Raw genomic sequence first — 122,855 nt, 5'->3', positions numbered from 1 at the left:
CTCGGCCGGCGCCGAAGCGCTGCCGTTTGCGGCCGGTGCTCGGAGCGTGGCACCGAATTCGTGGAGCGAGCAGACGGCGTGCAGCCGCTAAGTCCGTCTATTGGCGCGCCGGCGTGCCCTTCCGACCCCGCCCTGACCTCCCCGATTTCCCACAGTTCTTTGCGAGTCCTTCCAGCGGGCACGCTCCGTCGAGTACTCTCTTGGGGGGCTTGTTGCGGAGACTCCATCTCCCGTGGCCTTTTGCGGCAGACTTCCTCGCCGGCGTTAAGGCTTTCCCCTGCCCTGAGGCCCCTTCATTCCAGGCAGGCCCAGGGAGACAAAGACGGAGCCCCGGCCCCCGTCAGCATCTTGGGGGGGCGGGGGAGGCAGGACCCGGGAAACGGCGGCGGCTGCTGGGAAGGGACTGGGACGGACTGGGATGGACTGGGATGGATTGGGATGGACTGGGATGGACTGGGACTGACTGGGATGGACTGGGACACCGAGATACACGGGGACCAGGACTGGGACTCAGCAGGACCCCCCGGGAGCAGGATCTGAGCACACTGGGACCCTCCAGGACCAGAACTGGGGCAACAGGGATCATACTGGGAGCAACTGGAGGCCACATAGGATATAGTGGGAGTGCCTTGGAGTCACTGGGATCATCCTGGTGGAAACTGGAATGTTACTGGGGCATCTGGGAGTGACTGGGAAGGACTATGAGCATGCTGAGGGCTGTACTCGGATATACTGGGAGTGTCTGCAACCATGGTGGGGGTGACTGGGACCATACTGGGAGTGACTGGGACTACGTGAAGGGGAATTAGGACCAGGCTGGGGGAAACTGGAAGGAACTGTGAGTGACTGGATCTACAATAGAAGCAACTGGGATTGAGTGGGACTGTCAGGAGGGAAGACTGGGATCATACTTGGAGTGAATGGATCTGTGCTGGGGCAACTGGGAGCAAGTGGGACCATGATGGGGACAACTGGGATCATACTGGGATCACGGTGGGAGAAGCTTGGCCCATGCTGGGAGCAACTGAGACCACACTGAGGGTGACTGGGGTCCTACTGGGATCATACCAGGAGTGAGTGGGATCATGCAGGAGGTGATTGGGATCATACTGGGAGCAACTGGGAGTGCACTGGGGATGACTGGAAGTGGCTGTGAGCAACTGAGATCATGCTGGAAGCTTCTGGGGGCAACTGGGAATGAGTGGGACCACATGGAGGAAACTGGGAGCAACTGGGAGAGACCAGGAGTGACTGGGATCATCCTGGGACTGACTGGGCGCTGAATCCGAAAAATCGGTCTGAGAAACTGCTCAGAGACTTTTTTATCTTTAAGCAGCAAGGTATTTGTTTATTCAACGTTGGGAGCAAGCCAGCTGGCGCTGGACAAACTTGCTCAAAGGCTTCACACAAAATCAGCATTTTTATCCAATCTTCAGCTGTGATTAAATGCATATTCAAGTGATTACAACATCTATCTATGCATATTAATAATAGGTGGAGTATAGGTGGAGCTCAGGCGGGGCTTGGGGCGGTGCTTCTCTTGGCCCTCAATCCTGAGGGTACTTCCACTCTTCCTCCATGGGTCTGGGGGCTTCAACTCATCTTCCTCAGCTTGACCTTCCTTCTCTTCCATTGTTCTTGACCCACTCACTGAAGCTTGGAAAAAGCCCTGGCTCCCGGCCTATTCCTCCTATTCAAATGTCTCCCTGATCCTGCTGTCTCTCTAATTTATCCCCTCGAGGCCTAGGACATGTTCCTGCACTATTCTCTGAAGCTTTGCTCCAGTCAGTAGAACAGAACGAGCACAGATGGTCTTGGATGTTGGTAGCTTGTTAGCAGGCCCAAATTTCTTCGTTAACTCTTTTGGGCCTGGCCTCCTGTTTCACCAGGGACACAGCCCGGGCCCGGGTGTTCCCATTCCCATTCCACGTGTTTGCATTCCTGTTCCAGGTGTTCCCATCCCATTCTAGTTGTTCCCATCCCATTCCAGGTGTCCCCATTCCCATTCCAGGAGTTCCCATTCCCATTCCATGTGTTCCAATTCCCATTCCAGGAGTTCCCATTCCCATTCCAGGTGTCCCATTCCCATTCCATGTGTTCCAATTCCCTTTCCAGGTGTTCCATCCCATTTTAGGTGTCCCCATTCCCTTTCCTATTGTCCCTCCTCCCATTCCTGGTGTTCCCATCCGACTTCTGTTTTCCCTATTCCCAGTTCTTGGTGTTCCCATTCCCGTTCCAGGTGTCTCCATTCCCATTCCTATTGACCCCATTCCCATTCCAGGTGTTCCCATCCCACCTCTGTTTTCCCTATTCCCATTCCATGTGTCTCCATTCCCATTCCAGGTGTCCCCATTCCAATTCCTGGTGTCCCCAGTCTGCTCCCAATCTTCCCATTCCCATTTCTGGTGTCCCCATTCCAATTCCAGGTGTTCCCATTCCCTTCCTCGTGTCCCCAACCTGCTCCCAATGTTCCCATTCCCATTCCAGAGTTTCCCATCCCATTCCAGGTGTCCCCATTTCCATTCCAGGTGTTCCCATCCCCATTCCACGTGTCCCCATCCCCATTCCTGCTGCCCCCATTCCCATTCCTAGTGTCCCCAGTCTGCTCCCAATGTCCTCATTCCAGGTGTTCCCATTTCCATTCCTGGTGTTCCCATCCCATTGCTATTGTCCCCATCCCATTCTTTATGTCCCCATTCCCATTCCAGGCATTCTCATTCCCATTCCAGGTGTTCCATCCCATTCTAGGTGTCACTGCTGTCATTTCCCTTACTGGTTTACCTTTAAACCAGCACACCAGGTCTGTGCCCAACAGGGTCCCTGTGGATCATCCAACGCAGGTCCTCCGATGGCTGATGGAGTTGGAGCAGCGGTCGAAGCTCTTCCCGCAGTCGGGGCACTCGGGGCTTCCCTTACCGGTGGGTCCGTTGGTGGGAGGTCAAGACAGAGCTCCAGATGAAGCTCTTCCCACACTCCCCACACTTGTGAGGCCTCTCCCTGATGTGGATGCAATGGTGGGTGTAGAGGGTGGTGCTGAAGCTCTTCCCACATTCCAAGCACTTGTAGGGCCATTCCCTGGTGTGGATGCAACAGTGTTTGCAAAGGCTGGAGCTGTCCCTGAAGCTCTTCCCACACTCCGCACATGTGTAGGGCCGTTCCCACTGTGGATCATCTGGTGTCGGAGCAGGTTGGAGCTCTGAGTGAAGCTCTTCCCACATTCCCCACACATGTAGAGCCTTTCCCCAGTGTGGATTATGTGGTGGTTGTGGAGGGTGGAGCTCTGTTTGAAGCTCTTCCCACACTCCCCAGACGTGTAGGGCCGTTCCCCAGTGTGGATGTGCTGGTGCCTGAGGAGGTTGCTGCTCCTGCTGAAGCTCTTCCCACATTCCAAACACCTGAAGGGTTTCTCCCTGCTGGGAGGCTGCTCAGGGACCACCAGCTCGCAGCTCCGCCTCAAGCTCCAGCCGCCTTCTTGGCACACGCTGGCTCTTTCCTCCTCACAGCCCCCTGGGCTGGCTTTGGAGTCCCTCCTGTGGGGGCATCTCCGGCCCTTTTCCTCCCCGCTGCCTTCCTGCGCCGGGGAACCCTTCAAAACGGCCTCTCCCACCAGGCTCTGCCGGGGGGATTTGTCCTCTGCACTCTCTGGCCTCACCTTGGGGCCTGGGGCAGGAAGCAACAAGGACAGGTAGGGGATTTGCCTCCGGCCCACAGGGAAGCCCAAGGACATCCCCCCAACTCCAGCCCCGCAGGACAGCCACAAAAGACAAAAGACCCAGCCAAAGGGGCACTGACTTCCTCCTCACCTGCTTGGGGGGCCCGCAGCATCTTCCTCTTCCTCGCAGCCTCCTCCTCCATCTGCTCAAGCTTTGGGAAGCAGAAATCCTGATGGGGGGGGAAAACAAGGGATGAGTGAGTTGCCTCGGGGGTTCCTCCTGCCCAAGTGCAGCTCTAGGACTCACCGGGCATCTTGTGTCCATAAAAACCCCCAAAACAACAACATTCAGCCCAAAAACCCCTCCCAGGAGTTCCCCCTCTCTGCTCTCTGGGGTTAGGGGGGGTCCTCCCAGTCTGACCTGATGGCACTTCTGCCTGCATTGGGGGTCCCCCTTCTCCAGGCTGCCGGGGGTCCCACGGCTCCGGGGGGTTCCCACTCTCCAGGGTCCCCTTTAGTGTTGCCAGGGGGGTCCCAGGGCTCACTTCTCCCCACTCTGCCTCCCGGGGCCGGCCGGCCCTCCTCTCTCGGCTCCCACCCTCGCAAATCTCTTGGCGCTCTCGGCTCCCACCCCGCCTCAAGGCCTCCCGTCTTCTCCACACTCCAAGGCCTTCCCCCTCTCCGGGATCCCCGCTTAAGGGGCCCGGCGCTCCCTCTCTGCTCCCCCCCCTCCAGCATTGCGGGGGTCCCCCAGCTCCGGGATTGCCCCTCTCCACTCTCCCCACTCCGCGGCTACCTGGGTTCCCCCCCGGCTCTCACGGGGGCCCCCAAACCACTCTCGCCCCCCCCGCCATTGCCCAGCGACCGCCAGGACCTTTTGACTGCTCTTCTTTGTGCTCCCGCTTGGCTCCTCCCTCGGCTGGGCCGCTGCTTTTGGCGGGTTTCCTCCTCCGGGATCCGCCCCCTGCAGCCCTTCCCCCCCTGGCCCAGCCCCCTTGGGCCCCCCTTGGGCCCCCCTTGGGCCCCCCTTGCCCAATAAGTCTGATTATACAGACAAGCAATTGGTTTTAATCCACAAAACCCAAATGTATAACCCAGCACCCTGGGGCATGAACAAAGTGGTTTTCCTTGGCCCCCCCCCGAGTTCAAAGTAAAGGCAGAGGGAAAACCCTGCTGGTGGGAGAGCTGTTGCAGTCTGGTCAAAAGTGGTGATTGCAGTCCAGTTGAGGCTGGTGGTCTCAGTCTGGTTGAGAGCGGTGAGCTGCAGTCTTCCTCTGGATCCCACGAGTGGTAAAAAGGTTCCGAAACTCCAGGTTTATATATCCTCCAGTTCAGGCAGGAATGCCCAGTCCTCCCCTCAGAGCGGGGAATTCCATAAAAGGATGCTTAGTTCTTCCCTCAGAGCGGGGATTTCCATAAAAGGATATGAGGATGCTCAGTCCATAAAAGGTGTGCTGGTTTAAGAGTTAACCAGCAGGGGAAATGAACTCAACTCAGAGGAGAGATTATAAGTCAGAATAACAATTTATTAAAATAATACAGTAAGTACAATCATACAAACAAACAATTGATCTCAACCCACAAAAACCCAAATGTATAACCCAGTACCATAGGGCCTGAACAAAGTGGTGTTCCTTGGGCCCCGCTTGAGTCCAAAGTAAAGGGAGAGGGGAAGAACCTGCTGGTGGGAGAGCTGCTGCAGTCTGGCCAAAAGTGGTGATTGCAGTCCAGTGGTGGTCTAAGTCTGGTTGAGAGCGATGAGATGCAGCCTTCCTCTGGATCCCACGAGTGGGTTAAAAAAGTGTTCCAAGACTCCAAGATTATATATCCTCCAGTTCAGGCAGGAATGCTTAGTGCTCCCCTCAGGGCGGAGAGTTTCACAAAGGGTGTGAGGACAGAAACATCCTCCTGTCTCACAGGCCTCTTAACACCTAGTTTATAGCCTGAGGAGTCAGGCTCTATGGGCAGAGGGTGCGAATAGTCTATTGACAACAATAGTCTAGTTTCTGGGAAATGACATGGAAGGCTATAGAATACACAGTTTTGGGTTACACCCCCCATGATGAACTGATCTCAGCTGTCCTAACTAGGACAAAGGATATGAGGATGCTCAGTCCATAAAAGGGTATGAGGGTGCTCAGGACATCCCCCCCACCTCGCAGGCCTCTACTGACAACAGTTCCTGGGAAAATGGCATGGAAGACCATAGAATACACAGTTTTGGGCTGCACCCATCCAGTGATGAATTGGTCCCAGCTGTTCTAACTAGGACACTGTGTCTGTCATTGCTGCCATCATCATCATCATCATCAGCCTCCTGGCAGTCAGTGTCTGGAAGCTCTGATCCGGTAACTCCTGGGATGGGGGTCGGGAAGGGGCATGGATCCGCCCAGCAGCATTCCGGGGATCCTGTGCCATGGGTGCTGATCCCCTTTCTTTCCATAGAGAAGAGGGAGGGGAATGGATACGACCCCGCGCCCACCAGTGAGTCCCAGCAGCGTGTGTGGATCCAGATCCTCTGTGCAGGGATCCCAGGATGGATGCCGGGATTCCAGAGGGGAATGGGGGCCTAATGGCTGGAGCGGGATTGGAAGGGGATTGCAGCTCAGGGCAGGATTCCAGAGTGGGATCAGGTGGAATTGTGGACTGGGATCAGGGCTGGATTCTGGAGTGGGATTGGGGTGGGATGGACAGAGCAGGATCAGGTGGGATTCCGGAGCAGTTCCTACTCTCCCTGGGCTCCACAGCCAGATCCATCCCCTGGGATGGGAACAGGGACATGGTGACTCCTTTCCACGCTCTCATCCCAGCAGGAATCGCAGCCTGAGCGATCCTGGAGCTGGATCCGCCCCTTCCCTCTCCCTGTGGAAAGGCAGGAGCTGCTGGCAGAGCTGCTCCCACCCACCCCGGCCCCCCTGCGGCTCTTCCCGATGGATCAACTTCCTGCTTTTTCCCGTGTGAAACGCAGGACCACAATTATTCCTGAGGCTTTAATTTGGTTGTGAAAATCTCCTGCTTTGGGCAATAAATCCTGACTCCCTCCTCCGGCATCCACCAGTTCCTCTGTGGGAACCAGGAATGGGAATGGGGGCAGGGGGGACTGGGATGGGGACATTGGGGACAGGGATGGGGACACTGTGAGCAGGTTGGGAACACCAGGAATGTGAATGGGAACTCCAGGAATGGGAATGGGGACATTGGGAGCAGGTTGGAGTCACCAGGAATGGGAATTGGGACACCGGGAATGGGAATGGGGACATGGGAGACCAGGATAGGGATAGTGGGGACAGGAATGGGGACACTGGGAGCAGGTTGGCACAGCAGGAAGTGGTGTGCAAGTTTCGAGCTGGCTTCCCGCCAAGTCCCCGAAACTCGACAACAAGGACCCGCCTCCCAGAGAGGGAAAAGAAAAAAAAACCAAGCAGCCAAAGCTATAGCAAATATATATATATATATATATATATATATATATATATATATAACATATGAGACAGATACACAAAAAGGAGAATACCACACACAGAAGGGGGGGGGGGGGGGGAAGGGGAAGGGAGAAGGACAAAAAGGGGCAAGGACCGAACAAGCCAACCAGCCAACCGAAGGCAAACTAGCAAAAATCTCACCACTTCCCTTCGAACAGGCAGGATGGCTAGACACGGCCCAAGGCTCTCCCCTCACGCGTGGCAGATAACGGTAGTCACTGTAGGCCTCGGCTCCAGATAAACCAGACCAAAACAGGGACCCGCCGTTCTCGAACCTCGCCAGAAAGGAAGAGAGCGAGATGCCTCCCGCTGGCCTTATTTATACCTCAAGTTACGTAAAGGAATAGCATGGAATACTTCCGTGATCACTTTTCTAGTTCCTTCCTGGTTACAAGTTGGTCTCCAGGAAGGCCTAGAGTGAAACCACCACATTCTCCACCCCTTATTCCATACTATTTCTTTACGTAACACCTATGTCTCACGTTCGTCTACATCCCGCGCATATATATACACATTTGCATATATATATATATATAGTTCTTGTTGGTCTCTCGGCACAGTTGTCTCGTCGTTGGAAAATCAATACCGATGTCAGTTCAGTCCAGATCTTTGGTCTCCTCAGTCACCATTACAGTTCTGATTTATGGCTGTTTCATCACTGGACTGTCTCATCACCGGATACCAGCAACAGCTTAGTTCAGGTCTCTCTCTCATCTGGTGACTGGCTTCCTGTAAAAACACAACTTAGGACATACAATTAGTTTTTCCCCAAGGCTAAGTTTCCTTGAGGCACACACTGGATGACTCCATCCTTCCTCATTACCCACCACGTATGTCCTGGCCCTTGAGCAAAGACAATCCCACGAATGGGTTTGTCTTGGCCTGAGGCAGGGGTAACCCAAACAGCTTTCCCTAGCATTCCCCTCAAATGGATTGCTGGAACTTTATCTCCATCAACAATGTGAAGGGATTCTGCCTGTGCAGGGCCAGCTCGATTGACAGAACCCCTGGTGTTAACTAGCCAGGTAGCCTTGGCTAAGTTCTTGTCCCAGTTCTTATAAGTCCCCTCACCTAATAACTTTAGAGTGGTCTTCAATAATCCGTTATATCTCTCAACCTTCCCAGCAGCTGGTGCATGATATGGAATGTGGTATACCCATTCGATACCATGTTCTCTCGCCCAAGTGGTGACTAATTCATTTTTGAAATGAGTCCCGTTGTCCGACTCAATACGTTCTGGGGTCCCATGTCTCCACAAAACTTGCTTTTCAAGGCCTAGAATGGTATTCCGGGCCGTTGCGTGGGGCACTGAAAAAGTCTCTAACCATCCCGTTGTTGCTTCCACCATGGTAAGTACATAGCACTTACCTTGGTTGGTCTGTGGCAGTTTGATATAATCAACCTGCCATGCCTCTCCATACTTATACTTATCCCATCGTCCACCATACCACAGGGGTTTCAGTCTTTTCGCCTGCTTAATAGCGGCACAAGTCTCACAATCATGGATAACTTCAGAAATGATATCCATGGTTAAATCCACCCCTCGGTCTCGTGCCCATCTGTGGGTGGCATCTCGGCCTTGATGACCGCAAGCATCATGGGCCCATCGAGCCAGAAACAGCTCTCCCTTCTGCTGCCAGTCTAGGTCTACTTGTGACACCCCTATCTGTGCAGCTCGGTCCGCTTCTCTGTTGTTATTATGTTCTTCATTAGCTCGCTTTTTGGACACATGGGCGTCTACATGGTGAACTCTCACATTCAGACTCTTCGCTCTGGCAGCGATGTCCTGCCACAAGTCAGCAGCCCAGATGGGTTTTCCTCCACGCCTCCAGTTCATCTTCTTCCATCGCCCTAACCATCCCCATAGAGCATTGGCTATCATCCACGAGTCTGTGTAGAGGTAGAGTCTCGGCCAACCTTCTCGTTCAGCAATGTCCAGGGCCAATTGGACGGCTTTGAGTTCCGCAAATTGACTCGACTTGCCTTGACCCTCAGCGGCTTCTGCCACTCGTCGGGTGGGATTCCAAACGGCCGCTTTCCACTTCCGGTTCCTTCCTACAATTCGGCAAGAACCATCAGTGAAAAGGGCATAACGCCTTTCTTCATCTGGTAGCTGATCAAATGGCGGAGCTTCCTCGGCTCGGCTCACTGGCTCTTCTTCTTCTTCTGCCAGACTGAAGTTCCCACCTTCAGGCCAATTGGTTATGATTTCCAAGATGCCGGGGCGATTCGAGTTCCCGATTCGGACACGTTGTGTAATCAAAGCCATCCACTTGCTCCACGTGGCATCGGTGGCATGATGCGCAGGGGGCACCTTCCCTTTGAACATCCAGCTCAAGATGGGTAATCGGGGTGCCAGGAAGAGCTGTACTTCGGTACCAATTACCTCTGAAGCTGCTCGTATACCTTCATACGCCGCTAAGATTTCCTTTTCCACAGGGGTGTAATTGGCCTCAGAACCTCTGTAGCTTCGGCTCCAGAAACCCAGTGGTCGCCCTCGCGTCTCGCCAGGCACCTTTTGCCAGAGGCTCCAGGAGGGACCTTTATCTCCAGCTGCAGAGTAGAGCACATTCTTTACATCTGGTCCCATTCTAACTGGTCCAAGAGCCACGGCATGTGCAATTTCTTGCTTGATCTACCTGAAAGCTTGTTGTTGCTCAGGACCCCACTGGAAATTGTTCTTTTTACGGGTCACAAAGTAAAGAGGGCTCACAATCTGACTGTATTCTGGGATATGCATCCTCCAGAAGCCTATGGCTCCCAGAAAAGCTTGGGTTTCTTTCTTGTTTGTGGGGGGAGCCATTGCTACAATCTTGTTGATTATGTCTGTTGGTATCTGGCGTCGTCCATCTTGCCATTTCACCCCTAGGAATTGGATCTCTCGGGCAGGTCCCTTGACTTTGCTCTTCTTGATAGCGAAACCGGCCTCGAGGAGAATCTGGATGATCGTCTGTCCTTTTTTGAAAACTTCTTCTGCTGTATCCCCCCATACAATGATGTCATCGATGTACTGGATGTGTTCGGGAGCCTTACCCTTCTCTAGTGTGACCTGGATCAGTCCATGACAGATGGTTGGACTGTGTTTCCACCCCTGGGGCAGTCGATTCCAGGTGTATTGAACGCCCCTCCAGGTGAAAGCAAACTGTGGCCTGCACTCTGCCGCTAAAGGAATGGAGAAAAACGCGTTGGCTATGTCGATGGTGGCGTACCACTTTGCTGTCTTGGACTCCAACTCATATTGGAGCTCCAACATATCTGGCACGGCAGCACTCAACGGTGGCGCAACTTCATTTAAGCCACGATAGTCCACAGTCAGTCTCCACTCTCCATCGGATTTACGCACAGGCCAGATGGGGCTGTTGAAGGGTGAATGGGTTCTGCTGACCACCCCTTGGCTCTCCAACTTTCGGATCATTTTGTGGATAGGGATCACAGCATCTCGGTTTGTCCGATACTGTCGTCTGTGTACAGTTGTTGTGGCTATTGGCACTTCTTGATCTTTAACTCGTAGTAATCCTACAATGGAAGGGTCTTCTGAAAGGCCAGGAAGGGCAGACAATTGCTTGGACCCTTCTTCAACCACCGTGGCTACACCAAAAGCCCACCGGTACCCTTTCGGGTCCTTGAAGTATCCTCTTCTTAGGTAGTCCATACCAAGGATGCAAGGGGCTTCTGGCCCCGTCACAATGGGACGCTTTTCCCATTGGTCTCCCGTCAAGCTCATGTCCGCCTCTACTACTGACAATTCTTGAGACCCTCCTGTCACTCCAGAAATAGTAACAGTCTCGGTACTCTTATACTCCGAAGGCATTACAGTACACTGGGCTCCAGTATCTATCAAGGCCTGGTATCTCTGAGGATCCGATGTGCCAGGCCATCGGACCCACACAGCCCAGTAAACCCGGTTATCTTCTTGGTCCCTCTCCTTCTCCTGGCAGAAGGCAGGGCCCCTCTACTGGTCTTGATCAGAGCATTCGTCGTCAGAGTTTGACTTTGACTTCTTAGACTTTTTGCCATTGTCGAAGTGGACCTCCATCTTCTCGTGTTTCGGCGATCGCAGTTTCTCTTCTAAGAAATCTCCATCTACTACATAGACAACTTTCTTGTCAGTCTTCTTTCGCTTCAGCTCCCTCACTCTAGCTTCAAGTTTAGAAGTGGGTTCACCATCCCACTTCTTCATGTTTTCTCCTTTACTACGAAGGTATGCCCATAGTTGGTTACGTGACCCACGCTTAGAGTTCTCTTTCCTTCGACGTGTGAATGACAGGGATCGTGAGCAAGATCGAGACCAGGATCGAGGTCTAGGCCGAGGTCGTCTTTGTCGGTCCCGCCATGATCTTCCCATTGGCCTTTCTTGGTAATCTCTATACCTTCTGTCCTCTCTGTCTCTAAGGTCGTCCTCATATCTGGAATATTCATAATCTCTCTCCGTTCTTTCCCTATCGTAGGTGTGTCGGTACAGGGGATTGAAGGAGTCTTCCATATTTTCCTCGATGGTTCTTATCCAAGCACACATAGTGTCCACGCTTGGTTCATCCATCTTTGGATTATATACGGGTATCAAGCAGGAAATATATGGTTTAGGGGCACCTTGAATTACCTTTTTCCACATTGGTTGCGTGCAGGGAACATTCTCAGGAACTTGGATATCATAATAATCTGGATCAGAATAGATGATCTCCAGCATGGCCAATTCCCGTAGGTATTGGATGCCTTCTTCCGCAGTCCTCCACCTTCTTGAAGAACTCTTCAGGGACTCCTTAAATGGGTATTTCACTCTCACTGCGTGGAGTATTCGGAGCCAAAGACTGGATGCCATTTTCTCCCTCCCCATTTCTTGCTCTATCACAGGGTCTCGAGCAATGGATCCCAACTGTCGTGCTTCATCACCTTCAATTACATGACTATCAGCTCCCTTGTCCCAGCATCGCACCAGCCAGGTGAGGACTTCTTCACCAGGCAAGCGCATATAATCTCTCCGTAAATCTCGAAGCTCTCTTGTGGTCAGTGATTGTGTAATTTCGCTTTCTCGCATAATTTCTTGTCCATCTCTCCCACGTAGAATCTTTTCCACCTCTCTCTTTACTCTTCCACTCCTACGTGGGACTGCTCCCACTTCCTCCCTATATCTCTCATGTGGAGGTGGAGACTGAACATGCCGTGGGGATAAGCTTCTATATTGTTCACGCCGCGGAGATGGTTTCCTATGCCGTTCATACCGTGGGGATGGACTCCTACGCCGTTCACGCCGCGGAGATGGACTTCTACGTCGTTCATACCGTGGGGATGGACTCCTACGCCGTTCGCGCCGCGGAGATGGACTTCTGCGTCGTTCACGCCGTGGAGACGGACTTCTATGCCATTCACGCCGTGGGGATGGACTCCTGCGTCGTTCGCGATACCCAGCGGGTGGAGGTAGTGAGTAATCTTTCACGTGGTGAGATAAGGGCCTCTTCCTCCAATCATTCACACCTCCAAGAGAAGGTTGGGTCTGGAGGGGTAGGGATAATTCCCCCTCCAATTGAGGGGGATGCTTTGGCTCCTTCTTTGCGTCTTTTGTAACACTGAATGTGTAGTCAGGATATAAATCATCAAGCGACAATATACCACCGGCCGTTTGTACTGTTGCTTTCTTTTCTCTTGATGCTGTTCTGTATTCCTTTGGGCGTGCCCCTAGTTCTCTTGGACGTGCTCCTTCCCGTGTAACCGTTTCTTCCTCTCTGGTACCTGCTTCTTCTCTTCCAATCGCTCCTTCCTCAGTCACAACCACTACTTCCTCTCTCGCAGTCGCGCCTTCATCACTTGCTGTTGCTCCTTCTCCCATTGCTGCCGCTCCTTCGTCCACTACATCTTGAGTGAATTGGATAGGTTCTTCTGTTCCTTCTTCTTCTTCTTCTTCTTCTCTTTCTTCTGTGCGTTCTGGTTGGGGAGATGAGTCTGTAAGTTCCTTGATCTCTCTTACCCACGTCTTCTTCTTCTTCACAGGGGCAATGATGACCTTCCGGTTCTTAGCTTGAGTCCCGGTTCTAGTGGGCTTAGTAGAAATGGCATTGACTTCAAGTTGTGTTTGGACCCCAACTTCTGTGGACCTAATAGGGACATCACTGGTTTCAAGTGGCGTGGTTTGGGTTTCTGTGTCGACCTTAACCCTTTGAAGGTGGTCTATGGCAGCTCGATAAGCATTAGCCAGGCCCCAGCACAAAGCGGAGAATTGCATATTCGGATCTTTGTAGGAAAAACACCCTTCTGCCAAACAGTGGGCCATCTCACCAGAATCAAACATTTGTTCTGGTGTGAACTCCCAATTAATGGGGGGTGACACATGTCCTACTAATCTACCGAAATCTTCCCAAGCTCCATGCCACCCGGGGACTGGCCTGTCTGCAGCCCTTTCCAAAGTTCCAGCGAGTCCCTTTGAGGTGTGATCTTTCCTACAAGAGGGAAGGCAACGGAACCCCATTCTTCCAAGTTTAAGTAGCACTTCCAGTACCTTTATCAATGACAGTACTGTTGCAATAAGATTTATATAGTAATTAGAGCCGATTTTAACCATGGGGATTTCCTTTACCAAACCTTCGATGTCAAAATTAAAGGATGGAAGCAATTCGTTCCATCCATCCTCAAGGTCTGGACGTCTCCCTATACGGTAGCCTAACACAGGTGTAAAGGTGGCTAGAATTATAAGACAAATTAATGAAATAGCCATTGTTTTTTGTTATTATTTCTTCTTGATCCCAAAACAAACCTTTGTTTATATAAACAAAGTTTCCTTGGCTGCTTTCCCAGACTCTGGCAGTGTTCCCAGACCTGTTCCCAAAACAATAGATTGGTTTTGCAAAACAACACCGAGCTTGGCTGTCTTCCTGGAAAAACGTTTATCAAAACAAGCCAAACTTAACCAAAATATCCCACTTCTGACACCAAAAAATGTTGTGCAAGTTTCGAGCTGGCTTCCCGCCAAGTCCCCGAAACTCGACAACAAGGACCCGCCTCCCAGAGAGGGAAAAGAAAAAAAAACCAAGCAGCCAAAGCTATAGCAAATATATATATATATATATATATATATATATATATAACATATGAGACAGATACACAAAAAGGAGAATACCACACACAGAAGGGGGGGGGGGGGAAGGGGAAGGGAGAAGGACAAAAAGGGGCAAGGACCGAACAAGCCAACCAGCCAACCGAAGGCAAACTAGCAAAAATCTCACCACTTCCCTTCGAACAGGCAGGATGGCTAGACACGGCCCAAGGCTCTCCCCTCACGCGTGGCAGATAACGGTAGTCACTGTAGGCCTCGGCTCCAGATAAACCAGACCAAAACAGGGACCCGCCATTCTCGAACCTCACCGGAAAGGAAGAGAGCGAGATGCCTCCCGTTGGCCTTATTTATACCTCAAGTTACGTAAAGGAATAGCATGGAATACTTCCGTGATCACTTTTCTAGTTCCTTCCTGGTTACAAGTTGGTCTCCAGGAAGGCCTAGAGTGAAACCACCACAAGTGGGAATGGGGACAGGGATGGGAACCCCAGGAATTAGAATGGGGAGAGGGATGGGAACCCCAGGAATGGGAATGGGGACAGGGATGGGAATGGGGAGAGGGATGGGAACCCCAGGAATGGGAATGGGGACAGGGATGGGAATGGGGAGAGGGATGGGAACCCCAGGAATGGGAATGGGGACAGGAATGGGAACGTGTCTCTCCAGGAGTTGGTTCAATACAAAGGTCGGTCCCTGGCTCGAGGCCACGGGAAACCCCTTCTTTGGGAATGTCTGGGAACCAGGTGTCAGAGGTTTGAAAAGAGTTGTTGGAATTGTTTCCCAGTGTCCCCCCATTCCCATCTGTGTCTCCCGGGATGGGGTGGGTTGGAGCGGAGCCGCAGGTGCTGGGCAGGGGCAGTGGGGGGAGGGCGGCTCTCGGGGACACCGCAGTGGCCGCGGGGAGGGCGGGGGGTCCTTTGTTTGGGGGCTTTTGGGCTTTGTCCGGGACCGGACAGAGTGGGAGCTGATTTTGGCCACCTTGTTCTCTTTTCCTGAGAGGAAGTTTTTTCCCCGGGGACACCTCGTGGAGAGCAACCGAGAGAGAGAGAGAGAGAGCCCGACCCATCTGGGAGTGAGGTGTTCTGCTTTGGGGACTGCCCCTGGGAAAAGGGACTCCACTGCTGGCTGCGAGCACACGGGGCTGAGAGAGCTTTGAACTGCCGGGACAGTTTCTCCCCCCCACCTGGGGATTTGGGACTTTGTTTTGTTTCTTCTGAAAGTTTTTGGTTGCACCATTTGTTGTTTATTCAGATTTTGTTACTAAAAAGCTGTTTCTTTTCCTTTTCCACACTTCCACCTGAAGTCTCTTAATTTCTAAGTTGTAATCTTGTTAAACTAAGACCCAGTGCCCTCAGGGGGAGGAGGAGGAAAGGAGACCAAGAGGTACCATGGCCACTCAAACTGCAGAGGATCAACCTGTGCCAGTAGCAGTTGCCCCTCTACAGAAGAAATCCAAGACCAAATCAGCTCAGTTAGTGAGGGATGAAGGGGAAGCAGAGCCCCCAGAACAGGAGCAAGAGGCAGGGCCAGAGATAATCACCAGATCCCCATCCCTGGCTGAGCTGTGAGAGATGTGAAAAGATTTCAGCCTCCAGCTGGGAGAGCCCCTGCTGACCTGGCTGCTCCAGTGCTGGGATATCATGGCCCAGCATATGGAACTAGGTGGGAGTGCAGCCAAGCAACTGGGATCCTTGTCCTGGGATGTTGGGATTGACCAGGAGAGTGGGAAGAGGACAGAGAGGGGATGAGAGCTGGGTACAGGCTTTGGAATTGCCAGGAGGGCTTTTGAAAGGAGCATAGGGGAAAGGGATGTCTAAGAACAAGTCCCTTGGGAGAGGGGAGCAAAGAGGCTGAGTTTTGACCCAAGCACAAAGGTGTGCAGGGCAGAGCAGAGAATATGCCCACATAAGATTCTTGTGTGTCCGTTCTGACAGGCACTTCTTGTCACAGCCTGTCCTCTCCATTCCAGAATAGGCTCTGGCAACCAAAGAACCAACACCCCACACCATAGTGCAGACCAACCCATGTGCTTTGGGCCCTTTTGTTGTCCTATCCATTCTGGCCTATCCTCTCCATTCTGGAATGGCCTCTGGAAACCAAGGAACCAAGCCCCCACCATGTGACAGTTCAACCCCAGCCGTGTGCCAAGGGCTCCTTTGTGGTGTCACAACCTGTCCTCTCTATTCCAGACTGGGCCCTGGCAACCAAAGAACCAACACCCTACAACCCCTAAGTGAAGCCCCACCTTTGTGCCATGGGCCCTCTTGTGATGTCATGGTCTATCCCCTCCATTCCAGAATGGCTGCTGGAAACCAAAAAAACAATGTCTCACAGCCCCTAGTGCAGCCCCACCCATGTGCCATGGGCCCCTTTATGATGTCATGGCCTGTCCTCTCCATTCTGGAATAGCCCCTGGAAACCAAAGAACCAACACCTCACACCCCCACAGTGCAGCCCCACCTGTCTGCCACGGGACTCTTTGGGATGTCACGGCCTTTCCCCCAGGAAAGAAAGCCTGGAACCTTTGGGTTTCAGATGCAGTTGGGGGGCCAACCTGGGCACTCCATGGGCAGCAAGAGCTTTCTGTCCTGGCACTTTTTGTCTGGCAGGAATCTTCAGCTGTGTTCAGGTTGGGTAACCAGACTGGCAATATCAGCGCAGGGCTCCTGCAAGTGAACGACAGCCCTTCCCTCCAGGAAAGAAACCCCTTACCCTTGGTCTCTTCTCCTGTTCCTTAAAACACAACCTGCAGGGGAGCTTTCTGGGATCTCTTCTCTTGAGAATTGGGAAGACAGACCCGCTCCCATGTTTAACACCTCAGGCAAAACCACCCTTTTAACACCTTTCCCAACCTTCCCCAACCTTTCCCAAAGCCCAGATTTTACAGGTGTCCTGTAATTCTGACCCAATCTCACCCAAGCCCACAAACCATGACAGAAACCTCTCAGCCTCACGCTGCGTCCTTCCCATTGCTGTGCCTTATGTGCAGGCAAAAGGCCTTAAAATCGAGTACCCAAAATTCATGGCCTGTTCTTTTTCCCACTAAAGAAGGCGTGGTGAACTCTCCAGACCAGGGAACTGGAAGATCTCCCCAAAACTCCTTTGGTACACGCTGCAGGGCCAACGATTCCTCTGCTCTGCCCTGTCGGCGCTGCTTTGTCTCATCTGGGTCCCCAGAAACCGTCAGCGAAAGCCGGGGAATAAAATCTCTGAGCAGTTGGTTGGGTTCCAGAGCTGACCCTACTTCATTCAGCGCTGAAGGGACACAGGAATTGCTCTCTAACACCTGTACATCAGTTCTCAAAACTTTTAACTCTTTTTACATTTTAGCAGACAAACGAATTCCTGTCCATTGGCTTACCAGTTCTCTGCAGGAATTCTTATTCTGTCTTCTATTGACTCTTGATTTCTCACTTTGCATGATGCTTAGTCCAGAGTTTTTGTCCTTTTCTTGTCTTTTCCCTAGATAGGGAGAGCCTCAGTAACTGTCTGTGTTAGTTTTGTCTTCGTCTCTGGTTTCTCTAAGGGTCTTTGTGGTTTAGAAATTCTGCCTTCTTGGTGTCCAGGTCTCAAAAATAGATTTCTCTGCCAGGTCTCTGACCACTGAAATATGGCAGGCCTTAAACTTTTACTTTGTTTTTCTAACAAATGGCCATGACCCAGAACTTGTCCATCATCCATTGTTAATTGCCCCCATTCAATCTCCTGCCAGCAGTTTCTCCCCACTGCTGGGTGGGCTCCTTTGTCAAGCACTAGAACTTGTTGGGTAACAGGCCCAGTCCTGTTGCACATTTTTCGTGGGGATCTGCAGGAGGGCATTGAGTCTTCCATGAGCAAAGTGGCAGAGGACCCCAAGCTGGCTTGCAGTGTGGATGTGCTGGAGGGTAGGAAGGCTGTGCAGAGGGACCTGGACAGGCTGGACCTCTGGGCCGAGCCCGTGGGCATGAGGTTCAAGAGTGCCTTTGGTGCCTTTGGGGGCTCTGGTCACAACAACCCCCTGCAGCTCCAGGCTGGGGGCAGAAGAGCTGCAAAGGGTCCCCGTGGGAGAGCCCTGGGGTGCTGGTGGACAGAGGCTGAACCTGAGCCAGCGGGTGCCCGGGTGGGCAAGAAGGCCAAGGGCAGGCTGGCCTGGATCAGAAATAGTGTGGCAGCAGGAGCAGGGCAGTGATTCTTCTGCTGGACTGGGCACTGGTGAGGCCACCCCTGGAGTGCTGTGTCCAGCTCTGGGCCCCTCAATTCAGGGAAAACATTGAGGGGCTGGAGTGGGTGGAGAGCAGGGCAATGGAGCTGGGCAAGGGTCTGCAGTACATGTCCTGTGAGGAGCAGCTGAGGGAGTTGGGCTTCTCCAACCTGGAGAAGAAGAGGCTCGGGGCTGACCTTCTCCCTGTCCACAACTTCCTGACAGGAGGCTGGAGCCAGGTGGGGAATCAGCCCCTTCTCCAAGGAAACAGGCGACAGGACAAGAGGACACGAGGACCTGCCTGTGAGGGGCTGTTTGTCAGGGACAGGAGCAGGACTTTTTGGAGAGAAACAGGGATTAGGTATTGAAATGGGCTGCCCAGGGAGGTGGTGGAGTCACCGTCCCTGGAGGTGTTTAAGCAAAGACTGGCCATGGCACTGAGTGCCGTGGTCTGCTTGACGTGCTGGGGATGGGGCGTAGGCTGGACGCCGGTTGATCTCACAAGTCTCTGCCAACCTCAGGGACTCTGGGCTTCTGTGCCACCCCAGCCTTTGGGGACAGCATGCTGGTGGCTCAGAGGCTCCATCCTTGCCTTGCCTTGCCCATCTCCTGGCTACCAGGCAAGGGCCTTGTGACTTCACAGCCTCTGTGGAACAGCGCGGGGGCTGAAAACTGTCAGTGCTGCGTCCCCGTGCCCAGAGCCTGGGCAGAAGTCGGCTGGCAGGGACGGGCAGAGACTGTGCAGAGGTGTCAGCTCGTCCCGCAGCAGCACGATGCCCAGCCAGGCCATCTCCTGGCTCCTCAGGCTCTCTGGGCTCCTGCTCTTGCCTGGCCCACTCGACCCTTGCAGCCGTGCCACAGGTGCCATTGCTGAGAACCGGGGTTTTCCTTGGATGGCCCCTTGCCAGAAAAGGCAGGAGAGGCTGGAGAGAGGGGAAGGAGGGGGGTCAGGTCGCTGGGATGGTGCCGGCGGGCCATGAGCCCGAAGCCAGCAAGGCCTTGGGCCCACACGGTGTCAGGGGAGGACTGAGAGCCCCCAGGGAGGAGGAAAGCTGGGCAGGCCCCAAGGCTCCTGGGCCTCTTCCTTGCCAGCCCTTTGGCCAAGGCCCCGAGGCAGAGGTGGGGCTCAGCCCCTGCCCAGCAATGGGGCACAGGCTGAGCCCCAGGGACACCAGACCCAGGCGGCCTGAGCTCTTCTTCCTGCAGTGTCTGCCTGGGGCAGCCCAGCCAGGCCTGAGTCTCTGCAGGAGAGGCCAAGCCCAGCCAGAGAGGGCTCAGCCCTCTGAGGCTGCACTCACTGCAAAGGGAACAAAACATTGGCCCAGAGGACATCCTGTCCCCAAATGGAGAACTGGAAATGTCAAGAATAAAAAAGTCACACCCCCCCCCCCATTATTCAAGAAATGTTCAGACCTCTTTCCTAAAAGCATCCAGGACTCAGGTCACCCAATTTTCTCTCTGACAAGGGTTTTTCCATGGTTCCCCTCAATTCCCAGCCCGCCCAGGATCAGTTTTGGGGTCCCAACACCTACTTTTTCCCCCCTCTCCCACCCCTTAGACATCATTCCCCCAGTCCCCAGCCCCCTCATGCTCAGTTTAGGGGTACCTTTTCCCCACTCTTCTGACCTCTCCCTCCCCTTTTCCATCATCCCCCAATCCTCAGTCTCCCTCCCCCTCCACTTTTGGGGGGTCCTACTCTCCTCCCACTCAGTTTGGGGTCCCACCACCCCTTTTATCCCCTCTGACTCACCGACCTCCCCCCTTCCCAACACCCCCTCTCACCCGAAAGCTCCTCACCTTCAGCGTTGGGGGCTCCCCATAAAACCAGAGCCCATAAATGTCCCCCCTAAAAAGGGGTTAGGTGGGGTCCTGGATGGACTCTGAGTGAGTTTTGGGATGCGTTGGATGCTGTGTTGGGGTGCAGATATCCCACCAAAGCTCCCCCAGAACAGGATGACACAAGGGGGGGCACAGAGGTGCCCCTATTCCTGATCCATCCGGGAGCAACCACACTGGGGGCAACTGGGATCAGAGTGGGAGCAGCTGGGCCCCTGCTGGGCTCATACTGGGATCGTACTGGGAGTGACTGCAATAATACTGGGAGTATGTGAGAGGGACTGCAACTATACTGGAGGCGACTGGGATCAAACTGGATTCGTACTGGAACTGTCTGCAATTACCTGGGATCATACCAGGGGTGACTGGACTCATAGTGGGATCATCCTGGGAGCAACTGGGACCTTGCAGGGGCAAATGGCATCGTCCAGGCAGTGACTGAAAGTGCCTGGGGCCATACTGGACTCAGACTGGGAGTCCCTGAGAGGGAAAGGAACCATCCTGGAGGGGGACTGGGAGCAACTGGGACCACCTTGGGGGCAACTGGGATCCTCTTGGGAGTGACTGGGAGTGACTGGGATGATAGTGGGAGTGACCAGGACCATACTGGAACCATCCTGAGAGTGACTGTCAGTGCCCAGGATCATACTGGGAGCACCTGGGATCATGCTGGCAGCACAAAGGACAGAGGGAAGGGAGGGGAAAAGAGAGGGGAGGGAAAGAGAGGGGAGGGGGAATTTTAGAAAGGATAAAGAGGAAAGAAAGACCAAAAAAAAGAAGAAAAGTAAGAGAAAAAGCCGAGTTTAAACATTCAGTAAATGGGTGAGTCACTGAGAGCTCCCAGGTCAAAGGCAGGTGAAGTGTTTGCAGGGGACAGGAGCCTGTTCAGGGCTCAGGAGCTGCTGCTGCCCAAAGGGAGGAAACGCACCGAGGGCTCGGAGCAGAGTTTGTGCTTTGGGGCCTTTGCCAAGAACCTGCAGGAGGGAAAGCAGTTCCAGCCAGGGGGGCCCAGGGCTCCCAGCACGGGCCCAGGGGCTCCCAGTCACCCCCAGGATGATCTCAGTCACTTTTAGTCACACCCAGTCTGATCCCAGCATGATCCCAGTCACTCCCAGTCTCATTCCATTCTCTCCTAGTAGGATCCAAGTTACCCCCTGCAAAGTCCCAGTTGCTCCCAGTCAGTCCCAGCATAATCCCAGTCACTCCTGGTCTCTCCCAGTATATCCCAGTTGCCCCCAGTGTGATCCCACTCACTCCTGGTTGCTCCCAGTAGCTTCCAGCATGATCCCAGTTGCTCACAGCCACTCCTAGTCATCTCCAGTGTTGTCCTAGTCACTCCCAGTATGATCCCAGTCACCTCCACCATGATCCCACTTGCTCCCAGTATATCCCAGTTGCACCAGCATGGTCCCAACTGCCCTCAGAATGCTCCCAGTCACTCCCAGTATGACCCCAGTCACCCGAGCATGAGCCAAGCTGCTCCCACTGTGATCCCAGTATGATCCCACTTGTCCCTAGCATGGTCCCACTTGCTCCCAGTTCCTCCCAGTGTGATCCCAGTTGCTCCCAATTGCCCGTGGCAGAGACCCAGTCGCTCCCAGTATGATCCTAGTATGATCCCTGTATGATCCCAGTATAATCACAGTTACCCCAGCGTATTGGGATGAAGCTGGGATGATATTTTTGGTCTGTGTTTGGCCTTAGCCACCTGCAGTAGTTTATAGTTCTCCCTGCCAAGTTCACTGATAAAACAGTGAATTTTGCCTTGGAGGGAGAACTTCTGTATAAACTGTTTTAATTGGTCTCCTGTGATTGGCTAATGGCTCGTCAAGGGCATTTGGAGGAGAAAGTGATGATGAGGTAAGGAAGGCTCGACCCCAGACTCCATTAAGAAAGACCCCCAGGACTCATTGCAAAGGCGTGAGGGGATTTCCGAAGTTCTCAGGCATGCACAGGAGGGGTGCACTGACATAACCAAGGGGGTGGGATTGGGAACCCCTGACAGGGCAGTGCTGGCCACACCTCCCCGGGCAGGTGTGCTCAATGAACTGTATAAAAGCAGACACGTTTTCCGTGCTGGGGGCTGGCTCTACACGAAGGACCAAGTTGCTTTTAGCGGGGACGCCTGCTGGAGTGGGAGCCTGCCAGCCCCTCGGAACACGCAGCTGCTGCAGAGAGGCTTTAGAGGTGGTTAGAGTGGGTAAGACTCTCTTATAGGTGACACCTGGGTGAGTAGGGTGTTGTGCCTTCCTTTTAGGTTCTTTTTGTTCGCTTTTCTCCTCCCTAATCCCTTTCTCGAGTGCCTATTTTTTCACTGTTAGCCACCTTTCATAATAAATAGTTACTTTCTTAAGTAGCAACGGTGTCTAGTTTTTCACCTTCCAGTATCTCTCAGACCTTTTCCCTCCCTGATACACCGCATGTGCCTAAACCACCTTTCTCCAGGATTTTGTAGTTCTGAGAGTGTCCAGAACCCCCTGTTCCCAGGATTTTTAATGTCTGAGAATATCCAAACCCCCCTGTTCCCAGGATTTCTGAAGTACAGGAGTGTCCACATCCCTCTTTTGTGATATTATGGGGTCAGGGAGTGTCCAAACCCTCCTGTTGCCAGGACTTTTGAAGCCCCCCCACTTCTCCCCAGTCATCAGGAGTGCAGAGAACTGGGAAGCTTCACTGTGTGCGGGGAGCTGGGGCCGTGCTGGCGGTCCTGGTGGTGCTGGGAGCCCCCCCGGCTGCGGGCGAGGAGCTGTGGGGTGAGCAGGGGGGGGTGGGAAAGGGGGAAAAGATGAGGAAAGAGGGGATGATGTCCCACATCCTCCTTTTCCCCACCTTTCTGACCTCTCCCACCCCTTTCCCATCATTTCCCACTCCTCAGTCCCATCTTGTCCCCGTCCACTTTTGGGGGGTACCACTCCCCTCTCACTGCATTTGGGATTCCCAGCACCTCTTTTACGGGGTTTACGTGGGTCCTGGCACCTCTTGGGGTGCGCTGGGTGCCCTGTTGGGGTGCAGATGCCCTCCCAAACCCCCCCCAAGAAGGGTGTGACACGTGGAGGTCTCAGAAGGGTTCCCATTCCCGATCCATCTTGGGGCCGGTTCTGCCCCCCTCAAACTCTGCTCCCCCCACGGTTTCCCCCTCAGTCACCCGCAGCCCCTTCTCTCGAGTGAGCAGGACTGCAGAGCACTGAGAAGCTTTACTGGGAACACTGGGAACAGCCGGGTGGGATGCGAACAAAAGCAGGGAAGTGGGGGACAGGCGACCCCCCCCAAATCAGTGCAGGGTTTGGGGGGTCCCGACTGGGCCCGAAGGCACAGGGAGGGGCTGCGGCCGCCGGCGGCTCAGGAGCTCTGTGGGGAGAGAAAAGGGGGTGAGAGAAAAGGGGCTGGGGGGGCAGGGGGGACACAGGCTGTAGGAGAGCAAGGGGGGGACACAACCCCCGTTTGGGGACCCCCCTTTACCTTCTCCTGCAGGTAGAAGCCGTGCCCGAGCGCCAGGAAGACCAAGCCCAAGACGAAGCCCCCGACCCCCACCAGGATCTCGCTGCGGACGGTGTCCGGTGGCATCTCTGGGGGGAGCCAGGGGGGTCAGCACCCCCAAAACCTCCCAGAGACTCTCCCAGGCCACCTAGCACCCCCTGAAACCTCCTGCCAGTCCCTTCCCAGCCCCTGCAGGGATCCCACCAAGACCCTCCCAGCCCCTTTAGGACCCTCACACCCCCCTCCCATCAACCCCAGCACCCACCAAACTCCCTCCCACTCGCCCCCAGTTGCCCCACCGGTGCTGGGGGGGCCGGGCCGTACCCCAGTGCCGGCTGAGGGGGTGCTCCAGGCTGACGTGCTCCACCTGGCAGCTGTAGGTGACCCCGCGCTGGGGGGGATTTCCAGCATCACCAGCACCTGGTAGGTCCAGTCCCCGTTGGGGACCACGTCGGTGGCCACCACGTGCTCCGGCAGCTCCTGCCCATCCTGGAACCACCTCACCTGCACCGGCGCAGGGTAGAAATCCATCACGGAGCAGAGCAGGCGGCCGGGGCCGGGCTGGGAGCTCGACGGCACCAGCGAGATGGACACGCTGGGGGGCACTGGGAGGGAGGGGAGAGGGCTTGGAGGACATTGGGAGGGATTGGGATGGCACTGGGAGGGACTGGGATGGCAGTGGGAGGGAGTGGGAATAGAGTGGGGGAGAAAGGGATGGGTTGGGGGGGCACTGGGGAGAGAGTTGGGAGATGTGGGAGTGAAGTGAGAACGACCGGGAATGGACTGAGAGGGTCCTGGAATGGACTGTGAGGGTCTGGGAGTGGAGAGAGAGGATCTGGGAATGGAGTTAGAGGCACTGGGAAGGACTGGTCTGGGAAGGAACCGATCGGGACTGGGAGGCTGAGTCCTGGTGAGGGAACTCTTTGGTTTGGGTGTGCCTGGCAACTGGAGCGTCATCAGAGAGACGCGCTGGGATTGGCTGAGGGGCGTGAGCTCGGTGGCCCCAGCGGGGTGGAGACGCGGGGGGGCACTGGGAGAGACTGGGATGGACTGGGATGGACTGAGAGGAACTCGGAGTGGGCAAAAGGCTTCGGGAACGGGCACAGGGAGGTCTGAGAGGTCTGGGGTGATTCCCAGGGAGGGTTTGAGGGGCTCCAGGGTCATTCCCAGATCAGGGGCCGAGGGGACCCGCTCTGCCCCACGCTCACCTCTCCTCTCCACGCTGAACGGGGCACCAAGTTTGTAGTTGTACCGGCAGTACGTGTGCACCTGACCCCGTTTGTACTTCAGATATTCACGGTGGCTGTTGTAGTCTCTGGCCTGGATCTTCCCAAATGGGGTGTCCCCCACATAGAGCCCCACATCGCTGTCAAAATGCAGGAGCTGCTCCCGGTTGTAGAAGTGCCTCTCCAGGAACCTCACCTGCTCGGTGCCGTTGATGAAATGACACTCCTGTTTTCCCATCCACTGGAACACCCCTGTGTGTGCAGGACACGGGTCAGGGGGTGCCTCGTACCCCCCATCATCCCCCAGCCCCCCACAGCAGGGTGGGAGCTCAAGGGGCCACCCTGGACCCCCCTTTCCCAACGCACTCCACCCCACTCCCCCCAGCACCGGCTCTTGAGTGAGGGGAACCACCTCATCAGTCCCCCTGGGATGGACAGGGGGGTTGGGGACCCCCCCAGTGCGGATACAACCCCCTCCAGAGCCCCAGGAACTGAACCCCCCACCAGGGCTCAAGGGACACCAAGGGACCCCCATGGCACCTCTCTGCCTGCTCTCCCACCACCCCTTTCCCCCCTCCCTTTCCCACCGTCCCCCCAATCCGAAGAACCCCCCGCCCTCACTTTTGGGCTCCCACTCCCTTTCCACTCAGTCCGGGACTTCCAAACCCCCTCCCACGCACTTCTGGGGCTCCCACCCCCCTCTCGCTCATTCCGGGCCTTTTAACCCCCCTCGCACTCACTTTTGGGGCTCCCACCCCCTCTTTTCTCCCCTTTTGCCCCCCCTTTCCCACCCGACCCCCCTGCCCGCCCCCCCCGCTCACCCGACAGCTCCTCGCCCGCAGCCGGGGGGCTCCCAGCACCACCAGCACCGCCAGCACGGCCCCAGCTCCCCGCACACGCTCCATGCCCAGCGCCGGACAGCTGCTGACAGCCCAAAACCAGCCGGGCGGCGCCGTTTTGGGGGGTTTGGGGCGCGCTGGGCTTGGCTGAGGGCGCAGTTGGGGCCGTTTTTTCGAGGCGTCTTCCCGGCGACTGACGAGTCATCAGCGCGGCGCGCTGGGATTGGGCGCGGGCGTCGTGGGCGCTTTGGGATTGGCTGAGGGCCGTTGGGGGCCCCCGCGGCAGCCCCGGGGCTGGGGGGTTCGGGGGGTCCGTGGGCTACGGGGGAGGGGGGAGCTCAGGGCCCACCAAAAACGCCCAGCCAGGGCTCCCAAAGCTCAGGGCAACCCAAAAACTGCCATCCGGGGCTCCCGCAGCTCCCACGGGCTCCCAAAATTACTGGAGGGCGTTCTCTGATTGGCTGAGCTCGGGGAGGGCTCCATTCGGAACGGGTCTGGGAGTGCCCAAACCCCCCCGTTCCCACAATTTTGGGGGTCTGGGAGTACCTAAATCTCTCATTCCAGGATTTCTTGGGGCTGGGAGAGCACAACCCCCCCTGTTCCTGTGTTATTGGGAGGATGACATTGCCCAAATCTCCCTATTCTAAGGATTTTTAGGGTGTCAGTGTTCCCAATCCCTCTCTTGTGGTGTTTTTGAGGGACTGACGTGTCCCAAACCCCCTGTTCTCAGGATTTTGAGGGTCTGGATGTGTCCCAAAGCCCCTGTCCCTAGGATTTCTGTAGTCTGGGAGTGTCCAAGCCCCTCTTTTCCAATATTTTAGGCTCTGGTAGTGCCCCAACCCCCCCAGTTTCTAGAATTTTAAGGGTCTAGGAGAGCCCATACCTCTGTGTTCACAAGACTTTTGGGGTCTGAATGTTCCCAGCCCCCCTGTTCCTATGATTTTTTGGGTCTGGGAGTGTCCAGAACCCCCTGTTCCCAGGATTTTTAATGTCTGAGAGTATCCAAACCTCCCTGTTCCCTGGATTTCTGCAGTCTAGGAGTGTCCACATCCCTCCTTTGTGATATTTCGGGCTCAGGGAGTGTCCAAACCCTCCTGTTGCCATGATTTTTGAAGCCCCCCCACTTCTCCCCAGTCATCAGGAGTGCAGAGAACTGGGAAGCTTCACTGTGTGCGGGGAGCTGGGGCCGTGCTGGGGGTCCTGGTGGTGCTGGGAGCCCCCCCGGCTGCAGGCGAGGAGCTGTGGGGTGAGCGGGGAGGGGGTGGCAAAGGGGGAAAAGATGAGGAAAGAGGGGATGATGTCCCACATCCTCCTTTTCTCCACCTTTCTGACCTCTCCCACCCCTTTCCCATCATTTCCCACTCCTCAGTCCCGTCTCGCCCCCGTCCACTTTTGGGGGGTACCACTCCCCTCTCACTGCATTTGGGATTCCCAGCACCTCTTTTACGGGGTTTACGTGGGTCCTGGCACCTCTTGGGGTGCGCTGGGTGCCCTGTTGGGGTGCAGATGCCCTCCCAAACCCCCCCCAAGAAGGGGATGACACGTGGGGGACTCAGGGGGTTCCCTATTCCCGATCCATCCTGGGGCCGGTTCTGCCCCCCTCAAACTCTGCTCCCCCCGCAGTTTCCCACCAAGTCATCCCCAGTCCCTTCTCTCGAGTGAGCAGGACTGCAGAGCACTAAGAAGCTTTAGGGGGAACACTGGGAACATCTGGCTGGGGTGAGAATAAAAGCAGGGACAAGAAGGACACGTGACCCCCCCCAAAATCGGTGCAGTTTCCCCCAGCCTGGTCCTAATTCCCCTTCACGTAGTCCCAGTCACTCCCAGTATGGTCCCAGTCACCCCCACCATGGTTGCAGACACTCCCAGTATATTCGAGTACAGCCCTCAGCATGCTCATAGTCCTTCCCAGTCACTCCCAGATGCCCCAGTAACATTCCAGTTTCCACCAGGATGATCCCAGTGACTCCAAGGCACTCCCACTATATCCTATGTGGCCTCCAGTTGCTCCCAGTAGCCCTCAGTGTGGTCCCAGTTGCTCCCAGTATGATCTCTGTTGCCCCAGTTCTGGTCCTGGAGGGTCCCAGTGTGCTCAGATCCTGCTCCCGGGGGGTCCTGCTGGGTCCCAGTCCTGGTCCCGGTGTATCCTGGTGTCCCGGTCCATCCCAGTCTGTCTCAGTCTGTCTCAGTCCATTCCAGTCCATCCCAATCCATCCCAGTCCATCCCAGTCTGTTCCAGTCTGTCCCAGTCCATCCCACTCCACCCCAGTCAGTCCCAGTCCCTTCCCAGCCGTTTCCCAGGTCCTGCCCCCCCACCCCCCAAGATGCTGACGGGGGTCGGGGCTCCGTCTTTGGCTTCGTCTCCCTGGGCCTGCCTGGAATGAAGGGGCCGCTGGGACACTGCGGGACCTCCTGAAACCAAAGGAACCCTGGGAGAATTTGGATACTCCTGGAATCAAGGCACAATTGGGACACTGCAGGGCCTATGGAAAAAAAGGAACCTTGTGACACTGCGGAATTCATGGAATCCAGGGGCCTTTGGGACATGGGGGCCTCATGGAACCAAAGGAACCCTGAGGTGTTTCAGAAGGTCATGGAATCAAGGGGCCACTGGGACACTGCAGGGACTCTGGGAATTCAAGGAACACTGGGACACTGGGGCAGGACATCCCCCCTGCAATGGCACCAAGACAATGCCCCATTTGCAAAGGGGTCAGTGCTGAGCTGAGAGGGGGCCAGGCCAAGGCAGGAGATGTTGGACCCCAGACTGGTTTGACCTCAAATGAAGCCCCTGATGGTGAGGGAACCCCTGGAGTCCAAGGACTGTCAGTCCATGGGTTTCTACCAGAAAGGGCCAGTCCCCTTTCCCAGGGGCAGGTTCTTCCAACAGAACCCTTCTTGGGGGCTGTGTGGAGATTCCTGCCTTGGCTGGGGACCCCCAAAGGTCACTGCTGGAGGTTGAGAGCAGAGATCTCCCCACGAGTGCTGGTCTGGGGGAGTTCCATCCATCTCTAATTAAGAATTCTTGCTTGTTTACCAGCTTTAGTAGAATTGCTTCAGCAATTGCTTTAGTGTAGTGCCCTGTCCTACCTTATCCTGTACTACTGGTAGTTTTAGTGTGTATGTTGTGTAGTAGATAATTCTGGTTTAGTCCTTTTGTCTGATCATTATTAGTAATAAGTAGTTCATTGATATAAATATATCTGCTTTTCCATCATTAAAACCTGTGGGACAAAACTGGTTCAATCCCATCTCTATAATTCCTTAAATTCAAACCACTGGCATAGCCCAAGGCTGAGATTGGATCCAGCTGCCCCCAGGCTCCTCTGGGAGCAGGAGTTTAGAAAGCCAGGGAGTCCGTTCTGCACCTCGGGACTCCAGGGCAGGACTTCTCCAATCAACTTTGTCTAAGCCTTGAACTCCCCGTGCCACAGGGGGGATGGGGAAAAGGGAGCAGGAAAGTGGAGAAAAGGTGGGAAAAAGGCGGGGTGGGACCCCTTCAGCTGAGGGGCCAAAGGGGTGGGACCCCCAAAGGGAGCACAGGGAAGCTGTGGTTTAGTGGGACAATAAGAAAGGGGTGGGAGAGAAGGGAAAAGTGGTGGGCTGAGAGCCCCAAAACTGAGTGTGAGGGGTGTTGGGACCCCAAAGTTATTGGGAGAGGGATGGGAGCCCCAAACTGAGTGCAGGGGGGATGTGGGAGTTGGGGGGACCATAGGAAAGGGGTGGGAGAGGGGCAGAAAAGGGGGATGGGACAGCAGGAAGAGCAGTCCCATAGGGGTCCCTTGGTGTCCCCATCACTTCAGTCCTGGAGCAGTTCCCTGAGGCTCTGGAGGGGTTGGATCTGCACTGGGGGGGTCCCCAACCCCCCTGTCCATCCCTGGGGGGCTGATGGGGGGTTCCCCTCCACCCAACAGCCAGTGCTGCAGTGGCCACGGGGGAAAAGGTGGGAAAAGGGGTGTCTGGGGTGGCCCCTGAGCTCCCACCCTGCTGGGGGGTATCACAGCCAGCACGGCTTCCCCAGAGGAAAGGCCTGCTGATCAAACCTGAGTTACTTTATGACAACGTCACTCCCCTGGCTGATCAAGGGAAGGCAGCTGATGGGACCTTCTTGGGTTTCAGTGAAGCTTCCCATAGTGTCTGTGCCCAGATCCCTCTGGACAAAGTGTCCAGCCCAGAGCTGGATAAACACACCCTGTGCTGGGCGAGCAATGGGCTCCCGGGTCGGGCACAGAGGGTGGCAGTGACTGGGGGACATCAGATGGGGGTCACTAGGGGGGTTCCCCAGGGCTCCATCTGGGCCCTGTGCTCTCCAACATCTCCATCCATGACTTGGACGCAGCACTGGAAGGGACATGGAGCAAGTTTGCAGATGACCCAAACCTGGGAGGAGCTGCTGAGTCCCTGGAGGGCAGGGAGGGCCTGCAGAGAGACCTGGACAGATCCCAGGGCTGGGAATCACCACCCATGGAAGTTCAACAAGGGGCAGTGCCGGATTCTGCCCCTGGGATGGGGCAACCCCAGATGTGGGGACAGAGTGGGAATGAGAGGCTGGAGAGCAGTGCTGGGAAAGGGCCCTGGGGGTCCTGGGGGTGCCCACTTGGCCAGGAGTCAGCAGTGCCCTGGCAGCCAGGAGGGACAACCCTGTCCTGGGGGCATCAGGCCCAGCATGGCCGGGCCAGGGAGGGGATTGTCCCGCTCTGCTCTGCCCTGGGGCGGCCTCACCTCAATATTGGGGCACTCTGGGGGGACACAATGGAAGGAAGAGATGGAGCCAGTAGAGAGTGTCCAAAGGAGGCCACAGGGATGGGGAAGGCTCTGCAGGGGAAGCCTTAGGAGGAGCAGCTCAGGGCACTTGGTGTGTTCAGCTGGACAAGAGGAGACTGAGGGGAGACCTCATGGCAGTTCCAACTTCCTCAGGAGGGGCAGAGGAGGGGCAGGCCCTGAGCTCTGCTCTGGGGGGACCAGGGACAGCACCCAGGGAATGGCCTGGAGTTGTGTCAGGCCAGGGTCAGGTTGGATGTTAGAAAGAGGTTCTTTCCCCCAGGGTGGTTGGCACTGAACAGGCTCCCCAGGGCAGTGGGCACAGCACCAAGGCTGACAGAGCTCCAGGAGAGTTTGGATGATCCTCTGGGGCACAGGCTGTGACTCTTGGGGATGGGCCTGGGCAGGGCTGAGGGTTGGACTTGATGATCTCGGAGGTCCCTTCCAACCCAGCTGATTCTATGATTCTATAAGGAACTCGTGTTCACAGAAGCAGCAAAGCAGGCAAAGGTGGGGTGTAACAGAATCCCAGAATGAAAGAATGTGCGAGTTGGAAGGGACCCCACAGGGATTATCAAGTCCAACCCTTGATCCAACACCGCTGCAGTTACTCCACCATGGCACTGGTGCCACATCCAGTCTCTTTTTAAAAATCTCCAGGGACTGGGAATCCACCACTTCCCTGGGCAGCCCATTCCAATGTCTGACCACCCTCTCTGGAAAGAAATTCTTTCTAATATCTAACCTAAACCTCCCCTGACACAGCTTAAGACCATGCCCTCTTGTCTTGCTGATGGTTGCCTGGGAAAAGAGAACAACCCCCACCTGGTTACAACCTCCTGTCAGGGAGCTGTAGAGAGTGAGGAGGTCTCCCCTGAGCCTCCTCTTCTCCAGGCTGAACAGCCCCAGCTCCCTCAGCCTCTCCTCATAGGACTTGTGCTCCAGCCCCTTCCCCAGCCTCGTTGCTCTCCTCTGCACCTGCTCCAGCACCTCAATGTCCTTCCTGAACTGAGGGGCCCAGAACTGGACACAGCACTCGAGGTGTGGCCTCACCTGCGCTGAGTCCAGGGGAAGAATCACTTCCTTGGACCTGCTGGCCACACTGTTCCTGATTGTATTAGGGAGGGTTCAAAACCATACTGAAACTCAAAACCAAGACACCGTTAAAAGTTTAACAAAAACCAGTATTTATTACCAAGAGGTGGCCAACAAAACGAACAAACCCAATAGGGAGGAAGGAGGAGAGAAATAAGCCCCCACTTACCCAGCTGTTGCCCATAAAGTTCTCTTACCGACCTAGCAGGCCTATAATTACCCAGAGCAGAAGCTGCATCCTTGGAGAGTCAGTAAGTTCACAAACTGGCAGGTGTCTCTGCCAAAGGCAACATTGTCCTTGGTGTGAAGTTAGCTCTCCCCAAGAAAGCACTATCTGCTTTTTATACAATTAATTGAGTGGCCACAACCTCCCAGGTGTGGCCAGCACTGCCCAGCCCGAGGCCCTCAGTCCCACCCCCTTGGTTATGTCAGTGCATCCCTTCTGTGCACCTGAGAACTTGGGAAATCCCCTCACGCACGCACAGTGTGTTTTGGGGGTCTTTCTTAATTGAGTCTGGGGCCGAGCCTTCCTCATCCTCCTCCTCAAACTCTCCTTCAAGCGACCTTGGAGGACAACTGGCCAATCACAGAACACCAAATACAACAGTTTATACAAGAAGCTCTCTTCAAGGACAACTTTCCTGTTTATCAGGGCTTGTTTTCCCATAACTTGGCAGGGAAAGAGCGAAGCTTTCACAGGTGGCAGGGCCAAACACAGACCAAAAATATCAGCATAAATTCACCCTGGTACAGGGGGTCAAACCTCTCCCATGAAGTCCGAGCAGGTCCGGGCTGGGGGCAGAACAGGGCGCAGGAAACGAAGGCAAACAGGAACCAGCAAACAGCCAGATGAGCAGGCCGAGAACAAAAGGACCTCGGAGCCTCTCCAACACACCCCTTGCCTGAGCTAAGGCCAAAGTGAAGGGCCTTGCCCTTTGCCCAGGAGAAAGCAAAAAACTCCACCCCCCCCGAGCCTTCTGAGGGCTCCCAACCTGCAATGTGGGCTGAGCCAGTTCTTTTGGGGGTGTGAGCCACCCAAGGCAAAGCCCCCTCCACCATCCAACATCTTTCTTTTCCAGTGGGGCAGGGGAAAGAAAAATTCCTGCTTGGTTTTTTAGAAGTAAAGCTATGACAGGGATCCCCTCCCCCCTGCCCTCACTGCCCCCCAATAATAGGGACTGGGGAGAACTGGGAAGCTTTACTGGGAACACTGGGAACAGCCGGCTGGGGTCAGAATAAAAGCAGGGCCGGGGCGGAACCACAACCCCCCAAACTCAGCGTGGGGATGGACTGGGGGGTCCCAGCTGGGCCCGAGGCCACGGGGAGGGGCTGCGGCTGCTGGCGGCTCAGGAGCTCTGTGGGGAGAGAAAAGGGGGTGAGAGCAGGGTGGGGGGACAGGGGGGACACAGAGGCTGTGGGCAAGGGGGGGGACACGACCCCGGAGATCCCCCTTTACCTTCTCCTGCAGGTAGAAGCCAAGCCCCAGCGCCAGGAAGACCAAGCCCAAGACGAAGCCCCCGACCCCCACCAGGATCTTGCTGTGGATGGTGTCCGGTGGCATCTCTGGGGGGAGCCGGGGGGGTCAGCACCCCCAAAACCTCCCACGCAGTATCCGGGACCCCACAAACCCCATCCCAGTCTCTCCCAGCCCACCTAGGTGTCCCTGAAACCTCCTGCCAGTCCCTTCCCAGCCCCTGCAGGGATCCCACCCAGCCCCTCCCAGCCCCTTTAGGACCCTCACACCCCACTCTCATCACCCCCAGGAACCCCAGTCTCCCTCCCAGTTGCCCCCAGGGCCCCCTTTCCCCCCTGCCCCCCCTACCAGTGTGCCCCCGGTGCTGGGGGGGCCGGGCCGTACCCCAGTGCCGGCTGAGGGGGTGCTCCAGGCTGACGTGCTCCACCTGGCAGCTGTAGGTGACCCCGTGCCGGGGGGGGATTTCCAGCATCACCAGCACCTGGTAGGTCCAGTCCCCGTTGGGGACCACGTCGGTGGCCACCACGTGCTCCGGCAGCTCCTGCCCATCCTGGAACCACCTCACCTGCACCGGCGCAGGGTAGAAATCCATCACGGAGCAGAGCAGGCGGCCGGGGCCGGGCTGGGAGCTCGACGGCACCAGCGAGATGGACACGCTGGGGGGCACTGGGAGGGACGGGGGAGACACTGGGCTGAGCTGGGGGGCACTGGGAGGGAGGGGAGAGGGCTTGGAGGGCATTGGTAAGGATTGGGATGGCACTGGGAGGGACTGGGATGGCAGTGGGCGGGACTGGGAATAGACTGGGGTAGAAGGGGAGGGGCTGGGGGGGCACTTGGGGAGAGAGTTGGGAGATGTGGGAGTGAAGTGAGAACGACCGGGAATGGACTGAGAGGGTCTGGGAGTGGAATGAGAGGGACTGAGAGTTAAGTGAGAGGGACTAGGAATGATTGGTCTGGACTAGGAAGGAAGCGATCGGGACTGGGAGGCTGAGTCGTGGTGAGGGAACTCTTTGGTTTGGGTCTGCCTGGCAACTGGAGCGTCATCAGAGAGACGCGCTGGGATTGGCTGAGGGGCGTGAGCTCGGTGGCCCCAGCGGGGTGGAGACGCGGGGGGGTTGCACTGGGGGAGACTGGGATGGATTAGGATGGACTGGAGTGCACTGGGAGAAACTGGGAGAGACTGGGAGAGACTGGAGTGGACTGGGAAAAACTGGGAGGGGGCCAAAGGGCATGGGGAATGGCACAGGGAGGGCTGAAGGGTCTGGGGTGATTGCCAGGGAGGGTTTGAGGGGCTCCAGCGTCATTCCCGGGGCAGGGGCCGAGGGGACCCGCTCTGCCCCACACTCACCTCTCCTCTCCACGGTGAACGGAGCATCAGCCTTGTAGTTGTACCGGCAGTACCTGTCCACCGCAGAGCGTTTGTACTCCAACCATTCCCGTTTACTGTTGAAGTGCCTGGCCTGGATCTCCCCACGTGGGGTGTCCCCCACATAGACCCCCACATCGCTGTCGAAGTGTAGGAACTGCTCCCGGTTGTAGATGTGCCTCTCGACGAACCTCACCCGCTCGGTGCCGTTGATGAAGTGACACTCGTGGTTTGTCATCAGCTGGAACACCCCTGTGTGTGCAGGACACGGGGCAGGGGGTGCCCCGTCCACCCCATTATCCCTCAGCCCCCCACAGCAGGCTGGGACTTCAGGGGGCCACCCCGGACCCCCCTTTCCCACCCCCCTCTGTCCCACGAACGCCCCAGCACCGGCTCTTGGCTAGGGGGGAACCCCCTCATCGGTCCCCCAGGATGGACAAGGCGGTTGGGGACCCCCACAATGCGGATCCGACCCCCCCAAGAGCCCCAGGGAACCGCTCCATGGCTCAAGGAAAACCCAGGGACACCCAGGGCACCCCTCTGCCTGCTCTCCCACACCCCCTTGCTCCCCTCTCCCACCCCTTTCCCACCGGCCCCTCCATCCCCAGACCCCCCGCACTCACTTTTGGGGCTCCCACCCCCTCTCACTCACCCCGGGACTTCCAACCCCCTCCCACTCACTTTTGGGGCTCCCACCCTCTCTTTCCTCTCCTCCTCCCCCCCTTTCCCACCCGACCCCCCTGCCCACCCCCCCCGCTCACCCGACAGCTCCTCGCCCGCAGCCGGGGGGGCTCCCAGCACCACCAGCACCGCCAGCACGGCCCCAGCTCCCCGCACACGCTCCATGCCCAGCGCCGGACAGCTGCTGACAGCCCAAAACCAGCCGGGCGGCGCCGTTTTGGGGGGTTTGGGGCGCGCTGGGCTTGGTTGAGGGCGCAGTTGGGGCCCTTTTTTCGAGGCGTCTTCCCGGCGACTGACGAGTCATCAGCGCGGCGCGCTGGGATTGGGCGCGGGCGGCGTGGGCGCTTTGGGATTGGCTGAGGGCCGTTGGGGGCCCCCGCGGCAGCCCCGGGGCTGGGAGGTTCGGGGGGGTCCGTGGGGGAGGGGGGAGCTCAGGTGAACCCAAAAATGGACATCCAGGGAGTGCGGAGAATTGGGAAGCTTTACTGGGAACACCGGGAGCAGTCAGCTGGTGTCAGAACAAAAGCAGGTACAGGGGGATACACGACCCCCCCAAAATCAGCGTGGGGATGGATTGGGGGGTCCAGGCTTGGACCCTCAGCCCTCCAAGGACCCCCCCCAAATCCCTTCTCAGCCTTTCCATTTCCCCACAAAGCTGCTCCCATCCCCAAAAGGCTCCCACAAAACTCCCTCCCAGTTGCCCTCAGGACTCCCCAAAGCCCCTCTCAGCCCTCCCAGCACACACCAACCTCCTTCTCAGCCTCTCCATTCCCCCCTAGACCCTTTTCCTTACCCCCAAACTCCCTCCCACTTCCCCCCAAGGCCCCCAGAGCCCCTCACACCCCCCCCCCCCCAGTGTGCCCCCGGTGCTGGGGGGGCCGGGCCGTACCCCAGTCCTGGCTGAGGGGGTGCTCCAGGCTGACGTGCTCCACCCGGTACCGGGGGGGATTTCCAGCATCCCCAGCACCTGGTAGGTCCAGTCCCTATTGCCTTAAGAGAGCACGGAGGAAAAGACTCCAGGCCAGGGGAGTGGATGAGATGAGATAAAGAGAGCAGGTCCTTTAGTGGAGCCTCAGGCCAGGGGAACACACACCACGTGCACCCCCCAGGCAGTGGCTCTGTGATTTTATAACAAGGTCCATCCAACCCCAGATCTCTCCACCCCCCAGTTCTGCCCCGTTCTGCCCCCACACACCCGTTTGGGAATTGGCTTTGGGGTCTTTGGGACCCCTTCTTCCTCAGATTCATCTTCTTCGCAGCACCCACAGTCCTTGGAGCTCCTCCAAAGTTCTGGGCTTGAAGGGGGCTGTGTCTGTGTGATGTCTTCTGGTCCAGGCTTTTCTACAACTCTACCTTGAAAAGAAGACTAAACACGCTAACGGGATTTAGAGGGATTGATATGGGATGGGGTAACAGGGTTGGGGATGTGCAAACATGCTACAGGGTAAGGGATAGAATGCAGCTACATTAAAATCTACAATCACTACACCACTACTTCTAAAATCTACAAAAGATAAAAATTCCAAGAAGCTCTGAGGCATCACACCTCCTCTTTTACGGTTCTATCCCAACTTTTTATGTCAATCATATTATATTATAGAGTTCCATTTCTATGTTGGTTAGGTACATCTTTTATATACTTTTATATACCTTTTATATACCTTTATATACCTTTTATAAACCTTTTAATGTCTTAATAAAATCCCAGGGATCTTGCTTGGAACTCCCTGCATCCGGGGACCGAGAGGATCTCCCTGAATAACACTTTCAGTGAGCACTGGAATCCTCAGGACCCTGGAACCCCTGGAGCATCAACAGCTTTGTCCCTCCAAAGGGGTCCCAATTTGTTTCCAGTGGTTCAGGAATACAAAATAACCCAAATACCAGTTTCCAAAACAAATCAATTTATAAGTCCAGAAATCACAAGTTAATATCCAAAATAGCAGAAAGGATTTCTTCAAGATTCTTTCTTTGCAACCTGAAGTACCCATAATACAAAATAAATCAAATACCTGTTTCCAAAACCAAATAAACCAAATACCAGTTCCAGAACCAAATAAACCAATGAGTCCAGACTCCCAAATTAATATCCAAAATCATGGCTGGGCTGAGTGAACGAAGATTTGGGAAGGGCTCTGCCCACATTTGCTACAAGCACACTGGTGGCTAAAGAGGCCAATACGAGATAGACATGTCCAGTTGCAAAAGGCAGAGCAGAAAGACTCCTTGGATGGGATTGACAGGACACAGTTCTTTCTGCGTTGTCTTTTCTCCTCGATGGTGATCCTGCTGCGTTCTCAAAGGAAGCAGCAGCGTTATAGATGGTGTGTCTCCAGACCTCCTGATTGGAGGCCAGAGTAGACCAGTGATGTTGATCAATGTGGCCAAGGCTGAGATGTTGTTTCAGGGAGTCCTTGTATCTCCTCTTCGGGGCTCCTCTCTTGCGGCAGCCGGTGGCAAGTTCACCACAGAGCACGATCTTAGGGAGGGGGTGGTTGGTCCTTCATCCTGGACACGTGCCCTGCCCAGCACAGCTGTGTTCTCAGCAACATGGCCTCAATACTTGTGACTGCTGCCTGTTCTAGAACAGATGGATTGGTCACATCATCTGACCAGTGGATGTTTAGGATTGTACGGAGGCAGCATTGATGGAAGCGTTCCAGGAGTCGCAGGTGGTGGCTGTAGATGACCCGTGATTTGGATCCATATGAGAGAGTAGACAACACTATGGCTCTGTAAACACTGATCTTTGTGCTTTTCTTCAAGTGTTTATTTCGCCAAACTCTTTTATGGAGTTTTCCAAAAGCTCTCTATGCCTTTGCTAACCTGTTGTCCATCTCTCCGTCAATCTTACCATCCGAGGAGATGAGGCTCTCTAGGTAATTAGGTTGCTGGACTGATTTGAGCTCTGATTGACCAATGGTGATATAGGGATGATGGAAGACTTCCTGAGGTGCAGGTTGATGGAGAACTTCTGTTTTCTTTTAGCTGACTTCCAGCCCAAAGAGCTCAGCAGCCTCAGCACAGCAGGATGTTAAACGCTGCAGAGCTGCTTCTGTGTGAGCGACGAGGGCGGCGTCATCAGCATAAAGCAGCTCCCGAACAAGATGGTTTAAGGTCTTGGTGTGAGCCTTCAAGCACCTTAGGTTGAAAGGGCTTCCATCAGTACGGTATCGGATGTAGATCCCGTCCTGATGAAGACGTCATGTGTGTTACATATTCATGACCCACCGGCAGTGGGCGGTGCTCTCTGTAAATCATGGACACACCCCTGGCGCCTGCGCACTTCTCTCTGCTGCTCGTCTCGGTGGTCGCGGGGGGTGAAGGCTCAAGGTCTTCCTCTCTCGGAGTGTGCGCAGTCGCTCAGCGCCTTCCCCTGGCGACGGCTCCTCATTGGCTGCCCGTCCGTCCACTCAGTGTCCCATTAGCTGTTCATTGGCTGCATTTGCTCCATCGCACCCTCCCATTGGCTGCCCCTTTGCACCCCCACGCAGCTTTCCCATTGGCTGCCTCTGGGCAGCTCCCCATTGGCTGCTCACCGGCAACCCGGCTGTTCTCTGAGCAACAGCCCCGCCCCTTCCAATGGCACTGATTGACCTGTGCCCATTGCAGGGACCTTCACACCCTCCCAGCACCCGCAGCTGAACAGTCTCCCTTATAAACAGCAGTGCAACATTTTCCCAATAGCAACTGAACATTTTCCCTTCTCGTCCTGGGGCCAGGTACGGGGTGCAGAGGGGTCCTCATGTCTGGGAATGGGGGTTCAGGTGGTCCCAGTGCTGGATGAGGTGGATCAGGGGGTCCTGGTGCCCAGGAATAGAGATTCAGGGGGGTCCTGGTACCAGGAACAGGGGCATGGAGGGTCCCTGTGCCCGCAAATGGAAGTTCAGGGGGGTCCCAGTGCCCAGAAATGGGAGTTCAGGGCGGTTCCCGTGCTCAGGAATGGGAGTTCAGGAGGATCCCCTTCCCAGGAATGGGGTTTCGGGGGTCCCTTTGCCCAGGAATGGGGGTTCCACAGGCTGGATAAGGGAGTGTAGGTAGGTCCCTGTACCAGGGAAGGGCTGCAGAGGAGTCCCCTTCGTTAGGGTTAGGGTTAGGGTTAGGATTTAGGGTTAGGGTTTAGGGTTTAGGGTTAGGGTTTAGGGTTAAGGGTTTAGGGTTAAGGGTTTAGGGTTAGGGGTTAGGGGTTAGGGGTCAGGGTCAGGGTCAGGGTCAGGGTCAGGGTCAGGGTTAGGGTCAGGGTCAGGGTCAGGGTCAGGGTCAGGGTTAGGGTTAGAGTTAGGGTCAGGGTCAGGGTCAGGGTCAGGGTCAGGGTCAGGGTCAGGGTAAGGGTCAGGGTCAGGGTCAGGGTCAGGGTTAGGGTTAGGGTTAGGGTTAGCAAGGTTAGGGTTAGGGTTAGCAAGGTTAGGGTTAGGGTTAGGGTTAGGGTTAGGGCTAGGGTTAGGGTTAGGTTTTGAGTTAGGGTTAGGGTTAGAAAGGGTTAGGGTTCGGGTTAGGTAATTTAGGGTTAGGGTTAGAGTTAGCAAAAGTTAGGGTTAGGGTTAGGTTTAGGGTTAGCAAAAGACAGGGTTACTGTTAGGGTTAGGGTTAGGGTTAGGGTTAGGGTTATGGGAAGGGTTAGGGTTAGAAAGAATTTGTCTCAGTGCGCGATCTAACAATCGCGGGTTTAGCCCATTCCGGACACGCAGCGGTGCCCAATAAGCCCCTCTCAGGCTATAAGCCCGATTCACTGCCCACCGCTGTCAGAATCTTTTGCTTTTTCTCTTGGGTCTCTCCTTTTGCTCTTGCTGTTCTGTTGCGTGTCTGGCAGAATACCCACCACCGTCCAGTATGTACTCTGCTTCTATAGAGCACTGTCCCCTAACCCCAACATTAAAAGAGAGACTGGAAGCTATGCGCAAACCCTGTTCCCTAACCCTAACCCTAACCAAGAGACTGCAAGCTATGCGCAAACCTTTTTCCCTAACCCTAACCCTAAAAACGAGACTGCAAGTTATGTGCAAACCCTCTTCCCTAACCCTAACCTTAAAAAAGAGACTGCAAACTATGCGCAAACCCTGTTACCTAACCCTAACCTTAAAAAAGAGACTGCAAGCTATACGCAAACCCTTTTCTCTGAACCTAACCTTAAAAAAGAGACTGCAAGCTATGCGCAAACCCGATTCCCTGACCCTAATCCTAAAAAAGCGAATGCAAGCTATGTGCAAACCCTGTTCCCTAACCTTAACCTTAAAAAAGAGACTACAAGCTATGCACAAAACCAGTTCCCTAACCCTAACTTTAAAAAAGAGACTGCAAGCTACTAGGGTTAGGGTTAGGGTTAGGGTAAGGGTTAGGGTTGGGGTTCGGGTTTAGGGTTAGGGTTAGGGTTAGGGTTAGGGTTAGGATTCGGGTTAGGGTTGGGGTTAGGGTTAGGGTAAGGGTTAGGGGTTAGCGTTGGGGTTAGGGTTAGGGTTAGTCAGAATCTGTCTCAATGCGCGATCTAACTATCGCGGGTTTACCCCATTCCAGGAACGCAGTGGTGCCCAATAAGCCCCTCTCAGGCTATAAGCCCGATTCTGTGCCCACCGCTGTCAGAATCTTTTGCTTTTTCTCTTGGGTCTCTGCTTTTGCTGTTGCTGTTCTGTTGCGTGTCTGGCAGAATACCCACTGCTGTCCGGTATGTACTCTGCTTCTATAGAGCACTGGCCCCGCCCACTGGGTGGAGTCAAGACGTGGAGTCCGTGTTGATTGTTCTGCGTCACTGGCTCCACCTACTGGGCGGAGTCAGTGCTGATTGGTGTTACAACCCGCCCCAGGAAAAGGGGAGAGGGGGTAACTCAGGTTTTTATTAATAATTCCCTTGGGGTGGATTAAAGTGAAACGACACTAAATAATCGGTGTCTGAAAACATATACTGGCAAGGTTTATTTTAACAATTCTGTATCAACAGGCATGCTAGCAGTTTGGGTGCTGTTATACCACAATGTGACACAGAGATAACCTTTGGGGGGGGGAAAGAAAAGGCATAGGGGAGAGAAAGGTAGGATAAGAGCAAGGGAGAGTAAGAGAAAGAAAAGCTGAGAGTGGACAGATGTATATAGTCACCGCCCACGGGGTCCAGCGATGCTTCCATGTCTGTCAGTTGAAGTGGTGGCCTTGATCTGCCGGGGGTGAAGGAGGGAAGTCCCCATACTCCAAGAAGTTATGAGTTATAGCCATGATTAGTGTCACGGACCATGCCTCGAGCCTCCAACATCTCGAGGGTTGCAGTCTCTCTTCTAAGGTTAGGGAACAGGCTTTGGGCATAGCTTGCAGTTACTGTGTGGACCAATTGTCAGAGACTGAAATGGTTAATGATTTATGCATTCTAGGAGACTTTTCAGGCTTTTGACTTGCATGATACCTCTGATGAGCAGTCAGGCCCCTCCCTCCCTCCAGTGCTGACGGTGTGAAGCCCTGAAAAGGCAAGAGCTGAACTTACAGGCTTTTGACTGTTGATATATCTGATGAGGAATCAGGCCCCTCCCTCCCTCTGCTATGAGATGTTAGGGTTAGGGTTAAGGTTAGCAAGGGTTAGGGTTTAGGTTTTAGGGTTTACGGTTTGCGTTCCTGGAATGGGGTAAACCCACGATAGTTAGATCGCGCATTGAGACAGATTCTGACTAACCCTAACCCTAACCCCAACCCTAACCCCTAACCCTTACCCTAACCCTAACCCCAACCCTAACCTGAACCCTAACCCTAACCCTAACCCTAATCCTAAACCCTAACCCCAACCCTAACCCTTACCCTAACCCTAACCCTAACCCTAGTAGCTTGCAGTCTCTTTTTTAAAGTTGGGTTAGGGAACTGGTTTTGTGCATAGCTTGCAGTCTCTTTTTTAAGGTTAAGGTTAGGGAACAGGGTTTGCACATAGCTTGCGTTCACTTTTTTAGGATTAGGGTCAGGGAATCGGGTTTGCGCATAGCAACACTAACCCTAAAAAAGAGACTGCAAGCTATGCGCAAACCCGGTTCCCTAACCCTCAAAAAAACCCTAACCCTAACCCTAACCCCAACCCTAAACCCTAACCCCAACCCTAAACCTAACCCTAACCCTAACCCTAACCCTAACCCTAACCCTAACCCTAACCCTGATTCTAAGTCTGAGGAGAGACAGAAACCAGGAGACTTTGAAGTTCAACTGATGTTTCTACAGTCTCTCAGTTTTCCTCACATTAATGAAAATTGGCTCATTGAGGATAATGAGGATGCAGCTTCTGCTATGGGAATTCTAAGCATTCTGGGGTCGGTAAGACAACCTGGTAAGTAACACTTGAGTGAATGGGGGGTTGTTTTGGGGGCTTGTTTCCCTTCTCTTTTCTGTCTCTCGGTTTCTCATTTTGTTTGCTACTTTCTTTGGAATAAATGTTGTTTTGTTCAGCTTTCAACTGTGTACTGGTTTCAGTTTTGGCAATCTCCCTGCTGCCACGGTCCAGGGGGATGGGAAATAGGACTGAGCACTGCAATAATGGTTCTTGGCACAGTTGAGGGTTCGTGCAGCAATGCCACTTTATTCAGGGACAACAGGGGTTTAAATAAGGGGTTTAAAGTCTGAGGGGAGGATTCTGAACTGGGGAGGAGCATGGGACTGACAACTCAGGGAAAAGTGTGATAGGGAGACAGGGAAAAGGTGGGTGGAACTTCGGAGTTCCTCTTTACCTCTTTACTCCTGACGGGGTACTGCGATCCCCCTACACCGCTGACTCTGATGTTAGTGGTCTGGGCTGGCCAGCCGTATGGCCAGTCCTTGGAGGCAATTATGGTGACATCCGCCCCCATGTCGAGTAACCCTTCCACCTTGACTTTCTGAGGGTGCCTAGGTTGAGAAAAGTAGATGAGACATGTTAGAAGAGGGCGAGAGGTCTTCACCGAGGTTGTCCAGTGGACTTCTCTCAGTGATCCCTCCCTCCGCTCCTCATCTGGGGACACCACGCAGAGCAGCTCGTCGGTGGAGACCATCTTCGCCATGGGGAAGCGGTCCTCCAACTGCACGGGAGGGAGATGCACAGTTAGGCATATAGCTATATTTGTGTTCGTCAGTCCCGTCAGGAGAGTAGGCACTACAATTATTCCCTTAGCCACTGCTGAAAAGTGCGATATCATCAGGTAAATCTTATCTGGATCGACCGGGGCAGATGGTCTAACCCTGGCCTGCTCATAGGAGCTTAGGTGAGTAGACAGGTGAGTAACGGAAAGGATTATCCAATTTAGGGGAACACACTGGTTTTTAACTGAGATAGGGTCTGCTGAATTTAAAGGATCACACTGAACGGGAATGAGGTCTGTCGGAGGCTCTTGGGTAATGGGGTAACTGGGCGCGGTGTTGGGCGCAGGATGGAGCGGAGAGCAGGGGTTATTTGTGTCGTCGCGCCCCCCTGGGCGCTCTGCTCCCCGTTTCCCTGATGTTCACAGGAGCAAGGGCGAAGATCGGGCAAAGATTGGAAGGTTACCCTTTTCCTCAGCTCTGGGGACCTCCTGGGGGGAAGGGGCTCACCATTGATATTGGTCATTGACCTACAACTAGAAGACCAATGGCGGCCCTTCCCACACCTCCGACATAGGGTCTTAGGCAAATTTGGTTCGGGGACTAACTTAGGACAATGTTTTTTGAAGTGTCCCTTTTCACCACAGTTGAAACATGATTGGGGACCCATGAAAGTGGTAGCCAATAGATACACTTTATGGGAATTGGAACCTATATTTTTACAAGCGTCTATCATTTCAAGTAGGGAGGGATCCTTTAACATCTTCAAAGCTTTCTGACAGTCCTCATTCGCCTTTTTGATAACCAATTTATTGAATAAAATTTCCTGGCTCTCTTTTTGGTGGACCTGCCTGCTGATTGCCTCTTTTAGCCTGGTTATGAATTCTACAAAAGGTTCTTTTGGGCCTTGGTTAATAAGTGTGAAAGAAGGCGTCTGCACATAGGCATCTGTCACCCTTTTCACGGCCTCTAATGCCAATTCTTTAGTCGCTTCTAAAAATTTGGGGTCAATTCGAGCTTGATCCCCCCTACTCGAATAGTTCCCCTTCCCATAGAGCATTGCCTGCTGAATTGGGATTCCCCTTCTTTCCATTTTGTCATTGACATATGCAGTGATTAATTTTTTCCATTCTACCTCAAATACTGAGGACTGTACTGTTGTAAAGAGTCCTCCTATCACTGCTCTTATGTTGTAACGTATCAGCTTATAGGCCAGGAAGAAGGATTCTAGCAACTCGATGGTGAAGGGTGCCCCCAACCCATACTCGACGATGGCCTTTTTCATATCTTTTAGCATGGGGTACAATATTGGTCGCCACTTGTCGTGACGAGGGAAGAATGAGACGCTCAATATGAGAATCAGCAAGCTTCGTTTATTGATCATTGCTAACAGCTTAATATACGCTTTATAATTAGTTCATACATATTGCAAAAGCTAAGCTCATTATTGGTTCTGCTTAAATGTTGATCTCACCTCTTTCTCATTTCTTTGTTGACACAGGTGGTACTCAGTTGCTTTTTGTTTTGCTAATCACAATGTCCTGTTTACCAGCCAGCTAACAGGGTACAAGGGCACCGTAACCTCGCTATCTAAGATGTTCCCACGGCCTAGGCAAGCCGTGTTCTATAGCCAATTCCCTACAAATACCCCCGGTTTTTTATTCTGGGCTAATAATGTTTTCTCTGTTATAGCACTTACACATTTAACAATACAAGAAAAAGCAATATGAACTATTACTAAAATTACAACAATTGTCAACAACCATGGTAGGTTTTTCTTTAACAAAACTTAAAACCCATTCAGACATAGAACCAAAAATAGATTGAAGCCACAAGTCTATAGGACTAGTTGTTACTGTTACTTTCTTTGTGTGTTCTACTGTTTCACTCAGGCTCTACAGTTCTTTTGTGTACAGGCTAGGCAGTTTGTGCCAGCTGGACAAGTCGTGGTTTTGATAATCACTTAATCTAGATTGAAATAATCTCAACATAAAACAGGTTTGAGTCCCATTACCACTTGTGTTATGTATATACAGTGATCCCATTAAATCTAACTCTTGGGGATCTTTTGCCAGAGTAAGACCTCGAGGGTTAGTACTAAAATAGTACAAGCACGATGACAATCCGGACAAGAGACAACAACTGAGCGAGCAATAGAATGAATTAAGCTAAATCGACATCTGAAGGCTTCTGTATGCTGTGCTCTCAGTTTCTCACCAGTGCCCTCCTCCTTGCTCTCAGCCCTGTCACGAAGCTCAGGCAACATGGCCGAGGTGGGTGCTGAGGCCAGGCTGAAGGACGAACTGACATGCCCCATCTGCCTGGACATTTACAGGAACCCTATGTCTCTGGGATGCGGTCACAGCTTCTGCAAGGAGTGCATGCATACAGAAGGAACAGAAATATGCCAGCAGGGCCCTTCCCAGTGCCCACTCTGCCTTTACCCCACAGGCCCCCGTTCAACCACGAAGACTTGCCTGACCTGCAAGGTCTCCCTGTGCCAAGCCCACCTGAGTAAGCATAGCACAAAGAACACTCAGAAAAAACTACATCCTGGTGGGGCTCTGTGGTGCCCAGGTTTTGGCTGAGAGAAAATCCCCCAGTACAGTAAACTGCTGGAATGCTACTGTGAGAAGGACAAGGTCCACACCTGCACGCTGCGCTCCGCCCCCAGCTCCCACAGGGACCACAAGACCATCAGCTTAAAGGAGGCTTTTGGCCAAGCACAGCGTGTTTTTCTCAAAACTGTAAAAGAGGTAAAAAACTATGAAACTGCACTGGATCAAAGCATAGGAAACTTGCTGGAACAATCCTCTGCAAAGGAGTTCTTTAGAGTACAAACAACGCTTGAAAATTAAGACTTGGCATAACTGGTTGAGAAATGACTGCTTTTTGTGTACATGAACCCTAAATATTTCCAGGGTACTTTTCACTGCACCGTGTCAGGAGCAACTACTAGGCCAAAGAATTGTAGACTCTTTCTGGTTTCAGCGTCCAACACACCCAGCTAATCCTCAGTGGCTACAGCTAGCAGAAATATCATCTATATAATGACAACAAAGACAGTCAGAAAATTGCATTGGAAACATAAACTACTGACAAATTATAGAAAAGCCTTTCATTCTATGGGAGAGGGTTTTCTATGGATAACACTCATAAGGTTCTGCACGAATAATAGATGGAACTAAAAATGTACATTTTTTCTCTATCACTGGGATCTAACTGGATTGTGAGAAGATAACCTGTCAAATCAATAATAACAATGGGTTATTCAGCAGAAAACACAGAAGGGGTCAGTAAGCCAATGCTTACTAACCATGATTGCACCAACCTGTCTGAGATCATGCAAAGGTTTTCATTTCATAGATTTTTTCTTTATCACAAACACAGGGGTAATTAAAGGATTCTGAGATGGTTTAATGTAATCAGAATCAAGCTGCCTTCTGACAAGCTGTTGCAGGGCCAACAGCTGTTCTGTAGGTAGGAGCCATTGTTTAAGTCACACAGGATCTGTATGTTCTAACCAAGCAGTACCTCCTAATATCACAACCTTAACTCTTGGAATGACTATAGAAGTTTGTTTGTTTGTTTGTTTGGACAATTAACAGCAAGCTTTGAGCATCACAAAGAATACACGTTGCCTTCGTACAACCCTAAACATTCACTAGTCAAATTATGCAAGCAATACATCTGGTATAAAACAAGGATTAATCACAATTAGTGAGGCTATTTTGCTGAGAACACAGCTACAATGGGTAGGGCATGTTTTAAGGAGGAGAGACTAGCCGTTTTACAATTAATATTGCTACCAGCTGTTGCACGGGAGGGGTTTTGAAGACAATATATAAGGATTCTTTAAAACAACACTTCAGCTTTGGTCACACTGATCAACATAATTGGTCTGCTCTGGCCTCCAACCAGGAGGCCTGAAGACACACTATCCACAACACTACAGATGTTTTTGAGAAGGCACACAGGATGGCCTTGACAGTCTGCCCCTGCAACGAGCTGAGCAAACAAGGCAGCAACATCGACAACTCCTGATTTAAATCCTGGAAAACACAGAAAAGCTCAAAACGACTCACACTACTGCCATAGCAGATGCAAATGCAATTATTTGATGGTCTAAGGACCTCACCCTGGCACAAGCCTGCATTATCTCTAGCTAGTTATGTAACTAGCAACTTCTGTATCTGTCACAAAACTTGTTTCTCTACAGCATCTTGCAGCTTTTCCACGAATTGTAAGAATGGTTCCCGGGCACCTGGATGCATAGTGGTGTATTTTGTTTCGGGCTCTGCCAACCTTGCAGTCTGCACTAATGTTTGCTGGCTTATGATTTTTACTTGCTCTAAAACTAGTGGTCTCCTGCGCAGCTTACACAACTAAGGAACAACAGCAGTGGAAAAACTCCACCTGAGACTTAACTTGCATAAATTTCATACAAGGCTGTAATAGAATATTAAATTTTTGTAAGAACTTCTTATTTAACTTCAGTTCAGATCATACAGCTAGCCGGACAGGGCTAGTCTAGAAATAACTAAAACCTCATCACTCATGGTGGGAATTTGAAGAATTCATATACCATTCAGAATAAGGATTCACTATGGTTCAACAGAATCATGTTACACATCTCCAAAATCTTAACACCGGCAGAAGGTATTTTTAAGTTTACACAGTCACACATTCATGTAGCTTTTCTCTTTCACACCACATTCAGGTGGCCACCTCAAACATGCTCCTCAATCACACACATTTTCAAGTAGTCATTGGCTGTGCACTTCTTATCAGTTTCATAATTCAAAGGAAATTTATGGCATAGCCGTCATCAGCAATCTGCAAATCCTGCATAACCCCAAAATCCAATCCCCTAGCTCCATTCCCCCCTCCCACATCTCAACCTAATGTGAGATGGGTTTTTTCCAGACAAAACACACCAGACTCAAAGTGGGGGAAAGGGAATATATTACAATGACTGTACAAATAAATACCACATCACATTATACACACGATCACAACTATCTCTACCATGACATATATATTTACAGTGGATCAGATCTCTTCTCCCCTCCAAATAAAAGTCCAGGAGGGAAAGAAGGACAGATCCCTTCCAGTCTCTGAACAGCAGCATCTTCTGAGGCAGCAGTCTGTCTGTCTTCACCACATGCAGCAGCTGATAGCTGGATTTCTGCCAGCACTCACGAGGGAGGTATTCAAGCCTCTCTCGGCCCCATCGCCTCCAACCGAGGGGTCTTCCGTGGGCTTCGTAACCCCAGACAAGGTCGTATCACCACGTCATATCACGAAGACACAGGGGGGTCTTCGTGACGGTCTGGTATCTCCAGGAGACTCAAACTCCTCTGCAGGGCCTCTGTGCCCTGTCTCTCAGGCTGCCACCGTGGCAGCAGTGCAAGGGGGGGGGGAAGAGCCAAGGTCAACTCCCCCCGCATTCCTCTGGCCGTCCCGGTCCAGCTCCGGGACGCTCTGAGCTTCTCAGCTCCTCTCTCTCTCCGGTACTGCTGTACTCCAAGGCTCCTCTAAAATAGGAGTCCATCTACTCCTCCTTTCTCGGAGGGGTCTCAAAGGAGTTTGGGGGTCTGGTACAGTCTTACCCCCAGAACTCTGTCTCTCAGGCTGCTGGCTCTCTCTTCTTCCCGGCTCTCCTTCCAGGAGTCCTTTCTCTGGTGCTGCATGTTGCTTCTGCTGCTCCTTCAGTTCAGGTGTTATCTGCTCTGGCTCTCTGCCACCGTTTCTCCGGCCAGTGCCGGCTGCTGCTCTGTGCCCATGGAGAAAAACATCTCCCGGCATAACTACAGGCACCTAGCCCAGCTTTATGCTGTTCCAGGTCCCTGCAGCCCCCCCCAGCCAGGGGCTGGGAGGCCCCAGAGGGCCCAAGGGGCTCAGAGCCCCTTCCTCGTGGCTCTACAACATGACCACCTCTCCTCAACAACCAAACTACCACTCATCTCTTCCGGTGAGCTTGTGATATGTTTACATTTCTGCAGGAGCGCCCATTGGGCAGAACTTCAAAACTTCCAGGGGTTTCCACCCCTTGGGGTCTACCACTTAATTTAGCCTCTGGGGGAAAACAAGATTCAAACCACGACACTCTCTATGTAAAAGACAGATACAGCAAGAAAGAACAGAATATTATCTTGGAAATCTTCAACCCTTCTCATAGAGCAATGATATTCTGTCATAAAGGCAATAAAACTACTTTTGCTGGGGGCAAGACTATGTCCCCTTCTGTCTCATTGTTCCGTCTCCAAATCTTCTACCTGCACCCTGTCCCTGGGGAAACAGCCAAATTTCATGTAAGAGATGCGAAATAGTAAGCTATAGGAAATTCTTAATAACCTTCTGTAATATGCAAAAGGCTAAGCACGGATGTTGCATTATTTCTAATCTTGCTTCAAAGGATTTTTCGTCAGTCTCCCTTTCTGTTTTTGAAGAAAACATTTGAGAATGCCATGAGCACGCTGCATGCGTAACAACTATTGCTGTAAAAACAATGCAATCTTATCTGATTTATAAGTTGGGATATTGTTAATTTTAAGTTGTTTTTTCTCTTTTCCCTTTTTTCTGTGTTTTACCCCATTTGCACATAGTTTGCAGTCTCTTTTTTAAGGTTAAGGTTAGGGAACAGGGTTTGCACATAGCTTGCATTCGCTTTTTTAGGATTAGGGTCAGGGAATCGGGTTTGCGCATAGCTTGCAGTCTCTTTTTTAAGGTTAGGTTCAGAGAAAAGGGTTTGCGTATAGCTTGCAGTCTCTTTTTTAAGGTTAGGGTTAGGTAACAGGGTTTGCGCATAACTTCCAGTCCCATTTTTAGGGTTAGGGTTAGGGAAAAGGGTTCACGCATAGCTTGCATTCTCACTTTTAAGGTTAGGGTTAGGGAAAAAGGTTTGCGTCAAGCTTGCAGTCTCTTGGTTAGGGTTAGGGTTAGGGAACAGGGTTTGCGCATAGCTTCCAGTCTCTCTTTTAATGTTGGGGTGAGGGGACAGTGCTCTATAGAAGCAGAGTACATACTGGACGGCGGTGGGTATTCTGCCAGACACGCAACTGAACAGCAAGAGCAAAAGCAGAGACCCAAGAGAAAAAGCAAAAGATTCTGACAGCGGTGGGCAGTGAATCGGGCTTATAGCCTGAGAGGGGCTTATTGGGCACCGCTGCGTGTCCGGAATGGGCCAAACCCGCGACTGTTAGATCGCGCACTGAGACAAATTCTTCCTTACCTTAACCCTTACCCATACCCCTAACCCTAATCCTAACCCTAACCCTAACCCTAACAGTAACCCTGTCTTTTGCTAATCCTAAACCTAACCCTAACCCTAACCCTAACCCTAACCCTTTCTAACCCGAACCCTAACTCAAAACCTAACCCTAACCCTAACCCTAACCCTAACCCTAACCCTAAACCCTAACCCTAACCCTAACACTAAACCCTAAACCAAAAGGAAACTTCCTTTGCTATGCCTATTGGGCGGAGTCAGTGCTGATTGGTGTTACAACCCGCCCCAGGAAAAGGGGAGAGGGGGTAACTCAGGTTTTTATTAATAATTCCCTTGGGGTGGATTAAAGTGAAACGACACTAAATAATCGGTGTCTGAAAACATATACTGGCAAGGTTTATTTTAACAATTCTGTATCAACAGGCATGCTAGCAGTTTGGGAGTTGGGCTATCAGTTGGGAGGCATGGCTGAAAACAGGAAACAACAGCCCTAATTCCCAGGAAAGAAAGCCTGGCAGCTTTGGCTTTGTGGTGCAGTTGGTGGGCCACACTGGGCACTCCATGGGCAGGCAGCAAGAGTTTTCTGCATCTGGGAGTCAATCTGGGGGCCTCGGAGTGTTTGAGGGGAAGTTGGGAGTGTCCTGTGGGACCAGGATGGGATTTGAGGGCTCCTGGAGGGGCTGGGATGGGTGTATACTGCGGGCATCGTCTAGTATTGATGGGGGTAATCAGTGAGTTGACTGTTTCATAATCATCCAAATTTTAACATACAATATGATTATTAGAATAAAAAACAAAAAGGTAATATCAACAAAACAGTAACAGGGTGAAGCTCTTGGTTGAAGACTGGTTTCTTCTTTTTCTCCAGTGATTTTAATTCTTTTTCGTCTGGGTTTTAATCCCATCTTTGGCATTTTGCTGCCAACATTTTGTCCCCATATCCATTGGAAATTGTATTAACTGTTGATGAGAACAAAGTGGAATCCCAAGGTATGTGATATATTGATAGGATTTCACTGGTTGGCTTTTAATTTGTCCAGGTTTATCGCCATAATGCTTCTGCTCAGTTCCTTTTTGTTTTGCTAATCACAATGTCCTGTTTACCAGCCAGCTAACAGGGTACAAGGGCACTGTAACCTCGCTATCTAAGATGTTCCCACGGCCTAGGCAAGCCGTGTTCTATAGCCAATTCCCTACAGCCACTCTGGGGCCCTTCCTTCCTCTACATAGATGGGAAATGCTTTTAGGAATTCAGTGTCTTTAGCGCTAGCAACCTCCTCCCTGAAGGCTCTCCAGATATCTGGTAGCTTAAGCTGCCATTCAGGGGAGTGCTGCATTAAGTCTATGTCCGGTTCAGGGTGGCGGCAGGCGGGGTAGGCCTCGGTGGTGTGAGGCCTATGGGCGCAGCCATCTTGCCGGAAGGAGGCCCTGACCTTCGTCTTGACCCTGTCCTTTGCCACCCTTCTGCCCCTTGAAGGTGATGTATCCGGGGAAGAGGCGGGGCTGGAGGAAGTGGGTGTGCTCGTGGGCATGCCGGGGGAGGGATCTCTGATGCAATCAGGTGGAGGCGGAGGCGGCCTGGAGGGTGGTGCTAAGGGAACCCACCTCCTCCTTTCCTGCGCTGATTTTTCCCGCGGTGTCCCTTCCCGCCTTTTCTCTGCATGGTCCCTGGGTCCCTCCTCCTCGACGCCATTTTGAATTCGGCGCGATGGTTTCTTCCCCCTCCCGCCATCTTGTGTGTCTGTCTGCTCAGTGTCCGTCTCTGTCTGCTCAGTGTCCCTCTCTGTCCGCTCAGTGTCTGTCTTGGGGAGGCTGATATTCTTGTTCATCATCTGGTGCTGTAGCACCATCAGAACTAACCTCCATGCGATGAGTGCCTCTTTAGCTATACGGTCCCCCTTATCACTGTCCCGCCAGAGGCTGTAGCCTATGGCTTGCCACTGCTCTACACTGGTGTCCTCAGCAAGCTGGTGACCCTTGTGGTCGAACCATCTGGCGAGTGATTTTACCAATTTTTTATCTTAGGGGTGACCGTGTTCTATTACAAAGTCTTTTAGGCGCCTGTATACAAATTTTTGGGAGGTTGAGAGTGTGAGTCCCATGTTGATGTTAGTCGGGTCTCAACAACAGTCTCTTGATGGAAAGTCCTCCCTTTGGTGTTCTGCCGGGCTGTGGGTGTTAGGGTAGGGTGAGGAATGTCCTCAGCAGTTCACCTGTCTGGTGCGTCGACCCGTGCAGCTACCGCTGAGCCCACAGCCGTCCGTTCTGCTGAGGAGGACCGGCGGGGACGATCGCCTCTCCTGGCGTCGCCTGAACCCAGGTGAGGACACAGGAGTTCTCTCAATATGAGAGTCCTCAACTGTGCTCCACGTTGGGCGCCACTTGCCATGGTCCGGGCGGATGGGAAATGGGACCGAGCACTGCAATAACGGTTCTTGGCACAGTCGAGGGTTCGTGCAGCAATGCCACTTTATTCAGGGACAACAGGGTTTTAAATAAGGTAAGTCTGAGGGGAGGATTCTGAACTGGGGAGGAGCATGGAACTGACAACTCAGGGAAAAGTATGATAGGGAGACAGGGAAAAGGTGGGTGGAACTTCGGAGTCTCCAGGAGAAAGGGCCAATGGGAGCTCTCTTTGCACTGCAGCAAACTGAAGCCAATCAGTGGCAGAGGAGCGGGAAAGCAGGGGAGGACAGGGTGACAAACAACTTTGGGCGGGAAAATCTGAGGGAGAAAGGGGAACAATATGGAGGTATAACAAACTTCATAAAAATTCAACAGTAAACTGGGGTACATAAAACTCCATGACAATACAGCAATAAACTGGGGTAAAACTGGGGAACAACTGTCAGTCCGGCGGATGAATTGTCCAGTGTATAAAAGTCCATCTAGTCCCCATAGATGCTTCTCCATGCCACATATCTTTCCCAATTGGTTTTTTCTTACACCACACCCTGCTACATGCAAACATAACAAACGACAGCATCAGCAGATGTCTTTCCATTCCTCTTTCCCTTCCCATTCTCCGTTCCTCTTCTCTTCCCATTCCCACAGCCAACACACTATTTCACTTCTCACTTTAACAAAGCTCTTTTCTCCTTCAAGCCCCTCAAAGGCGCCAAGGCCACATAGGAGGCCACACACAAACAGTACTCCTCTTCCCACTTGACTACACCTTCTCCCTCACTGTTCTACAGGGAACACCAGGAATCTGCTCGCAGAGGCCTCTCGTTTCCCATCAGTAACTCAGCACAAGGAGTTAAAGGAGCTCAAACCTTAGGCCACAAGAGCTGGCAACAAGGAAACTTTGGGAGCAAACTAATGCTGCTAACACGGACCCAGCTGAATCCAGCACACAATCACAGAATCCAAGAGTCCTTCAGCTTGGAAAAGACCTCCAAGCTCACTGAGTCTTGTGCAGCCCCTCCCCGACCGCCTGCAGGGACTGGATGATGCTTTGCACAAGCACCAAAAGGAATGTTGTGAAAGCCATGGCCTGCAGGAGGACACAGAGGAGGGCTTGGTTGGGGCTGGGAAGGAGGGAGCTGGCGTTGGGGGAGTGGGGATGGAGCCTCGGGGATGTGGTGCAGCAAGGACAGGGGCCCAGGTAGCTGGCAGGCGGCAAGGCCTCACCCCCTGCCCCAGCAGCAGCACCGGGCCCTGCCCAAGGCGCTCCTGCCAGGGGCTGGGCCCTGCAGGCGGGGGCAGAACCCACTCCCTGGGGCGGCCTTGCTGCCCCGGCCCTCGTCCGGCCCAACCTCTCCCTGTGTGCACGCTCCCCACAGCACAGGCTGCACTGGGCAGCATCCCCTGATGGACCCTGCAGAGCTGCCCCACGGGGACACTTCCCTTTTATGTCACAGGTGCCACAGCCTGTCCCAACCAGCCCTGCCCATTGTCCCCACCCCAGCTCAGTGACTCACAGTGGCCCCTGGCAACCAAAGAACCAAAGCCCCACACCCCCAGAGTGCAGCCCTACCCATGTGCAAGGGGCCCCCAAAGGGTTCCCTGCACAAAGCAGCCCCTCCAAACCCTTGTCAGATAGAAAACTGGGGGACGTGACCCTTGGATGCTTTTAGTACAGAGATACAAACTTTTCTTGAATAATGGAGGGGGTCACTTTTTTATTATTAATATTTACAGTTATCCATTTGGGGACAGGATGTCCTACAGGTTAATGTGGTGTCACATTTGGAGTGAAAAGTACTTTTCAAAGAAACCCAGGGTGCATGGGTGATGCAGAGGAAACTGCCAAGTCACCCAATGTGAAGCTCAACACTGCTTTGCAACAGCACTGCCCTTTCACACACATCTTTGGCAAAGACAAAGATGTCAGGCTTTAGTTTCTAAATCAGTAACACTTGACAAGACCTCTTTATGAACTGACAGCAAGAGAACTTAGGAGCAGCTTAGGGTTGGCAAGTGTAGGAGCCAAGAAGAGAAGGGCTGATGGGTATGTCATGAACACTGACAGCTGGATGGTCGTGGAGCCGACCAAGGAGTGCCAGATACAAAAGACATCACCTGCTGGACTTGGCCCAAACACCAGCCCCCTCCTCTCCCTTCTCAACCACTCAACCACAGCCTGCACACACCCACACCTGCCAGGGCCAACTGGCTGTTTCTCTTCTCTTTTCTGCCTGGGGGCGAAGGAAGAAGGACAGGGAGGGCATTTGCCTTCGGGCCAGAGGGAAGGGGAAGGAGATCCCCCCAAATCCATCCTTGGCAGGATGGGGGCTGGAGGAGACATTGGGGGACCCCCAAGAATATTTTCGAGGGGAAGAAAGGATGGGGGCACCCACAGGGGGTTGGGGGGGGGAGGGACCCAAGAATCTCGTGGTGGGACACTGGGGAGTTCCCAGTAGTTTCTTGGGGGGGTGGACCCCCAGCCGTCCGGGGTGGAAAAATGGATGGAGGAATCCGCCATAAAGGGTTGGTGACACCCAAAAGACTCTAGGAGGGGGTCGGGAGGGGCCCCGGAGTCCTAAAGAGTGTTTGGGGTCCCCAGGAGGGAGTCTGGGGGTCTGAGGTGGTCCCAGGAGATTTTCAAGGGTTAAGGGGATGCACAGGAGATTTGGGGGAGGAGGGGGAAAGGCGGAGGGCGGGCCCGTCAGCCTGGGGCACCTCCTCACCGGAGCCTGGGGGACGGGCCAGCAACTGGGAGGGGCTTTGGGAAGGAATGGGGAGGCTGAGAAGGGGTTGGAGGTCGTGGGGGTAACTGGGAAGGGGTTTGGGGGAGTTTGGGGGTTTGGGAGGGAGGTTGGGGAGATTGGGGCAGCTGTGAGGGGTTTTGGGGAATCGTCGGGGATGTGGGAAGGAACTGGGAGAGAGTTTGGGGGCATACTCAAGGGGAAGGGGGCAACTAGGAGAAGGTTTGAAAGGTCCTGGGAGGGCTGGAGGTAACTGGGAGGGGTTTGGGGGCATCTTGTGGGTTTTTGTGGGTCTGGGAGGCAGTCTGGGGGCCTCGGAGGGTTTAAGGGGAAGTTGGGAGTGTCCTGTGGGACCGGGATGGGATTTGAGGGTTCCTGGAGGGGCTGGGAGGGCTTTATGCCTTTATACTGCGGGCATTGTCTAGTATTGATGGGGGTAATCCGTGAGTTGACTCTTTCATAATCATCCAAATTTTAACAAGACTTTGAAGGTGGTCAACCTCAGTTTGAAGCAGCTCATTTTTAGCAACAAATTTATCCGATTTTTCTCCTGTTTCCCTCTCAAAGGCTAACGATGACTTCAACACCACATTTTCTGATTTCAAAACAGTGGACTCAACATCAGAAATCCATTCATGACTTCCCTGTCATCACTCCATCCGAATGTCTGTGCACTCACTGTGGCCTGAGAGAAACCTGCCTGTTTGCAGCGCACTGACTGGGCAACTTTTCTTTTTGCAGGTGGAAAAGGGCAGATAAAGAAAAAACAGATGGGTCCAGCAGAAGTGATGCTGCTTCTGTCAAAAGCAGAGCAGAGGCCAAAAGCACTTTAGGAAGTTGCTTACAGAAGCACTTGTGCATTCCAAGTTAGAGCTCAGGAGTCTCAGTGACTTGTCCAACATGGGAGCTCCTTTTCCATTTCTCAACCCCCAGATTCCTCAGGAGTAGAAAACTGAAAACACTGACTGAGAAAAGCTCCATTCCTTCCTAATAATTGTGCTTTGTCCTTCCCATTTGACAGTGCTCTTGGAAATGTGCTGGTGTGATCTGGATCTGGGAGCAGCCCTGACCTCCCACAGCCCTGACCACACACACCTCATCCAACGGCAGGAAGAACCTGCCTGGCTCCTGCTGGGGTTCTCACCACCCACCGACAGCTTCTCCCTGCAGAGGGCTGGGCAACTACCCAGGCAGGATGAGACCTGACCCCAGCAGGCAGCAAAGTCCCTGCCCTGGCACAAAGAACCCCGGAGCACAGGGACCCTGCTCTGCAGGACAGCCCCGGGCATCCCTGGCTGCACCCCCACCTTCCCACCCCGCAGCCATCCCTGGGAGAAGGAGCCCACCTGCGCTGTTCCTCTGACGGTGCTGCAGGGAAGGCCTGCCCTGGAGAACATCCTCCTCCGGCGCAACAGAGAAACTGGGAGAGTCCTGACAGATGTGCAAGGCTGTGGGATGTGGTAGCTTTAGGAGATTCCTCCAGGAACACAAGCGACATTGCCCTGCACCTGTAGACTCACTCTGCAGAGGAGTGTGAAGTTGTGTCCCCAAGTTGTGTCTCAGCTGAACACCTCCCATCTTTCTGCTGCCTTTAACCTTCCTTTGCCTTTCTTCTCTTCTCTCGTGCCTACAGGCAGTGCCCTCGGCCCTGCTGGGCTGTGCAGAGGAGCTGCTCCTGGGCAGAGCTGTCTCTCTGCAGTGCTGCCCGCTTACCAGGATTTCCCTGTGTGCCAGGAGCCCGACCCAGCTGAGCAGCACAGCAAGAGCCAAAGGCAGCCCTTTCTCTGCCCCTCTGGGTTCCCCGCAGGTGTCCCTGGGGCTCCAGGGGAACCTGCTGTGGAACAGACTGAAGGAAACAATGATGTTCCCTCTTCTCACCTCTTCCGTGACACTTCTTTCCAGCAGTGACACTTCTTTCCAGCAGTGACATTTCTCCTCTTAGAAAATTACCAGGGTATGATGATCACCTTTTCTAGTTTCATCATTACACAGGACACCAGGAGGGTGACAGCAAAGGATCTGGTAACTCCCTGGCACAGCGGGGGTTTCCCTGCAGTCACACAGAGAAATGTGTCAGGGCTCTGAGAGGTGTCCAACCCTGAGCTGGACTGATGCACACACGGGGGTGTTCAGAGACACGAGTCCTTCCCTGGCACACACACAGGCAGTTCATTGCAGCAGGGGCAGTGTCTCCCTGGGCTCCTGCTACCACTCCCAGAACCTGGAGCCACCTCAACCCTGTAATGCTCCCACCCTGCCCACTCCTACACTTCAGATGAACATTGGGGTTTTCTAGTCACTGGAACTGCCCAGACCAGCCCCTCCCTGGTCCCCCCATCTCCCTGCCCCGCCCCAGCCCAGCAGAGCAGCACAGTCGTTTCTGGTCCTGCAGCAAGAAAGGGAGGCAATAGAGGACAGGGACAGTGACTGCATGTCTGGACTGCTCAGGAGATCATCAGCTCAGGCGGCAGCTCCTGCAGCCCCAGGGCCAGACCCGCTTCCCAGTGGCCCAGGCAGCTACTGCCACGTGGGCACAAGCTCTGCTGCCCAGGAGGGTCCTGTAGTGAAGGGCTTTGCAGATGGCCACGTAGTGGCCATAGGACATGATGGTGAGAAGGGCAAGCTCCGCTGTGATCAAGAAGAAAAGCAAAAAACACCTGTGCAGCTCATCCTGAGTAGGACATGCCCCTGGTGTTCCAGAGGGAATTGGCCATGGCTTTGGGGAGAGTGGTGCAGATGCAGCCCGGGTGTGTGAGGGAGAGGTGGAGCAGGAAGAAGTCCCTGGGGGGTGTGCAGGTGGTGGTGGCAGGCTACGGCGCTGAGGATGAGGCCGTTGCCCAGGAGGGCAGCCAGGGAGACGCCCAGGAAGAAGCAGAAGTGCAAGAGCTGCAGCCAGGAGGAGGAAGTGGGGGATGGAGTTGCTGTTGGACATGAGCTTCCTCCGGGCATCAGGAAATGTCCAAGGAGGAAAAGGCAGTGAAAACTTTGGGACAGGTTTCCTAGATCAAACCCATGAATTCCTCTGAGCATCTACCCTCATCCCAAGTATCTGCAGTCACACATATATAGATTCTGGACTGTAGAAGACAGGCTTAGCATGACTTTAAGATGATTTCTTCTCAATTTTTTGATTTATTTTTCTACTGCCAGGTCTGAGAGGGGCATCGTGGAACCAAAGGAACCCTGAGACATTTCAGAATCCCACATGTGTTGGGTCTGTCTGAGCTGGAGTTCATTTTCTCACTGCAGGCGTCGCAGTGCTGTGCTTTCCATTGGGAGCTACAAAGGGGTTAATCACACCAGTGCTTTGGCAACTGCTGAGCAGGGCTGGTGCAGCATCTGCATTGTCGGCTTCGTCCCCTGAATCGGGGGCAAGATCATGGGAGGCGATACAGACAGGTCAGTTGAACCAAATGGACCAAAGGGACATTGCAGAATATATGGCGTCAGCTCAGCTACAAGAGCTCAGGAAAGGAACAGGAAAGGGGGAAAATCCATTTTTTTACAATACATGCCTTCTGAGCGGCTTCTCTGTGTGGTGAAGCCCTGCTTCCCATGAAGTGGCCAGGTATCGCTGCTGACAGGAAGTAGAGAGAAAATCTTTTTATTTTCCTCTTCACTTATGCATGCGCAAACTTTGGCTTTTGCTTTAGTAAAGTGCCTGATCTCAAGGTAGAAATAATTTTCCATCTTATTCTGTCTCTTCTGTCTGGCTGGGAAGGGCAGCAATAGAGCAGCTTGGTGGGCACCTGGCATCCAGGTAAGGTCAACCCACTGCAACATTGCAGGGTGTCATGGAACCAAAGGACTGCTGGGAGACTGGGGGAACTCACGGAATCAAGTGGCCGTCGTGGCACTGCCCTGCGTCATAGAAGCAAATGTTCCCTGCGAAACTACAGAAACCAGGGACTTAAGGGACATCATTGGGATGTGCGGGACCTCATGGAATTAAACAAACCGTGGGATATCTTTGGAACTTCATGGAATCAAAGGGATAAAACAAAAGAATTAAACCCCATGACCAGAAACCATTGGATCGAACATTTCTTTAATATGCCAGCTGGGGATTCATGGGGGTACTCTGCCATGCATGAATCAAAGAATCAGTATAAATTTCGGAGTATAAATACAGTGATACTTGAAAGACCCTCCCCTTCACAAGCAGTCCAAAATTCTCTTCTGATTTTAGGGTCAAATAGCCTCTTGGATTTTATTCGTGGAGCAAGACTGCCATCTAGCGTCCATTTCTTCTGGGAGGGGCAGTCCTTTTCACAGAGTGGTCTTCTCCCTTAGCAGGCCTCGTAGCATCTCTGATTGATCTATCCGACCCCTAACCCCTAAACTAAATGCTTTAGGACCAGTTAAGACGTGTCTTAGAACTTCCCATTTGCTTAAACAATGTATAATTGACTTTCTTCTTAACAGAACAATCTCTTATTAAACAAGTTTTCTGAGGCCTGTCAGCTAATTTCTTGAAGATGGGCATATGATACACTCTCTATTAGTTTCCATGTATCATCTACATTCTCTCTCCTACAACTAATTGTAGTCTTAAAAGAAAAGAAAAGACTGCTACCATGCCAAGAAAGCAAACCCCTTTGTTGATTAGGATTTTTATCTAAGAAAAACTTGTGATTTACGAAGCCATTAAGGATGGAGATCCTCTCTCATTTCAGTGCCATTGTGACAATATGGGGCCTCATGGAACACATGGAACACAGAACACTGCACATTCCCAAGCAATCAAGGGGCCATTGTAACACTCCAGGGCGTCATGGAAGACGGAGGCCCCGCAGAGAGACCTCAAATCAGAGCTTTGGGCAATCCTCAACCAGAGGAAGTTCAACAAGGGGAAGTGCCAGATTCTGTCCCTGTGATGGGGCAACCCCGAATGTCCGGACAGACTGGGAATGATATTCTGCATAGCAGCGCTGGAAAATGGCCTCTGGGGTCCTGGTGGATGGCCAGTTGGCCAAGAGTCAGTGGTGCCCTGGCGGGGGCTCACTGCTCGGTCACAGGAGGGTTTTCAGACACACGAGTCCTTCGTTTGCACACAGACACAGACAGTTCATGGCAGCAGGGGCAGTATCTCCTGGGGTTCCTGCTGCCACGCCAGGAGCCTGGATGCACCTAAGCCCTTGTGGGGTGCCACCTGCTCTGCCACTATCTGAGATGCCGCACCGCCTGAGAGATGGAAACGCGGAGCTCTGTCCAAGAGAAGCACATCCCAGAGCTGCACGCATGGGCTTTGCCAGGATTTAGAACCGTAAATGCAATGTGACACCAAGACACTCTTTGTCCCACCTAACTTCAAGGTCTCCCCAGGAGGTTGATGGCAATTGTTCTTGCTCAGGGTCATCTCCCCACACCAACAGCAGGTGTGTGCTCAAGACTTGTCTGTGCAATGCAAACAGATACACCCTGTCTAGTTCTTCCGGTCTCTCCAAGGAAGGCAAAAGAATCTCTGTGTGCCGGGTGAGAAGCCAGTGCTGGAAGTTGTGGTTCCATTGTGAGTGCCAAGAGCGAATGGCAGGTCTGTGATGAATGCCCTGAGGAGATGACCTCGGTTTTCCAGTGCACGTGGCAATAGATCACACCCTGCTTTGGTGGTCATTTATGTCCTACGGAGGTGACAGAGATGGGAAAGAGAATGAAATTTTTGAATGTGTCTCTGAGTGCCCCTCAACCTGCTGCAAATGTGCAGATTCCAGTACATCCAGTTCAGGTGCGAGAGGCTGTTCCCTGGTCCTCTGAGCAAGAAGAGCTGGACGAGGGACACAGCAGAACTCACTTACTGAGACTGCATCTCCATGAATCCCAAAGCAAGTGCGAGGGGTTATGCCACGTCCGAGTTTTCTCAGGGGAAGGTGTTTCTCCCATGCACTGCCTCCCCGTGGCACTGGTGCCACAGCCCCCGACAAAACCACAAGTGGTCTTTGTCCCTAGCAAAAGTGCTCCTACTGCTAGCAGGGATGTTCCACGGGAAAGGCCAGGAGAGGTTGAGCCCGGAGGGCACTGAGCCCGGAGGGATGTTCTGCCTCTCATGCCCCTCGACCATTCTCGCAAGCCCAGCCCGGCCCCGCCGGTTCCACGGTGCAGAGCACGGACCGGCACCGCGCTGCCGCCGCTGTCGCCTGGCCTCCGCCTCCAGCCAGCACCCGAGGAGAGCCCGAGAGGCGCCGGCGCCTGTCCCAGCCCCGGGGCCGATTTGTCGGAGGAGGACAGGGGAGGAGGGAGAGGAAGGCAGAGGAGGCGGAGAGGAGGCGGCCCGCCAGGAGCAGAGAATCGGGGCTGGCGGGGGCAGCGGGGCGCCGGGAAGCGGATCGGCGGCTGCGGCGCTGTCGGGGAGCGGGGCTGGCGGCGCTGGCCGCGGTTTTGATCCGTGCTCAGGGCTGGCGGCCGGAGACCGTAGGGGCCGGGGCAGCCCCCTGGGGTGGACGTGCATATTCCTCGAGGCTGCCCTCCTGTCTGGTAGGTTCTTCACAAAGCTCTTCTCCCAAACTATCTTCCCAGCCCTCCCTCCCTCTGGTCCATAAAGTATTCCCTGGGAACACTCATCGCTTTTTTCTTTGTCGAGCCGTTATTCTTTCCTTGCTTTATTCTCTGTCCTTCAGTGAATTCGTGCAGTCCATCCTTCCCCTTTCCTACTTTTCTTCCTCTCTTCGCTTGGCTTAATCCCGCAGCTTTCCATTCTTCAGTGACTTCACCAATCCACTTCTCTTTTCCGCTCACCTCTCTCCAGCAAATATTAATGGACATTTCAACTACTTCACACCTTTATATCCTCTTAAAATTCTTCTCCGTATTGGCTTGACTGCTGCTGTGCCCTTTGTTTTGGGAAAAAACATCCAGTGCAAAAACACTTCCGACGGCTTTTCTTCATCTCCCTGCCAGTGTCTGCAGGTAGAGCCCAGGTGCAGCAGGACCCATTGGTAGAGACCACCGAGAGCAGTGAAATCACCAAGTGCTCACACGCCAACATACGAAACGGTGAATTTATCCATTCCTACCGGCAGCTCCTGGGTCACAGCCCCGAGCTCCTCGTACGCGCTGCTAAATGGTCCAGAGAGCTGCGGGCGCCAACGGGGTGGCTGTTGGTGATGGGAGACGGTCTTTCCGCCGTCCTCTGGCTCTCCGGACCCCATCATGGGAACGCGGTTCTGTATTCCTGGGCCCTGGCAGACACGGACTCATTGACACTGTCGTCTTCAGAGATTTCAGGGGATTCTCTTAGAAACAAAACTCGGTTAACTGGTTCTACGGCAGAGCAAATTAGCACCCCTATGAAAACATGGCTTTTCATTCCTACACAGAGCGCAGGCTTGCGACAGAATGCCTGAGTGCAAAGTGATTTATACAGCACAGGGCAGCGCAAATCTGGGCATCCTGCAGTCAGCTGCCATGTGTGTCCCTAGCTTCTCTTGAGGCATCGTCTCCTGGTTACTCTGATCCACTCCAGGCAGGAACTGCGATTCTCTGGTTCATGAAGATCTTTCTCTTTGGATAGGAGGAGGGGTTCTTGCCTTGCCTGGAGTGTGGAAAAGACAGAGAGTAAGGGTCCACAAGATTTGGAGTGTCACTCGTCAAGGATCTGAACACTACATCTCGGACGTGTTCTGAAGAAGCTGTGAAGGCAGACAGTGCGAAGGAGCGAGGTGCAACCAAGCCAGACCAAGCGTTAGAGGTGGTGAGAGAGGAAAGCAAAGCAGTAAGAAAGGAGAGACCTCCAGCCATGTGGTCCTGGCCTCAGGAAGGATGGTTGCAGGACCATCCTTCATTAGCCTCTCAGTAAAAATGCAGAATTCTGCCCTGACTCCTCCCCCTCCCCGAGGTCCCCATTTCCCCCCCATTTTTTCCCTATTTTCCCAGATTTTTCCCATTTTTTCCCCTTTCCCCCCCATTTTTTCCACATTTTTCCCAGATTTTCTCCCATTTTCCCCAGAATTTCCCAGGTTTTTTCCCAATTTTTCCCCATTTTCCCAGTTTTTTCCCAATTTTTTCCCCATTTTCACGGATTTTTTCTCGATTTCCCCCCATTTTCCCAGATTTCCCCCATTTTTCCCACATTTTCCCAGATTTCCACACATTTTTCCCCATTTTCCCCCTTTTTTCCTCATTTTTCCATAGTTTCCCATATTTTTCCCCATTTTCCCCAGAATTTCCCACATTTTCCCCCATTTTTCCCCATTTCCCCGGATTTTTCTCACATTTTTCCCAGACTTTTCCGCAATTTCCCCATTTTCCCACATTTTCCCAGATTTTTCACCATTTTCCTGATTTTCCCCCCATTTTTCCCACATTTTCACAGATTTTTCTCCAGATTTCCCCCACATTTTTCCCCATTTCCCCACATTTTCTTGGATTTTTGGGTCCCCAGTTTTCCAAATTTCCCAAATTTCCCCAGTGGGAAAAAATGGGGGGAAAAAACCAGGAATTTTTGGGAAAATGGGGAAAAATTGGGGAAAAAAGTGGGAAATTTGGTGAACACGAATGAAAAATTGGGAAAAATGGGGGAAAATTTGAGAAAAAAGTGGGAAATTTGGGGAAAATTGATAAAAATGGGGAAAAATGGGGGGAAATTTAGGAAAACTGGGGGAAAATCCGGGAAAATGTGGAAAAACGGGGGAAATTCTGGGAAAAAGTCAGAAATTTGGGGAAATGGGGGATTTTGAGGGGAAATGGAGGGAAAATTGGGAAAAAATGGCGGAATTTGGGGAAAATGGGGAAATTTGGGAAAAATGGGGTGAATTGAGAAAAAATGGGGGAATTTGGGTAAAATTGGATGAAAAATTGGGGAAAGTTGGGAAAAATGGGGGGAAATTTGGGGAAAATGGGAAAAAATGGGGGAAATTTGGGAACAATGGAAGGAATTTGGAAAAAAAATGGGGAAAAATTGAGAAAAATGGGGAAATTTGGGAAAAATGGAGGAAATGGGGGGAAAATTGGGGAAAGAATGGGAAATTTGGGAGAAATGGATGAAAAACTGGGAAAAATGAGGGGAAATTTGGGAAAAACTTGGGTGTCCCCACCAGGTTCGGCCCCGCCAGGGCCCCGATAGCCCCGGGATCAGGTGAGACCCCTACCCCATGCCCTGACCCCTCCCCCTCCCCGAGGTCACTGCCCTGACCCCCCGAGTCCAGGTTGTGACCGCTCCCCCACCCCGTGGCCCCTCCCACACTTTATGACCCCTTCCCCATTCTGTGGCCCCTACCCCACTCTGTGACCCCTCTCCCACTTCATGGCCCCTCCCCCACTCTCTGACCCCTCCCCCACTCTATGGCACCTCATCCACTTTATGGCCCCTCCCCCACTCTCAGACCCTTCCCCCACTTTATGGACCCTCCCCCACTCTGTGGCTCCTCCCCCACTCTGTGACCCCTCCCCCATTCTGGGACCCCTCTCCCACTCTGTGGCCCCTCCCCCACTTTACGGCCTCTCCCCCACTCTGTGACCCCTCCCCCACCGACAGCTTCTCCCCGCAGAGAGAACAGCCAACACACTATTTCACTTCTCACTTTAACAAAGCTCTTTTCTCCTTCAAGCCCCTCAAAGGCGCCAAGGCCACATAGGAGGCCACACACAAACTGTACTCCTCTTCCCACTTGACTACACCTTCTCCCTCACTGTTCTACAGGGAACACCAGGAATCTGCTCGCAGAGGCCTCTCGTTTCCCATCAGTAACTCAGCACAAGGAGTTAAAGGAGCTCAAACCTTAGGCCACAAGAGCTGACAGTAAGGAAACTTTGGGAGCAAACTAATGCTGCTAACACAGACCCAGCTGAATCCAGCACACAATCACAGAATCCAAGAGTCCTTCAGCTTGGAAAAGACCTCCAAGCTCACTGAGTCTTGTGCAGCCCCTCCCCGACCGCCTGCAGGGACTGGATGATGCTTTGCACAAGCACCAAAAGGAATGTTGTGAAAGCCATGGCCTGCAGGAGGACACAGAGAAGGGCTTGGTTGGGGCTGGGAAGGAGGGAGCTGGCGCTGGGGGAGTGGGGATGGAGCCTCGGGGATGTGGCGCAGCAAGGACAGGGGCCCAGGCAGCTGGCAGGCGGCAAGGCCTCACCCCCTGCCCCAGCAGCAGCACCCCCTGCCCCAGAAGGCACTCCTACCAGGGGCTGGGACCTGCAGGCGGGGGCAGAACCCACTCCCTGGGGCGGCCTTGCTGCCCCGGTCCTCGTCCGGCCCAACCTCTCCCTGTGTGCACGCTCCCCACAGCACAGGCTGCACTGGGCAGCATCCCCTGATGGGCCCTGCAGAGCTGCCCCACGGGGACACTTCCCTTTTATGTCACAGGTGCCACAGCCTGTCCCAACCAGCCCTGCCCATTGTCCCCACCCCGGCTCAGTGACTCACAGTGGCCCCTGGCAACCAAAGAACCAAAGCCCCACACCCCCAGAGTGCAGCCCTACCCATGTGCAAGGGGCCCCCAAAGGGTTCCCTGCACAAAGCAGCCCCTCCAAACCCTTGTCAGATAGAAAACTGGGGGACGTGACCCTTGGATGCTTTTAGTACAGAGATACAAACTTTTCTTGAATAATGGAGGGGGTCACTTTTTTATTATTAATATTTACAGTTATCCATTTGGGGACAGGATGTCCTACAGGTTAATGTGGTGTCACATTTGGAGTGAAAAGTACTTTTCAAAGAAACCCAGGGTGCATGGGTGATGCAGAGGAAACTGCCAAGTCACCCAATGTGAAGCTCAACACTGCTTTGCAACAGCACTGCCCTTTCACACACATCTTTGGCAAAGACAAAGATGTCAGGCTTTAGTTTCTAAATCAGTAACACTTGACAAGACCTCTTTATGAACTGACAGCAAGAGAACTTAGGAGCAGCTTAGGGTTGGCAAGTGTAGGAGCCAAGAAGAGAAGGGCTGATGGGTATGTCATGAACACTGACAGCTGGATGGTCGTGGAGCCGACCAAGGAGTGCCAGACACAAAAGACATCACCTGCTGGACTTGGCCCAAACACCAGCCCCCTCCTCTCCCTTCTCAACCACTCAACCACAGCCTGCACACACCCACACCTGCCAGGGCCAACTGGCTGTTTCTCTTCTCTTTTCTGCCTGGGGGCGAAGGAAGAAGGACAGGGAGGGCATTTGCCTTCGGGCCAGAGGGAAGGGGAAGGAGATCCCCCCAAATCCATCCCTGGCAGGATGGGGGCTGGAGGAGACATTGGGGGACCCCCAAGAATATTTTCGAGGGGAAGAAAGGATGGGGGCACCCACAGGGGGTTGGGGGGGGGAGGGACCCAAGAATCTCGTGGTGGGACACTGGGGAGTTCCCAGTAGTTTCTTGGGGGGGTGGACCCCCAGCCGTCCGGGGTGGAAAAATGGACGGAGGAATCCGCCGTAAAGGGTTGGTGACACCCAAAAGACTCTAGGAGGGGGTCGGGAGGGGCCCCGGAGTCCTGAAGAGTGTTTGGGGGTCCCCAGGAGGGAGTCTGGGGGTCTGAGGTGGTCCCAGGAGATTTTCAAGGGTTAAGGGGATGCACAGGAGATTTGGGGGAGGAGGGGGAAAGGCGGAGGGTCCCCAGGAGTCTTGGGGGGGATCTGGGCGGTTCCCGAGAGTCTTGGGGGAGATTCGGAGGGGTCACCAGGAGCCCCCGGACCCCCTGAACTCACCCCACACCACCATGGCCTCGTTGGGGCCGCACGTGAAAAACAGCGCGACGGGGGGAGACCCTGGGGCCGGGATCGATCGGGACCAATCGGGTTCAATCCCGATCCTCCCCTCCCCCGCCATCACCGCCCCGCTCCCGGTAGCCCCCGCGGAAGTTTCAACGTTCTATTGGGTGACTCACCGGCACAAGGACAGGGGCCCAGCAGAATTTGGCAATGACGTCATTCCAGCAGAACCGTTCTATTGGCTGCGACCCACGAGGGAGCCCCAAAACCTGTTCATGGCTTGGGGGGGAAGGACAGCCGGCACGGCCAGGAACGGGGCTGCAGAGGGTGTTCAAGTGCCCAGGAAAGGGGCAAAAAACTTTCCCCTCTCCCTCCCAGTGCCCCCTCAGCCCATCCCAGTGTCTCCCCTCTCCCCCAGTGCCCCCTCAGCCCATCGCAGTCTCTCCCCTGCTCTCCCAGTGCCCCCGTCCATCGAGGTCCCAGCCCAGCCCTGCCCCCTGCTCTGCTCCGGCCTGGATTTCTCCCCTGCAGGGGCAGCTGAGGTGGCTCCAGGGCGGGCGGGAGCTTTCGGGGCAGGGGGTGGCTCCTGACATGCTGCTGGAACCGCCCCTGTCTGGGCGGGCCCGTCAGCCTGGGGCACCTCCTCACCCGAGCCTGGGGGACAGGCCGGCAACTGGGAGGGGCTTTGGGAAGGAATGGGGAGGCTGAGAAGGGGTTGGAGGTCGTGGGGGTAACTGGGAAGGGGTTTGGGGGAGTTTGGGGGTTTGGGAGGGAGGTTGGGGAGATTGGGGCAGCTGTGAGGGGTTTTGGGGAATCGTCGGGGATGTGGGAAGGAACTGGGAGAGAGTTTGGGGGCATACTCAAGGGGAAGGGGGCAACTAGGAGAAGGTTTGAAAGGTCCTGGGAGGGCTGGAGGTAACTGGGAGGGGTTTGGGGGCATCTTGTGGGTTTTTGTGGGTCTGGGAGGCAGTCTGGGGGCCTCGGAGGGCTTAAGGGGAAGTTGGGAGTGTCCTGTGGGACCGGGACAGGATTTGAGGGTTCCTGGAGGGGCTGGGAGGGCTTTATGCCTTTATACTGCGGGCATTGTCTAGTATTGATGGGGGTAATCCGTGAGTTGACTCTTTCATAATCATCCAAATTTTAACAAGACTTTGAAGGTGGTCAACCTCAGTTTGAAGCAGCTCATTTTTAGCAACAAATTTATCCGATTTTTCTCCTGTTTCCCTCTCAAAGGCTAACGATGACTTCAACACCACATTTTCTGATTTCAAAACAGTGGACTCAACATCAGAAATCCATTCATGACTTCCCTGTCATCACTCCATCCGAATGTCTGTGCACTCACTGTGGCCTGAGAGAAACCTGCCTGTTTGCAGCGCACTGACTGGGCAACTTTTCTTTTTGCAGGTGGAAAAGGGCAGATAAAGAAAAAACAGATGGGTCCAGCAGAAGTGATGCTGCTTCTGTCAAAAGCAGAGCAGAGGCCGAAAGCACTTTAGGAAGTTGCTTACAGAAGCACTTGTGCATTCCAAGTTAGAGCTCAGGAGTCTCAGTGACTTGTCCAACATGGGAGTTCCTTTTCCATTTCTCAACCCCCAGATTCCTCAGGAGTAGGAAACTGAAAACACTGACTGAGAAAAGCTCCATTCCTTCCTAATAATTGTGCTTTGTCCTTCCCATTTGACAGTGCTTTTGGAAATGTGCTGGTGTGATCTGGATCTGGGAGCAGCCCTGACCTCCCACAGCCCTGACCACACACACCTCATCCAACGGCAGGAAGAACCTGCCTGGCTCCTGCTGGGGTTCTCACCACCCACCGACAGCTTCTCCCTGCAGAGGGCTGGGCAACTACCCAGGCAGGATGAGACCTGACCCCAGCAGGCAGCAAAGTCCCTGCCCTGGCACAAAGAACCCCGGAGCACAGGGACCCTGCTCTGCAGGACAGCCCCGGGCATCCCTGGCTGCACCCCCACCTTCCCACCCCGCAGTCATCCCTGGGAGAAGGAGCCCACCTGCGCTGTTCCTCTGACGGTGCTGCAGGGAAGGCCTGCCCTGGAGAACATCCTCCTCCGGCGCAACAGAGAAACTGGGAGAGTCCTGACAGATGTGCAAGGCTGTGGGATGTGGTAGCTTTAGGAGATTCCTCCAGGAACACAAGCGACATTGCCCTGCACCTGTAGACTCACTCTGCAGAGGAGTGTGAAGTTGTGTCCCCAAGTTGTGTCTCAGCTGAACACCTCCCATCTTTCTGCTGCCTTTAACCTCCCTTTGCCTTTCTTCTCTTCTCTCGTGCCTACAGGCAGTGCCCTCGGCCCTGCTGGGCTGTGCAGAGGAGCTGCTCCTGGGCAGAGCTGTCTCTCTGCAGTGCTGCCCGCTTACCAGGATTTCCCTGTGTGCCAGGAGCCCGACCCAGCTGAGCAGCACAGCAAGAGCCAAAGGCAGCCCTTTCTCTGCCCCTCTGGGTTCCCCGCAGGTGTCCCTGGGGCTCCAGGGGAACCTGCTGTGGAACAGACTGAAGGAAACAATGATGTTCCCTCTTCTCACCTCTTCCGTGACACTTCTTTCCAGCAGTGACACTTCTTTCCAGCAGTGACATTTCTCCTCTTAGAAAATTACCAGGGTATGATGATCACCTTTTCTAGTTTCATCATTACACAGGACACCAGGAGGGTGACAGCAAAGGATCTGGTAACTCCCTGGCACAGCGGGGGTTTCCCTGCAGTCACACAGAGAAATGTGTCAGGGCTCTGAGAGGTGTCCAACCCTGAGCTGGACTGATGCACACACGGGGGTGTTCAGAGACACGAGTCCTTCCCTGGCACACACACAGGCAGTTCATTGCAGCAGGGGCAGTGTCTCCCTGGGCTCCTGCTACCACTCCCAGAACCTGGAGCCACCTCAACCCTGTAATGCTCCCACCCTGCCCACTCCTACACTTCAGATGAACATTGGGGTTTTCTAGTCACTGGAACTGCCCAGACCAGCCCCTCCCTGGTCCCCCCATCTCCCTGCCCCGCCCCAGCCCAGCAGAGCAGCACAGTCGTTTCTGGTCCTGCAGCAAGAAAGGGAGGCAATAGAGGACAGGGACAGTGACTGCATGTCTGGACTGCTCAGGAGATCATCAGCTCAGGCGGCAGCTCCTGCAGCCCCAGGGCCAGACCCGCTTCCCAGTGGCCCAGGCAGCTACTGCCACGTGGGCACAAGCTCTGCTGCCTAGGAGGGTCCTGTAGTGAAGGGCTTTGCAGATGGCCACGTAGTGGCCATAGGACATGATGGTGAGAAGGGCAAGCTCCGCTGTGATCAAGAAGAAAAGCAAAAAACACCTGTGCAGCTCATCCTGAGTAGGACATGCCCCTGGTGTTCCAGAGGGAATTGGCCATGGCTTTGGGGAGAGTGGTGCAGATGCAGCCCGGGTGTGTGAGGGAGAGGTGGAGCAGGAAGAAGTCCCTGGGGGGTGTGCAGGTGGTGGTGGCAGGCTACGGCGCTGAGGATGAGGCCGTTGCCCAGGAGGGCAGCCAGGGAGACGCCCAGGAAGAAGCAGAAGTGCAAGAGCTGCAGCCAGGAGGAGGAAGTGGGGGATGGAGTTGCTGTTGGACATGAGCTTCCTCCGGGCATCAGGAAATGTCCAAGGAGGAAAAGGCAGTGAAAACTTTGGGACAGGTTTCCTAGATCAAACCCATGAATTCCTCTGAGCATCTACCCTCATCCCAAGTATCTGCAGTCACACATATATAGATTCTGGACTGTAGAAGACAGGCTTAGCATGACTTTAAGATGATTTCTTCTCAATTTTTTGATTTATTTTTCTACTACCAGGTCTGAGAGGGGCATCGTGGAACCAAAGGAACCCTGAGACATTTCAGAATCCCACATGTGTTGGGTCTGTCTGAGCTGGAGTTCATTTTCTCACTGCAGGCGTCGCAGTGCTGTGCTTTACATTGGGAGCTACAAAGGGGTTAATCACACCAGTGCTTTGGCAACTGCTGAGCAGGGCTGGTGCAGCATCTGCATTGTCGGCTTCTTCCCCTGAATCGGGGGCAAGATCATGGGAGGCGATACAGACAGGTCAGTTGAGCCAAATGGACCAAAGGGACATTGCAGAATATATGGCGTCAGCTCAGCTACAAGAGCTCAGGAAAGGAACAGGAAAGGGGGAAAATCCATTTTTTTACAATACATGCCTTCTGAGCGGCTTCTCTGTGTGGTGAAGCCCTGCTTCCCATGAAGTGGCCAGGTATCGCTGCTGACAGGAAGTAGAGAGAAAATCTTTTTATTTTCCTCTTCACTTCTGCATGCGCAAACTTTGGCTTTTGCTTTAGTAAAGTGCCTGATCTCAAGGTAGAAATAATTTTCCATCTTATTCTGTCTCTTCTGTCTGGCTGGGAAGGGCAGTAATAGAGCAGCTTGGTGGGCACCTGGCATCCAGGTAAGGTCAACCCACTGCAACATTGCAGGGTGTCATGGAACCAAAGGACTGCTGGGAGACTGGGGGAACTCACGGAATCAAGTGGCCGTCGTGGCACTGCCCTGCATCATAGAAGCAAATGTTCCCTGCGAAACTACAGAAACCAGGGACTTAAGGGACATCATTGGGATGTGCGGGACCTCATGGAATTAAACAAACCGTGGGATATCTTTGGAACTTCATGGAATCAAAGGGATAAAACAAAAGAATTAAACCCCATGACCAGAAACCATTGGATCGAACATTTCTTTAATATGCCAGCTGGGGATTCATGGGGGTACTCTGTCATGCATGAATCAAAGAATCAGTATAAATTTCGGAGTATAAATACAGTGATACTTGAAAGACCCTCCCCTTCACAAGCAGTCCAAAATTCTCTTCTGATTTTAGGGTCAAATAGCCTCTTGGATTTTATTCGTGGAGCAAGACTGCCATCTAGCGTCCATTTCTTCTGGGAGGGGCAGTCCTTTTCACAGAGTGGTCTTCTCCCTTAGCAGGCCTCGTAGCATCTCTGATTGATCTATCCGACCCCTAACCCCTAAACTAAATGCTTTAGGACCAGTTAAGACGTGTCTTAGAACTTCCCATTTGCTTAAACAATGTATAATTGACTTTCTTCTTAACAGAACAATCTCTTATTAAACAAGTTTTCTGAGGCCTGTCAGCTAATTTCTTGAAGATGGGCATATGATACACTCTCTATTAGTTTCCATGTATCATCTACATTCTCTCTCCTACAACTAATTGTAGTCTTAAAAGAAAAGAAAAGACTGCTACCATGCCAAGAAAGCAAACCCCTTTGTTGATTAGGATTTTTATCTAAGAAAAACTTGTGATTTACGAAGCCATTAAGGATGGAGATCCTCTCTCATTTCAGTGCCATTGTGACAATATGGGGCCTCATGGAACACATGGAACACAGAACACTGCACATTCCCAAGCAATCAAGGGGCCATTGTAACACTCCAGGGCGTCATGGAAGACGGAGGCCCCGCAGAGAGACCTCAAATCAGAGCTTTGGGCAATCCTCAACCAGAGGAAGTTCAACAAGGGGAAGTGCCAGATTCTGTCCCTGTGATGGGGCAACCCCGAATGTCCAGACAGACTGGGAATGATATTCTGCATAGCAGCGCTGGAAAATGGCCTCTGGGGTCCTGGTGGATGGCCAGTTGGCCAAGAGTCAGTGGTGCCCTGGCGGGGGCTCACTGCTCGGTCACAGGAGGGTTTTCAGACACACGAGTCCTTCGCTTGCACACAGACACAGACAGTTCATGGCAGCAGGGGCAGTATCTCCTGGGGTTCCTGCTGCCACGCCAGGAGCCTGGATGCACCTAAGCCCTTGTGGGGTGCCACCTGCTCTGCCACTATCTGAGATGCCGCACCGCCTGAGAGATGGAAACGCGGAGCTCTGTCCAAGAGAAGCACATCCCAGAGCTGCACGCATGGGCTTTGCCAGGATTTAGAACCGTAAATGCAATGTGACACCAAGACACTCTTTGTCCCACCTAACTTCAAGGTCTCCCCAGGAGGTTGATGGCAATTGTTCTTGCTCAGGGTCATCTCCCCACACCAACAGCAGGTGTGTGCTCAAGACTTGTCTGTGCAATGCAAACAGATACACCCTGTCTAGTTCTTCCGGTCTCTCCAAGGAAGGCAAAAGAATCTCTGTGTGCCGGGTGAGAAGCCAGTGCTGGAAGTTGTGGTTCTATTGTGAGTGCCATGAGCGAATGGCAGGTCTGTGATGAATGCCCTGAGGAGATGACCTGGGTTTTCCAGTGCACGTGGCAATAGATCACACCCTGCTTTGGTGGTCATTTATGTCCTACGGAGGTGACAGAGATGGGAAAGAGAATGAAATTTTTGAATGTGTCTCTGAGTGCCCCTCAACCTGCTGCAAATGTGCAGATTCCAGTACATCCAGTTCAGGTGCGAGAGGCTGTTCCCTGGTCCTCTGAGCAAGAAGAGCTGGACGAGGGACACAGCAGAACTCACTTACTGAGACTGCATCTCCATGAATCCCAAAGCAAGTGCGAGGGGTTATGCCACGTCCGAGTTTTCTCAGGGGAAGGTGTTTCTCCCATGCACTGCCTCCCCGTGGCACTGGTGCCACAGCCCCCGACAAAACCACAAGTGGTCTTTGTCCCTAGCAAAAGTGCTCCTACTGCTAGCAGGGATGTTCCACGGGAAAGGCCAGGAGAGGTTGAGCCCGGAGGGCACTGAGCCCGGAGGGATGTTCTGCCTCTCATGCCCCTCGACCATTCTCGCAAGCCCAGCCCGGCCCCGCCGGTTCCACAGTGCAGAGCACGGACCGCCACCGCGCTGCCGCCGCTGTCGCCTGGCCTCCGCCTCCAGCCAGCACCCGAGGAGAGCCCGAGAGGCGCCGGCAACCTGTCCCAGCCCCGGGGCCGATTTGTCGGAGGAGGACAGGGGAGGAGGGAGAGGAATGCAGAAGAGGCGGAGAGGAGGAGGCCCACCAGGAGCAGAGAGTCGGGGCTGGCGTGGGCAGCGAGGCGCCGGGAAGCGGATCGGCGGTTGCGGCGCTGTCGGGGAGCGGGGTTGGTGCCGCTGGTCGCGGTTTTGATCTGTGCGCAGGTCTGGCGGCCGGAGACCGTATCCATTCCTACCGGCAGCTCCCGGGTCATAGCCCCGAGCTCCTCGTACGCGCTGCTAAATGGTCCAGAGAGCTGTGGACGCCAACGGGGTGGCTGTTGGTGACGGGAGACGGTCTTTCCACCGTCCTCTGGCTCTCCGGACCCCATCATGGGAACGCGCTTCTGTATTCCTGGGCCCTGGCAGACACGGACTCATTGACACTGTCGTCTTCAGAGATTTCAGGGGATTCTCTTAGAAACAAATCTCGGTTAATTGGTTCTACGGCAGAGCAAATTAGCACCCCTATGAAAACATGGCTTTTCATTCCTACACAGAGCGCAGGCTTGCGACAGAATGCCTGAGTGCAAAGTGATTTATACAGCACATGGCAGTGCAAATCTGGGCATCCTGCAGTCCGCTACCATGTGTGTCCCTAGCTTCTCTTGAGGCATCGTCTCCTGGTTACTCTGATCCACTCCAGGCAGGAACCGCGATTCTCTGGTTCATGAAGATCTTTCTCTTTGGATAGGAGGAGGGGTTCTTGCCTTGCCTGGAGTGTGGAAAAGACAGAGAGTAAGGGTCCGCAAGATTTGGAGTGTCACTCGTTAAGGATCTGAACACTACATCTCGGACGTGTTCTGAAGAAACTGTGAAGGCAGACAGTGTGAAAGAGCGAGGTGCAACCAAGCCAGACCAAGCGTTTAGAGGTGGTGAGAGAGGAAAGCAAAGCAGTAAGAAAGGAGAGACCTCCAGCCATGTGACCCTGGCCTCAGGAAGGATGGTTGCAGGACCATCCTTCATTAGCCTCTCAGTAAAAATGCAGAATTCTCAGCTTCCTCTAAATGTGTTATCTCTCCTCTGATACTTAAGATGGTAGAAAATTTTCAGGAGCACACAGGCATAAGGAGGGTGAACTCGATAATGCTCTTCCACCTGGGAAGCATGTGAAAACCTCTGTTTCCTGTGGTGTGATGGGTGCCTGGGATCCCTCTGGACTTGGTTTAGGGAAGGGGTTGTGTGTAAGGGTCTCCATCTGCCAAGTCCCCAGACCTTCAACTGCCCTGGTTGGACCAGGGCTCTCCTACCCCACCACTCGCAAGCAGCACTCTGGCAGTTGCCCCATGTGCTCCCTGCATGTGCATCAGGGTCTTCATCCCGTTCCCTGCTCATCCCTCAGTACATTCCCTAGGGCATATGCTCTCCTTGCCATCTCTGGAGCTGGGATATCCAGTAGCCTTGCTGGAGCCACGTTCCTCTCAGACTTTGCGTTTTCGCAGAAGAGAAAGGCAAATCTAGAGACACGATGCTGCTGCCCAGCAGGGCTCATCTCCCTTTCCCGGGGAGCTGGGAGAGAGGCATTCTTCCCAGGCAGATGAAGAAGGACAGGGGAAAAGCCACAGAAGCGGAGGAGACACGTGTTCCCCGAGGAAGCTGCAAGCAGCCCAGAGAGCTGAGGACAGCACGGGAAGATGTGAAAGGTGCAGAAGGGTAGAAGCCCGGAGCTCCCAAAAGCACATCAGTGAGTGTGCAGCAGAGCAGGCGATTGCAACTGGGGAGGGGAGGACTGCACTGCGAGCTGACCGGGAACAATCTCTGCCCATGAGTGAGACCCCAGAGCCAGGCAATGCTCAGAATGCCATCGGCTGCAGGAACCACACGGGCTGTTGCTTGGGGAGAGAGAAACCCAAAGAGAGCATTTGAGGTACTGAAAGTGCAGTTCATTTATCGGCCCTCCTGCTTCCTTTGCTCCCCCTCTAAGAGATTCGTTTCTGGCAGCTCTCTTCTCTCGGCACAGGGTGGAGATTTCTGACACTCTCGGCAAACAGGCAGGTTCATCTCAGCATGAATTTTGGCTACCTCGTCGTCACTTTCTGCCTGGTACACCTCCTCTCTATATCCCAGCTTTTCATAAATGCATTCTTTTTCCTCCCAGGAAATAGTCAACTGCCTTTTCAGGCCCCGTGGGGGAATACAACTGAATAGAGAAACATCGCTGCAGATCATGTACTTGCTGTCCTTCATGTGTTCACTCCAGGCGATCTTACTTCTCTAAAGAAATAAAGAGGGAAAGAAGAGAAAGCTCAGGCCTCCTTCTCTCTCTCTGCTCGCCACTTCAACTTCGCTATCCCTCTCCGTCTGTCCTCTCCTCCACATGCTGCCACCAAAAGATATCTCGGCTCTCTCTGCAGTCACACATTTCTCCTTTTCTAAAGAAAATCAGGAGATCATTCCAAAGCTACTCCAGGTCCATCAAACTCTCATCTCACTAACTTTATTAATGCATCCCTTTCAACCTGCAGGCTGCCTCTGGCACGACTTCCAGTTTTCCCCAGCTGGCAACATATTCAAATTTCTCTGTTTGCAGTGGGCCATGGCTTACGGGGGCTGTGATACACCGGGAGACCGATCGATGTCTGTGGGGAGCGGAGCTGTCAGCAGGAGCATTTCTGCTGGAGACAAATAGCACCTTAGTTTTAGACGTGGGCTGTGGCACCAGTTCTACGCCGAAGCAGTGCATGGGTGAAGCACCTGCCCATGAGAAATCATGGCTTGGCATCTCCCACCCGCTTTGGACCAATGGAGATACAGTCTCCGTGATGAGATCCCAGTTGTGTCACTTCTCCTGCTCAGGAGACTAGGGAACACCTGAAATATGTATGTTTGTCCTGAAAACAGAGAGTTCTAACTATTTGGGCAGCCTGGAGAAAACTGGAGGTCGTGCCAGAGGCAGCCTGGAAGCAGAATCTGACGCATTCTTAAGTTTAGTGAGATGAGGATTTTATAGGCCAGAGGTAAATTCAGTGTTCTAGCACTGGTGCCTCTTGCGCTGCGCTGTGCTTTTTACGTCACTTGGCACCCAGGTACTCAAGTCTGTTCTCTTTGTATGGCTGAAAACCCTGTTTTAATAGAAGCGCTAACACCCAACTCGTCTCCATGACGGTGCCCGGAGAGCCAGAGGACGGTGGAAAGACCATCACCCGTCACCCACAGCCGCCCCGTTGGTGCCCGCAGCAATCTGGACCATTTAACAGCTCTCTGGACCATTTAGCAACGAGGAACTCGGGGCTGTGACCCGGGTGCTGCCGGTAGGAATGGATAAATTCACCGTTTCGTATGTTGGTGTGTGAGCCCTTGGCGATTTCACTGCTCTCGGTGGTCTCTACCAATGGGTCCTGCTGCACCTGGGCTCTACCTGCAGACACTGGCAGGGAGATGAAGAAAAGCCGTCGGAAGTGTTTTTGCACTGGATGTTTTTTCCCAAAACAAAGGGCACAGCAGCAGTCAAGCCAATACGGAGAAGAATTTTAAGAGGATATAAAGGTGTGTAGTAGTTGAAATGTCCATTAATATTTGCTGGAGAGAGGTGAGCGGAAAAGAGAAGTGGATTGGTGAAGTCACTGAAGAATGGAAAGCTGCGGGATTAAGCCAAGCGAAGAGAGGAAGAAAAGTAGGAAAGGGGAAGGACGGACTGCACGAATTCACTGAAGGACAGAGAATAAAGCAAGGAAAGAATAACGGCTCGACAAAGAAAAAAGCGATGAGTGTTCCCAGGGAATACTTTATGGACCAGAGGGAGGGAGGGCTGGGAAGATAGTTCGGGAGAAGAGCTTTGTGAAGAACCTACCAGACAGGAGGGCAGCCTCGAGGAATATGCACGTCCACCCCAGGGGGCTGCCCCGGCCCCTACGGTCTCCGGCCGCCAGCCCTGAGCACGGATCAAAACCGCGGCCAGCGCCGCCAGCCCCGCTCCCCGACAGCGCCGCAGCCGTCGATCCGCTTCCCGGTGCCCCGCTGCCCCCGCCAGTCCCGATTCTCTGCTCCTGGCGGGCCGCCTCCTCTCCGCCTCCTCTGCCTTCCTCTCCCTCCTCCCCTGTCCTCCTCCGACAAATCGGCCCCGGGGCTGGGACAGGCGCCGACGCCTCTCGGGCTCTCCTCGGGTGCTGGCTGGAGGCGGAGGCCAGGCGACAGCGGCGGCAGCGCGGCGGCGGTCCGTGCTCTGCACCGTGGAACCGGTGGGGCCGGGCTGGGCTTGCGAGAATGGTCGAGGGGCATGAGAGGCAGAACATCCCTCCGGGCTCAGTGCCCTCCGGGCTCAACCTCTCCTGGCCTTTCCCGTGGAACATCCCTGCTAGCAGTAGGAGCACTTTTGCTAGGGACAAAGACCACTTGTGGTTTTGTCGGGGGCTGTGGCAGCAGTGCCACGGGGAGGCAGCGCATGGGAGAAACACCTTCCCCTGAGAAAACTCGGACGTGGCATAACCCCTCGCACTTGTTTTGGGATTCATCGAGATGCAGTCTCAGTAAGCGAGTTCTGCTGTGTCCCTCGTCCAGCTCTTCTTGCTCAGAGGACCAGGGAACAGCCTCTCGCACCTGAACTGGATGTACTGGAATCTGCACATTTGCAGCAGGTTGAGGGGCACTCAGAGACACATTCAAAAATTTCATTCTCTTTCCCATCTCTGTCACCTCCGTAGGACATAAATGACCACCAAAGCAGGGTGTGATCTATTGCCACGTGCACTGGAAAACCCAGGTCATCTCCTCAGGGCATTCATCACAGACCTGCCATTCGCTCTTGGCACTCACAATAGAACCACAACTTCCAGCACTGGCTTCTCACCCGGCACACAGAGATTCTTTTGCCTTCCTTGGAGAGACCGGAAGAACTAGACAGGGTGTATCTGTTTGCATTGCACAGACAAGTCTTGAGCACACACCTGCTGTTGGTGTGGGGAGATGACCCTGAGCAAGAACAATTGCCATCAACCTCTTGGGGAGACCTTGAAGTTATGTGGGACGAAGAGTGTCTCGGTGTCTGTCCTAGTTAGGACAGCTGAGATCAGTTCATCATGGTGGGTGTAACCCAAAACTCTATTCTATAGCCTTCCATGTCATTTCCCAGAAACTAGACTATTGTTGTCAATAGACTATTTGCACCCTCTGCCCATAGAGCCTGACTCCTCAGGCTATAAACTAGATGTTAAGAGGCCTGTGAGATAGGAGGATGTTTCTGTCCTCACACCCTTTGTGAAACTCCCTGCCCTGAGGGGAGGACCAAGCATTCCTGCCTGAACTGGAGGATATATAATCTTGGAGTTTTGGAACATTTTTCAACCCACTCGTGGGATCCAGAGGACGGCTGAATCTCATCGGTCTCAACCAGACTTAGACCATCACTGGACTGCGATCACCACTTTGGTCAGACTGCAGCAGCTCTCCCACCAGCAGGTTCTTCCCCTCTCCCTTTACTTTGGACTCAAAGAGGGCCCAAGGAACACCACTTTGTTCATGCCCCAGGGTACTGGGTCATACCTTTGGGTTTTTGTGGGTTGAGACAAATTGTTTGTTTGTATTATTGTACTTACTGTATTATTTTAATAAATTGTTATTCTGACTTATAATCTCTCCTTTGAGTTGAGTTCATTCCCCCTGTTGGTTAACTTTTAAACCAACACAGTGTCACATTGCATTTACGGTTCTAAATCCTGGCAAAGCCCATGCGTGCAGCTCTGGGAGGTGCTTCTCTTGGACAGAGCTCCGCGTTTCCATCTCTCAGGCGGTGCGGCATCTCAGATAGTGGCAGAGCAGGTGGCACCCCACAAGGGCTTATGTGCATCCAGGCTCCTGGCGTGGCAGCAGGAACCCCAGGAGATACTGCCCCTGCTACCATGAACTGTCTGCGTCTGTGTGCAAACGAAGGACTCGTGTGTCTGAAAACCCTCCTGTGACCGAGCAGTGAGCCCCCGCCAGAGCACCACTGACTCTTGGCCAACTGGCCATCCACCAGGACCCCAGAGGCCATTTTCCAGCGCTGCTATGCAGAATATCATTCCCAGTCTGTCTGGACATTCGGGGTTGCCCCATCACAGGGACAGAATCTGGCACTTCCCCTTGTTGAACTTCCTCTGGTTGAGGATTGCCCAAAGCTCTGATTTGAGGTCTCTCTGCGGGGCCTCCGTCTTCCATGACGCCCTGGAGTGTTACAATGGCCCCTTGATTGCTTGGGAATGTGCAGTGTTCTGTGTTCCATGTGTTCCATGAGGCCCCATATTGTCACAATGGCACTGAAATGAGAGAGGATCTCCATCCTTAATGGCTTCGTAAATCACAAGTTTTTCTTAGATAAAAATCCTAATCAACAAAGGGGTTTGCTTTCTTGGCATGGTAGCAGTCTTTTCTTTTCTTTTAAGACTACAATTAGTTGTAGGAGAGAGAATGTAGATGATACATGGAAACTAATAGAGAGTGTATCATATGCCCATCTTCAAGAAATTAGCTGACAGGCCTCAGAAAACTTGTTTAATAAGAGATTGTTCTGTTAAGAAGAAAGTCTTACATTGTTTAAGCAAATGAAAAGTTCTAAGACACGTCTTAGCTGGTCCTAAAGCATTTAGTTTAGAGGTTAGGGGTCGGATAGATCAATCAGAGATGTTACGAGGCCTGCTAAGGGAGAAGACCACTCTGTGAAAATGACTGCCCCTCCCAGAAGAAATGGACGCTAGATGGCAGTCTTGCTCCACGAATAAAATCCAAGAGGCTATTTGACCCTAAAATCAGAAGAGAATTTTGGACTGCTTGTGAAGGGGAGGGTCTTTCAAGTATCACTGTATTTATACTCCGAAATTTATACTGATTCTTTGATTCATGCATGGCAGAGTACTCCCATGAATCCCCAGCTGGCATATTAAAGAAATGTTCGATCCAATGGTTTCTGGTCATGGGGTTTAATTCTTTTGTTTTATCCCTTTGATTCCATGAAGTTCCAAAGATATCCCACGGTTTGTTTAATTCCATGAGGTCCCGCACATCCCAATGATGTCCCTTAAGTCCCTAGTTTCTGTAGTTTCGCATGGAACATTTGCTTCTATGACGCAGGGCAGTGCCACGACGGCCACTTGATTCCGTGAGTTCCCCCAGTCTCCCAGCAGTCCTTTGGTTCCATGACACCCTGCAATGTTGCAGTGGGTTGACCTTACCTGGATGCCAGGTGCCCACCAAGCTGCTCTATTGCTGCCCTTCCCAGCCAGACAGAAGAGACAGAATAAGATGGAAAATTATTTCTACCTTGAGATCAGGCACTTTACTAAAGCAAAAGCCAAAGTTTGCGCATGCAGAAGTGAAGAGGAAAATAAAAAGATTTTCTCTCTACTTCCTGTCAGCAGCGATACCTGGCCACTTCATGGGAAGCAGGGCTTCACCACACAGAGAAGCCGCTCAGAAGGCATGTATTGTAAAAAAATGGATTTTCCCCCTTTCCTGTTCCTTTCCTGAGCTCTTGTAGCTGAGCTGACGCCATATATTCTGCAATGTCCCTTTGGTCCATTTGGCTCAACTGACCTGTCTGTATCGCCTCCCATGATCTTGCCCCCGATTCAGGGGAAGAAGCCGACAATGCAGATGCTGCACCAGCCCTGCTCAGCAGTTGCCAAAGCACTGGTGTGATTAACCCCTTTGTAGCTCCCAATGTAAAGCACAGCACTGCGACGCCTGCAGTGAGAAAATGAACTCCAGCTCAGACAGACCCAACACATGTGGGATTCTGAAATGTCTCAGGGTTCCTTTGGTTCCACGATGCCCCTCTCAGACCTGGTAGTAGAAAAATAAATCAAAAAATTGAGAAGAAATCATCTTAAAGTCATGCTAAGCCTGTCTTCTACAGTCCAGAATCTATATATGTGTGACTGCAGATACTTGGGATGAGGGTAGATGCTCAGAGGAATTCATGGGTTTGATCTAGGAAACCTGTCCCAAAGTTTTCACTGCCTTTTCCTCCTTGGACATTTCCTGATGCCCGGAGGAAGCTCATGTCCAACAGCATCTCCATCCCCTACTTCCTCCTCCTGGCTGCAGCTCTTGCACTTCTGCTTCTTCCTGGGCATCTCCCTGGCTGCCCTCCTGGGCAACGGCCTCATCCTCAGCGCCGTAGCCTGCCACCACCACCTGCACACCCCCCAGGGACTTCTTCCTGCTCCACCTCTCCCTCACACACCCGGGCTGCATCTGTACCACTCTCCCCAAAGCCATGGCCAATTCCCTCTGGAACACCAGGGGCATGTCCTACTCAGGATGAGCTGCACAGGTGTTTTTTGCTTTTCTTCTTGATCACAGCGGAGCTTGCCCTTCTCACCATCATGTCCTATGGCCACTACGTGGCCATCTGCAAAGCCCTTCACTACAGGACCCTCCTGGGCAGCAGAGCTTGTGCCCACGTGGCAGCAGCTGCCTGGGCCACTGGGAAGCGGGTCTGGCCCTGGGGCTGCAGGAGCTGCTGCCTGAGCTGATGATCTCCTGAGCAGTCCAGACATGCAGTCACTGTCCCTGTCCTCTATTGCCTCCCTTTCTTGCTGCAGGACCAGAAACGACTGTGCTGCTCTGCTGGGCTGGGGCGGGGCAGGGGACCAGGGAGGGGCTGGTCTGGGCAGTTCCAGTGACTAGAAAACCCCAATGTTCATCTGAAGTGTAGGAGTGGGCAGGGTGGGAGCATTACAGGGTTGAGGTGGCTCCAGGTTCTGGGAGTGGTAGCAGGAGCCCAGGGAGACACTGCCCCTGCTGCAATGAACTGCCTGTGTGTGTGCCAGGGAAGGACTCGTGTCTCTGAACACCCCCGTGTGTGCATCAGTCCAGCTCAGGGTTGGACACCTCTCAGAGCCCTGACACATTTCTCTGTGTGACTCCAGGAAAACCCCCACTGTGCCAGGGAGTTACCAGATCCTTTGCTGTCACCCTCCTGGTGTCCTGTGTAATGATGAAACTAGAAAAGGTGATCATCATACCCTGGTAATTTTCTAAGAGGAGAAATGTCACTGCTGGAAAGAAGTGTCACTGAAGAGGTGAGAAGAGGGAACATCATTGTTTCCTTCAGTCTGTTCCACAGCAGGTTCCCCTGGAGCCCCAGGGACACCTGCGGGGAACCCAGAGGGGCAGAGAAAGGGCTGCCTTTGGCTCTTGCTGTGCTGCTCAGCTGGGCTGGGCTCCTGGCACACAGGGAAATCCTGGCAAGCGGGCAGCACTGCAGAGAGACAGCTCTGCCCAGGAGCAGCTCCTCTGCACAGCCCAGCAGGGCTGAGGGCACTGCCTGTAGGCACGAGAGAAGAGAAGAAAGGCAAAGGGAGGTTAAAGGCAGCAGAAAGATGGGAGGTGTTCAGCTGAGACACAACTTGGGGACACAACTTCACACTCCTCTGCAGAGTGAGTCTACAGGTGCAGGGCAATGTTGCTTGTGTTCCTGGAGGAATCTCCTAAAGCTACCACATCCCACAGCCTTGCACATCTGTCAGGACTCTCCCAGTTTCTCTGTTGCGCCGGAGGAGGATGTTCTCCAGGGCAGGCCTTCCCTGCAGCACCGTCAGAGGGACAGCGCAGGTGGGCTCCTTCTCCCAGGGATGGCTGCGGGGTGGGAAGGTGGGGGTGCAGCCAGGGATGCCCGGGACTGTCCTGCAGAGCAGGGTCCCTGTGCTCCGGGGTTCTTTGTGCCAGGGCAGGGACTTTGCTGCCTGCTGGGGTCAGGTCTCATCCTGCCTGGGTAGTTGCCCAGCCCTCTGCAGGGAGAAGCTGTCGGTGGGTGGTGAGAACCCCAGCAGGAGCCAGGTAGGTTCTTCCTGCCGTTGGATGAGGTGTGTGTGGTCAGGGCTGTGGGAGGTCAGGGCTGCTCCCAGATCCAGATCACACCAGCACATTTCCAAGAGCACTGTCAAATGGGAAGGACAAAGCACAATTATTAGGAAGGAATGGAGCTTTTCTCAGTGTTTTCAGTTTCCTACTCCTGAGGAATCTGGGGGTTGAGAAATGGAAAAGGAGCTCCCATGCTGGACAAGTCACTGAGACTCCTGAGCTCTAACTTGGAATGCACAAGTGCTTCTGTAAGCAACTTCCTGAAGTGCTTTTGGCCTCCGCTCTGCTTTTGACAGAAGCAGCATCACTTCTGCTGGACCCATCTGTTTTTTCTTTATCTGCCCTTTTCCACCTGCAAAAAGAAAAGTTGTCCAGTCAGTGCGCTGCAAACAGGCAGGTTTCTCTCAGGCCACAGTGAGTGCACAGACATTCGGATGGAGTGATGACAGGGAAGTCATGAATGGATTTCTGATGTTGAGTCCACTGTTTTGAAATCAGAAAATGTGGTGTTGAAGTCATCGTTAGCCTTTGAGAGGGAAACAGGAGAAAAATCGGATAAATTTGTTGCTAAAAATGAGCTGCTTCAAACTGAGGTTGACCACCTTCAAAGTCTTGTTAAAATTTGAATGATTATGAAAGAGTCAACTCACGGATTACCCCCATCAATACTAGACAATGCCCGCAGTATAAAGGCATAAAGCCCTCCCAGCCCCTCCAGGAACCCTCAAATCCCATCCCGGTCCCACAGGACACTCCCAACTTCCCCTTAAACCCTCCGAGGCCCCCAGACTGCCTCCCAGACCCACAAAAACCCACAAGATGCCCCCAAACCCCTCCCAGTTACCTCCAGCCCTCCCAGGACCTTTCAAACCCTCTCCTAGTTGCCCCCTTCCCCTTGAGTATGCCCCCAAACTCTCTCCCAGTTCCTTCCCACATCCCCGACAATTCCCCAACACCCCTCACAGCTGCCCCAATCTCCCCAACCTCCCTCCCAAACCCCCAAACTCCCCCAAACACCTTCCCAGTTACCCCCAGGACCTCCAACCCCTTCTCAGCCTCCCCATTCCTTCCCAAAGCCCCTCCCAGTTGCCGGCCCGTCCCCCAGGCTCGGGTGAGGAGGTGCCCCAGGCTGACTGGCCCGCCCAGACAGGGGCGGTTCCAGCAACATGTCAGGAGCCACCCCCTGCCCCGAAAGCTCCCGTCCGCCCTGGAGCCACCTCAGCTGCCCCTGCAGGGGAGAAATCCAGGCCGGAGCAGAGCAGGGGGCAGGGCCGGGCTGGGACCTCGATGGACGGGGGCACTGGGAGAGCAGGGGAGACACCGGGATGGGCTGAGGGGGCACTGGGGGAGAGGGGAGACACTGGGATGGGCTGAGGGGGCACTGGGAGGGAGAGGGGAAAGTTTTTTGCCCCTTTCCTGGGCACTTGAACACCCTCTGCAGCCCCGTTCCTGGCCGTGCCGGCTGTCCTTTCCCCCCAAGCCATGAACAGGTTTTGGGGCTCCCTCGTGGGTCGCAGTCAATAGGACGGCTCTGCTGGAATGACGTCATTGCCAAATTCTGCTGGGCCCCAGTCCTTGTGCCGGTGAGTCACCCAATAGAACGTTGAAACTTCCGCGGGGGCTGCCGGGAGCGGGGCGGTGATGGCGGGGGAGTGGAGGATCGGGACTGAACCCGATTGGTCCCGATCGATCCCGGCCCCAGGGTCTCCCGCCGCCGCGCTGTTTTTCACGTGCGGCCCCAACGAGGCCATGGTGGTGTGGGGTGAGTTCAGGGGGTCCGGGGGCTCCTGGTGACCCCTCCGAATCTCCCCCAAGACCCTCGGGAACCTCCCAGATCCCCCCCAAGACTCCTGGGGACCCTCTGCCTTTCCCCCTCCTCCCCCAAATCTCCTGTGCATCCCCTTAACCCTTGAAAATCTCCTGGGACCACCTCAGACCCCCAGACTCCCTCCTGGGGACCCCCAAACACTCTTCAGGACTCCGGGGCCCCTCCCGACCCCCTCCTAGAGTCTTTTGGGTGTCACCAACACTTTACGGCGGATTCCTCCGTCCATTTTTCCACCCCGGACTGCTGGGGGTCCACCCCCCCAAGAAACTACTGGGAACTCCCCAGTGTCCCACCACGAGATTCTTGGGTCCTTCCCCCCCCCAACCCCCTGTGGGTGCCCCCATCCTTTCTTCCCCTCGAAAATATTCTTGGGAGTCCCCCAATGTCTCCTCCAGCCCCCAACCTACCAGGGATGGATTTGGGGGGATCTCCTTCCCCTTCCCTCTGGCCCGAAGGCAAATGCCCTCGCTGTCCTTCTTCCTTCGCCCCCAGGCAGAAAAGAGAAGAGAAACAGCCAGTTGGCCCTGGCAGGTGTGGGTGTGTGCAGGCTGTGGTTGAGTGGTTGAGAAGGGAGAGGAGGGGGCTGGTGTTTGGGTCAAGTCCAGCAGGTGATGTTTTTCGTGCCTGGCAGTCCTTGGTCAGCTCCACGACCATCCAGCTGTCAGTGTTCATGACACACCCATCAGCCCTTCTCTTCTTGGCTCCTACACTTGCCAACCCTAAGCTGCTCCTAAGTTCTCTTGCTGTCAGTTCATAAAGAGGTCTTGTCAAGTGTTACTGATTTAGAAACTAAAGCCTGACATCTTTGTCTTTGCCAAAGATGTGTGTGAAAGGGCAGTGCTGTTGCAAAGCAGTGTTGAGCTTCACATTGGGTGACTTGGCAGCTTCCTCTGCATCACCCATGCACCCTGGGTTTCTTTGAAAAGCACTTTTCACTCCAAATGTGACACCACATTAGCCTGTAGGACATCCTGTCCCCAAATGGATAACTGTAAATATTAATAATTAAAAAGTGAGCCCCTCCATTATTCAAGAAAAGCTTGTATCTCTGTACTAAAAGCATCCAAGGGTCACGTCCCCCAGTTTTCTATCTGACAAGGGTTTGGAGGGGCTGCTTTGTGCAGGGAACCCTTTGGGGGCCCCTTGCACATGGGTAGGGCTGCACTCTGGGGGTGTGGGGCTTTGGTTCTTTGGTTGCCAGGGGTCACTGTGAGTTACTGAGCTGGGGTGGGGACAATGGGCAGGGCTGGTTGGGACAGGCTGTGGCACCTGTGACATAAAAGGGAAGTGTCCCTGTGGGGCAGCTCTGCAGGGCCCATCAGGGGATGCTGCCCAGTGCATCCTGTGCTGTGGGGAGCACGCACATAGGGAGAGGCTGGGCCGGACGAGGGTCGGGGCAGCAAGGCCGCCCCAGGGAGTGGGTTCTGCCCCCGCCTGCAGGGCCCAGCCCCTGGCAGGAGCGCCTTGGGCAGGGCCCGGTGCTGCTGCTGGGGCAGGGGGTGAGGCCTTGCCGCCTGCCAGCTGCCTGGGCTCCTGTCCTTGCTGCACCACATCCCCGAGGCTCCATCCCCGCTCTCCCAGCGCCAGCTCTCTCCTTCCCAGCCCCAACCAAGCCCTTCTCTGTGTCCTCCTGCAGGCCATGGCTTTCACAACATTCCTTTTGGTGCTTGTGCAAAGCATCATCCAGTCCCTGCAGGTGGTCGGGGAGGGGCTGCACAAGACTCAGTGAGCTTGGAGGTCTTTTCCAAGCTGAAGGACTCTTGGATTCTGTGATTGTGTGCTGGATTCAGCTGGGTCCGTGTTAGCAGCATTAGTTTGCTCCCAAAGTTTCCTCGCTGTCAGCTCTTGTGGCCTAAGGCTTGAGCTCCTTTAACTCCTTGTACTGAGCTACTGATGGAAAACGAGAGGCCTCTGCGAGCAGATTCCTGGTGTTCCCTGTAGAACAGTGAGGGAGAAGGTGTAGTCAAGTGGGAAGAGGAGTACTGTTTGTGTGTGGCCTCCTATGTGGCCTTGGCGTCTTTGAGGGGCTTGAAGGAGAAAAGAGCTTTGTTAAAGTGAGAAGTGAAATAGTGTGTTGGCTGTTCTCTCTGCAGGGAGAAGCTGTCGGTGGGGGAGGGGTCACAGAGTGGGGGAGAGGTCGTAAAGTGGGGGAGGGGCCACAGAGTGGGAGAGGGGTCACAGAATGGGGGAGGGGTCGCAGAGTGGGGGAGGAGCCACAGAGTGGGGGAGGGTCCATAAAGTGGGGGAAGGGTCTGAGAGTGGGGGAGGGGCCATAAAGTGGATGAGGGGCCATAGAGTGGGGGAGGGGTCAGAGAGTGGGGGAGGGGCCATGAAGTGGGAGAGGGGTCACAGAGTGGAGTAGGGGCTACAGAATGGGGTAGGGGCCACAGAATGGGGAAGGGGCCATAAAGTGTGGGAGGGACCATGGGGTGGGGGAGGGGTCACAGCCTGGACTCAGGGGGTCAGGGCAGTGACCTCGGGGAGGGGGAGGGGTCAGGGCATGGGGTAGGGGTCTCACCTGATCCCGGGGCTATCGGGGCCCTGGCGGGGCTGAACCTGGTGGGGACACCCAAGTTTTTCCCAAATTTCCCCTCATTTTTCCCAGTTTTTCATCCATTTCTCCCAAATTTCCCACTCTTTCCCCAATTTTCCCCCCATTTCCCCCATTTTTCCCAAATTTCCCCATTTTTCTCAATTTTTCCCCATTTTTTTTCCAAATTCCTTCCATTGTTCCCAAATTTCCCCCATTTTTTCCCATTTTCCCCAAATTTCCCCCCATTTTTCCCAACTTTCCCCAATTTTTCATCCAACTTTACCCAAATTCCACCATTTTTTTCTCAATTCACCCCATTTTTCCCAAATTCCGCCATTTTTTCCCAATTTTTTCCTAAATTTCCCCTAATTTTTACCAGTTATCCCCCATTTTTCCTGATTTTTCACCCGTTTTCCCCAAATTTCTTACTTTTTTCCCAGTTTTCCCTCCATTTCCCCTCAAAATCCCCCATTTCCCCAAATTTCTGACTTTTTCCCCAAAATTTCCCCCGTTTTTCCACATTTTCCCAGATTTTCCCCCAGTTTTCCTAAATTTCCCCCCATTTTTCCCCATTTTTATCAATTTTCCCCAAATTTCCCACTTTTTTTTCAAATTTTCCCCCATTTTTCCCAATTTTTCATTCGTGTTCACCAAATTTCCCACTTTTTTCCCCAATTTTTCCCCATTTTCCCCAAAATTCCTGTTTTTTCCCCCCCATTTTTTCCCACTGGGGAAATTTGGGAAATTTGGAAAACTGGGGACCCAAAAATCCAAGAAAATGTGGGGAAATGGGGGAAAATGTGGGGGAAATCTGGAGAAAAATCTGTGAAAATGTGGGAAAAATGGGGAGCAAATCAGGAAAATGGTGAAAAATCTGGGAAAATGTGGGAAAATGGGGAAATTGCGGATAATTCTGGGGAAAATGTGAGAAAAATCCGGGGAAATGGGGAAAAATGGGGGAAAATGTGGGAAATTCTGGGGAAAATGGGGAAAAATCTGGGAAACTATGGAAAAATGAGGAAAAAAAGGGGGAAAATGGGGAAAAATGTGTGAAAATCTGGGAAAATGTGGGGAAAATGGGGGAAATACTGGGAAAATGGGGGGAAATCGAGAAAAATTCCGTGAAAATGGGGAAAAAATTGGGAAAAAACTGGGAAAATGGGGAAAAATTGGGAAAAAACCTGGGAAATTCTGGGGAAAATTGGAGAAAATCTGGGGAAAATGTGGAAAAAATGGGGGGGAAAGGGGAAAAAATGGGAAAAATCTGGGAAAATAGGAAAAAAATGGGGGGAAACTGGGGAATATTCTGGGAAAATCTGGAAATATGGGGAAAAAAATCTGAGAAAAATGGGGAAAAATCTGGGAAAAATGGGGGGAAATGAGGAAAAATCTGGGAAAATGTGGAAAAAATGTGGGAAAAATCATGGAAAATGGGGGGAAATTGGGAAAAAATCCGGGGAAATGTGGGGAAAAAAGGGGGGAAATCTGGGAAAATGGGGAAAATAATTGGGAAAAAATCTGGGAAAAAATGGGAAAACTGAGGAAAAATCTGGGGAAATAGGGAGAAAATCTGGGAAAATGTGGGAAAAAATTTGGGAAAATGTGGGAAAATGGGGAAAAATCCGATAAAATGGGGGCGAAATGGGGAAAAATCTGGGGAAAATGGGGAAAATGGGGAAAAATCTGGGCAAATGGGGGGGAAATGGGGAAAAATTCAGGAAAATGTGGAAAAATGGGGGAAAATCTGTGAAAAATGGGGAAAATGGGGGGAAATGTGGAAAAATGGGGAAAAATGTGGAAAAACTGGGTTAAACTGGGAGGAACTGGGAGAAACTGGGCCAAAGGGAAAGGGATGTTTCCATGGAAATGTGAGCCCACCCCTCCCCCACCCGGCCCAGGGCCCACGGGGGGGGGAACTGGGTTAAACTGGGACATACTGGGAGGCACTGGGGGGGACACTGGGAGTTACTGGGAGCTACTGGAAGGTAGTGGGGGGGTCACTGGGATTACTGGGATGGACCCTGGGGTTACTGGGAGCTACTAGGAGGGTCACTGGGGTTACTGGGAGTTACTGGGAGCTACTGGGGGGCTTACTGGGAGTTACTGGGAGCTACTGGGGTGGACACTGGGGTTACTGGGAGTCACTGGGATGGACACTAGGATTACTGGGAGTTACTGGGAGCTACTGGGATAGACACTGGGGTTACTGGGAGCTACTAGGAGCTACTGGGGGGGTCACTGGGGTTACTGGGGGGGTCGCTGGAGATACCGGAGGCATTACTGGGGTTACTGGGAGCTACTGGGAGCCACTGGGAGTAGCCCATCCCCCTCCCTCCCCAAGGTCACCCCAAGGACATGGAGGGGGGGGAGGGGGGGAAACCCTGCCCCCTCCCAGTCCCTCCCAGTTCCCTCCCAGTCCCTCCCAGTACCTGAACTGGTCACACTGGGAGCGGCTCCAGGTCCCCTCTCCAGTTTGGGCCCCCGGGGCTATTTTTGGGACCCGGTGACGTCACTGGGGGGTAGGGGCCTTGAGGGGGTGGCCCCTCCCCTCTCCCTTCCCAGTACAGACCAGTAAGGGACCAGTAACGGCCCCAGTGGGGGGGGGAGGGGAAGGAGGGAACACTGAGGGTGGGGATGGAGCAGGATGGTCCTTGAGCATGGGGGAAGGGCAGGAGGTTCCCTGAGGGTGGGGGAAGGGCAGGACCGTCCCTGAGGGTGGGGGAGGGGTAGGGGGGTCCCTGAGGGTGGGGGAGGGGCAGGAGGGTCCTGAGGGTTGGGGAGGGGCAGGGACGGACCCCGAAAGTGAAGGAGGGGCCCTGAGGGTGGGGGAAGGGTAGGAAGTTCCCCGAGGGTGGGGGAGGGGCAGGAGAGTCTCTGAGGTTGGGGGAGGGGTCCTGAGGGCCCCTGAAGGTGGGGGAGGGGCAGGGAGGGCTCCTGAGAGTGGGGGAGGGGTAGCAGGTTCACTGGGGGGAGGGGAAGGAAGGGACCCTGAGGGTGGGGGAGGGACAGGAGGGACCCTGAGGGTTGGGGAGGTGCAGGAAGGGGGGGGAGGGGCTTTGGGGGGACCCTTAAAGGTGGGGGGAGGGGCTGAAAGTGGGTCCATCATTGGGAGGGGACACGCCCACCCAAACCCCAGTAAGTCCCACTTGAGCTCCCAGTTCAGGGAGGGGGAGAGGATGCAAAAGACACGCCCACTTGCAGAGGCGCCAGGAAAAGGGGAGAGGGGGTAACTCAGGTTTTTATTAATAATTCCCTTGGGGTGGATTAAAGTGAAACGACACTAAATAATCGGTGTCTGAAAACATATACTGGCAAGGTTTATTTTAACAATTCTGTATCAACAGGCATGCTAGCAGTTTGGGTGCTGTCATACCACAATGTGACACAGAGATAACCTTTGGGGGGGGGAAAGAAAAGGCATAGGGGAGAGAAAGGCAGGATAAGAGCAAGGGAGAGTAAGAGAAAGAAAAGCTGAGAGTGGACAGATGTATATAGTCACCGCCCGCGGGGTCCAGCGATGCTTCCATGTCTGTCAGTTGAAGTGGTGGCCTTGATCTGCCGGGGGTGGAGGAGGGAAGTCCCCATACTCCAAGAAGTTATGAGTTATAGCCATGATTAGTGTCACGGACCATGCCTCGAGCCTCCAACATCTCGAGGGTTGCAGTCTCTCTTCTAAGGTTAGGGAACAGGCTTTGGGCATAGCTTGCAGTTACTGTGTGGACCAATTGTCAGAGACTGAAATGGTTAATGATTTATGCATTCTAGGAGACTTTTGAGGCTTTTGACTTGCATGATACCTCTGATGAGCAGTCGGGCCCCTCCCTCCCTCCAGTGCTGACGGTGTGAAGCCCTGAAAAGGCAAGAGCTGAGCTTACAGGCTTTTGACTGTTGATATATCTGATGAGGAATCAGGCCCCTCCCTCCCTCTGCTATGAGATGTTAGGGTTAAGGTTAGCAAGGGTTAGGGTTTAGGTTTTAGGGTTTACGGTGTGGGGTTTAAGGTAGAGTTAAACCATCATTTTCGGGGTATGGGCCCGATAGCTTAATTAGCTGACCTTACTAGAAAATAATATAGAGGGAGTATAGAGGATTTTGATTCCTTTAGTGTAGGTTCGATTCCTACTTTTCTAAAATTCGGAAATGAGAGGATTGGTATACCTCTATGTTTATTTTATCATAGTAACCCTTTTGGATTCAGGCACATTTCCTTGAGTTTCTTAGGTAGGGGGGTAGGCCTGCATAGGAGATAGGAAGGCTGGTATGCCATAGGTATAAGGCTAATGTTAGGGGTAGGAAGTTTTTTCAAAGCAAATGTATGAGTTGATCATATCGGATTCGAGGAAAAGAGGCGCGGATTCATAAGAATCCTGCGGAAAGGAGGAGGGTTTTTGTAGCTAAAGTAGGGGGAATGAGTTCTTGAGGGAGATTAAGTGAGCTGGGGTTTAGGAATAGAATGGTTGTGAGTGCATTTATTAGTATAATATTAGCATATTCGGCAAGAAAAAACAAGGCGAATGGCCCTGCAGCATATTCTACGTTGAACCCTGAGACTAGTTCAGATTCTCCTTCTGTCAGATCAAATGGAGCGCGGTTTGTTTCGGCAAGAGTGGAGATATATCATATTATTGCTAAGGGCCAGGAGGAGAAAATGAGGTAGAGAGGTTCTTGAGTTGTAGCTAGGGTATTGAGGGTGTAGTTACCACTAAGGATAATTACGGATAGGAGAATAATGGCTAGGGTAACTTCGTAAGAGATAGTTTGTGCGACTGCTCGGAGGGCGCCGATTAAGGCATATTTTGAGTTAGAGGTTCACCCTGATCATAGAATTGAGTAGACTGCCAAGCTAGATAGAGCTAGAAGGAAGAGTATGCCAAGGTTTAGGTCAGTAAGGGGAAAGGGTAGGGGAAGTGGTGTTCAGATTGTAATTGCTAGGAGAAGGGCTAAGATAGGAGTAGATATAAATAAGTAAGGGGATGAAGCTGATGGACGAATTGGTTCTTTAATGAATAGCTTTACTCCATCTGCTATAGGTTGTAAGAGGCCAAATGGTCCTACAATATTAGACCCTTTTCGGGCTTGCATATAACTTAGAATCTTACGTTCAACTAGGGTAAGAAATGCTACGGCGATGAGGATGGAGAGAGCACAGGATATTGATATAATAAAGTAAGTGAGGGTTAAGTGAATTGTCATGTGGTTTGTGTTGGAGCTAGGGAGAGGATTTGAACCTCTGGGTAAAGGGCTTAAGCCTTCTGCATTTGCCAAGCTCTGCCACGCTAGCGGTCCTTTTCTAGGAGGGGGTTATGGTGGAGCTCTTAGTAATTTAGTTGGGTTCATTACTGGGTGCGAAGGCGTGCTTGTGGCATAGGCCTTACTTCTTCGATCCTTTCGTACTAGAAGGAGTTGTAACATAGATAGAAACCGACCTGGATTACTCCGGTCTGAACTCAGATCACGTAGGACTGTTAATCGTTGAACAAACGAACCCTTGGTAGCGGTTGCACCACTAGGATGTCCTGATCCAACATCGAGGTCGTAAACCTCCTTGTCGATGTGGGCTCTTGAAGGAGATTGCGCTGTTATCCCTGGGGTAGCTAGGTTCATTAGTCAATTATATTGGGTCTGGTTGCTATTAGCACGTTGATGGGTAGTTCTTGGTTAAGATGGATTGTCTGATATTTGGAGGTTAAGTTTGTCTCCAAGGTCGCCCCAACCAAAAAATGCACACCAGCAAAATCCCGGGGGAGTAGGCCCTGTGGGTGAGTATTGTTTATGGGAGTGGTAGCAGATTTTAAAGTTCCACAGGGTCTTCTTGTCTTATGGGGTTATTCCTGCTTTTGCACGGGAAGATCAATTTCACTGATTATCTGTAGGAGACAGCTAAGACCTCGTTAAACCATTCATACAAGTCCCGATTTATGGGACAATTGATTGCGCTACCTTTGCACGGTTAGGATACCGCGACCGTTGAACGAATTGTCACTGGGCAGGCTTCACCTTTAATACTTGGTTTGCTAAAGGCTATGTTTTTGGTAAACAGTCGGGCCTTGGATTTGCCTAGTTCCTTTTACAGATTTTAATCGTCTTTGGGGGCGCTCCATAGGTGGGTTAACAGAGTTTTGGGTATAAGGTCTTGTTAGGGTTAAAAAATATCCTGTGGATTGTTAATAATGTTGTAATGTAAGCTTGCGCCATAGAGGGGATCCCTAGTTACTTATTTTAGCATAAATTCTCTTATTTAATATAAGTTGGCCTATTGGGGAAGAGGGAGTCATGAGGAAGTTTAGATTTTTTTAGGTGAGGAGCTTTGACGCATTCTTTAATGGTGGCTGCTTGAAGGCCCACAATTAAGCTGTAATTAAATTTATCCACTAGGGGAGAGTGTATTCTTTTTTAAAGGAGCTGTACCTCCTTTAAATAGCCCTTAATTCGCTTCATGTGGGTTGAGTGTAGTCCTGGGAGGTGAATTAAGAGGGAACTAAGATTCATTTCATAGGCAACCAGCTATCACCCAGCTCGATTGGCTTTTCACCACTACTAACGAGTCTTCCCACTCTTTTGCAACAGAGACGGGTTTGCTCAGTAGATAGCTGCTCGTGAGTAGCTCGCTTGGGTTTCGGGGAAGCAAGCTTAAATTGGCGTTTTACTTGGGTAGTTCTCGCTAAATCATGATGCAAAAGGTACAAGGGTTGGTCTTTGCTGTTTATTGCTTGGTTTGTCATTACTATTTCATTCTTCCCTTACGGTACATGATCTCTATTGCATCTTGAGTTTACCTTTCTATCGCCTATACTAGGTTGAGTGAGAGAATGTTTTGATTTAATGGGTAGTATTAACTTAGTTTCTATGTAATCTGGTAGAAGAGCTAGAGTTAGGCTTCAAGGTGATCTGATATGGGACAGATATCTTTCAGGTGTAAGCTGAATGCTTTAGTTATAGCTACGTCTTGGTAGACTAAGTGCACCTTCCGGTACACTTACCTTGTTACGACTTGCCTCATCTCTAGTTTAGGGGTTTATTATAAATAAAATTAATCATAGCTTGTGAGGAGGGTGACAGGCGGTATGTACGTGCTTCAGAGCCAGCTTAAAGGAGGCATTATTATCCTGCTTTACTGCTAAATCCGCCTTTTAGGGGTTATTTCACACTCCTTGTCGTGAGGTATTCTATGCTAGAAAATGTAACCCATTTCTACCATCTCATGAGCTATACCTTGACCTGTCTTATTAGTGGGATGTTGCTGTTGTGCCCACTGTTAAACCCTCAGTTTAGGGGTGGGCTGACGACGGTGGTATATAGGCTGATTTGGCAAGGGATGGTTGGGTGTATCGTGGGTTATCGGTTATAGAACAGACTCCTCTAGGTGGGTTTGGAGCACCGCCAAGTCCTTAGAGTTTTAAGCGTTTGTGCTCGTAGTTCTCAGGCGGATGCTTAAGTGGTGAAAGCATCGGGATTTAGGGCCAGGCATAGTGGGGTATCTAATCCCAGTTTGTGTCCTGGCTTTCGTGGAGTTTTGTTGATCATGAAGCTAAGATCATTTCTATGGGAGTATTGGATGCATCTTGTGCTTATAACAGCTTGGTTACATTTCAGTCTTAGTTGAAGTGATAATGAAAAACCACTCTTTACGCCGTATAAAGTTAATTTGGGTTTCTTGTGTGACCGCGGTGGCTGGCACAAGATTTACCAACCCTGGTAAGTTGCTTTAACTAAGTCAAGTTTACACTTATTGCTTAATATTAATTACTGCTGAAAACCCGTGGGGGTGTGGCTAGGCAAGGCGTTTTGGGCTACAATTGGAGTGGTGTGCCTGATGCCTGCTCCTGCTGTCTTTTTAAGGTGCTGAGGGCATTTTCACTGGGATGCGGATACTTGCATGTATATATTTGGCAAGAACTAACTGTAAGGTTAGGACTAAGTCTTTTTTGTCCTTGGGTATGTGTAATAACCGTCTTAACATCTTCAGTGTTATGCTTTATTGTAAGCTACAAGGACTAAGGCTGTTATAGGCATAGTGATTATTATTGGGGCTTGTTTTAGTTGTAGTAATAGTTGCTATTGATTTAGGATTTGTTTAGTGGTTGGAGAAGTAGTTCTAGTGGATAACAAAAATGTGTTGTTGAGAAGTGATATGGTTTGAAGCTGGCTCCCTGCCAAGTCTCCAAACCTTACCACCAGAGTTCCCCCCCCCCAAACCTCAGGGAGAAGAGGGAGGAAAAAAAAGAAAGAAAACCCGAAACGAGAGAGAGACAACCAAAGTGAGATATATAAATATATTTACACTTATATATAATTAAAAATAAGGGAAAGGGAAGGGGGAAGGGAAAAGGAACAAAACCAAAATATTATATATATAAATATCCCAATTAGCAGCCCAATATCTATCCACTAAAAGAGTTAGCAAAGAAATAGCTCACTACTCTCCTGGGACAACCGAGGGTCACTCCGGAACGATCGCCGGCAACCTCTGTCTCCCAAGGTCGACAAGGCCCAACCAGGCCTCGCTCCCCAACATGGCAGACTCAACAGCAGGGAACCTGCACCTCCAAGCCGCTGGAAGGAAAGAGAACAAAAGCCTCTCCTCCTTTCTTCTTATAGCCCAGTTTACGTAAAAATCGTAGGGAATACTGGGTAAATCTGGACCCTTCCTTGGTTACAAACTGGTCACCAAGGAAGGCCTAGCCCAAACCACCACATTCTCCACCCCTTATTCCATACTATTTTTACACAACACCTATGTCTCACGTTCGCCTACATCCCGCGCGTATATATACACATATACATATATATATATATATATATAGGCCTTGTTGGTCTCTCAGCGCAGTTGTCTCGTCGTCGGAAAATCAATACCAATGTCAGTTCAGTTCAGTCCAGATCTTTGGTCTACTCAGTCACAATTACAGTTCTGATTTATGGCTGTTTCATCACTGGACTGTCTCATCACTGGATACCAGCATCAGCTTAGTTCAGGTCTCTCTCTCTCTTTCATCTGGTGACTGGCTTCCTGTAAAAACACAGCTCAGGACATACAATTAGTTTTTCCCCAAGGCTAAATTTCCTTGAGGCACACACTGGATGACTCCATCCTTCCTCATTATCCACCACGTATTTCCTGGCCCTTGAGCAAAGACAATCCCACGAATGGGTTTGTCTTGGCCTGAGGCAGGGGTAACCCAAACAGCTTTCCCTAGCATTCCCCTCAAATGGATTGCTGGAACTTTATCTCCATCAACAATGTGAAGGGATTCTGCTTGTGCGGGGCCAACTCGATTGACAGAACCCCTGGTGTTAACTAGCCAGGTAACCTTGGCTGAGTTCTTGTCCCAGTTTTTATAAGTCCCCTCACCTAATGACTTTAGAGTTGTCTTCAACAGTCCGTTATATCTCTCAACCTTCCCAGCAGCTGGTGCATGATAGGGAATGTGGTACACCCATTCGATACCATGTTCTCTCGCCCAAGTGGTGACTAATTCATTTTTGAAATGAGTCCTGTTGTCCGACTCAATACGTTCTGGGGTCCCATGTCTCCACAAAACTTGCTTTTCAAGGCCTAGAATGGTATTCCGGGCCATTGCGTGGGGCACTGAAAAAGTCTCTAACCATCCGGTTGTTGCTTCCACCATGGTAAGTACATAGCACTTACCTTGGCGGGTCTGTGGCAGTTTGATATAATCAACCTGCCATGCCTCTCCATACTTATACTTATCCCATCGTCCACCATACCACAGGGGCTTCAGTCTTTTTGCCTGCTTAATAGCGGCACAAGTCTCACAATCATGGATAACTTCAGAAATTACATCTATGCTTAAATCCACCCCTCGGTCTCGTGCCCATCTGTGGGTGGCATCTCGACCCTGATGACCGGAAGCATCATGGGCCCATCAAGCTAGAAACAATTCTCCTTTCTGCTGCCAGTCTAGGTCTACTTGTGACACCCCTATCTGTGCAGCTCGGTCTGCTTCTCTGTTGTTATTGTGTTCTTCATTAGCTCGCTTCTTGGGCACGTGGGCATCTACATGGTGGACTCTCACATTCAGATTCTTCGCTCTGGCAGCAATGTCCTGCCACAAGTCAGCAGCCCAGATGGGTTTTCCTCCACGCCTCCAGTTCATCTTCTTCCATCGATCTAACCATCCCCATAGGGCATTGGCTATCATCCATGAGTCAGTGTAGAGGTAGAGCCTTGGCCATCCTTCTCGTTCAGCAATGTCCAGGGCCAATTGGACAGCTTTGAGCTCTGCAAATTGACTTGACTCACCTTGACCCTCAGCAGCTTCTGCCACTCGTCGGGTGGGACTCCAAACGGCTGCTTTCCACTTCCGGTTCCTTCCTACGATACGGCAAGAACCATCAGTGAAAAGGGCATAACGCCTTTCTTCATCTGGCAGCTGATCAAATGGTGGAGCTTCTTCAGTTCGGCTCACTGGTTCTTCCTCTTCTTCTGCCAGACTGAAGTTCCCACCTTCAGGCCAGTTTGTGATAACCTCCAGAATTCCAGGGCGATTTGAGCTTCCCAATCGTACACGCTGCGTAATCAAGGCTATCCACTTGCTCCATGTAGCATCCGTGGCATGATGCGTAGGGGGCACCTTCCCTTTGAACATCCAATTTAGGACTGGTAGTCGGGGTGCTAGGAGGAGCTGTGTTTCCGTGCCAACCACTTCTGAGGCTGCTTGTATGCCTTCATAGGCCGCCAGAATTTCCTTTTCCACAGGAGTGTAATTTGCTTCAGAACCCCTGTAGCTTCGGCTCCAGAAGCCAAGTGGTCGCCCTCATGTCTCACCAGGCACCTTTTGCCAGAGGCTCCAGGAGGGACCTTTATCTCCAGCTGTAGTGTAAAGTACGTTCTTTATGTCTGGTCCCGTTCGAACTGGTCCAAGAGCCACGGCATGTGCAATCTCTTGTTTGATCTGTTTAAATGCCTGTTGCTGTTCAGGACCCCATTGAAAGGTATTCTTCTTACGGGTCACAAAGTGAAGAGGGCTCACAATCTGGCTATACCCAGGGATGTGCATTCTTCAGAAGCCTATGGCCCCCAGGAAAGCTTGCGTCTCCTTCTTGTTGGTGGGTGGAGCCATGGCTACAATCTTATTGATGACATCTGTTGGTATCTGACGTCGTCCATCTTGCCATTTCACCCCTAGGAACTGGATCTCTCTGGCAGGTCCCTTGACCTTATTTTTCTTAATGGCGAAACCGGCATCAAGGAGAATCTGGATGATTTCCTCTCCTTTCTCAAAAACTTCTTCCGCTGTGTCCCCCCATACAATGATGTCATCGATGTACTGGATATGTTCTGGGGCCTTGCCCTTCTCCAGGGTGGCCTGAATCAGTCCATGGCAGATTGTTGGACTGTGCTTCCACCCCTGGGGCAGTCGGTTCCACGTGTACTGCACACCCCTCCATGTGAAAGCAAACTGTGGCCTGCACTCCGCTGCTAAGGGAATGGAGAAGAATGCATTGGCGATGTCGATGGTGGCGTACCACTTCGCGGTCTTGGACTCCAGCTCATATTGGAGCTCCAACATGTCTGGTACAGCAGCACTCAATGGTGGCGTGACTTCATTCAAGCCACGATAGTCCACCGTCAGTCTCCATTCGCCATCGGACTTGCGTACAGGCCAGATGGGGCTATTGAAGGGTGAGTGTGTTCTACTGACCACCCCTTGGCTTTCCAGCTTACAAATCATCTTATGTATGGGAATCACAGCATCTCGATTAGTCCAGTACTGTCGCCTATGCACTGTCTTAGTGGCTGTTGGCACTCGCTGGTCCTCGACTCGCAGTAATCCTACAACAGAAGGATCTTCTGAGAGGCCAGGCAGGGCAGATAATCGTTTGGATTCCTCTTCAATCACCGCGGCTATACCAAAACCCCATCGGTACCCCTTCGGGTCTTTGAAGTATCCTCTCCTGAGGTAATCCATGCCCAGAATGCAAGGGGCTTCTGGCCCTGTCACAATGGAATGTTTTTCCCACTGGTCTCCTGTCAGGCTTATTTCAGCCTCTACCACTGACAGCTCTTGAGACCCTCCTGTCACCCCAGAAATTGAAACAGTCTCTATACTCTTATGTCCTGAGGGCATTAATGTACACTGCGCGCCAGTATCTATTAGAGCTTGGTATCTCTGAGCATTCGATGTGCCAGGCCATCGAACTCACACAGTCCAGTAAACCCTGTTGTCTTTCTCGTCCCTCTCCTTCTCCTGGCAGAAGGCAGGGCCCCTCTATTGGCTCTGGTCGGAGCATTCACTGTCGGATCTTTGCTTTGGCTTGGCAGAGGCTTTCCTGTCGTCCTGGAAACGGACTCCAGACCCTCTGCGTCTGGGAGATCTCAATTCCTTTTCAAAGAAGTCTGCATCTACTACGTAGACAACTTTCTTATCAGCTTCCTTGCGTTTTAGTTCTTTCACTCTGGCCTCAAGTCTAGAAGTAGGTTCACCATCCCACTTGCTCATGTTTTCTCCATGGGCACGCAGATAGGACCACAGTTCATTGCGCTTAGATCTACGCTTAGGGTTTTCGCTCCTTCTGCGTGTGACGGAAGGAGATCGCGAGCGGGACCGGGACCAAGATCGAGATCGTGGTCGAGACCGGTCTGCTGATCTATTTCTGTAGCGTCTGTCCCTGTGGTCTCCATAGTCATCTTCATAATCAAAGCGCCCGTAAGGCTCATCTCTCTCAGGTCTTTGTCTGTAACTAGGATCAGAATAGTCTCTAGAAAACTCATTCCTAGATTCTATTGTTTCTTTCATATGTCGCAGAACCGTACACAACATGCTCACAGGTGTTTCTGGCATGTTTGGAAGCATTACTCCTGTCAAGGTATGGACATATGATGCAGGAGCACCCTGGATTATCTTCTTCCACATGGGCATTGTGCAAATGGCAACCTCTGGGTCATCAGTGACGGGATCGTAATGAGGGTCCTCATACATAAGTTCCAACAATGCCAATTCTCTTAGGTACTGGATGGCGTCTTCTAACTTGGTCCACTTCCTCACGGGGCACGGTAAATAGTCTTTAAATGGAAACCTTTGTCTCACACTTAAGACAAGTCGTGCCCAAAGACTGAGGTCGGGTTTCTCCTCTGCAAATAAGCGATCAAGTTCATGATCTCCGGAGATGGAAGCTAGTTGTTCTGCTTCAGCAGTTGACAACATGTGACCTCTAGCCCCACGGTCTCGGCATCGGAGCAACCACGATAGAATTCGCTCACCAGGCCGACGAGTGTAATCTTTTTGTAAGTCCCGGAGTTCTGATGGGGTCATTGACCGCAACTCTGTAGTTTCCATTTTTCGGGGTGTTGCTGCTCGTGGAGGTGGAGTTCTGGCACTGGCATCAGTATCAGTTCCCTCTCCGTCATCTCCTGACCTGTTTTGCTCTCCATCTGGTTGTAGGCTTAAAGTGTCGGGCGCTGGTACCCACGACTTCCTTTTCACTACAGGGGCGAGTGGTATCTCAGGTGGCAGGGTTTGAGTTTCTGCCTCAACCTTAGTCCTCCGAGTATAATCCACAGCAGCTCGATAGGCACTCGCCAGGCCCCAGTACAAAGCAAAAAACTGCATATTTGGGTCCTCGTAAGAAAAACACCCTTCTGCCAGATGACGTGCCACCTCATCAGGATCAAACACCTGCTCTGGTGTGAAATCCCAACTAATGGGAGGTGTCACACGCCCTACCAATTTACCAAAGTTGACCCAGATTCCTTGCCATCCAGGGACTGGTTTTTTCAAGGCCCTTCCCAAAGTTCCAGCAAATCCCTTTGAGTTTCGACGTTTCCTGCAACAAGAAAAGCAGTACCACACCACCTTTCCAATGTTAAACACCACTTCCATGGCTTTTAGAAATAGTAGAACCGTTGCCAAACAATTTAGGTAAGGATTGGGGACAATTTTGATCCCAGGGACCTCAGTCACTAGGCCTTTGATGTCATGATTAAGGAAAGGCAGGTATTGGTAGATGCTTGTTGGGTTAGTTCTCACTGGATACCCAGCAGCATATATAAAAACGGCCAAAATAACCAAGAAAATGAATAAAAAGGCCATGTTTATATATTTTTTTCTCTCTTTGTTCCCAAACAAAGCTATATTTATATAAACAATAGGCTCTTGGCAGCTCTCTCGGTAGTGTTCCCAAACAATGGGCAGTGTTTGCACCAATTTGGCTCCCTTCCCAGACTTGTTCCTAAACAACTGTGGCAAAACCAAAACAAACCGGAGATAACCAGAGATAAACCGGGCAGAAACACCAAATAATGTGATATGGTTTGAAGCTGGCTCCCTGCCAAGTCTCCAAACCTTACCACCAGAGTTCCCCCCCCCCCAAACCTCAGGGAGAAGAGGGAGGAAAAAAAAAAAAAGAAAACCCGAAATGAGAGAGAGACAACCAAAGTGAGATATATAAATATATTTACACTTATATATAATTAAAAATAAGGGAAAGGGAAGGGGGAAGGGAAAAGGAACAAAACCAAAATATTATATATATAAATATCCCAATTAGCAGCCCAATATCTATCCACTAAAAGAGTTAGCAAAGAAATAGCTCACTACTCTCCTGGGACAACCGAGGGTCACTCCGGAACGATCGCCGGCAACCTCTGTCTCCCAAGGTCGACAAGGCCCAACCAGGCCTCGCTCCCCAACACGGCAGACTCAACAGCAGGGAACCTGCACCTCCAAGCCGCCGGAAGGAAAGAGAACAAAAGCCTCTCCTCCTTTCTTCTTATAGCCCAGCTTACGTAAAAATCGTAGGGAATACTGGGTAAATCTGGACCCTTCCTTGGTTACAAACTGGTCACCAAGGAAGGCCTAGCCCAAACCACCACAAGAAGTTAGAAGAGTAGAAAGGGGCAGGATTGTAGTCTTGTGGGCGGGTTTGTTAAGGTTTTATGTTCTTGTAGTTGAAATTACAACGATGGTTTTTCAGGCCAAAGGTCTTGGATAGAGGCCAAGCAGGAATTGTTATGACGTACTTTATACTATTTTTAAGTGTTAGTTTTATTTTGGGAGGACTAACAGTTGCTTCCAATCCTTCTCCATACTATGCAGTAGTGGGGTTAGTGTTGGCGTCTATTGTAGGGTGTGGATGGTTAATGAGTTTGGGGGTGTCTTTTGTATCACTAGTGTTATTTCTGGTATATTTAGGTGGGATGTTAGTGGGTTTTGTGTATTCGGTTTCATTGGCAGCAGATCCATTTCCTGAGACCTGAGGGGACTGGCAGGTTGTTGGGTATGGTGCTGGGTTAGTTTTAGTGTTGGAGGTGGGGTGTTTATTATGGGGCTATCTGAGTTAGAGTGGTTGGGGATAAACACGGTGGATAGTGGGGGTGTTTTATCTATTCGGTTGGATTTTGAGGGAGCGGCTATGTTTTATTCTTGGGGGGTGGGACAATTTTTAATTGCGAGCTGGGGTCTGTTGCTGACGTTGTTTGTTGTGCTAGAACTTGTACGAGGGTTGTCTGGTGGGGCAATTCGGGCGGTTTAAGGAGGTGTGGTTCAGAGAATAGTTTAATGAAAATGCCAGCTTTGGGAGTTGGTGATAAAGGTTTGATTCCTTTTTTTCTGAAGGGTTGGAAAAAAGTTTGGGACCAACTGTTAAAGGTGTATGTGGGTGGAATATTAGTTAGAGTAGTGGGGGCGATTAATTGGGGAGGTAAGAGGGTGAAAGGAAATGATGGGGTAGATTAAAGTGTAAACAAACAAATGAACAAATGAATGATGAAAGGAAATGATGGGGTAGATTAAAGTGTGTTAAAAAAATTTAACAAATTGATGATGCAAATGTCTGAATTGGAAAATTAGGGGAATGGAAAGTTTGTAAAATTTGAAATTTTTGTTAAAAAATTTAAAAACAAAAATTAATGATGAATAGAGGGAAAGTCCCTAGATCATTGCAAAAAATGACAAAATTTTTGTAATTTTTTGTGAAATTGACGACAAAAAATATGTCTGGCGTGCATTAATTAAATTGCAACTTGATGAGAGACGTAATGGAAAAACCAAGCCAACAGCACGTGACAGTGCATCAGTGCAACAGTATGAGACCGAATAACACTTGAAACCATATCATTAATTTTCACGCGAAAGTGAGAAAACCGCTCGCCGACCATAAGGGGTACATGTCAACCATATATGGGAGCCCCCTGGCGGAGCACTCTGAAGGGCTTATTGAGATCTACCCCAAAAAAACCCCAAAAGTTTAGAAGAGAGAAAATGCCGCGATCACGAGGTCCAGGTTGACCGAACATCCCCAACCATTAGTAACGGAGCGCAAGTTTAGGAAAATTAAGCAAGTTATGGCCCTGACCGAGGAACCAGAGGCGACAAAGAGCAAGTTATGAGAGTGGGTTATTGGTGGAAAGGGAAAGAATACACCTGAAGCTGGACATGATAAACATTACTAACGCCGGGTTACTGGTTTCTCGTGAGGAGTACGACTAATAAATAACCCAGCACTTCTTGGTTGGTACATAGAGCAAGGTTAAGTGGTGAGTGGTCCATGGACCATGGATTTTAGGTTCTGTGACGTTCCTCGTATTGAGAAGGATTTTATGCGAAAATTAGCAGCCTTAGGTTTTAGTTCGTTTGGCGGGATTATTCCTAGAACATGACATGTTATGTCCTTGTGTGGGAATGTGCCTAGATCTGTGAATGACAAGTTTTGGATTGTATGGGAGATAGTATGGAAATTTGGATGGTTTTTGCAATAATAGTATGTCAGATTTTCCTACATGCATGTTATGTCTAATGTGGTGGAGGATGCAATGCAAAGTAATACATACCGTAGGGTATGGGGGGACGGGGGGGCCCCTCCCCTTGATGTACGTGTTGATTGGAAAGTTGGGGGGTGCTTGGATATTTTTTGGAAAACTCTAAGAAGGGGGTGGCCTTCAGTCTTTGGTTTACAAGACCAACGTTTTTTATAAACTATTAGAGTGGTTAGAGGTTGAGTATCTTATTTTCTAGGAGACTAGTAATGGGGAATAAGATGAGAATGATTGTGAAGTAGGTAGTTGAGGCGAGTTGTCCAATGATAATAAATGGATGTTCGACTGGTTGGCTACCGATTCATGTAAGGATTAAAAGATTTGTTACTAGGATTCAGAATAGAAGTTGGGAGAGAGGTCGGAAGGTCATAGTTCGTTGCTTTGACATGTGGAGGAATGGGGCTAGAAATAGAATTAAGACGGAGGTGGCTAGGGCTAGGACTCCTCCTAATTTGTTGGGGATTGATTGTAGGATGGCATATGCAAATAGGAAGTACCACTCAGGTTTAATGTGGGGAGGTGTTACTAATGGGTTTGCAGGTGTAAAATTTTCTGGATCTCCTAAGAGGTTGGGTGAGAATATGGCAAGTGTTATTAGAGGAATGAGGAGGAACAAAAGGCCTAGAATATCTTTTATTGAGAAATAGGGGTGGAATGGGATTTTGTCACAGTCTGAATAAATACCTAGGGGGTTGTTTGAGCCTGTTTCGTGTAAGAAAGTTAAGTGGATGAGGGTGAGACCTGCAATTAGGAATGGGAGGAGGAAGTGGAGGGCAAAGAACCGGGTAAGTGTAGAGTTGTCAACTGAGAATCCTCCTCAAGCTCATTCTACAAGTGTTTGGCCAATGTAAGGAATTGCTGAGAATAGGTTAGTAATTACTGTAGCGCCTCAGAATGATATTTGGCCTCATGGGAGGACATATCCTACGAAGGCAGTTGCTATTAGAGTTAAGAGGAGAATAACTCCTGTGTTTCAGGTTTCTTTATATAGGTAGGAACCATAGTAGGATCCTCGTCCAATGTGTAGGTAAATGCATATGAAGAAGAAGGAGGCGCCGTTTGCATGGAGGTTTTGGATTAGTCAGCCGAATTGAACATTTCGGCATGTATGGGCGACGGACGTGAATGCCAGGGTGATATCCGCTGTATAATGTATTGCTAGTAGGAGGCCAGCGGTGATTTGGATTGCTAGACAGATGCCAAGAAGAGATCCAAAGTTTCATCAGGCGGAAGTGTTTGGTGGTGTTGGGAGGTCAATTAAAGAATTGTTGATTATTTTTAGAAGGGGGTGATGTTTTCGTAAGTTAGGGGCCATTAATTCTTAGTTCTGTGTAAATAAGATTATAATTAAGATAGATAGAGCGAAGGATCCTAGGTAGGTTTTGATTAGTCCGGAGTGTAGAGTAGTTGAGATTTTGGATACTTTGAGTTGAAGGGTCGCTAGTCCTTCTGGGCCTATTTTTTTATATCAGGATAGGTCGATTAAATGGGATGCAATGTTCTGGCCGTTGTTTAGGAGTTTAGTAGAGCTGAGGAGGTGTATAAGGGGGTTAAAATATCCTAGAGTGCTGGAGAAGTTTATAGTGATATTTTGTTTGGGGGCAGAGAAGGTATGTGTGAGTTTTGATAGTTCTAATGCCAGAATGATGCCTAATGTTGTAATAATGATAGCAGTGGTTTTTGTGACCAGTGGTATGGTTATAGGAGGGGTTTTTGTAGGGGAGATATAAGAGGTAATTAATAGACCAGCTATAATACTTCCGAGAGCGAGACGAGTAATTGGGTTTGTGACTGCTGGGTTGTTTTCATTGATGGGAGTAATGGAGGGAATCCGGGTGTAGTCAGTTTGTACTAGTAGGGCTATACGTAGGTTGTAAGTTGCAGTAAAAGCTGTAGCTAAGAGGGTTAGGAGGAGTGCTCAGGTGTTTAGATAGGAGGTGTTAAGACTTTGGATAATGAGATCTTTTGAGTAAAACCCTGCTAAAAATGGTGTTCCTATGAGAGCTAAATTTCCGATTGTCAGGCATGAGGTAGTTGTAGGGAGTAGTTTCTGTAATCCTCCTATTTTTCGAATGTCTTGTTCACCGTTAAGGCTGTGAATGATAGACCCAGAGCAAAGGAAGAGTATGGCTTTAAAGAATGCATGCGTAGAGATGTGTAGGAAGGCTAGTTGAGGTAGATTTAGGCCAATAGTGACTATTATTAGTCCTAGTTGGCTGGATGTAGAGAAAGCAATAATTTTTTTGATGTCGTTTTGGGTAAGAGTGCATGTAGCGGCAAATAGGGTGGATAGGGCACCTATACAAAGGCACATAGGGCAATTTGGTTGTTACATAATATGTGGTGAGTGCGAATAAGTAGAAAGATTACGGTAACTACTATTGTGCTGGAATGGAGTAGGGCAGATACAGGGGTTGGCCCTTCTATAGCTGCTGGGAGTCATGGATGCAGGCCAAATTGGGCGGATTTACCTGTGGTGGCTAGGATGAGCCCTAAGAGAGGGAGAAGGGATATTTGGTTTGGGGAGGATTGCTGTTGAATTTCTCAAGTGTTTATTGAGGATGCTAGTCATGCTATGCAGAGGATTAGTCCAATATCCCCAATACGGTTGTAAAGTACGGCTTGAAGTGCAACGGTGTTGGCTTCTGCTCGACCGTGTCACCATCCAATCAGGAGGAAGGATATAATTCCGACTCCCTCTCAGCCAATAAATAAGAGGAATATGTTATTAGCGATGATTAAGATGAGTATTGCAATGAGAAAGATTAGAAGGTAAAGAGAGAATTTTGTGGTGTGGGGTTCTGAGGCTATATATCATGTTGTAAATTGAAGAATAGATCATGTTACGAATAGTGCAATAGGAAAAAACGTTAAGGAGTATTGGTCTATTTTAAGGCTAAAAGGGATTTTGAAGTTCGCAATAAATTTTAATTCTCAATAGAAAGTGGTATTTTCCATATTTAAGTAGATGGAGAGGATTATGGGAATTAAACTAACTATGAAGGAAGTTTTAACAGTGTGTATGATGGTTGTTGGAGAGTTTAGATAGCTTTTGGATAGGAGGGGGAGTAGGATGGGTATAGAGAGGGTAGCCAGGGTCAAGAATATGGAGGTGTTGAGGATTAATGGGAAGTCCATTACTTTTACTTGGACTTGCACCAAGATGAATGGCTCCTAAGACCAGTGGATTGCTATTATCCTTTAAAAGTAAGGGGGCTGAGGTCTTAGGCTCAGATGCAAGAGTTAGCAGTTCTTGTTGGTTAAACCTCCCCTCGGCAGACAAGAAGAGTTTAACTTCTATTTTTAGGATCACAGTCTAATGTTTGGTTTAAAACTATGCTTGCATGTGGGAATTCCTGAGATTAGCTCTGGTTTTAGGATGAGGAGGAGGGAGGGTAGGATATGAAGTGTTATAAGGAGATGTTCTCGTGTATTTGAATTTTGGGCGGTTGTAATATAGGTTGGAGTTGGACCTCGTTGGGTTATAAGGAATATGTAGAGGGTATAGGCTGCAGTTAGTAGAGTTGCGACTCCGGTTAGGATAATGGTGAAGGTAGATCAGTTGAAGAGTGCAATTATGATAGTTAATTCAGCTATCAGGTTAGTGGTAGGAGGAAGGGCTATGTTTGTTAGGTTGGCTAGGAGCCATCAGATTCCTGTTAGAGTTAAAAGGGGTTGTAGGCCTCGTGTTAGAAGGAGAGTACGACTATGTATGCGTTCATAGTTTGTATTAGCTAGGCAAAATAGTATGGAAGAGGTGAGTCCATGTGAAATCATTAGGATTATGGCCCCTGAAAAGGATCAGTGGGTTTGGATTATTGTTGCGGCAATGACTAGACCTATGTGGCTTACTGAGGAGTATGCGATTAATGACTTAAGGTCGATTTGGCGTAGGCAGATGGAGCTTGTCATTAGTGCCCCTCATAAGGCTAGGGTTAAAAATGGGTAGTAGAGGTAGTCTAATAGGGAGTTTGTAATTATTGAGGTACGCATAATGCCGTATCCCCCAAGTTTGAGGAGGAGCGCAGCTAGGAGTATGGATCCTGCGATTGGTGCCTCTACATGGGCTTTTGGGAGTCATAGGTGTAGTCCGTAAAGGGGAGCTTTCACTATGCAAGCGAGCAATAGGGTTAGACTTGATATGAGGCCTGTTCAGGAGTTTGTACGAGGTGAGTGTGAAAGTTTTATTATAGTGATGTGTATAGTTCCTGTTTGAGTGTGAAGATAGAGAATCACTACTAATAGGGGAAGAGAACTAATTAGTGTATAAAATAAGAGGTAGATTCCAGCACTTAAACGTTCTGGTTGGCTACCCCATCGTGTGATTAGAATTAGGGTAGGGATTAGGGTAGCTTCGAATGCGATATAAAATAATATCAGTTCTAAGGCTGAGAAGGCCAAGATAATGAATGGTTGGGTGAGGATTATGATTATGGTAAAAATATATTTTCGTGTGGGAGGTTCTTGTTGAAGGTGATTTTGGCTTGCCAGGATTATAAGAGGTAGAAGTCAACAAGATAGAACTAATAAGGGGGATGAAATTTGATCAGTTCCAAGTCATGGTGATAGGTTTTTGCTAGGGTAATAGGTTGAAGGAAGTCATTGTAAGCTAGCGGTTGCAATTAAGAGGTTGTGCGAGACATTGAGTCATAGGAATTTTGGAGGAGATAGGAGAGTTATGGGGAGTAATATGATTGTAGGGAGAATAATTTTTAACATTGTAGAAGGTTTAGATTGTGTAAATGATCTGATCCGTGAGTTCGGGTGGAAGCTACTAGGACTGCTAGACCGGCGCCTGCTTCACAGGCTAAGAATGCTAACATAAGAATAGACATTAAGGTGGGGGATGTTGTTTGAGTTTGAATAGGTCATATGGAGAGGGCAATGTATATTGATAGTATTATACTTTCTAAGCATAGCAGGGCAGAAATTAGGTGTATTCGGTGAAAGGCTAGTCCTAGACTACTTAGGGTGAAGGTAGAGTAGAAGCTTAAATGCAGAAAGGTCATTGAGAAAGTCACGGGGTAGGACTGTGGTTTGTTGAGCCGAAATCAACTGTCTTTGCTAGACTAACTTTCTGAAGTTATTCTACTCATTCTAAGCCCCCTTGAATTCATTCATAAATTAGCCCTAGTGCGAGGAGGAGAATGACTGTGGAGGTTCATGTTAAGGTTGTGAGGGGGGAGAGGAGTTGAGTAGCCCATGGGAGGGGCAGTAGGAGGGCAATTTCTAGGTCGAACAAGAGGAATAAGATTGCAACAAGGAAGAATTGGATTGAAAATGGGAGGCGGGCAGAGCCCAGTGGGTCAAAGCCACATTCGTATGGGGATAATTTTTCTGAATCTGGATTTATTTGAGCTAATCAAAGGTCTAGTGAAGTTAGGTTAATACATAGTGATAGGGAAATTGTGAATATAAAGAGGATGATGTTAATTGCCTTTCTCTGGTTTTGATCCAGATTTTAGAGATTGGAAGTCAATTGTAATTAATATACTAGAAGGGCAAGATCCTCATCAATAGATTGTTATGTAGAGGAACAGTCAGATAATGTCAACAAAATGTCAGTATCAGGCCGCTGCTTCAAAGCCAAAGTGGTGGTTGGATGTGAAGTGGAATTTTACGAGGTGGAGGAGGCAAATCAAGAGGAAGGAGGATCCAATGATTACGTGGAGACCATGAAATCCTGTGGCGACAAAAAAGGTTGATCCATAGACTCCGTCGGCAATTGAGAATGGAGCTTCATAATATTCTATTGCTTGAAGTGCTGTAAAGTAGAATCCTAATAGTACGGTTATAAGTAGGGCTTGGGTAGCTTGGTTCCGATTGCCCTCTGTAATGCTGTGATGTGCTCATGTAACAGTGACTCCTGAGGCTAGGAGGATAGCAGTGTTTAGTAGGGGGACTTCTATTGGATTGAGAGGTTTGATTCCTATAGGAGGTCATTGTCCTCCGAGTTCTGGAGTGGGATAGCAGTGTTTAGTAGGGGGACTTCTATTGGATTGAGAGGTTTGATTCCTATAGGAGGTCATTGTCCTCCGAGTTCTGGAGTGGGGACTAAGCTGGAGTGGAAGAATGCTCAGAAGAATCCTAGGAAGAAGAATGCTTTGGATGTAATAAATAAAATTATTCTGTAACGTAAGCCCTTTTGGACTGTAGGGGTATGGTAGCCTTGGAATGTTCTTTCTCGTACGATGTCACGTCATCATTGGAGTATCACTAGGATTATAGAGAGTAGGCCTAGGAGTAAGAGTTGGATAGAGTTGTGGTGAAATCATATGGCTAATCCAGAGGTAGTGAGGAGGGCGGTTGCTGCTCCAAAAATGGGTCAAGGGCTTGGGTCTACTATGTGAAATAAGTGGGCTTGGTGTGTCATGAAGGGTTAAATGTTTTCTTGTAAGTAAAGGCTTAGGAGAAGTACAAAGACATACGCTTGGATTATTGCTACGGCCACTTCTAGAATTGTTAAGAGGAGTAGAATTGTTCTAGTTAGAAGGGACACGGTAGGTATAATGGGAAGGAGGACGGTAGTGGCTGTTGAAATAAGTTGGATGAGCAGGTGTCCTGCTGTGAGGTTGGCTGTGAGGCGAACTCCTAAGGCTAAAGGGCGAATGAGAAGGCTTGTTGTTTCAATTATGATGAGGGCAGGAATTAGAGGTGTTGGGGTGCCTTCTGGTAGGAGGTGTCCAAGGGAAGCTGAAGGTTGGTTTCGTAGGCCTGTTAGCAGGGTGGCAAGTCATAGAGGGAAGGCGAGGGCTAGGTTTATTGATAGTTGGGTAGTAGGTGTGAATGTGTAAGGTAGGAGGTCTAATAGGTTAATTTTTAGAAGTATAATTATGAGTGATGATAGGATTAGGGCTCATTTATGGCCTTTTTTGTTTAATGGGGTTATTAGTTGTTTTGTGATTAAATGGAGAAATCAGAGTTGAAGAGTTGAAAGACGATTTGTAACTCATCGATTGCCAGGAGAAGGAAGTAATAGGGGTGGGAATAACAGCGAGATGAAGATAAGGGGGATTCCAAGGAGGGTTGGGCTTATGAATTGATCAAAGAAGCTTAGGTTCATGGTCAGTTTCAGGAATGGGTTTTTATAGTGGGTAGTGTTTTGTTGGAGGGTGAGTTAGTTGGGGTAAATAGTAAGAGTTTAGGTTGAAGGATAAGAGAAAAAGTGAATCATGAAGTTAGTATGATAAAAAGTCAAGGTGCGGGGTTTAGTTGGGGCGTGTCATTAAGGAGGGTGAATAATCCTCTTTCTCTAGCTTAAAAGGCTAGTGCTGGTTCATAGCTTCTTAATGATTAGGATGTTAGAAGTGAAGATCAGTTTTCGAAGTGTGTTAGAGGGGCTGATTCTACTACGATAGGTATGAAGCTGTGGTTGGCTCCACAGATTTCTGAGCACTGACCGTAGAAGATTCCAGGACGGGTTGTGATAAAGGAAGTTTGGTTCAGTCATCCTGGAATTGCATCGGTTTTTACACCAAGGCTAGGAACAGCTCAGGAGTGGAGAACGTCATCAGCTGTGACAATAATTCGAATCGGGGATTCTATTGGAATGACGATGCGGTTATCAACTTCTAGGAGGCGGAAATGACCGAGTGGTAGATCCATAGTTGGTAGTATGTAAGAGTCAAAAGATAAATCTTTAAAGTCTGTATATTCGTAGGATCAGTATCATTGATGGCCAATAGCTTTGAGGGTGAGGTCAGGTTCATCGATTTCGTCTATCATGTAGTGGATTTGAAGGGATGGGAGGGCTAGTATAATTAGGACAATGGCAGGTAAGATTGTTCAGACAAGTTCTACTTCTTGTGCGTTGACGGTGTTGGAGGATAGTTTTTCTATAAGAGCTAGTAAATACAGGACTAGGCTACAAATGGCTAGTGCGACTATTAGGGCGTGGTCGTGAAATTCAATAAGTTCTTCTATAATAGGGGATGAAGCGTCTTGAAAACCAAATTGAGAGTGGTTGGCCATGGAGTTGGGATGGGATGTACTGGGTTTTCACCTGTGATTTAGTCTTGACAAGACTATGTAATGATTTTACTAACAACCCATAAGAAAGAAGCATGAGTGGTTTGATGCGGTTGGCTTGAAACCAGCTTATGAGGGTTCGATTCCTTCCTTTCTTGTACTTGGACAAAAGCTGGTTCTTCAAAGGTATGGTAGGGAGGAGGGCAACCGTGAATTCATTCAATGTTTGTGGAGGTAAGTTCTGGTTGCACTCCTTTCCGTTTGGATGCGAAGGCTTCTCAGATAATGAACATTAGTATAATTACAGCTACTATGGAGATGAGGGAGCCGATGGAGGATAGGGTGTTTCATAGGGTGTAAGCATCTGGGTAGTCTGAGTATCGTCATGGTATACCAGCTAGGCCTAGGAAATGTTGTGGGAAGAATGTTAGGTTGACTCCAAAGAATATTACTCCAAAGTGGGCTTTAGCTCATGTAGAGTGAAGGGTGTAGCCAGTGAACAGTGGGAATCAATGTGTGAAGCCAGTTAAAATGGCGAATACTGCTCTCATAGATAAGATGTAGTGGAAATGTGCAACTACGTAGTAGGTGTCGTGCAGGGCGATGTCTAGGGAGGAGTTGGCAAGAACGATGCCTGTTAGTCCACCAATGGTGAAGAGGAAAATAAAGCCCAGGGCTCGTAGTATGGGCGGGTCTCATTTGATTGTTCCACCGTGTAGGGTTGCTAGTCAGCTGAAGACTTTAATGCCAGTGGGGATTGCAATAATTATGGTGGCGGATGTGAATTAAGCTCGGGTATCTACGTCCATTCCAACTGTAAATATGTGGTGAGCTCATACGATAAAGCCCAAGAAACCAATGGATAATATGGCTCAGACTATGCCTATGTAGCCAAAGGGTTCTTTTTTACCGGCGTAGTAGGCTACAACATGGGAAATAATTCCGAATCCTGGTAGGATAAGGATGTAGACTTCTGGATGGCCAAAAAACCAGAATAAGTGTTGATATAAAATTGGGTCTCCGCCTCCTGCGGGGTCAAAGAATGTAGTGTTTAGGTTTCGATCTGTTAGAAGCATTGTAATGCCAGCAGCGAGGACTGGTAGGGAGAGGAGAAGTAGAACTGCAGTAATTAGGACGGATCAAACGAATAGAGGGGTTTGGTATTGTGAGAGAGCAGGTGGTTTTACATTGATTGCTGTGGTGATAAAGTTGATTGCCCCAAGGATGGATGAGACACCTGCCAGGTGAAGGGAGAAGATGGCAAGGTCTACTGATGCACCGGCGTGGGCTAGATTTCCGACTAGGGGTGGGTATACTGTTCATCCTGTTCCGGCCCCGGCTTCTACTGTAGAAGATGCTAGAAGAAGTAGGAAGGATGGAGGAAGTAGTCAGAAGCTCATGTTATTTATTCGTGGAAATGCTATGTCGGGGGCACCAATTATTAATGGTACTAATCAGTTACCAAACCCTCCGATTATAATAGGCATTACTATAAAGAAAATTATAACGAAGGCATGTGCGGTGACGATTACATTGTAAATTTGGTCATCGCCTAAAAGGGTGCCTGGCTGTCCTAGTTCTGCTCGAATGAGGAGACTAAGGGCTGTGCCGATTATACCAGCTCATGCGCCAAAAATAAGGTAAAGTGTGCCGATATCTTTGTGGTTAGTGGAAAATAGTCAACGGTTGATGAAAATCATAGGTAAGATGGCTGAGTGTAGAAACGTTAGTCTGTAGTCCTTTTTACAGAGGTTTGATTCCTCTTCTTATCGATTCTGTAGTGAAGTTCATGTTGAGTTGCAAGCTCACTGATGTGCATTAAACATGCGCCGGGATCTAGTAGACAGAAGCCTGTTGGTTGGGGCATTTAGCTGTTAACTAAAATTTTATGGGATCAAAGCCCATCTGTCTAGGGGGAGGTTCTAGCTTAATTAAAGCATCTGAGTTGCATTCAGGAGATGCAGGTTAGTATCCTGTGTACCTTAACAGAAACTAAGAGGGATTAGCCCTTGTTTAAGGCTATGAAGGCCTTCGGTTTAAATAACCTAAGTTTCTAAGGGATTGCGAGTACTATGGGAGATAGTGGCAGGAGTATAATTGATAAGGAGGTAAAGGTTGTGGTTAGGGTGTTAGTTGGTTTGTTAGTTTGTCATTGTTTTATGTAGTTAGTGAAGTTTGGGGGTAGTGTGATGGTTGCACAGTAGGCCAGTCGTAGGTAGAAGAAAAGTCCAAGTAAAGAGAGTAGGGTAATAGCTGTGGCTACTACTGTTAGTTCTTGTTTTGTGAGCTCTTGAATAATTAACCATTTGGGTAGGAATCCCATTAGGGGAGGAAGACCTGCAAGGGAGAGGAGAGTGAGCATAAGGATTGTGGTTAGTGATGGAATTTTGGTTCATGTGGATATAACAGTGGATAGTTTTAGGGTATTGGTTGTGTTAAGGATGAAGAAGATGGCGGAAGTTGTTCCAGTATATAGATAGAACGTAATTAAAGTCAGATTGGGGTTATAGTTGAGAATAATAGTTATTCATCCTAGGTGTGCGATAGATGAGAAAGCTAAAATTTTGCGAGTTTGGGTTTGGTTATTCAGCCACCTAGGGCTGCGGAAGCAATAGCTATCGAAGATAGGAGAGTTGGGTTGAGTGAGGGGGATGTTAGGTAGAATAGTGTGGTTGGTGGAAATTTTATGACTGTGGCTAGTAGGAGGCATGTTGTTATAGTTGAGCCTTGAAGAACTTCTGGAAATCAGAAATGAAATGGGACTAAGCCTAGTTTAATTGAAATTGCAATAGTTAGTAGTATACATGATATGGGGTGGGTTAGTTGGGTGATGTCCCATTGGCCAGAGAATCATGCATTGGTCATGCTGGAGAATAAAAGTAGCGTAGATGCAGCTGCTTGAGTAAGAAAGTATTTAGTAGAGGCTTCAATGGCTCGTGGATGGTGGCTTTTAGAGATTAATGGAAGAATAGCTAAAGTGTTAATTTCTAAGCCGACTCATGCTATTATTCAGTGGTTACTCGAAATTGTGATTGCGGTTCCTAGGAGTAAGCTTATTGTGGAGATTAGTTTAGCTTGGGGATTCATTAGTAAGGGAAGGAGTTAAAGATGAATCCAGACTATAAAATTCTGAAATGAGAAGTTCTGTTGTACTAGACTTTATATTTTGCAGAAATTCCTGAGATTCATTGCGTTGTCCGAGCCCATACGATTGGACACACCTGTTCACCTGTCCAAACTTGGAAACTAGGTCTGCCAACTGGGAAAAGATTATCTCAAGTACTGTTGACTCCAAGTAAATGATCACTGTAATCCACTTAGATCTCCTCACTGGGGATAGACATGATTATATTATTGTCTGTATTTTCACTGTTACTCAGTTGTTATGTTGTTTACATTTTTAGAAATGACACTTCATCAATACACTGTTCGAGTCATTCACCAGTGTCATGGTCCAACCATGGACCACGCGGTGGGATGGAATCCAACAGCCCCCAGGAACTGGTTTCTCCCCTGAGGGTGCAGAGCAGCAGGGCCTTTTCCAGACCCAACTGTACCTTCCAGAAAGATATCAACTGTACTTTGCTTCTTTGCTGACTTCTGTTTTAGATGTCAATGTGTGGACCACCCTGGCCAACGTGACGAAGATGGACATGATATGTGTGTCCATGGTAACTCCCACGAGTCCTTTTCGCACCTGTCTGGTTGGAATACCCATTGATAACTACTGGTGGGGAACTCTATATAATGAGACCGTGTTAGCAAACTGCACATATCCAGGAGTTGACATTTCTTCTTAGAAATATATACCAGAACGCATCAGCTTGGTGCAATGAGACTCTGCAAAAACGATTTATTCCTGGATCCGATGTGATAGGTCTCCCAAATGATCTGTTTCTCATTTGTGGACAAAGAGCATGGAAAGGTATTCCGGGAAAGGCTGTAGGAGGCCCTTGTACCTTTGGACGATTAACCTTTTTTCATCCTCGCAGCGTAACCTTGCCTAAACTAAGAAGACGCAGACGTAGCACACGGCGATTTATTCCAGACTGTAACTCTGATGTAGAGTTTTGGAATAAGGCTGAAAGAATAACTGCTAGTGTAATATCTCAGATAGGGACTGCTCATGCTTTGGCTTCTCTAAATAAACTAGGATGCTGGTTGGCTAAAGAAGCTAATGCTACTTCTGCTGCTTTGAGTGCATTGCTCACAGATGGAGACTCTGTTAGACATGCAAGTTTACAAAATAGAGCTGCTATTGATTTTTTGTTGTTAACCCAGGGACATGGCTGTCAAGATTTTGAGGGCATGTGCTGCATGAATTTAAGTGATCATTCTGAATCTGTTCATGCTAGCATCCAGAAATTAAAAGCCCTTACTCAACAATTACATGTTCATGATGAATGGAACCTCTTTGGTGATTGGAAATGGGGATGGCCCTGGTTACGAAAAGCGTTAATAGGTTTGTCAATAGTTGGATGTATAATAACATGCATACTGTGCATGATTCCCTGTATACTAACATGTGTACGTCAAATGATAAACACCAAGCTAAATGCATTACAATCTCGAGTAGTTCGTTATCACCCTCTTGCTACCATTGATCACGCGGTGGTATGTAAGGGGGGTACTTTTGAATTAGATGATCAATGGAGCATAGAGGCGTGAGAACGAAGTCATATTAGGATGTGAAACCAGCTAGAGTATGGTACAATGTAACTTCATGGCAGAAGCTAATTGTAAGGTCCATTGTGCTTTTCAACAAGTCAGCTTGTAAGGTCCATTGTGCTTTTTAGCAAGTCAGCTTGATATTCCCTATTATCAGAGCTGAGTTTTCCTTGATTTTGCTACATATTGCAAGATAGATACATCTACCCTTGAAACACAATGGTAGAGGTCATACATAGGGGTGAGAAAGATGATGATGGGAGGAAGATTATGTGGGCAGGGGTCGCTCGCCCCTTGCCCTACAAGTAGGGCATGCGCAGACTGTTGCCATTAGGTAATGATCAGGCGGTGTTTGGTTGCCATTCAGGCATCACCTTATACTGCGTACTGGCCCTACGTAGTGTAATGTGGAACTGATAAAAATGGGGTGTCGGAGCTGCTGAGTTGAGCGATCCTCATCCTACCACCGAGACTGTGTTGCTCCGCGGGGACGCCCGCTAAGCATGGGTACCGACCAGCTGCTGCAGATCCTGACAACCCTGGCCTGTCTGTGTGGGTAAGCACAGTTTTTTGATAGGAAGCAACTGAGAGAACAAACTTTTTTAATATCCTTTTAGTGTTCCTTTAATTCTCCTTTTATGTTTATACTATTTTTCCTTTAGTTTCCCCTTTTACTAAGATCCTTTTTTTTTTTTGGTATCCCTTTTCACTAGTTAATACTGTATTAAATGCTGTTCGTAGTATTTGTTTTAATGCCACGCGATAAGATAGTTACTTTGTATCCTTTTTTAGTTTTTAATTCCTCTTGCTAAGTTTATTACTAGTATTATTATTCTCACTGTAATAAAAGATATTTTGTGTGCTTGAGTACTTTTTGGCACTTGTCTTTATTCTGGACATGTATCCGAAGGTACTGCTACACACAGAGATAACCTTTGAGGGGGGGAAAGAAAATGCATAGGGGAGAGAAAGGCAGGATAAGAGCAAGGGAGAGTAAGAGAAAGAAAAGCTGAGAGTGGACAGATGTATATAGTCACCGCCCGCGGGGTCCAGCGATGCTTCCATGTCTGTCAGTTGAAGTGGTGGCCTTGATCTGCCGGGGGTGAAGGAGGGAAGTCCCCATACTCCAAGAAGTTATGAGTTATAGCCATGATTAGTGTCACGGACCATGCCTCGAGCCTCCAACATCTCGAGGGTTGCAGTCTCTCTTCTAAGGTTAGGGAACAGGCTTTGGGCATAGCTTGCAGTTACTGTGTGGACCAATTGTCAGAGACTGAAATGGTTAATGATTTATGCATTCTAGGAGACTTTTCAGGCTTTTGACTTGCATGATACCTCTGATGAGCAGTCGGACCCCTCCCTCCCTCCAGTGCTGACGGTGTGAAGCCCTGAAAAGGCAAGAGTTGAGCTTACAGGCTTTTGACTGTTGATATATCTGATGAGGAATCAGGCCCCTCCCTCCCTCTGCTATGAGATGTTAGGGTTAGGGTTAGGGTTAAGGTTAGCAAGGGTTAGGGTTTAGGTTTTAGGGTTTACGGTTTGCGTTCCTGGAATGGGGTAAACCCACGATAGTTAGATCGCACATTGAGACAGATTCTGACTAACCCTAACCATAACCCCAACCCTAACCCCTAACCCTTACCCTAACCCTAACCTTAACCCTAACCCTAACCCTAACCCTAACCCTAACCCTAACCCTAACCCTAACCCTAACCCTAACCCTAACCCTAACCCTAACCCTAACCCTAACCCTAACCCTAACCCTAACCCTAAACCCTAATCCCAACCCTAACCCTAACCCTAACCCTAACCCTAACCCTAAACCCTAATCCCAACCCTAACCCTTACCCTAACCCTAACCCTAACCCTAGTAGCTTGCAGTCTCTTTTTTAAAGTTAGGGTTAGGGAACTGGTTTTGTGCATAGCTTGCAGTCTCTTTTTTAAGGTTAAGGTTAGGGAACAGGGTTTGCACATAGCTTGCATTCACTTTTTTAGGATTAGGGTCAGGGAATCGGGTTTGCACATAGCAACACTAACCCTAAAAAAGAGACTGCAAGTTATGCGCAAACCCGGTTCCCTAACCCTAAAAAAACCCCTAACCCTAACCCTAACTCTAACCCTAACCCTAAACCCTAACCCCAACCCTAAACGTAACCCTAACCCTAACCCTAACCCTGATTCTAAGTCTGAGGAGAGACAGAAACCAGGAGACTTTGAAGTTCAACTGATGTTTCTACAGTCTCTCAGCTTTCCTCACATTAATGAAAATTGACTCATTGAGGATAATGAGGATGCAGCTTCTGCTATGGGTAATTCTAAGCATTCTGGGGTTGGTAAGACAACCTGGTAAGTAACACTTGAGTGAATGGGGGGTTGTTTTGGGGGCTTGTTTCCCTTCTCTTTTCTGTCTCTCGGTTTCTCATTTTGTTTGCTACTTTCTTTGGAATAAATGTTGTTTTGTTCAGCTTTCAACTGTGTACTGGTTTCAGTTTTGGCAATCTCCCTGCTGCCACGGTCCGGGGGGATGGGAAATAGGACTGAGCACTGCAATAACGGTTCTTGGCACAGTTGAGGGTTCGTGCAGCAATGCCACTTTATTCAGGGACAACAGGGGTTTAAATAAGGGGTTTAAAGTCTGAGGGGAGGATTCTGAACTGGGGAGGAGCATGGGACTGACAACTCAGGGAAAAGTGTGATAGGGAGACAGGGAAAAGGTGGGTGGAACTTCGGAGTTCCTCTTTACCTCTTTACTCCTGACGGGGTACTGCGATCCCCCTACACCGCTGACTCTGATGTTAGTGGTCTGGGCTGGCCAGCCGTACGGCCAGTCCTTGGAGGCAATTATGGTGACATCCGCCCCCATGTCGAGTAACCCTTCCACCTTGACTTTCTGAGGGTACCTAGGTTGAGAAAAGTAGATGAGACATATTAGAAGAGGGCGAGAGGTCTTCACTGAGGTTGTCCAGTGGACTTCCCTCAGTGATCCCTCCCTCCGCTCCTCATCTGGGGACACCACGCAGAGCAGCTCGTCGGTGGAGACCATCTTCGCCACGGGGAAGCGGTCCTCCAACTGCACGGGAGGGAGATGCACAGTTAGGCATATAGCTATATTTGTGTTCGTCAGTCCCGTCAGGAGAGTAGGCACTACAATTTTTCCCTTAGCCACTGCTGAAAAGTGCGATATCATCAGGTAAGTCTTATCTGGATCGACCGGGGCAGATGGTCTAACCCTGGTCTGCTCATAGGAGCTTAGGTGAGTAGACGGGTGAGTAACGGAAAGGATTATCCAATTTAGGGGAACACACTGGTTTTTAACTGAGATAGGATCTGCTGAATTTAAAGGATCACACTGAACGGGAATGAGGTCTGTCGGAGGCTCTTGGGTAATGGGGTAATTGGGCGTGGTGTTGGGCGCAGGATGGAGCGGAGAGCAGGGGTTATTTGTGTCGTCGCGCCCCCCTGGGCGCTCTGCTCCCCGTTTCCCTGATGTTCACAGGAGCAAGGGCGAAGATCGGGCAAAGATTGGAAGGTTACCCTTTTCCTCAGCTCTGGGGACCTCCTGGGGGGAAGGGGCTCACCATTGATATTGGTCATTGACCTACAACTAGAAGACCAATGGCGGCCCTTCCCACACCTCCGACATAGGGTCTTAGGCAAATTTGGTTCGGGGACTAACTTAGGACAATGTTTTTTGAAGTGTCCCTTTTCACCACAATTGAAACATGATTGGGGACCCATGAAAGTGGCAGCCAATAGACGCGCTTTATGGGAATTGGAACCTATATTTTTACAAGCGTCTATCATTTCGAGTAGGGAGGGATCCTTTAACATCTTCAAAGCTTTCTGACAGTCCTCATTCGCCTTTTTGATAACCAATTTATTGAATAAAATTTCCTGGCTCTCTTTTTGGTGGACCTGCCTGCTGATTGCCTCTTTTAGCCTGGTTATGAATTCTACAAAAGGTTCTTTTGGGCCTTGGTTAATAAGTGTGAAAGAAGGCGTCTGCACATAGGCATCTGTCACCCTTTTCACGGCCTCTAATGCCAATTCTTTAGTCGCTTCTAAAAATTTGGGGTCAATTCGAGCTTGATCCCCCCTACTCGAATAGTTCCCCTCCCCATAGAGCATGTCTATTGCCTGCTGAATTGGGATTCCCCTTCTTTCCATTTTGTCATTGACATATGCAGTGATTAATTTTTTCCATTCTGCCTCAAATACTGAAGACTGTACTGTTGTAAAGAGTCCTCCTATCACTGCTCTTATGTTGTAACGTATCAGCTTATAGGCCAGGAAGAAGGATTCTAGCAACTCGATGGTGAAGGGTGCCCCCAACCCATACTCGACGATGGCCTTTTTCATATCTTTTAGCATGGGGTACAATATTGGTCGCCACTTGTCATGACGAGGGAAGAATGAGACGCTCAATATGAGAATCAGCAAGCTTCGTTTATTGATCATTGCTAACAGCTTAATATACACTTTATAATTAGTTCATACATATTGCAAAAGCTAAGCTCATTATTGGTTCTGCTTAAATGTTGATCTCACCTCTTTCTCATTTCTTTGTTGACACAGGTGGTACTCAGTTGCTTTTTGTTTTGCTAATCACAATGTCCTGTTTACCAACCAGCTAACAGGGTACAAGGGCACTGTAACCTCGCTATCTAAGATGTTCCCACAGCCTAGGCAAGCCGTGTTCTATAGCCAATTCCCTACAGCCACTCTGGGGCCCTTCCTCCCTCTACACAGATGGGAAATGCTTTTAGGAATTCAGTGTCTTTAGCGCTAGCAGCCTCCTCCCTGAAGGCTCTCCAGATATCTGGTAGCTTAAGCTGCCATTCAGGGGAGTGCTGCATTAAGTCTATGTCCGGTTCAGGGTGGCGGCAGGCGGGGTAGGCCTCGGTGGTGTGAGGCCTATGGGCGCAGCCATCTTGCCGGAAGGAGGCCCTGACCTTCGCCTTGACCCTGTCCTTTGCCACCCTTCCGCCCCTTGAAGGTGATGTATCCGGGGAAGAGGCAGGGCTGGAGGAAGTGGGTGTGCTCGTGGGCATGCCGGGGGAGGGATCTCTGATGCAATCAGGTGGAGGCGGAGGCGGCCTGGAGGGTGGTGCTAAGGGAGCCCGCCTCCTCCTTTCCTGCGCTGATTTTTCCCGCGGTGTCCCTTCCCGCCTTTTCTCCGCGTGGTCCCTGGGTCCCTCCTCCTCGACGCCATTTTGAATTCGGCGCGATGGTTTCTTCCCCCTCCCGCCATCTTGTGTGTCTGTCTGCTCAGTGT

At 51.2% G+C, this 122,855-nt stretch overlaps 2 protein-coding genes across 2 annotated transcripts; both read right to left on the bottom strand.

The window, feature by feature from the left end:
* Positions 1-10,746: 10,746 nt before the first annotated feature.
* Positions 10,747-101,749, bottom strand: LOC127472742 (uncharacterized). Its single transcript, XM_051791319.1, has 2 exons — positions 100,427-101,749; positions 10,747-11,089 (listed from the first exon to the last, which is right to left on the bottom strand). The coding sequence occupies exons 1-2, from the start codon at positions 101,739-101,741 to the stop codon at positions 11,040-11,042; spliced, it is 1,365 nt and encodes a 454-aa protein (XP_051647279.1). The 5' UTR covers positions 101,742-101,749; the 3' UTR covers positions 10,747-11,039.
* On the bottom strand, positions 23,417-35,347 carry LOC127472744 (class II histocompatibility antigen, B-L beta chain-like). Its single transcript, XM_051791320.1, has 5 exons — positions 35,195-35,347; positions 34,416-34,685; positions 33,452-33,733; positions 23,655-23,761; positions 23,417-23,543 (listed from the first exon to the last, which is right to left on the bottom strand). Exons 1-5 carry the CDS (start codon positions 35,277-35,279, stop codon positions 23,535-23,537), a joined length of 753 nt encoding a protein of 250 aa, XP_051647280.1. The 5' UTR covers positions 35,280-35,347; the 3' UTR covers positions 23,417-23,534.
* Positions 101,750-122,855: the final 21,106 nt, after the last annotated feature.

The sequence above is a fragment of the Manacus candei genome, unplaced genomic scaffold, assembly GCF_025592945.1.
Source record: "Manacus candei isolate 608988 ecotype Guabito, Panama unplaced genomic scaffold, ASM2559294v1 h1tg000032l, whole genome shotgun sequence".
NCBI classification, from domain to species: domain Eukaryota; kingdom Metazoa; phylum Chordata; class Aves; order Passeriformes; family Pipridae; genus Manacus; species Manacus candei.
This window is presented reverse-complemented; position numbering and strand designations above follow the sequence as displayed.

Excerpts from the sequence above, each read along its gene's own strand:
- LOC127472744 (XM_051791320.1), bottom strand. The coding sequence starts at position 35,279 with ATGGAGCGTGTGCGGGGAGCTGGGGCCGTGCTGGCGGTGCTGGTGGTG. Across the intron at positions 33,734-34,415 it reads GTTCACCGTGGAGAGGAGAG|TGCCCCCCAGCGTGTCCATC; the intron begins GTGAGTGTGGGG and ends CGTCCCTCCCAG. Across the intron at positions 23,762-33,451 it reads CCCCCTCAGCCGGCACTGGG|AGATGCCACCGGACACCGTC; the intron begins GTACGGCCCGGC and ends GGCTCCCCCCAG.
- LOC127472742 (XM_051791319.1), bottom strand. The coding sequence starts at position 101,741 with ATGCAGTTTTTTGCTTTGTACTGGGGCCTGGCGAGTGCCTATCGAGCT. Across the intron at positions 11,090-100,426 it reads GCCAAAGCAAAGATCCGACA|TAGAGGGGCCCTGCCTTCTG; the intron begins GTGAATGCTCCG and ends GATCAAGACCAG.